The sequence below is a fragment of the Pinus tabuliformis genome, chromosome 5_2, assembly GCF_031772625.1.
Source record: "Pinus tabuliformis cultivar Carrire ecotype Pingquan chromosome 5_2, CPIR1, whole genome shotgun sequence".
Classification (NCBI taxonomy): domain Eukaryota; kingdom Viridiplantae; phylum Streptophyta; class Pinopsida; order Pinales; family Pinaceae; genus Pinus; species Pinus tabuliformis.
The window spans coordinates 160304418-160448596 of record NC_142306.1 but is presented as its reverse complement, the minus strand read 5'-3'; the positions used below and the strand labels follow the sequence as shown (position 1 = coordinate 160448596).

General features: G+C 38.7%; 1 protein-coding gene and 1 long non-coding RNA gene across 2 annotated transcripts; one reads left to right on the top strand and one right to left on the bottom strand.

The window, feature by feature from the left end:
* The first annotated feature begins 39253 nt into the window (after positions 1 to 39253).
* On the top strand, positions 39254 to 56530 carry LOC149158021 (UDP-glycosyltransferase 92A1-like). The gene is made up of 2 exons (XM_089433853.1): positions 39254 to 40523; positions 56385 to 56530. Exons 1-2 carry the CDS (start codon positions 39254 to 39256, stop codon positions 56528 to 56530), a joined length of 1416 nt encoding a protein of 471 aa, XP_089289979.1.
* Positions 56531 to 57330: 800 nt separating this feature from the next.
* LOC149158020 (uncharacterized) lies at positions 57331 to 121926 on the bottom strand. Its single transcript, XR_016261652.1, has 2 exons — positions 121887 to 121926; positions 57331 to 57711 (listed from the first exon to the last, which is right to left on the bottom strand). It is a non-coding gene; the product is annotated as an uncharacterized LOC149158020 (long non-coding RNA).
* Positions 121927 to 144179: the final 22253 nt, after the last annotated feature.

Below are 144179 nucleotides of genomic sequence, written 5' to 3'. Positions count from 1 at the left end.
ATCAAATGTTGGTTTCTAATATTTGTCCACCCATCTGATACAATGGATACCCCAGAATCCACCCACTCATGTGTAAAACGTGTCAAAGCTCTTTGAACCTTAGCTTTTTCTCTTTCTAATAACACTGTTCTAGCTTTCTCATAGTTGGGGGCCTTGTATCCTTTTGGGGCTTCATTGATGGCCTTTACCATGTCATGCCAATAGGGAGAGCGAAGCACATTGAATGGTACACCGCAAGCACAAAGAAAACGGACTATCTTTCCATCCACATCATCCCTCCCAGTAACATTAAGGAAATCCCCTATTGTTTTTCTACCTCCAGAGGTTGCAAAAGTACCATGAGGAGATGGGCAACTACCAAATTTAGAGGTTGCACTTGATTCAGAATGAGTTTTTTGTTTCTTGTTTTTTCCTTGTGCAGCCATCTCTAATTTGATGTATTTTTGTCTTTGTTCACTTGAAATGTTTGGGCAAATGGTTACCCCCACGGAACCCTTTTTTTCATCACTGTCTAGCACCCCACAAAGATGCCTCCTCAGACGGGTATATGAACCCGTATATGGTTTTCCTCCATGACAACCATGAGGGCACATCCATTTGTAAGATCCACCACCCTTTCCCCCTTCAAGTTTGGTCACAAAGGTCCACAAGGGATTTGATGTACCTTTCCCATCTTGTGCTTCAGTGTCCTCTTCAAGTTCATCCCCTTCCTCTTCAAACCCTTCCTCCTCATCATACATTGGGTCACTACTATTAGGACCAAGTTCATCCCCTTCCTCTTCCCCTCTATTCCTCACCCTTGCCATCATTAAAACCAAGAGTGGAATGATACATAGAAGCCAAAAGAACACCATCTTGGAATATGGTGGACAACCTGTAAATAAAGGAGCAAGTAGAAACAATGGGAAAGAGTAGGAGAGGGAGGAGAAAAATACAATTTTTTTTTCAAAAAAACAAGGGAGTTTGGGGTTTGAACTTACCTCTTTAGCTCTTGTAGATGAAGTCCTCCAAGCTCTTGCTCCAAGCTCCTCCTCCTTCTCCTAGCTCCTCCTTCTTCACTCCTCCAAGCTCTCCTCTCTTCTCCTCTCCTTTCCTCTCTTCTCTTCTCCTCTCCTCTCTTCTCTTCTCCAACTCTCATAAACTCAAAGTGAGAAAATGAGAAGAGAATGGGGGCTTTATTCTTTTCTAAAGTCACCCTAGACTCACCCTAAACTAACCTAACCCACCCCCTCATGCTAGTTTAGTCACAAGTTAAAACAAATTTAAAAAAAACAAAGTTAACAAAATCCGGCCGCGGGGTTGCGTTCGGAAGCGCCCGGGAAGCGCTCGGGTGGCGTGCGGTTCTGGGCCGGAATCGTGGCGCAACCAAGTGCCCGAACCGCCCTCCGATCCGCGGTTCCGGGCGGCCGCAACCAAAATTCCAGGAATCGAAATTTTAATTCGGATCCGCGCCACCTCCTCCTCCGATCCGCGCTTCCGACCTGGATTCCGGGACGCTTCGCTTCGATCCGCGGTTCCGGGTTTGGATCCGGCGGGGGGGGGGCGATTCCTGCAACCCTGGTTAGAACCCCCATGCATCTCACTTGACTTGCTACAAGGTCACACGCTTCCGACCAAAGTCATCATACTTACCTCTGCGCACTACCATGGTCAAGGCACTACATTACCACCCACTGCTGGGACTCCTACTCCAAACGATATGAGGTCTAGTTGGGGCTTCTTACCAGGGAGATCCCTTTGAATGTTAGCGGGTCCAACACCGTCAACACTACCATTTAGAAGAAAAACAAAGAAATTGACAAGTATGATGGACACAGAATGGGAGATTCTTGAAAAAAAGGCACTAGGAACAATACGATTGTGTCTGGCAGCATCGGTGGCATTCAAAATTTCAAAGGAAACAACAACAGAAAGTTTAATGACGACATTGGAAAAATTATACGAAAAACCCTCGGCCTCAAATAAGGTATTTCTTATGAAGCGTCTATTTAATATGAAGATGTCAAAAGGTGGAACTGTTGCTAATTATTTAAATGAATTTAACACGGTTACCAATCATTTAAGTTTTGTAGGGGTAAATTTTGATGATGAAGTTAGGGCTTTGTTGTTTCTATGCTCATTTCCAGAAAGTTGGAATGGCTTAGTTATGGCTATCAACAACTCTATCTCTGGATAGTACTTTAAAGTTTGATGATGTTTTTGATGTTATCCTTAGTGAGGAAATGCGATGAAAAAGCTCAGGTGAGACATCAAGTAATGCTTTGACTATAGAAACTAGGGGAAGAAAAATGGAAAGAAGGGGAAGGAGCCTAGGAAATCACAATAAGTCAAGAAAAGGTAGATCAAAATCCATATCAGGGATAGTGTGTTGGAAATATGAGAAGAAAGGATGTTGTTAGGATATTCCGACACATAGGAAATAGTTAAGTATAACTTGGTATAATGTAGAGTTAGGTAAAGTGTGTTTCTTTACTATGTACTTTTGTAACTTACAATCTGACGGTCACGATATGTAGTGATCCGACGATTCATTCTCTCCTCGGTATTACCGACACATGATCCGTGGCGTAACACACATTGGTCCATGATCTCTATTTAAAGAGCATGGAGGGTCATTTGTAGGGTAATCGTTCATGAGAGAAGCTTATGTAAATTTTCATTCTTTTATTAATAGATTTCCTGAAGTGGCCGCGTTGGCTCAGGCCGTGGACTGTTTCCCTCTTTGAGGGTTTTAACCACGTTAAAAATACTGGTGTATTGATCTATGATCTGTTTGTGAGAGGTGGCATTTGGTGTTCTATAATTTCCTACATGGTATCAGAGCTATTTGAGAGCCGCATCCGTTGGTGATCCAACTCTGAAGCCGGTAAAACTGCATCCGACTGTCATTTCCTATATTTACTGTTACTGACTGCTTTTGGGCCGAGAGGACTGCTCTATTGTGTTAGGAGCATCTGTTCCAGTAAGGAACCCCTTTCGTTTGATGCAAAAAGGTTTCTGGTGGCCCTAGCTACGTCATTTTTAAGATCTAGAGGTATACAATGTTTATTTGCAGTTTTTAGTTGTTTTCTCTCTGTTTATTTCGGTTCATTTAACTCTTTGTTTTTTTTTTATTACCAGATCTATACCATTCATTTCTGCGTATGCTCTTTGCCCCATGACTCTATGTGATTTGGGCAAATTAGAAACAGAAAGCAATGATTTTTTTCTCATGTGTATGCTCTTTTCCGCCGCGCCTTAGTGTGATCTCGGAAAATCAGAAACAATGAGGAAAATATTTAGTTTCCAGGTAAAGCTAACTTCAAGCCGTAAGGTTTGTTTTTTTGTATGTTCATTGTTAGGCCCCTATACTACTAGTGTAACCCCTTATTTTTATTAGTACAACCCCCTTATTATATTGTTGTACCCATGTAGTCCCCATATTGTTACTATTGTGCCCCACAGAAGCCCACTATTGTTATTATTATGCCCTTACATTATTATTATTATGCCGGCTCTAATTATATTATGACCCCTTAGACTCCTATATATAGAAAGGAGGTCTTTTCATTTGTATCATCCAAGAATTGTTCATTTATGTAATGTAAAATAGGTTGCCCCCTCGAAGAGGTTGAATTCTAAGGCGTTGATCTATCTTTTCTATCTTTTTGTGAGCTGGTTTCATAACATTTGGTATCAGAGCTTTGTATTTTAGGGTTTCTCTACTCCAAATAGGTCATCGTGGCATTTGCGCTATAACTTTTTTCTGCGACGTTTCAGATGCTAAAAAAAAAACCCATTTGGATTGAAATCGTTCTGAAGCTTGAGTCTGAATTTCAGAGCGTTTCGCGCTATATTTGTGGAGATATGATCTAAGGAAGTTGGTCTTTTTGCAGACTCCCGAATTTCATTCCAAACAGGTGACCTGGGGAAAATCGTCATAACTTTTTTTTTGAGCATCAAACTGAAATTTCGTAAGAAACTACAAAAAGAGGACGGACTGTAGTTTCCTGTATATATTTTTCAGATACTAAGGTCAAAACAGTGACACGTGGCACTTCATACAAGTTCACTCTTTTGGAAAGGTTTATAATCAGGTCATCTAGGGAGATTGTGCATAACTCTGCCTTGGAGAATCTAAATTCGATCAAACTGGTGGCATTGAAAAGAGGACACAGAGGGCTACTGCAGGTCACAATTTCAAAACTTAAAGATCCGAAAGTATAGAGTTACAGTGGTTTCAAGATCGAGCTCCTAAAATCAAGAAAAAGCAATATGAGGAAGTTTGATGGGAAGGATCCGGTAAATTGGATACTACAGATGGAGAAATATTTCGATCTACATGAGGTGCAACTATTACAAAAGGTACGTATTGCATCTCCATATTTAGAACCAGATCAATTTTTATGGTATAAAGGGCTTTGTTCTCATAAATCACTTGTTACGTGGTCAATTTTCACGGAGGAAAGGATAGCACATGATGAGGATACAAAGAGAAACTCCTTCTTTAGCCAATTGATCAATCTCAAACAAAAGGGTTCAATGGAAGAGAACATTGAAGACATTCAAAAATTGAATAGAAGGGTAAATTATATTCCAGAGAAGAAAATGATTAATGTCTTCATAGGGACTTTAAAGAATAACGTTCAACATGAGGTTCGTTTTTGGGAACCTAATTCATTGGAGGAGGTATTCGAGTTGGAAAAAAAAATTGAAAGCGAAATTATGGAAACAAGGAATCCCACCACTCATGACTATAATTATGAAAGTGTTTCTTCTCCTAGCCTTCCACAACCTACAAGGATTACACCACAACAATTGGAAGAAAAAAGAGAAAAGGGGCTTTGTTACAATTGTGATAGCAAATCCACTAAAGGTCATAAGTGTGCTGAGAAGAAATTATTTTACATAGAGTATGAAGAGGAGGAAGAAAAGGATCAAGAAACATCAAAAGAAGAGGATATATACCAGGAACAAACCCCAGAGAAAGAAGAAATGAATCCGACCATATCTTGTAAAGCATTGACAAGAATTACGACTCCTCAAACTCTCAAGATAGGACATATCAAGAAGAAGAAGGTTCAAGAAGTGAAAGATCATATTGAGAACGCAGAAATGAATCCAACCATATTTTGTAATGCATTAGCTAGAATTACCACTCCTCAAACTATTAATATAGAAGGACATATCTAGAATAAAAATGTTCAAGAAGTGAAAGATCACATCAAGCATCAAGAAATGAATCCAACCATATCTTGTAAAGCATTGGAAGAAATTATCACTCCTCAAACTCTTAAGATAGAAGGACATATCAAGAAGAAAAAGGTTCAAGCAGTGAAAGATCACATCGAGCATCAACAACAAGTTCTCCAAATTTTAAAGGATAATGCCACTTTGGTGCAGAATCGAATGCAACAACAGGTAGATCAACATCGCAGTGAATTTTTTTTTTATGTAGGTGATTGGGTATTTTTATGGATACATCTCAAGAAAGCTATTTATGAAAAGGAAATGTTGGCAATACTACATGCACTTAAGAAATGGAGACCTTACCCAATGGGAACACACTTCAATGTAAGAATGGATCATGATAGTCTTAAATACTTTTTAGAACAAATATTATCTTTAGAAGAACAGAAAAAATGAGTCACAAATATGTTGGGTTATGACTTTGACATCATCTACAGAAAAGGGAAGAAAATTTTTGTTGCAGATGCACTCTCAAGAAAGGATGAGGATGTGAAAGCATTGTTTTGTGATATTTCTATTATCCAACCAAATTGGATAAACGAAGTAAGGGATGAATGGAAGAAGAACGAAGAAGTGTGGCCACTCATTCAAAATTTGCAAAAGATCCCAATTCAAACAATATGGCCAGAACTTGAAGAGGAAGGAGAAATCATATTGGAACCCGGAGCATTCACAGAAACAAGAACCCGGCAGCTACGAAATCGATTAATTTCAGAGTATCTCATCAAGTGGAAGAACTTACCTGCTGAAGATTCCACATGGGAGGACAAAAATTTTATACAGAAGCATCAAGAACTACTCAATTGTTGAGGACAACACTTTTGAAAGAGAGGGGCAAGTTAGGCCCCTATACTACTAGTGTAACCCCTTATTTTTATTAGTACAACCCCTTATTATATTGTTGTACCCATGTAGTCCCCATATTGTTATTATTGTGCCCCATAGAAGCCCACTATTGTTATTATTTTTCCCTTACATTATTATTGTTATGTCGACTCTGATTATATTATGACCCCTTAGACTCCTATATATAGAAATGAGGTCTTGTCATTTGCATCATCCAAGAATTGTTTATTTATGTAATGTAAAGGAGGTTGCCCCTTCGAAGAGGCTGAATTCTAAGGCGTTGATCTATCTTTTCTATCTTTTTGTGAGCTGGTTCCATAACATTCATGATGGGTTTTGTGTTTTTTGTTTTGTAGGCAAAAAATAGCTTTCTCAAGTAAGCACGCACCCCAAAGCTTCAGTGACCAAAAAAAAAAAAAAACCCTTCCTCTTTTCCAAAAATGACTAACCTTTTAATCTAGCTCACTTGGTCCAAAGCTACTTTATGAGAATAGAGGTCTTGAGTTCAAGTTTTTCTTTTTGTTGAGCTAATTAGATTAAGGTTGGAAAGGGGGTGGATTTTTTTTTAATATAACATTATCATTCATTTCCGCACATTCCCGCACTTCGTCAGCATCTTCAACAACTTTTCTTCAGAAAGCCATAGCTTCTTCATCCGAAAGTCGTTTTCAGAGCCATTTTTTTTTAATCAGCTTAATTTTTCGAGATCTTTCCATTGGAACACTTAGTTTTAGCATCTATAGCTTTAGTTTCTATTAAAATGGAAAGTCCATGCCAAGTTATTCTTGACAACACCAACTACTTCCAATGGTGGTCCTACATTGTGGATTTACTTAGAAGTAAAGGTCTTTACAGAATAACCTCAGGCCAAGAAACCAAACCGAAAGATGAAGATAAGGCAACCACTAAAACAATGTGGACATAAAATTCTTAAGCTAATATTTGATAATGGCGGATAATATGTTAACAACAAATTCATCAACTTTTGCACTGGGAATGGAATTCAAATGCAACATATTGTTCCATATACTCCACAACAAAATGGTGTAGCTGAAAGGAAGAATCACACCATAAAGGAAATGGATAATTGTATGCTTCAATCTAAAGGACTTAGTCTTAATTTTTGGGCAGAAGCAATTAACTGTGAAAATTACATAATAAATCGCATTCCTACTAAAGTTTTAAAGAATATCACTCCAGAAGAAGCATGGAGCTCAATTAAACCAAATGTAATTCACTTTCGTGTTTTTGGAAGTGAAGCATGGGCCCATATTCCAGATGAGAAAAATAAAGCTTTAGAACCTAAGAGTGAAAAATGTATTTTTGTTGGATATTCTGAAGATGTCAAAGGATACAGACTTATTCCACTTAAGTCCAAAAATGTTATCATTAGAAGAGATGTAAAGTTTGCTGAAAATATATCGGCCTACGAGCCTAGTTAGGCGGATGTGCCACCTCTCTCTATCCCTTCTACTTTTGAAAATATTTCTTCTTCAGATGATGATAGCGAGGATCAAAATCCTCCCCCACCTTCTCAAGATCTTCCTTTAGCTCCTCAGCTTCCAAAATGGGTCCATGCTACTCAGGATGCAGCAGGTGCTCTTGCCGGTGATCCTACAAATCAGCGACATACATGTTCTCAGTTTGATAGAGCCTCTTCTTTACTAGCTCAAGCTTCAACTAATTATGATCCTGACACCTTTGCAAAAGCTTCAGGCCATCCAGATTGGGACGCAACTATGAATGAAGAATATCATTCATTATTGGCAAATGATACATGGGATCTTGTTCCCCTTCCAAAGGGATGAAAACTTGTTAGATGCAAATGGGTTTACAGAACCAAGTATGGACCAGATGGAAAAGTTGATAAACATAAAGCTCATCTTGTTGCTAAGGGTTTTTCACAAGTTGAAGGCATTGACTATACTGAAACCTTCTCCCCTGTTGCCAAAATGAACTCTATCTGCCTTGTTCTTTCCCTTGCTGCCTCTTTCAAATGGGAAGTCCATCAGATGGATGTTAAATCTGCTTTCTTGCATGGGGACTTGCATGAAGAAATATATATGGAACAACCTACTGGCTTTATACAAATAGACTCCAGCTTCGTATATCGGCTTAAGAAATCCCTTTATGGTCTCAAGCAAGCCCCTCGGGCTTGGTATGCCAAAATGGATAGCTTTCTTTTAGAAACTGGATTTTCTAGGTGTCATTCTGACAATACTGTCTACACCAAGAAAGTGGGCAAGTCTCTTATCATTCTTGTTCTTTATGTTGATGATCTTATCCTTACTGGTAGTGATCCCAACCTTATAAACCATGTGAAGTCCAGCCTTAAAAAGAAGTTTGAAATGATAGACTTAGGACACTTGCATTATTTTCTTGGTCTTCAAGTCTTGCAATCCAAGGAAGGTATTTCCCTTTCCCATTCCAAGTATGCATGTGATCTTCTACGCCATTTTCACATGGAAGATTGTAAGCCAACCCCTTCTCCCTTTCAGTCTGGAGCCAAACTTTCAGTCACTTGTACTTCCCTTGAAGTTGATGCTACCTTATACCGTCAACTTGTAGGAAAACTTTTGTATCTGACCCATACTCAACCTGACCTTTCCTTTGTTGTTGGCCTTATTTCTCAGTTTATGAAAAATCCACATGAAAGTCATTGGAAAGCAGTTAAAAGAATACTTCGTTATGTTCGAGGTGCAGTTCAGTTTGGGATTCATTACAGTGCAGAAGCATCTCCTCTATTGGTTGGTTTCACTGATTCTGATTGGGTTGGTGACCCTGATGATCAGAAGTCTACTATAGGTTATGTGTTCACTCTTGGTTCAGGACCTATTACATGGGCTTGCAAGAAACAAAGTGCCTTTTCTCTTGCTTCAGTAGAAGCAGAGTATTGTGGTGTCGTAGAAGCTAGTAAGGAAGCCCTGTGGCTTCGTCAGATCCTGTCAGAGTTTGGCTTTCAGCAGCAACATCCGACTACACTTTGTTGTGATAATCAAAGTGCCATTCAACTATGCAAAGATCTAGTCCAACATCAGCGTAACAAACACATTGAACTGCACATGCACTTCATCAGAGAGCTCATTCACGACCATGTTCTTGAAGTGCAATATTGTTCAACAGATGATCAAGTTGCTGACATATTTACAAAGGCTCTCATAGAGGCGAAATTTACTAAACTTCAATTTATGGTTGGAGTTCAGGAAGTTGTCACTAAGGGGGGATAGGTTCTAATGCCTCCTTCCTTCTCCTATTGTGTCATATTTGTACATCCTTCAATCCTATCCCAAGTTGTTCTTAAGGGTGGATGTTAGGATATTCTGACACATAGGAAATACTTAAGTATAACTTAGTCTAGGGTAGAGTTAGGTAAAGTATTTCTTTACTATGTACTTTTGTAACTTACAATCCGACGGTCATGATATGTAGTGATCTAACGGTTCATTCTCTTCTCAGTATTACCGACACTTGATCTGTGGATTAACACCCAATCGGTCCATGATCTCTATTTAAAGAGCATGGAGGGTCATTTGTAGGGTAACCATTCATGAGAGAAGCTTATGTAAATTTTCATTCTTTTATTAATAAATTGCCTGAAGTGGTCGCATTGGCCCAGGTCATGGACTGTTTCCCTCTTTGAGGGTTTTAACCACATCAACAATACTGGTGTATTGATCTATGATCTGTTGGTAAGCGATGTCCTTTGGTGTTCTGTCTGAGGAACTTACCCTATAAATTCCTATAGATGCCTCAAGAAATACTACAAATCTCAAAAAGGAAAATAAGGATATGGACAACAAGAGAACAATCATGAAGCGAATGTGACATTTGATGTGTTGCAAGATGCTTTGATCCTTTCATTAGAGAATATGATTGATGCATGGGTAGTAGATTCAAGGACCTCATTCCATGCCACCCCTGATAGGAAACATTTTCATGACTATGTTCAAGGAGATTTTGGACACGTTCATTTGGGTGATGATAAACTCTGTAAAATCGTTGGAATGGGTAAGGTTTTTATAAAGTGGAAGAATGGAAACCAATGGCTATTGAAGGAGGTAAGGCATGTTCTAAATTTGAATAAAAATCTAATTTCAACAAGGCAGTTAGGTGGTGAAGGTTGTGTAACTACATTCACAGACAAAACCTGGAAGGTCAGTAAAGGAGCCCTGGTAATATCAAAAGGAGAAAAGGTTGGTACGTCATATTTATGCAATGGTATTTATAATTTTGTTAATGCTTTAACCTCCACAGGAGGAGATACGACATTGTGACATCATAGGCTCGAGCACATGAGTGAGAAAGGGATGCAAATTCTTCACTCAAGAAATTTGTTGCCAGGTTTGAAGCCTGTTGATTTGGATTTCTATGAGAATTGTGTTTACAGAAAACAAAAGAGAGTGAGACTTATTAGAGTTGGGAAGGAAAAGAAGAGAGAAAAATTAGAGCTTGTGCATATATACGTATGGGGACCAACTCAAGTATCACCTCTTCGTGGCTCTCACTATTATGTTATTTTTATTGATGATGCAATCACAAAAACATGGATTTATTGTATTCGGAATAAATCTTATGTATTTGATATTTTCAAGATATGGAAAGATTTGTTTGAGAATGTGACAGGAAATAAGTTGAAGTGTATCATATCATACAATGGAGGTGAATACTGCAACAAAGGGTTTGACAACTATTGTTCAAAACATGGAATTGACAGAGAGAAGACAGTTCTAGGAACACCATAGAAAAATGGTGTGTCAGATGAACAAGACAATCATGGAGCATGCAAGGTGCATGAGATTGCATGTAGGATTGCATTTACAATTTTGAGTAGATGTTGTAGATACTATTGTTTATCTAATAAACAAAGGGCCTTCAAGATCCTTAGATGGTGGTATTCTAGAGGACACATGGACAGGTAAAAATGTAAACTACTCTTGAGGCAAATAAAACAAATCTTGAGGCAAAATAAAAGAAATGTACCTTTATAGAATATGATGTTAATGATTTTGGTTATTTCTTATATGATTATAAAAATCACAAAAGCATTAGGAGAATATATATCATATTCAATGAAAAGGTCTTGTATAAGGACTAGAAGCAAGAAAAGAAATAGGAAAAGGAAAACAAAGAATATCCAGTGTTTGATGAGATCACAGAAAAAGTAAAGGTGCCTAAAAATCATAATGATCGATAGCCACAACAACAACAACAACCACAACAAAAACAGACACCTTAAACACATGAAAGTGATGTTAGAAGATCTACTAGGATAAGTAGACCCCCTGAACGATACTCTCCTTCATTATATTATGTATTGTTCATTGATTCTGGTGAACTAGAAAGATATGAAGAAGTAATGCAAATAGAAACCAAGAAGAAGTGGGAGCAAGCCATGGAAGAAGAGATGGACTCCTTGATGCATTATCAGATTTGGGACTTAGTCAAGTTGTCCACAGGTAAAACAAAATTGCAAAATAAATGGGTTTATAGGTTGAAGCAAGAAGATGGAGGTAAAAAGAGGTATAAGGCTACACTTGTGGTGAAGGGGTTTGCACAAAAGAAATGTATAGACTTTGATGAAATTTTTTCTTCTGTTGTTAAAATTAATTCAATCATAACTATTTTAAGCCTAGTGGCCGTAGAATATTTGCATCTTGAGCAGATAGATGTAAAGACAACCTTTCTCCATGGGGATTTGGAGGAAGAAATATATATGAAACATCCAGAAGGGTATGAAATCAAAGGGAAGGAGACGTTAGTGTGTAAATTGGAGAGTAGATTGTATGGATTAAAACAAGATCCAAGGCAATGGTATCTAAAATTTGATAGGTTTATGTGTGAACAAGGTTATACTAGATGTTAATCTGACCATTGTGTTTATCTTAAAAAACAAAATGATGGAAACTATATTATATTGTTATTGCATGTAGATTACATGCTTGTTGCAGGGTATAACATGCCAGAAATAAATGTGCTCAAAGGAAAACTGGCGAATTAATTTGCAATGGCGAATTTGGGTGTTGCAAAACAAATCCTTGGTACGAGAATAACTAAAGACAAGAAAAATCACAAGTTAACAATGTCTCAGAGTGAGTACATATAAAAGGTGTTGGAAAGATTTAATATGCAGAATGCAAAACCAGCGAGTACACTTTTGGCTAGCCATTTCAAACTAAGTAAGGAGATGTGTCCCAAGACTCAAGAAGAGATGGATTATATGCGTAAAGTTACAAATGCATCAACAGTTGGAAGCTTAATGTATGCAATGGTCTACACAAGGCCTAATATTGCACATGTAGTAGGAGTTGTAAGCATGTATATGAACAATCCAGGAAAAGAGAATTGAATGGCAGTAAAGTGGATTCTCAGGTATTTGAGAGATACCACAAATCAAGCATTGTAATTTGGTGTTTCAAACATTGCTCTACAGGGATATGTTGACGCAGATATGGCAGGTGATAGAGATAATAGGAGGAGCACCACAAGGTATGTGTTTACTGTAAGTGGAACAACTGTAGATTGGGTTTCAAAATTAAAAAACATTGTTGCACTTTCAACAACGGAAGCAAAGTGTGTTGCTTCTACAGAGGCTAGTAAAGAAATTATTTGGTTACAAAGATTTTTGGATGAATTGAGCAAGAAACAGGAGATGGGCAGGTTATAAAGTGACAATTAGAGTGTCATTCATCTTGCAAATAACTCAACATTTCATTCCAAGACTAAACATATACATCTAAAGTACCATTTCATACGGTCAGTGTTGGAAGATGGACAGTTGAAGCTGGAAAAGGTACACACTAGCTAGAATCTTGTAGATATGTTAACAAAAATTGCAACCAGGGAGAAACTGAGATCCTACTCAGTTTCAATTTGTCTTCAAGTATGATGACGAAGATGAGAAATAACCAGGTCCAAAGTGGAAGCATTGTCTAGCAAGTGAAGTAGCGATGGAGTTTCTATAATCAGTCTCCAAGTGGATAATTAATGGAGCAATGAAATACATAAAATATTGTGGAAACAAAAATACAAAAACACATAAAACAAAAGAGACACAGATATACATGGTTCACCCATATTGGGCTACGTCCACGGAGAAACAACCAGTCCTTCCTTTTATATTATCCAACAAAATGAAGTGATACAACCTATAGCAGATTCGTTGTAATTTCCTCTTCCCTCTCACCCAGCCTCCTCTCTGTCTTTCTCGCTCAGAATAATAATAATACACAGCCACAATACAATTCCCTCATATAAACCGAGGGTTTCAGGTGGGAAGAAAGATAGAGATATGGGTATCAATCGAGAGAGGGCAGGCAGCAAGGTTCTCGATCAGTTCGAAGGGGGAAAGGGGTATCATAAAGTCCCTAACCTAACTCACTCATTGACTCACGGACTCATTGAGTGTAGGCAAGGACCATGGGGTGGCTGGGAGTATATATAGGCTTAAGCGAACACATGGTTTCGGGGCGGAAGCTCTGGTCGATCAAGCTTGAGGCCACCCTAGCCCATTGAGTGTTCTACCTATAGGCATGTGTGTACGTGGCGGGAAAGGGTAAAGAATAAAAAACAAAAGATAGGTGCGCAGCGAATCAAATCTTCTGGCCGATGAGAAATATCTAGCCGGCTGGGATATGACTTTGCAGGATTCCAATTATGAAAATGTATTAATTATGAATATGTAGGAAGAGCCCGAACAACCTGGAATGTTTGAAGTCTACGTCTAATATTGTCCACTATTTCTGCTTCTCGTAAATAGTGTACCCATTAAATAGTCGTCGAAAAAAAGCCTTTGTTGAAAGTGATATTTATATTATAAGCGAAAGCGACCAAAGGGAGAGGAAGACGCTTTTTCGACCAAAAAGATGGCAAGGAATATATGGCGGGTGAAAAGACTCCATATAGTGGCCTTCAAAAGGTCAGTTATGGTGCGTTCAACAGACAAGAGAAAAAACCCTAATTTAAAATAACTTCTATTGTTAGAATCTGCCTAATGAACGACCTAGATTGAATATGAAATTACAATATTTTACAAGGAAAAATTTCATGTATTTTTAGCTTAAGGAGCACTGCCCCCGAACCCTCGCCAGGGAGGGGCTCATAAAAGTCGTCATCACCCCCCTTGATGGTGATTAAATGGGCGGAGTCGTCGGCCCATTAGGAACACAAATCCAACGCAATTGAAACAAAAACCTTTGAACAATGAGGAAGATAATCAGGTTCCACACCCAACAAATGGCTTATCAATCCAACTCTTCTTATGAGAATGCTTCAAGATTGAGATTCCTTGTACCATGAATACCTCCCTAATTAAGAGGGAGTGTTGAAAATTGTAATTAGGTTCGGTCTTCATTATCATCATGACATTGTATATTCTTTATAAAGAAATAAAATGAAAGAAAGCGAAATTATATTTTATTTTGGAGTATGGGTTTCATACTCAAGTATGAGTCAAAAGCATGTTCTTCATGCTTTTAGGTCTTCTAGGACTTTCTAGGTCTTTCTAAGATCAAAACTAATATTGGTCATATATCATAGTCCCATTTGGACAGCTTGAGTGGGCCTAATGGTTAAGAGCATGTGTTTCCTCCCAAGAGATCATAGGTTCAAAACCAAAGGGGGTAGAGTATGTATACCTTCGTAGACTTAGCAGTCAAATCGCTGCATAGAGGTGGGTCCCTTGTCCCACAAACAAGGGGGTCTCATACACAAATTTGGTGTCTAGCTTGGTCGTGACCTTAAAAATGGATATAATAATAATAATAATAATGAAGAACAATATTTATTTTATTATGTAAAAGCCCAAGACCAAGTCGGCCCAAGAGTAAGATCAAGTCAGCCTAAAGGAGGGGTATTCAATCGTCAAGAAGGCTATAAATGTAATGGAACTCGACCTCATTTGGACACTCATCTCAAGAAAGTTCGATCTGCAATATCGAAGGAGAAAAGAGTAGCTCAAGGATGAAGAAAAAGAAATAGAAGTCGAAAGTTGTCAAGGATTATCTCTCTCTTTGTCTCGCTAGGGTTTGTGAAGCTTCTAGTTGTAGGAGGCCGAAATTTTTAAGCAGTTGCAGGAGGTCGAAGTTGCAAGGCCAAAATTATGTTGCAGGGGCTGAAATTGCAATAGTAGTATTGAAGTTTTGGAAGCAATTAAGAAGCATATCTTGTTGGGGGCTAGCTTGGGTCTGGAAGGGTTTTTTGGATTTGGTCTTTGGGTCTTGGAAGTCTCTTTGTAAAGTAGATTCTAAAGAAGAATAGAAGCATTTTCTGGGTTTTCCCCTTGGTGGGATTTTGCCCTGACTTGGAGTTTATATCTTGTGTACTCTGTCTCTTTGTGATCTTCATTTTTTTGGTAATGATTGATGAACAAAACTAAAGAAGTAATAATGAACCAACTAACATAACAAGTAATTATCAAGATAAAGAAAATAAGTTCTAATCTGCAAGTCTCCATATTTTCCAACACTAGCATCACATCCTTCCAAACTTGCTGGCTAGTTGCTTCTTTAAAGGTGGAAGGTTCATAATCAATGATATTTTTCATTAATTCTACATATCCATCAAACCTCTTTAGCATATTTCTTTCTTTAAAGGTGCCATGTGGTGCTACAGGTCCTTCTACTTCCTGAAAGGTAGATCTAAGCCAAGATGGACTCTTCCTAATCCCAAGGACAACAATCAAATCCATTGGTTTGCTAGGCCATTTTGGCTCTTCTTTATGATCTATGAAATGTTACGAAGAATTGGATGGACCAAAACCTTCTTCCTTTGGAGCTTCATGTTATTCATCCTCATCAAAATCTATTACAACTTATTTAGATTTCCAATAGGCAACATTCTTATCAAAGGTCACGCCCCTGCTAACTTTAACCTATCTTTGTCCTAGAACATAGACTCTATAAGCCTTTGATGACTCACTGATCCAATGAATATTCCTTTCTTTCATGAAGGATCTATCTTCTTCCTCTTATCTTTGGGTACATGAACATAAATTGAACAACCAAATATTCTCAAATGACCAACCTGAGGTTTATGTCCACTAAATGCTTCTTTAGGAGTCTTCTCTTCCAAAATTCAATGAGGACTGTTATTTTGAATATAAACATTTTTCATTGATGCTTCACTCCATAGAAACATAAGTAAGCCTTAATCATTCATCATTGCCTTAATGGATTCTTTAATGGTTCTATTCTTTCTTTCAACAACTCCATTTTGTTGTGGATTATAAGGGACTATCAACACCCTCTTAATCCCAACTTCTTTACAAAAGCAAACGAGCTCCTTGGAAGTATATCTACCTCCATTATCAGATCTAAGGATCTTGATTTTCTTTCCATTCAAGTTTTCCACTTCAACCTTAAATTCTTGAAAATTGTTAAAGGCTTCATTCTTTGTCTTCATGAAGTAAATTCGCCTTGTGAGAGAAGTCATCAATAAATGTTACATAGTATAAAGAGATTCCAAGAGATTTCACTGCCATTGGACCACATACATCAAAATGGACTAGATATCACATTTCCTTGGATCTACTTTCGATGCTTGTGAAGGGCTTCTTGACATTCTTCCCATGTGCACATCCTTTACAAACTTCTTCATGCTCTACCTGCAAATATAGAACACCTGAAACCATTTCTTTTAAAGAAAGAAAAGCTTTATAGTGAAGGTGTGCATATCTTCTACGCCAAGTTCACACGGATTGATGTAATTATGTACTAATGCTTGTGCAAGTTATTTCAAGAGTCTACACAACCTTCCTTCACGAACTCCAATTACTCTAGCAAAATCTACACTAGAGCCCTTATGCCATACAAGAACTTTTCCATCAACAAATTCTACTTTATCTCCCTTATCTTCCAAACATGAAATGGAAACCCAATTCCTTTTCAAACTTGGTACATATATTATGTTTCTAAGTTGAACGTTTTCACCTAGTTCCAGCTCAATGGAAGTCTTCCCAACGCCTTTCACTGCATAATTGTTGTTGTCACCAAGTTCTACCTTTTGAGATAGTCTTGTTTCCATTAGGCTAGCAAGGTTGTCATGATATAATGTCATGTGCCTTGAGGCACCACTATATACTAGCCACAAATCATTATTATCTGCAATATAACATGTAAGAGTAGAAAAGTAAAAGAAATATTTGTTACTTGAATCTTTAGTCTTAGGTTCCTTTGGTAGTTCATCAATGTCTTTTGTAGTAGCATGTTGTTTTCCCTTTCTCTTTTTATCATTTGATCTTTCTGGACAATCACTTCTATAATGACTAAATTTATGACAATGATAACATTGAACTTTTGACATATTATTCTTTCCTTGAAGAGCGGGTCTTCTTCTTTCATTTCTTCTTTGGAATCCATTTTTTTTTTTTCTCCAACCCTCTTGAAACGTGTTGCATATGCTTGAGAGTCACCTTTTTCCGGATCTCCGAATATTTCCTTTTGACACGAGCATAGATTCTTCTTGAGTACAAGCAGTGCATAGTTCTTCAAAGTTTGGAAATTCTTTTTTGGCACATATACCTTATGAAAATGACTCGCATGAATCCAGTAGACCATTAAGTGTTGTAGTCACTAGTTCTCATTCAGAAATAGCTTCATCAATTGCTTGAAACTAATCTCTTAGTTGAGAAGTCCTCATGAAATATTAGGCTATGGTGTCATTTATTGTCATTCTAACATCATGAAGCTCATTCTTCAAACTCATTGCTTGACCAATGTTGTTGATAGTATATAATCCAATTAGGGCATCATACATTTGCTTTGAAGATTCAAGACTTGCAACATAAGGAATCAAATGATCTTTAATATAGTCTACAATGATGCTCATAGTTGTGATGTCACCCTTCTCATATTTTCTTTTTCCTTCAATATTCGAAGGTTTAATGACATTACTCTTCACAATACACAAGAGATCATTCTTTGCAAGAATAAGGTCAATGCTAGTTTTCCAAGCCTTGAAATTTGAAGCTCCTTCCAATTTTTTCTCAGACTTCATAGAGGAATCAATGCTCATCGATATGAAAATAGACTGTAGATATAGGTCTTCTTCAAGAGTGATCTTTTATAAAAGACTTCTTCAAGAATTATCTCAATTGTGTTTTGTGTTACCAAAGCTATGATTCCATGTTGATTTTTCATGTGTAATAGATACAAGCACAAATTTCTAAAATATTGATAATTACTTCTAATGATGTAGATATTATTTTAATAATTCCAGATGATCATTAAACAATTACACTTCAGAAATTCAACCATAAAAGCATAAGGATAGTATAGTTTTCACAATGCAAAAGAGAACATACAATTTACCTTGGGAAAACCCACATGGGGGGAAAACCCAACAACCTTTTCGTTAGAGAAATTGTTGCATTCAACAAGTGATACATCTAATGTATCTAGTTAACTATGAGGTCAACCTAACCAACAAGTTATGGTCAAACCTAATCAAGAAACCCTCTTCTCAAGTCAAATCAAGTCAAACTTTCTACCCTGCAACTTCAGCCCTCTCTAATCTGCCTAGGTTGAATTTTGGCCACCTAGAATATGCCCAAAAACTTGCCCTACCCAGAATATGCTACCCAAAAACTACCTAGAAATTCACACGTGCAAAATCAAGAGAGAAAGAGAGAGAGATAGATGCTAGAGATGAATTTGTCCTTCTTGTCCTTCTTCATCCTTCTTCTCCTTCGCTTGAATGCCCATAAATTGTCTTTCTTGTGTGAGGTCAAATGGTTCCTTGAGGAGAAGGTCAAATGCTCTTTATATAATGATATGATTGTCGAAATGGCATTAGAAAATGTAACTATGTTCGGTCTTCAATAATGTACTTGAGTCATTATGAAATGTACCGTCAAAAGAATAAAGAAAAAAAAATTATTATTGTAAAAATGACTTATTAAAGCATGAGTTTCATGCTTGGGTCATCATTATATTAGTCAAAGTCCCCATTGTGGACTCCTAGGATTAATATTGAGTTTATAGAGTCATTGTAAATTCAAAGAGACCCTTCTTGGGCTTTTGAATCATGTAAAAAGGTTTTATATCAAGTCAAATATGAATTATGTTCCCTCCGCATCATGTCGGCCTAAGAGAGATCAAGTCAGTCTAAGGACCCTCATTCGACCCACAAGAAACCTATATATACAAGGAGGTCGAAGTCATTTGGAGCATTCACTCTCAAGAAAGTTCGATATCTCAAGAAGAGTTGGAGAAGTGCGAAGTCTATTGCTGGGAGGTCGAAAGAAGTGCGAGTTTGGGGAAGTCTATAGAGAGGAAGAAAATCGAGATTTTTGTGCCTCTATCTCTTTGTTTCGTGTTCTGGGTTGGGAGATTGAAATCTCCAAAGATTTCATTGTCGCCGGAAGCTGCTTCCTAGTCGAATTTGCTAGAAGGGATCGAAGATCTGGGAGACTAACATGGTGTGGAGGGAAAGTTTGGTCTTGGTCTAGGGTAAAGAGTCTCAAAGAATACTATTGAAAGGAAGAATTATCTTGACTGGGTTTTCCCCTCGAGGGGGGCTTTTACCTGACATGTGCCTATAGCTTATGTCTCTTGTTTTGTGATCTTTATACACACATAATATCATAATTGATTGATGAAATATAAGATAATAAAGAAGTAAAAGAAGCCAACACCCTCACAAGTAATTATCAGGAAAGGAGAATCAAACCCTAATATAATATCTTTGATTTTCCAGCATGGTATCAGAGCTAAGGTCAATAGAAGTTGAAGATCACTTTGTTGGCATGGATTCTCCCTCTATGGTGAACTACATAAAATTGGGTTACAACACTGATGGAAGTTGGATCAAGAAGGTCACCTTCTACATGTTCAACAAGGTCAAAAGTCAAGGATTTTTTGTTGCCCTTACAGGTTCTCTTACTGATGACAATTCATGGATCATTGATAGTGGAGCATCGAGACACATGACAGGTGAAAGCAAGCAACATCATACACTATCAGAGGAGCCATCCTCTCATGCAGTGGAATTGGGGGACAACAAAAACTATGTTGTTAGAGGCCTAGGATCAACATCGTTAAAGATGGATAACGGATCGAAGCTACATCTCAACAACATTCTCTATGTCACAAGTTTGAAAAAGAATTTACTTTCTATTTCTTGTTTAGAAGATAAAGGGGAAAGGATTTTTTTTATGGAAAAGTATTGGTTTGGGGAAACGACTGTAGCATTTATAAATCTATGGTTATTGGAGTCTGTGAAGGAAGTCTTTACCGAGTCATTACACCATCTCCTCAAGCTTTGGTTCATATGGAAATAAGTTCCATTGAGCTATAGCATCGAAGGTATGGTCATCTTCACTACAAGGTCTTCCCTACTCTTAGTCAACTGGTTCATGGTATTCCTAATATGAATTTAGATCATGAAGGTGTGTGCAAGGGATGCTCTTTGGGGAAACATAGTAGAAAGCCATTTCATAATAGTGAAACTAGGTCTAAAGAAATATTAGACCTCATCCATTTCGATCTGTGTGGGCCCATGTCTGACAAATCACTTGGAGGTCATCTTTACTATGTAACGTTCATTGATGATCATTCAAGAAATACATGGCTCTACCTACTCAAAAATAAAGATGAAGTATTTGATAAGTTCAAGGAGTTCAGGGCTGAAGTGGAAACCCTAACCGAAATAAAGATAAAGACTCTGAGGTCTAACAATGGTGGGGAATACACTTCTAAAGAATTGATTGCATATTGTAAGGGTGCAGGTATTAAGGGGGAGCTCATTGTTCCCTACTATCCTAAACAAAATGGATTGGTCGAAAGGAAGAATAGGTCAATTGAAGAAGGCATTCGAACTATGCTCCTTGATCAAGATCTACCGAATTTCTTATGGGGTGAAGCATCGATAACTTTCGTGTACATTCAAAATAGAAGTCCTCATAAGAGTGTTGATAATACTACACTCGAAGAAGTATTCACAGGGAAGAATCTGAGTGTGTATCATCTCTGAATCTTTGGTAGTACAACATATATCGATGTTCCGAAAGACAAGCAAAGAAGTTGGACTTGACAAGTATCAAGGGAATATTCGTTGGTTATAGTCTTTCCTCAAAAGCATATAGAATTTACATAAAGGAAGGAAGACACATTGAAGTAAGCAGGGATGTCATATTCGATGAGAATCAAGCTTACAAGAAATCAAAGGATATTCCTATTGATTCTAATGACGAAGAAGTTCTCGTATTTGAAGAAGAAGAAGTTCATCATGAGAACTCTACTACAAATGTTGAAGAAGAAGGACCAAGTGAGCCTATTCAATTTGGGGTTGTACCAACCACAAGGAAGAGGCCAAATTGGTTGAAGGCTACATTAGAAGATGTTGAAGGACATGAAGCTCTGAAAGGGTCCTCTAGGGAAAGTAAGAAACTGAAGAGATATTCTTGCTATGCTGCATATATGACAAATTTAATTCAAGCCGAACCCTTTGCATTCAAGGAAGTTGAGCATGAAGAGGTTTGGAAGAAAGCTATGCATGAAGAATATCTATCCATCATGAAGAATGGGGTTTGGGAAATCATTCCTAGACCTAGTGACAAATTGGTTGTCACGTCGAAGTGGCATATTGTTGATGAAGTATAGAGAAGTACAAAGCAAGGTTCGTTGCAAGGGGTTTCTCTCAAAAGGAAGGTATTGGCTATGAAGAAACCTTTGGACCTACAACAAGGTACATTACCATTAGATCGTTGGTTTCATTGGCTGCTACAATGGATTGGAATATCCATCAAATGAATGTTAAGACCACATTTCTAAATGGGACCATTGATGAGGAAGTGTACATCAAACAACCCGAGGGATTTGAAGTGAATCGCAGGGAGTCTCATGTTTGTAGACTCAAGAAGGCCCTATATGGTTTGAAGCAAGCGCCAAAGGCATGGTATGCAAGAATGGATGCATATCTACTTAGACTTGGGTTCATGAAGAATTCTGTTGATCCGAATCTATACATCAAGGTCATGAATAATGAGCCCGTCATTATTCTAATATATGTGGATGATCTATTCATCACAGGTGTAGAGCGAAGAATTCAAGAATGCAAGAAGATGTTGGTAGATGAATTTCAGATGAAGGATATAGGACTAATGCACTATTACCTAGGTCTAGAAGTATGGCAGAAACCTGGGGAGATATATTTGGGGCAAGGAAAATACATCATCAAGTTATTTCAAAAATTTGGGATGATGGATTCCAAGCCGGTGACTACTCCTACGATCACCAACCTCGAGAAGTTGAGGAGTTATGACTCTAGTCTCATGGATCCTACCTCATATCGACAACTGTGGGGTTCCCTGTTGTATCTGGTAAATATTAGGCTAGATATATGTTTTGCAGTGAACATTCTTAGTCAGTTTCAGTTGGAGCCTCATCACGATCACTGCCTAAAGTATGATAGTAAGGAATTCAATCTAATTTGCTTCACTGACTCTGATTGGGGTGGCAATGAGACCAATGGAAGTAGCACTACTGGAGGATGCTTTAGTCTGGGAGTTGTTATGATCTCATGAATGAATAGGAAGAAAGATCTCATTGCATTGAGTAGTGCCAAGGCAGAAGATGTATTTGCATCTGAAGTAGGAAAAGATGTTGTTTGGTTAAGGAAGCTTCTGAAAGATTTGTTCGAGAAGTCTTTGGGTCCTACTGCGATTAATTGTGACAATCAAAGTTGTATCAAGATGTCTGGAGATCCCGTGTTTCATTCAAGGATGAAACATATCAATAATAAGTTCCACTTTATTACGGACTTGGTGCAAGATGGGGTCGTGAAGGTAGAGTATGTCCCGCTAGATGAACATGTAGCATACATACTGACAAAGGATCTTCCTAATAAAAAGTTCGAAGATCTAAGGAACCTGTTGGGTTTGGTAGATATTGGTGATTGTATTGATGATAAGAAAGTGGAAAATATTTGTTGGGGCTTTGTGAGTGAAGAATTGCCTGGAAAGACATCAGGCTGACACTCTATGTTGATGTCTGGATCCCGAAGTTGAAAATGTGGTGTTGGTTATTGAGCTCTATTTTGGATACACACCTGTATGTTTAGGTTGATGGTTAGAAAGTAAGTTTGATGATACCTAGAGGGGTTGAAATCTTGAGTCCACCTTAGTTCCACTTGGATAGATTTCCCTGGTCAGGAATCTAGTCCATGGCATTATGGTGCCTAAATTGTTGAGTGACTGGTTGGATAGATTTCCTTGGTCAGAAATCTAGTCCATGGCATTGTGGTGCCTAAAAGTTCTTCATGTTTTCATATAGTTTGAGATCTTCCATTGTATGTGTACATTATGAATACCTCCCTATTTAAGAGGGAATGTTAGAAAATGTAACTATGTTCGGTCTTCAATAATGTACTTGTCAAAAGAATAAAGAAAATAATTTTTATTATTGTAACAATGACTTATTAAAGCATGGGTTTCATGCTTGGGTCATCATTATATTAGTCAAAGTCCCCATTGTGGACTCCTAGGATTAATATTGAGTTTATAGAGTCATTTTACATTCAAAGAGACCCTTCTTGGGCTTTTGAATCATGTAAAAAGGTTTTGTATCAAGTCAAATATGAATTATGTACCCTCCACATCATGTTGGCCTAAGAGAGATCAAGTCAGCCTAAGGACCCTCATTCGACCCACAAGAAGCCTATATATACAAGGAGGTCGAAGTCATTTGGAGTATTCACTCTCAAGCAAGTTCGATATCTCAAGAAGAGTTGCAAAAGTGCGAACTCTGTTGTCGGAAGGTCGAAAGCAGCGCAAGTTTGGGGAAGTCTACAGAGAGGAAGAAAATCGAGATTTTGATGCCTCTCTCTCTCTCTCTCTCTCTCTCTGTTTCGTGGTCTAGGTTGGGAGATTGAAGCCTCCTAAGATTTTGTTGTTGTCGGAAGTTGCTGCCTAGTCGAAGTTGCTAGAAGGGGTCGAAGATTGGGAGGCTAACATGGTGTGGAGGGAAAGTCTAGTCTTGGTCTAGGGTAAAGAGTCTCAAAGAATAATATTGAAAGGAAGAATTATCTTGACTGGGTTTTCCCCTCGAGGGGGGGTTTTCACTAACATGTTCCTATATCTTGTGTCTCTTGTTTTGTGATCTTTATACACACAGAATATGGTAATTGCTTGATGAAAGATAAGATAATAAAGAAGTAAAAGAAGCCAACACACACATAAGTAATTATCAAGAAAGGAGAATCAAACCCTAATATAATATCTTTGCCAACAAATGGGTGTGTCTCTTCACTAGGGCCGACTTGACATGAGGGAGGGCCGACTTGACTAGTTTGGAGCCAAAAATTCAAAATTCAACTTTTGAAATTTCTTTTAAATATGACATGAAGAACATGTCTCATAATAATTCTCTCAAGGGATAATCAATGAACTTGACATGAAGAACATGTATTACAATTACAATATACATTTCAAGGGTTAAGAATATAAATTATGAAGACTGACCATAGCTACAAAATTCAACAACACCATCATCATTGATTGTCTGTACCTTACTTCCTGGTGGTGTGACAATTATTTTATTTATGATGGCTTATTAATCATGGATATTCTCTCTTCATTGTTTGTAGCCACAATTGTCCCAACCTCATATGCTTTCCTTAGCTTAAATAGAAGATTGTATTAGGGATTTTCAAATTGATCAAATAAATGTTTTACAAAGTCCTTCCAAGAGAAGTTATAGAATCAAGGTTTCTTTGTGAGTTATTTATTCTTTATCAAACATGTATACTAAAATGACATGATTATGGTCATTTGCATAAGTTTGATGCAATCATGCAATACAACCCAATTATTGAAAGTTAAAAATTATAAATATAATCAAATATATCATAAGGAATGATAACATACAAAATTTGATCTGTAATTTCTGGATATGGTTTCATAGTTCTGCTTAAATCCCAACAATTTATATAGCCTAAAGAAATGGGTTAATAGAATTTTTTTCTTATAATCATTTTAAACTTCTTTTTTGAGATCATGATAATCTTTTGTTCATCGAGAAGTTTCCAACAATATAACTTTCATCAAAATCTAAGTTATGGACACAATGTTATGGCCCTCAAAAGGTTCATGTCCTAAGCCACATCAACAACTAAGACGTGGCACCATGTCCACATGTCACCATTATATTATGCCAGGTCATATAAAATGTGGTTGCCACATGGTGGTTCTACACCTGTATGTCACCACTCCATTGCGCCACCTCTGTAGGGCATGTGCGTGAGCTACATAACCACATCTGAATCCAGAAAAATTCCAAAAGGTCTATTTTTCCAAAAAGCCAATATTTTTGGATCAATGGATTATGGATTTGATTTTCGATAGATGATGAAAAACATCCTAGCAGAAATGACATTTAATAGATCCAGATCTAGAAAGATCCTAATAGTTCAACTCTTTAAAAAGTTGGATTTTTGGATTGACGGACTCGAGATCCAAATTTTATCAGAAGATAGGATCTCTCCATGGTAATGTTAACTAATAAATTTTGTTGTGGATTATGCTAGCTACGTCTAGATTCTGAAAATCTTAAAAGTCCATTTTTCCGTAAATATTAAATTTTTGTATCTAGGGTCCCATCCTTGCCATGTAGGCACCATGTAAGCATGTCATGTTGGAATGCCACATTAGCATCATCAAACCCTATCCAAACTACCACATCATCAGTGACACATCATTAGCCACACCATGTCATATTTTGATGGCTCCAAGTGTCCTACTCTGCCACACCATGTCATATTTGGATCTGGATTTTTCATTAAAACATTGTTTAAATAAATTCTAGTTTTTTAGGCTTCTATATTTGTCAATAGATGACCTTTAGATGTTTAGATTTTTTCAACAGATAGGAAGAATATTGGCAGCTAATGGAAAGGAATTATTCACCATATTCAAGATCTCTTGGATGTCCATATGTTGTCATATGCCAGAGGATACACAATAGCTCACATAAATGCCAAATTTAGCTCATTCAATTATTCACATTGGGTTTTTAATTAAGTCTCTTTAATTTATTTTTCTTGTTTGCCTAGTCTTCCGCCCCTTTATGGAACTTAGTTCCCATATTCGTCGCTTGATAGATCCTGGTGCTATGTCTAGGTCACATGACATAAAAAAAAAAAAAAATTGTTGGATCTAGGTTACATTGTAAATGGGTTCCACCATTTAGCATCTGGGTCCGTTTTTAAAGGCTTTTATAAGGTTTTTTTAGATGTCTAGACTTCCACCTCCTTTACTGAGTTTTCTCTCTAGTCCTTGATCACAACCCCCCTATTTATCTTGTGTGACTAAGGGTTGGTGCTTAACACTCCAATTCCCAAATTTTTCACAATTATTATAAATTCTAAGATTAATTGCAACTATTAAAAGAAGATTTATACAATTTTGACATGATTTAAAGGGATTACATACTAAAGTCAATCTTATTTATGCAATCAACCACTTCTTAATTGAATGGAATCAAAACTCGTTGGAATTACCATAAAAAGAATAACCAGTTCATACATGAATTATCATACTGAAAAGAGAAAAAACATGCAACATTATTCTAACAACTTAGATTTTTATTTCTTCAATTCCACAAATTATACAAAGAAGAAAATACAAAGTTAAAAAATGAGAATTATTTCTTTCAAAATGTAACAAATTGACAGCTTCAATAATTCTATTTGCAATTAACAAATTCTCTATTTATTTACCTATAGCACACTCAAAATTGATAACTAGATAATATAACAAATTAACAAAGGTAAATATAGAACTTATCTAAATACAACAAACATGAATAGAAGCAACCAACAAACTAAGTAATTTCCACCCAACCATAAGCAATTCCGTTGTATAACTCCACTCCCTAGCTAGGCTATGATACCACTATGGAAAAGTAGGAACAATTGCTCTAAGTCTAATTTATAGGAAATTTAACTAAGATAACTTCCACTGTGAAGTTTTCCAAAGACATGGCAACTATAGGAACACACATAGTCCAAATAGAAGCTCGGGGAACGGTTCGAACTTGTCGATGGATATATGAGGGATTGGTTGGACGGAGCTTAAAACAAAATTGTCCTAGATCTACAACAAAGGATATTTTATGTCTAGATCGGAGACACGATATTGGAGTCTCAGGTCTAGATAGCAAGGAAGAATTTCAAATTTTTCTAAAGACCCTAAGTGGGAAATCAATCCTTATCGGGGTTTGGACAGTGGATCTAGTACCAGATCTTAAAAAGGTGCAAGAAAACTTGGGTATTTCGGCCAACATACAAAATCTACACTATGAGGGTAAATTACTACAAGATGTCACCCAATTGAAAGAGTATGGCATCGAACGTAATTGTATAATCATTGTAAATTTGAGGCTGAGGGGTGGAGCCTTAGGAACGAGCTATCCACCTAGATCAACTTCTGTCGCAAAAGGTCCAAGCTCGTTTAAAGATGTAGTACAAGGGAAAGTTGCCGCACCAAACGGACAAACTCTAGATCTGACAATCCCAGATCATTACCTAGTTTAAAAGATGGAGAAAACATGAGATTTCTCGGCAAAATTGCCAAAAGTGAGTGCCAAAGTCATTGTCTGTCGTTTCAATGGTTTCTGGCCCAAGTCTAAAGATATACATCAATGGATCGACCTCAATTGGACTACCAATTGTGATCTTCATCTGTGTGTGAAGGGAAGTTTTGTAGTCCAATTCAACAATTAGAAAGATTTGAAATATGTCATAAATGAAGGACCTTGGTTTTGGGGAAGGGCAAGTATTTTTGTAACTCCATGGTTTCCAGCCTTTGATGCCACAATAATGGTGGTTATGAAGATGTTAGTATGGGTAAGGTTACATCATCTTCCTCTCCCTTTTTTGCACCACCAAGTTTTATAAGGCATTGGGAATTCATTAGGGATATTTCTAAAGATGGATCGAGAAAGAATGGACAAATGTATATTTACCTTTGCCCATATATGTGTGGAGATAGACCTAAGCAAATGTTTTCCAGATCGCATCCATCTTACCCATCAAGATTTTAAGTGGACACAATGCTTAGATTTTGAAATACTGCTTTTAGGTGTCAGATCTTCCATCAAATAGGGCACCTGCAAAACTCATGCTCTCAAGCAAAAAAGGACAAAGAAAAGACCGCAAAAGCCAAAGGGATGGCAATTTCAAAATCTGCCTTCTTTAGATGACGAAGATGAAGAAATGGACGAGAGCCAACAACAATCAGAAGCCTGAACTCATCAAGGCTCCCAAATGGAGGGAGGAGAGAGAGGCAAAAGGACCCAACCAAACATGTCAAGAAAGTCACTAATTTAGCAATGGTCTATAATCCTAGCAATCAACATGAGGAAAACAACAACACCCAAGGAGCACGTGGAATAAAGCAAACACATGTTTCTGAGCGTTTGGACTCAAATAAGGAAGTGCCAACAAGATCAGAAGGTGAAGAATTGGCAATTGTAATGGCCACTCCAAATTATGGGGTTTGACACAATGTTCAAAGGAAAAAAGGTAAAAAAGAGAAACCCAGTTTATCTGGGTAACTATTAGTTTTTGGTAGCTAGGATACGATGAGTGCTTGAAGCACCAACAAATGGTCCTCAGGGACAACAAAGTAATGAACTTTGTGCATGTACGAATGTAACTTTTTATTTTTAATAGAAAGTTGCATTTTTTTTTTTTGAAAAGAAAAAACTATAGGAACACACATTACTTTCCTCTCACTACACAAGAGGACTTCCTTCTCTGCTTCTCAGTCTCTCTAAAGTCTCTTCTTCTTGTGTCTTACAAAGAAAGCATAGAAGGTCTAACTGATATTCTTGTAGATTGTTAGGATAACTTATTGGGATAAGTGAAGACACTAACTAGAGTTTTAGTAGACTTATGAAGTATATCCACTGTATGTGAGGAATTAGTTTTAGTCTATTGAAGGTTCTATTTAGTAATTAGTACACTTTTGAATAAAGTCATAAATTATAATGAAATTCCAATTGAGACTACAGTTGAAAATAATATAAATGCTATCTATACTTAAACTACTTCAATGCAAAGCAATGGCTAATCTATCCAATCTAAGCCTAACACAATTTCACACAGAAAATCAAGTTATAAGGTTTCATCGCCTCAAAAGGGTCAATGGATCTTAAAACGATTGTCTATTACATGTGAAATTTAATGATTTGAAAATAATCTTAACACAATTTCATTAATTAAAATTGCTTTAACTAAATTAACTAAATAAAATAATTCTTGATCAAATTAAATTGTTGGTAGCATGCACCATGGTCACTAATGGTAGAATCATCCGCTATAGTGTTCCTATTAGCCTCTATGGATGAAATAATGTTATAGTAATACTTTGAATACCAATTCGGTCTTTTCTAAAAAAACATATTCAAAATTGATCAAAAATGAAGCTACAACTTGAACAAATAAAATGTGACCACAAAACCATAACTAATCAAATGAAATTTAATCTAAAACTACACCTTAACAAATGTAATATAATTAAATTTTAAAAAAATTAAAGAGTTAATATATAAAATAGAACTTAAAGGAAATAAAAAGAAGCATTTACCTATGATTATACATATGAGAAACATAGGTATGCATAGTGAAGACAAAGTTGTTATCTACACATGAAAAGCGGTGCACCTGCCATAGTTTAGGGGGCCTACAGAATTTGGCTTGCATACAACAAAAAATCACTGACTAGTGGAACTTAAGCTTATATGCATTGAGAATAAACACTAGTATATAGCTTACTTAAAAATTTTATATATAGAGGAATGACTTCCCAGTTTCTATTCCCTCTAGCTATTTATACAAGTCAAATGCAACCAAGCTTTCACCTATGAAATAATTACAAACTGATCTGGCTCCTAAACATAGCCAAATTGATCATTGAGAAGAGTGCTTGCATGCCCAATCACGTGTTCTAGAAGACACCCAAATTTGTCCCTTTTGATGCATAATTTTCCCTTATTAGCACCATGTTGATCGGGGATTTCTACAGATCCAATAGGTATTTCACCATGTCATTGTTATAGCATCTTTTTCCAGATATGTTCTGAGATGCAATTGTTGGCCATGACATTATATTCCTTTCCTTTTAGTGGACTCTCTTTCCCCAAAAATTTCTTCAAAAAACACTTGGTATCCATATGTTCTTCTTATTCTCTCATAAAGTGTATGTACATGAACTTCCCAAAGAAAAAGCATCTATTTATGCGGGTCCTCTAAAAGCAACCCGCGTACTCCTTTACAATGCACCAAAAAATTATAAATGTGCACATTATAACAATTTTTAGGGTCAGGTTTATGGGTTAGATCGAAACCATTTGTTATAGCATGTAACTCAATAACCCCAACCACTTATTGGGACTATGAATTGATGTCTTTGGCTAAGGATTATGCCATGCCTACTTGTGCAACACAACATTGGCAAATTTTCTCCCTGATCAGAGTTTGCTCCCCTAAGATTTTAAGATCTTCCCTCAACATGCAACCCTCACTTCCTAATCTTCCTTATATACCCATACTTTCATGTTGAGCCTCCCTTATCTCACACAATGTTTGGAGCGGAATATTGTCGCAGAGGACCTTCAATGGCCTAAGAAGGATGAATTTGGGGGACATGTCCATTAGGTGTTTATGGCAAGAATCAAGTTATCTTCATCCATTATATTACTACTCTCTAAATCAATCAAAAATTCATCTTTCATTTCTCAATTTCGATGTTTGTGTGATATGTCTTATATTCATGCATTTAAAATTGATTTTCACTAACATTGTGTATTCATGTCTACTTTGATATTATTTTTATCTAATTTCTTTTGTTATATTCTATACAGGTTCGAATGTGACATATAGACATTTGATAAGAGGATATATTCCAAGTGACGAATCTCCTAGTATGTCCTTTGATTGTTAGATGGTAGCTTATTGTAATTACTCGAGTATTTGGGTTATGCCTTTGTGTTTCTTACATTCGATCTATTCACACTCTTAACCCTAGCCTTGGGAAATATTTTTTTGCAATAGAATTGGTGACCCCACCTGGGAGAAGCTTCCTTTAGTTTCTTTCTTACGGTTAATTTGTAGTAGTAGGGTCCATTTATATTTTATCTTCTTTGTTTTCCAATTTGTTTTAGTCCCTTTCAACTTCTTATGTAGTCAGGTCTTCTTGATCTTGGTATTTCCTCTTTTTAATTTCTTTGTGTATTTGATATGATATACGTGAGTTGTTTTGTAACAATTCTATATATACATGAGTGACTTTAGAAATAATCACATTTACATGTGACTTGCTTCGATAATTATTGTGTATACCTACTAGAAGTGAAATTCCCTTCACCGTCTAGTTGGTCCAAAAAAATTCTTGGAAGTGATAGAGTCTTTAGTAGTGTCAGTTTAACTAGTTTGTTGGTCTCAAAAGATATTTTCCTAGGGTTTGGATCTTAGGATCCCATAAGATGTGTAGAATTAGTTTCTGGATCCATCGCATTGATATTGGTTAATGTATTGATGTTTCGAACCATCTTATGTGGTTCATCATCATGATTAATTAAAGATGTGAAAGTTTGATAAAGGTTTTGATTATTTGTAAGAGTTTGTTTCTTAGTTTGATCATGGTGTTGGATTTTGTTACAACCATCTAAATCTTTGATTTTTTGTTACAATCTTTTCTTTTATTGTATATCATTGTGTTTTCCTTTTGGAATGAGGTTATTGGTCTTACTTGTTATTGCAAAGTCTTTTTCATTTTCATCCTTTATATGCGTTGAAAAAGATAATTGTTCTTTACTTTACAAGTTTGGTATTTTCTCAGTAATTCATTAAATTGAATTGAAAAAGGAAAGAAAGTCAAAGCTAGTAAGCATTGTGTTCATCTTGCACTCAAAATTGCATTAGAGGTCATCTTTGCGCTAGTTACATTATACTTCTATTAAGTGCATTTTATTTGCATTGGTTCATGTTTGTTTGCACTTATTTCATTTGAGTATTAGTGGTTCTCTTGCAATAGTTTTACTTCCATTTTATTTGTAATTATAGTGTACTTCTTGCGTCTTGTTTCTTATCAGTTGCATGAAAAGGTATTTGCACTTTGTAGTGGTTAGATCGTTCAGTGAAAGTGTGTCCATTTCAAAAGTGTAAGTGGTTAGTGTTGTGTTTGCAAGTTGAAAAGAAAAAACAAGAATTTTTATTTTCAATTTGCAGAGTTGTGCACTTTAAAACCAAAGAAATCAAGCTTTCATTTGAAGAAAGAGAATTGCATTCATAGTTACATTTGCTTATTTTTATTTCCTTGAGTCTAGTTATAAAGATCACAAGTTGGATTTCTGCAACCTATACCTTAAATAACCACTAAAAACAATGTTGATATTAAAACCAACTAAGATTTTGTTTTATATCTAGGAACATAAACAAGTTGTGGAAAGTAGGGCCTTAGAATAGGTGTGGAGAGCTAACTCTCCAAGGCCACTATAACTCAAACATACAAGTTGATTAAAGAGTGCCAAAGTCCATTGTTGTATAGGTTATCGGGGAAGCTCCTCTAACACGAGTTAAGCACTAGTCCATGTGGAAATAAGTGAAGAGAGATACTCGCTCTCCAACTTGTCTTTGCATTTGTGGACTGCACATGTCTGGGGGTCTTGATTTGGGCATCAATCTATTGTGGATATTCCATCTTCGAGGCTGTGAGCGTAGATACCCTACCTACATGTGTGGTTCCAACCAACGTTTGTCCCCCTCCATTGCTTATGATTATGAATTGGCAACTCAGTTTCCTTTCCTACGTACCACTTAAGTGATTACAAGGGGGAATATCTTTGGTGCCTAACGTAAACATTGCACCATTTATATAGTGCTCCTAGAGGGTGCCCCTTGAAGTGAGGTTACTTGCATCGGTTAAGGATATATTAGGAGGTCAGGATAACTGCTTCTATTACCTTCGTTGGTAGGATTTGGGCCCTCATATCCCAAGCTTACCTTCAAAACAACCTTCTATCTACTCTTCCATATTTTGGTGTACAACACTGGTTTGCCAGAACTGGTTCAACCAGATGCTACATAAGTGAACCTTCCCCCAAAGGGATCACTATTAGAGTAATGGCTTGAAGCTCAAGGATTTCTTTGGGATTTGAGTGGTCGTGTTCCTATTAGAAGTCTATTTCCAACAGGTTCATAAGATAAATTGAAATAGTTTCAAGTAGAATATATCTTAGATACCTCTGGTCTCAATACCAATCCCTTGATAGGAGTTGATAGGTCGATGATATCCTTTGTGGGGACTCCTATTGAGTGTGCTCCTCCTCATTCTCTTTCTTTTAGTATGTCCAGTGTGAGCAACATTAACACTACTATTGGAACGGGGGGTGCTCAAATCCTACTATTTATTGTCGGTAGAGGGGTTATATCCCTTCTATATCCACTACCCCGATGAGTACTTCAGTCTTCACAATTGTTAGAACTACCCCACCCCTAACTCTAGTAGGGGCACCCAACCTTCTACTTCTTTTGTTGGTGCTCTTCGCAGTTGTTGGAACTATCCCCGCCCCTAAGCCTAGTGGGGGCACCCAATCTTCTACTTCTTTGGTTCGTGCTTTCACCTTTGGGATGTTGTTAGTCAAATCACCATGATCTCCTCTATTTTTATTTTCAATGTTTTTCTTTCATCAATGTCTAAGGTTGTGAATTCCACAACTCCATTATAGAGTTTTCCATTTAATTATTCCTCCTTTGATTTTACATCTAGTTGGAAAGATAGTATTTGAAAATACTCCTATCCCACCAAAGTGGGAGGGGATTTCCCATTTCCTAGCATTTCTATGGGAACAAATCCTTTTTAGGGTTCGCATGGAAAATGGGTGGAATATTCTCACCCTCTAGTGGATTGTTTAGTAACATCCCTTCTTCGGTATTTAGTTGGTAGTGGAATGATGACTTCCCTTCCTCTTGGATGTCGACAAGCTCCATGCCTTTTTTAGCTCTTGGAATCCTTCACAAGGGAGTTTTCCCCTATATGGAATGTTGAGATGGGGAAACGCATTTAAATCTTTTGGGAATCCTATCAATGGAGGCTTCCCTTCCTTTTTCCCAGGTAATCAAAGTTTTAAGGTGCAACCGGGCCTCTCTATGAACAATCCTTGTTAACTTGATGCTAGTAAAAATTCAAGTTATTCTTTTTCGAGTTTCAGTCCACTAAGAGGTCTTCCTCTTGGCAATTGGAACCTTGCTTCACAACTGCACTTACCTTGTCTAGAAACCCTAAATTTTCCAAATCTTTCGAAGTTAACTAATGATCTAGTGTGATACTAACAAAATTGGCTCTTCGTCCCAACCAAAATTCCTTCTAATATTCTGAAACTTGAAGGTAAGTCTGGCAAAGACCCTGTCGATCATATTACCACCTTACATCTATGGCGTTCCTTGAATTTTTTTATCGATGATTAAATTATATTGAGGCTCTTTTAACACACCTTGATTAGGAATACAACTGAGTGGTACATTGAGATGAAGGGGGGTTCATTTTCAACCTTTAACAATTTGAATATAGTCTTCCTGAACCATTGCCAATTCCCTATTAGATATGATGTTGAGGCTAAAATCTGCTAATTTCAAACACAACAAAATTTCTTATATTTTTCAACACATTCAACAGTGCTGGAGAAGGAAGCAAACCATCACGGAAGAGATACATAATGATTTTTAATTGAAATGGTTACTCAAGTCAATGCAACCTCCTATATCAAAGGATGTATCTCTTTTAGTTTATGTTGAATGAAACACCTTCCTAGGCAACATATTGATATTGGAAACGTACCAAAACGCTGAAACTTCCCCGAAATGGCATTAGCTATACCGTAAAACATTTTGTGATTCTAAAATGTTGTATGATACAACCGATGACATTTCAAGGGTGTTTCGATTGAAAACTTTAGTGTTTCGAGGTTGTTTTGTTTGAAAATTGTGGCATTTTGGTGAGTTAAGTGGTTGTTTTGGGCTCGCTCAAGCGGCCAAGAAGGGCATGGGTCCCTTCTATGGCCCCAAAAATACTTAATTAAACATTTTTTTCATAAAGTTGATTTCACTCCTAAGATAATTTCATTAAAAAGAATTACAACTAGAGCTCTCTCTTGTTGTACTTGATATTAATGGCGATTCAATTTGCTTTTGATATTACTGGTGATTCAAGGGGAACTCGAAGTATTGGTTGAATTGCCTCTTTTATTGAACAAGAATCTTGTTATATTTTTTTTAATGAGGATGAGGATTGTTAAGAATACTAATATGTTGTCAACATTTGACTTTAAATGATGTTTTATTTCAGTTTTAGCACACATAACTTCACGTATAAAGGACAATTTTAGAACCTTTGATGTACAACCTCATCTATAAAGGCTAATTTTGGATTTTTGCATCATGTAATCATCTATTAGAGTTAATATAGACTCATATTTCCTTTTAAAATGCCATTTATGTGTCTCATTCTTTCTTTTCTTGCAAGATAACGTGTTATTAACTTATTTGTAACACACATAGCCACAAGGGTTAGCTAAGTTGTTTGAGTCCCCGTTGTTAAAGCACATCGGTTATTGAGAGGTCACGAGTTTGATTCTCTCGACACTCTTGGGGTTAGGCCCTATGGTTGAGTTGGCAGGAAGTGATCCTTTTAGGTAGATTTGCCTAGTACAAATATTTTGTGGATGCAACAGTCACCAATCCCCGTGGTCTGTGAACCACATAAAATATATATATATATACACACACACACAAGACATTTCAACTGACGTTTCCATTTTTTGGGGGTTTCAGAAACTTCTAGATGTTTCGATGTTTCATGCAACTTAGCTTTAGACAGTATACATTGAGTAACAAGCTATCTTCAGGGCTCAAAAACTCGGTTTGATTTATTCACTATTGGGAGTACTTTATGATATATTGCCCAATGCATTAAGACCTAACATTGATACGGTGAAGCTGAAGCCAAAACCTCGCATTGATTATGTGGTCAATTATGTTGATTCTACTCGTACAAGTTTACTCATAAATCAATTCCAATAGATGTTTGTATATTCACCATTTGTTGGAAAAACTTAGGCAACGGTGCCTTCCCCAATGCAAATATCCATGGTGAATATGGTCTAGTCTTTCATTCCCAAAGGAAACCAACAAATCCAAAGGGTGAAAAAAGAATAAGGGTATAAGAAAAGTGCAAAGGGGAAGGAAAATGTAACTGAGGCTATTGATAATACTGGCGATGGAAAGAAGGATAAGAAGAATAAAGTTAAGTTTCCTTGCAAACTTTGTAAAGCAGACCATCTTACCCATATTTTCCCTAAAATTCAAGATGTTAAATGCTTGTTAGCATAACAAGCTTCTTCTAATCAGCGAGTTGTGTTTAACAATCCTTTCCCTCGGGGTTGACAACACACACACACATGTATCTATGTATGTTTAGTGCTAAGGTGGATTTAGCAACTCGAGCCCATGACTATGGAAACCCCGAGTCTTTTAAGGAAAATAAGCTTCCAGTTCATGGGATCATTTTCATATTGAGAAACTTATTATTGAGTCTATACCTCAGATGTTGAAAGGCTCCTTAAAACATTCGATGCATGACTTGAATGCTCAAGTTGCTCAAAGTTACTCCATTGTTGGAGACTTGGCGTAGGCACCTTGTGTTATGTCAACTTTATAAGTGCTCGAAATGTGTCCAATTCAACAAAGCACTTACTCAATGCTATCAGAGATGTTGACCCAAAGAACACTCAAATATTACATTTGACACGAATAATATCAAACCTCGCCTTTATCATCATGTTTCTTTTCAAATTCAAGTACCTTGTTAGGCAAAATCCATTTTTTGAATGATTGTTCATGAGGGTGCTTCACCATGAATCATGGCTATGTCATGTTGGAAAGAAATTGGGTCTACCAAGTTGGTCCCATTACCAACAATACTAGTTGCTTTCAACAATTATTCTCACCAGCCACTAAGTTATAGCAGACCAAACATTACAAGTGGATGGGGGCATTATAGTAGTTTCATTTAATGATCACTACATGAAGGGAAACACAAACAAGTTGGTTGAAATGCTTTCAGGCCATCCACATCGAAAATCACAACTTTAGGAACTCTAATGCACATGGCACCTTTTATCCATGATGCATACAAAAAGGCATATATAGAGGATGAGGACTTTAGGGAGGTGTATTAACAACTACAGGACCAGTGTCATGCAAACAATTTTGACAATACAATTGACTATCATCTTTATGACAAGTTACTCTACATGATGGATAGACTATGCATTCCTAAAGGTGAGTGATTGCAACTTATTAGAAAGGTTCGCACCTCCAAGGTTGTAGGGCATTTTGGTGTTAGAAAGACAATTGCAAATTTGCAGAGGTATGTGTATTGACCCATGATGCAAGAAGATGTAATTAGGTTCATTAGAGGATGTGTACTTTGGTGTACATGGGGAGCTTAAGAAGCCTCTAGGCGATGGCTTCTTAAAATGTGCAAGCATAAAAGTGTGAAAACCGATTAATATAATATTTTTATCTTGGAAAAATAAGTTAAGAGTCTACACAATAGCAAATCACTATTGCCATCAGCTAGGATATTTGTCATCACTTACCACACAAGTGTCACCACTTTACATAACATTTACCAAGCAATTATGGTCAAAATCCCATCTCCCATCCTATCTCTCCCTCTTTGCATATCCTCTCATCCCATGAACTTCACCCCCGAACTATTCAATCAAATTAACAATTTTAGTACTTGAACCTAGTGCCTTCTGAATCTCCCTTCCAAGTCAACCCATGTCTCCCGCATCCTCTACCACACACGATTGGCAAAGACCTCAAAGCCATATAGTGAATAATTGTTTCTAACCATGTGCATCTTTCATTCAATCATGGAATACTACCTAGATATTTAAAGTCGAGCTTTGAATAAATATGTATTTTATTAAAGTAACCATTGGGTTTGTTTTGGCTCAAGGATACTCAAAGATTTCAGAGAAACACTAATTTCTAGCATCTAAGTCAAGATCCCCAAATATGTGGCTAATTCTTGTTGAAAATTGTTTGTCACACCAAGTTATATTGTCCTTAGATGCAATGAAATTGTTCTACCAATATGGCCCCTTGATCCACAAAAAAAGAGGTATCATATGACAATTCCACATCTAACTAGAGTGGAACTTTTAATTAGATTAACATTATTATTATGACCTTATTCAATACTCCTAAAAAACATGTTTATCTTTTTATTATATGTATTTTACAAAATAAATAGTATATATATATATTCTCATGAAAAAAGTTTTTTTTAACTACACTTTTTTGTTTTTAAGATAATTTAATTTGTGAAAATGTTATGAATATAATTCATAACAAGTTAATAAATAGAATAAATATTAATATTAAATAATTAAATATTAATTAGGTTAAATAGTGATTAAGTTAAGTGAAAAGGCATGTCTAAAAGACATGCCCATTCACCAAAGGTCACCTGTTGAGGTATAAAAGCAGGGTCCTCATTGTAATCTTATATCATCTCATACATTTTTATATATATTAATAAAATATTATATTAAATACCTGTGTTTATTTTTATATTAAAGCTTTCAAGCTACCAATCTTCGTGTTTCAGTTCTACAAGTTATCAGTGTTTTGTGATTCAGCATAGTTTTTATGCTTCAATGGTATCAGAGCCATGGCACACGATATAATCATGCAGGCCTTTGAATGTAGTTCGTCGCACAATGTGCCATTACGTTCACATCTTGATTACGTTGAACAGTTTAGTATTCAAGAAGCATTATAGCGTTTAGAAAAATCATTTGTAGAAGTTAAAGAATTTCCGAAAGAAATCAATAATAAAAAATATGAAAGAAATGACGAGGATACTAACTCTGTTTATGAAGATCAATATGAAGCTGCGAAGGTCGATGAATCTCAGCAAGTCCAAACTAAGAAACCTCGATTTGACGATTTGGCAATAAAGGTTAAGCAGTTCACTGAAGAAAACCAAGACGATGAAGTGGGCAGCGCGATGACGAAAGAATTCAACTCTTCTGTGGTGAGTGTTTCAGAGAACAGAAGGCAGTCGAAGTAGGAGGCAGCTCCGCTCAATGTTTGGGCTTCGGCTAAATCCATGGTAAAGAACACTCGCGTGCCAGAGAGAATGGCAGCGCCGCAGAGGATTATATGTAAGAGCAGGCCTCATGTGGTGATGTTTCCTCTGATGGCGCACGGTCACATCATCCCCTTCTTTGATCTCGCCAAGCTTCTTGCAAAGCGAGGGCAATTCATCATAGCAATCATCAATACTCCTAAAAATGTTATGCGTTTGGAGCCCATGGTGGCCGCCGCCTGCAGAGGCGATGGAAGCATGGACATCCGCCTGGAGGAACTGCAGTTTCCGAAGGGCATCGAAGGCCTGCCCCCAGATGTGGAGAACACTGACTCTCTTCCCTACAATCTCTTTTTTTCTCTCGTGCGCGGTTGCGAAATGCTTCAACACCCCTTTGAGCAGCTGCTGCGACGCCTCTCCGATGAGCCGGGCGCACGCCCGACGTGCGTTGTCACCGATATTTTCTTCGGTTGGAGTCTCGACGTCGCCAACAGAGTCGGGATTCCGAGGGTGACGTTCAGCACCACCGGTGCATTTTCTACGTCTGTGTATTATTCTCTGTGGTTACATCTTCCCCACAAGCAGACAGAATCTGATGTATTTTCTCTCGCTCCGGATTTTCCCACTGTCAGCCTCAAGATGACTAATGAGACCGACCTGTGGTATCAGTTTTTGAAGCGGCAGATACCCAAGAATCTCCAGAGTTGGGGTACCTTGCTCAACACTTTCGACGACCTGGAACCCCAGTTTCTTGAACATATGAAAACGAAAGGTTGCGGTCGAGTTTGGTCAGTAGACCCTCTGCTTCCAGAGGGTGTCCTTGGGGTTTTAAACTTCAAGGGCTATTTAGCTCTCAAGTTCTGGGGTCGAGATGCCATCACTGTCCTCAGTCCGGTGCGAGACGGCGAACCGGAGGCCCAATTCATGCGAGAGCACCATAAATTCTTTCATGCCGCCACCAGAAATGTAAAGAACGACAATATTAATGCAGATGCTAATTCCTCTTCAATTCTGGACCTAGGAGACAAGGATAAATTGTTCTCAAGATTCACGACAAAGGAGTTAATTGATTCATTGTTTCGTCTTAATTTGATCTGTTGCCAACCCATGGTCATGGCCTCAAGCAAGTACGAGCTTTATAAATTGCATATCTTTCACGTGGCTCATGCTCATTTCTGTGCAGGCGAGAATGTTGAATCAGTTTCCCGGGAGTTGCACAGAATCAGGGATCTCGGCTTGAAAGCCATTCTCAATTACACAGTGGATGGCATGGCACTAGACAATGTTGCCTGTGACTCTAATCTTAACCACTCGTCATGCTACCCAATTCTCCACTCTGTCATTGTATTAGTGTCGGTCAACCCAGTGCCACCATTTTGGTACAGTCATGTCCGGCCAATAACTTTTAATATAAAGTTAATTATAAAAACATCAAACTATATAAATTTTAATTATATAATTATATTTTACATTATATAATTATATAATTGTAATATATATAGTTTACAACTATATAATTAAACTAAAAATAAAAATAATAATAATAAGTGTTTAAAAAAAAAAATTATAAAAAATATATATATGTATTAGAGTAATAAAAATAAAAAAATATAGAGTTACAAAAAATAATTAGACTAAAAAAAAATCACTGATTAGCTATAAGAGGAAAGGAAAGTCACTTTACATACATCGAGATGACATACACTAAGCGAAGAAAACCCCTAGCGTTAAAGCTTTGAGGAGAAAGCTTCCAAAGGAAGAGGCTATGTTATGAATATAATTCATAACAAGTTAATAAATTGAATAAATATAAATATTAATTAGGTTAAATAGTGATTAAGTTAAGTGAAAAGGTAATAGGTTAAATAGTGATTAAGTTAAGTGAAAAGGCATGTCTAAAAGACATGCCCATTCACGAAAGGTCACCCGCTGAGGTATAAAAGCAGGGTCCCCATTATAATCTTATATCATCTCATACATTTTTATATATATTACTAAAATATTATATTAAATACCTGTATGTATTTTTATATTAAATCTTTCAAGCTACCAGTCTACCTGTTTCAATTCTACAAACTATCAGTGTTTTGTGATTCAGCATAGTTTTTATGTTTCAGAAAAGTTTTTCCATGATACAAAATAAGTAATTTCACTTCTAGAATGATTTATATAATTTGAAGCCCATTCATCAATTATGTTTATGAGATCATAGTTTAATTTATCATGTCCTCATATATATCATGTTTTCATATATTACAATATGAATTTTCTTTATCAATTATTCAAATTAGTTTTCCTCGACCCAAGCACTCTGAAGTGTTCAACTATTTCTTATTAAAATTACATGTCAACTTTTTTAATATAATATCAATACAAAGTGTTTTTAATTGCCTTTTTATTTTGAATTATTTTTAAATTTTTATAATTTGACCTCATGCAATACAACTAATCACACATGACAACTATGGAAATTTCAGATTTTGTCAATTCACATTGGAGTGGGAAATCCACTTTAATAAAGCAAAGAAAAGAAAAATAAATTTACTGTGTGTTTTGTTAAAAAAGCACCATTCAATTACTAATCCCCAGCTATTTTAGCAAAATCTCTAATCTCGTGGCTATCTACATATAAAATCTCTAATCTCGTGGCTATCTACATATATTTGGTGGCTTTTAGCATTTAATATTTGTCCCACTGTACTTCTTCCATTTGTCAGCTTCCGCTAAAATAAATGTTCTATCAAATTCTGTATCGTTAATATCAGAAATCAAGCGTGGGTAATGTCCAGTAAAAACTCACAAACATAATCTTTGCTTACATCATAGGCAACAGGAACATCATGCATCGTAAGTGCCAGGGATGGTCCAGTACAAAATTATCCTAGGAGATTTATCAAATAAGAGCACATTCTGTGATAGGAAAAGTTCAATTTGCTTCTTCGAGATTTTAGTAGTTTATATGCTAAGTTGGAAAAGTTACAATTCTTTCGGCCTTGCAAGCACGTTATCAAACTCCATAGGAGAAAAGTATACAGAAACATAGATTAATGTAATCATATATCATCTAGTAAGAAAAATTTGATAAACCCATGACGCAATGTTAAAATTGGCAACTAGGGCCAAATTCCAATTTGAGCAATTCCTTTGAAGAAGATGGCATTGAATTCCTCTTTTCGAGAGGACCAAAATCGACCTAAAGATCACTAAATTTGGATAAGGAAAAGTATATTTTTGAAAGCAAGCCCACACGTGTAATTTGTTAAGGTCGGCTTGGGGTAAATTAAACAAAGTGAAACCCTCTCCATCTCCTATAAATAGAAGTGACCTCCATCCTCATTAGACACATCCACAACACATATTTTCTCTCTGAAGTTGGCCACAACCCTAGGAGACCAAGCAAGGAGAACGAAGAAGCATGTTTTTAGTTATTTTGTTTCTTGTGCAAGTCTGGGCCATTTCCAGAGAAGGCCGCATCCTTAAGGAGGATTTCTCGGCTAATTCAGAAATGTATTTATGAATGTTTTATGTGGCAGACCTTCTCTACAACAGGCCGCACTTGTGGAGGGTACTTTTAGCTAGGCCGCAGGCCTTATTCCTCTTGTTTGATGGGCAAGAACTTAAAGTAGGGAGCCGCAGGTTTGAGGAGCTTAAACAGAGAAAGACATGGGGCAGTGTATAGGCCTAGTAGGAGGCTAGACAGTAGCAGATTGAACCAGCTTGCCTAGGAAGGAGGGTCGTAACTATTGAGACCAAATATAGGCTCTATGACTACAAGCCCTAATTGTAGACATTTGACCGCAGAGCTCCTTATCTCATCAACCTAGTTTGACTGCTCATTCTTGGACTGTTTTGGGCTTCATTATTGATGGGATCAGAGGAGCACAGACAACACAAGACTTCAGAAATGCAACATATCACAAACAAGAATGGAAAATGGAAAAGACAGAAAGCACAAGATTTTCATTACTGGAGGACCTACCTTGGCTTGCATTGCTCAGGCAGAGGAGAGATTACAAATTTATAGATAAGGGAAGCTCTAGAATTCTCCAACTTTGTCATGTGAAATACATGACTACACGGCGTAGTAGGTTGGTGTCAGTGGCGTGGGCGGCGATGGCACTGAAATTTTTCAATTCGGCTTCACGTTTAACATTCTCCCACTTGAAGCCGAATGAAGAATCCTGAATCAAGTCACACCGAGTCCTACCATGCCTCAACATAACTCGTTTATTTCTTGGTAGAATCTTTGTGAGCATATCAACAGGGTTCTTATCTGTATGGATCTTTTCCAAGGATAAATGTCCTTCCACTAACACATGCCAGATCCAATAGTACCTTAAGTCAATGTGCTTGGTTTTTGAGTGAAATATTGAGTTTTTCGCCAAGTGAATGGCACTTTGACTATCACAATATAGCACATACTTGTCCTACTTTATTCCTATCTCTCCTAGAAATGTTGCATCCACAACATCTCTTTACAAGCTTTGTTGCAACTATGTACTCTACTTCTATTGTAGAGACTGCTATTGTTCTTTGTAGCCTTGACACCCAAGATACAACTGCCCCTGCAAATGTGTACAAATAACCTGTAGTGGACTTTCTGGTGCCCATATCTCCAGCCATATCTGCGTCTGTAAATCCTTCAAGCACAGGATCATTATGACCAAAACATAAACAATAATGGCTAGTACCGTTGAGATACCTCAAAATCCATTTTACTACTTGCCAATGTTGTTTGTCTAGATTGGCAAGGAACCTGCTCACTACTCCCACTAAATATGCAATGCCTGGTCATGTACATATCATGGCATATATCAAGCTGCCAACTGCTGAAGCATAAGGAACCTTGCTCATCTCTCCTTCTTATCATCACTAGGACATAATTCAGTACTCAGCTTGAAGTGGGCTGCAAGGGGTGTACCAAATGGCTTGGCATCCTTCATACTAAACCTATCAAGCACCTTCTTGATATATTTTTCTTGTGACAACCACAACCTTTTGTTTTTCCTGTCACGCATGATCCTCATGCCCAATATTTGTTGTGTTGGACCCAAATCCTTCATTGCAAATTTGTTGCCCAAATATTTCTTCAACCTATTGATCATATTCTTATCATGCCCAACAATCAACATGTCATCCACATATAACAATAATATGATATACTTTCCTTGATCATACCTCTTGATATATACACAATGGTCAGCTTCCAACCTGTGAAAACCATGTTCCAACATGAATGAATCAAATTTCTTGTACCATTATCGAGGTGCCTGTTTCAACCCATAGAGACTCTTCTTCAATCTACAAACAAGGTCTTCTTTGCCTTTTTCTATGAAGCCTCATGGCTGCTCCACATAAATTTCTTCCTCCAATTCACCATGAAGTAAAGCAGTTTTTACATCTAATTGTTCACATTCTAAGTCTAAAGCAACAACAAGACCAATAATGACTCTAATGGATGACATTTTGACAACAGGTGAGAAAATATCAGTGAAGTCAATACCTTCTTTTTGGGAAAATCCTTTCACCACCAACCTTGCTTTATACCTCTCATTTTCGTCACCTTCATGCTTAATCTTGTAAACCCATTTGTTTTGTAGAGCCTTTCTACCTTTTGGAAGATTTACCAACTCCCAAGTTTTATTTTCCAACAAAGAGTTCATTTCTTCCTCCATTGCTTTCTTCCATTCTTTACTGTGCTCAACTTTACAAGCTTCTTGAAAACAATCAAGCTCACCTTCATCAGTCAATAGTATATAGTTTGAAGGAGGATACCTTTGTGAAGGCTTATGAGGCCTAGAAGATCTGTGAACCAACTGTGGTGGTGGATTATTAGGTTGAATCTCCTGCAAGATTCCTTCTTCTTGATGTTCATCACTTTCCACTTGTTGTCCTTCCTGCTCTTGAATTTGTTGTCCATTTTCTTGCATTGGTGGGATGTCTTCCTGTTGCTCTTCAAACTTGTCAATAACTTTCTTGACCTCCAGCTCACCTACAGTCCTCTTAAACATTTCTGACTCATTAAATATAACATCCATGCTTCTAATAATTTTATGTTTGACTGGATCCCATAGACGATAACCAAATTCTTCATCCACATATCCCAGAAAAATGCATTTCATAGATTTATCATCTAGCTTAGTTCTATTTTCTTTGGGAATATGTACAAATGCTTCACATCCAAAGATTTTCAAATGAGAATAATTCAACTTCTTACCAATCCAAACTTCTTCAGGGATGTCGCCATCCAAGGTTGTACTTGGAGATTGATTTATAAGGTAGCAAGCTATCCTTACAACTTCTGCCCAAAAATGCTTCTCCAAACTAGAATTGGACAACATACTTCTCACCTTTTCCATAATGGTGTGATTCATCCTTTCTGTGACACCATTCTGTTGAGGAGTACCAGGCACAATCTTCTCATGCTTTATGCCAAACCTATTACAATATTCATTGAATGCATTTGAGCATTATTCTCCACCATTATCTGTTCTTAGACACTTGAGCAATTTGTTAGTCTCTCTTTCAACAGCAACATGGAATTTTTTAAATATTCCCAACACCTCACTTTACTTTTCATAGGGTAGGCCCAAACCTTCTTAGATGCATCATCTATAAATGTTACAAAATATGATGCTCCTCCTAATGACTTGATGTTAACAGACCCAAACACATATGAGTCTATCAATTCTAACAATTTTTTCTTTCTATCATGGCCACCTCTGAAGAATGAAACCCTTCTTTGTCCACCATATATGCAATGCCCACAAAGATCAAGATTATAAGATTTCAAACCTAGCAGTAAATTTTTACCAACAAGGAATTTTAAGCGCTTCTCGCTCGTGTGACCTAAGCGCTTATGCCACAGATCTGTTGAATTTCCTTCTTTTGTGACAGTTGCCAAATCTGATTTTCCTATCATTGCCTTCAATGTATATAATGTTCCTGTCTTGGGTCCTCTAGCCACAACCAATGCTCCTTTGCTAATTTTCCAGCCTCCTTTCCCAAAGCTTGTGGAATAGCCTTCATCATCCAGTCGTCCCATAAAGATCAAACTCATTCGCATTTCTGGTACATGCATGACCTGTTTCAACAATATATCTTGTCCATCCTTCATCTTGATCTGGACATCTCCCACTCCAACAATATCGCAAAAATGATTATTTCCCACATGCACTCTACCATAATCACCAGGATTATATGCAACAAAACTATCTTTGCATGGGGTTACATGGTGAGATGCCCCAGATTCAAGGATCCAATCAAATCTACTGCTATATGTATATAAACATGCATCTTCTACTGAAACAGTAAATAACACATCACCATCTATGACTACAATAGTAGTCTCACCTTCATTTGTGCTAGATGACTTGTGATTTGTACTAGTCGGTTTCTGATCCTTTTGTCTTTTCTTCTAGACTCGACATTCTTTCTTCATGATTCTTTGCCATAAATGAAAGTAGATGATCCTGCCCCTCCTTAATTTTGATCGGCCTCTTGATCTTGATCGCCCTTGTCAGCCTCGATCGATTCTCCTACCACGATCAACTAGAGCTAGAGCTTCTCCTCTCTAGTTTTCTGCAATTGACTTGCATCGCAACTCCTCATTCATTAAACTACTGCTGACATCATCAAACTTCAGGGTCCCTGCAGTTGTTGAAGTGCTCATAGCTACAATTAAATGAAAGTAGATGATCCTGCCCCTCCTTGATTTTGATCGGCCTCTCAATCTTGATCGCCCTTGTCGGCCTCGATCAATTCTCCTACCACGATCAGCTAGAGCTAGAGCTTCTCCTCCCTAGTTTTCTGCAATTGACTTGCATCGCAACTCCTCATTCATTAAACTGTTGTTGACATCATCAAACTTCAGGGTCCCTGCAGTTGCTGAAGTACTCATAGCTACAATTAAATTTTCCCAATTGTTTGGCATAGAACACATTAACAAAATAGCTCTAATTTCATCATCTAGAATGATTTTAACAGAGGCAAGCTGACTAGTAATAATATTGAATTCATTCAAATGCTCAACAACTGAATCACCCTCCTTCATCTTGAGATTATAAAGTTTCTTCATCAAGAACACTTTGTTTGATGTTGTGTTCTTCTCATATAGATCATGGAACTTCTTCCATAATCCTTCTGTTGTCTTTTCTCCAGACACATTGAAATACACATTCTTTGCTAAATATTGGTGGATTGTCGCAATCGCCTTTCTATCTAACTTATGCCATTCCTTATCTGTAATCAATGGGGATTTATTTGTTACACCCTCAATCAACAAATATTGATCCTTTAAAATCAGTGTATTCTCCATCTGTAATTTCCATAGGGCAAAATTAACCCCGCTCAACTTCTCCATATCAATAACTATTATCTCCATTCTCAATAAAATTCACGCCCACAAAAACAAAACTCCACTTAAAATAAAGCTTTAATTATTGCACTGGCCAAAAATTAATTTCCTTTTAAAAAGAATATTATAATCAACTCCTCCCTTTTTATTTTTTCAATAATTAAAAAAGGTTGTGCACGCTTAAGTAAAGGAAGACAAATTAACATTTATAAAATACATATAATTATATATGTGTCACCACATATAAAATTATACATAACATATCCACTCCTTTTTAATTATATAACTATAATTTTCCCATGTCCTTTGATTTCATGTGCCATGAAAAAAAATTACTAACGTGCAAGGAACATAATATAATTATAAATTGCCTTCGTGTGCTAGGAACGTAAACACCATCTTTCATCTTTCACGCCAAAGCTCTATATTCTTTGCCACTGCAAATCCCTCAGCCGAGACTAGACACTGCAAGAACATCTGCCAGGAGTCGAATTACGCCAATACTCTATAGTCTTTGCCGCTGCAAATCCCTCAGCCGAGACTCGACACTGCAAGAACATCGGCCAGGAGTCGAATTGATGACGAATTCGCAAAGAGACCACGACGCACAGGTCTCCTCTCACCATCGAGCAGCTTTCCCTCGACTCTGATACCAGTTGATGGGATCAGAAGAACGCACAGGAGCACAAACAACACGAGACTTCAGAAATTCGAAGACACACAGCAGATCACAAACAAGAATGGAAAACCGAAAACACAGAAAACACAAGCTTTTCATTACTGGAGGACCTTGCCTTGGCTTGCATTGCTTAGGCAGAGCAGAGATTACAAATTTATAGATGAGGGGAGCTCTAGAATTCTCCAATTCTGTCATGTGGAATGCATGGCTGCACAGTGGAGTTAGTGGACGACGTAGTAGGTTGGCGTCGGTGGCGGGTGAGGACGGCGTCGAAAATTTTCAATTCGGCTTCCCGTTTAACAATTATATTCAGCAAAGGAGACCACATTATTTGATCCAGGACCGAACTCCTTTAGGGGATTATTTTGTAGCCGCTTTGACTTTTGCTGACCACTAGTTAGGGCAGAATTTGTCTGCTACTGTTTGAAGGCAAAATTGCATACTTGTACTCTCTCTTTTTTATTCTGTTGAACACTTTATATTAATAATAAGAATTGTTCAAGGGTTTTCCCCATCTTGGGGTTTTCCCTGGCTTGAGCCAATTTCTGTGTTCTCTTGTCTTGTCTTGTCTTGGCTTGGCTTGTCCTCTGCATATGTTATTTATGTTCTTTCTTCAATTAATATCAATATGATAATGGTTTATATGAATACTAATGAAAAGAAATGAAAATGAAAATTGGGCTAATGTGAAACATTGAAGTAATTGACCTAAGCAAAGAACGTGTTAACTAAAATTAACATGGTATCTGAGCTCAGGTAAGGACAAGCCCAAGCAAGTGAGAAAGAGAAAGCAATCACTAAGAGAAGTTTGTTGACAAGTCTCCATGATCTCGCAATCGCAATCACTTAGAGAAGTTTGTTGACAAGTCTCCATGATCTCTCCCCTCTGCAAGTCTGAAGGTAAGACTACATGAAGCAGACTATGAGTATTCCTCGAGAAAGAACTCACATACTTTAGCTTGCCGAATTAATTAGGAACAGAAGAAAGGATGGATTTCTATATTTGTTTTTGACTCTGGCAGTTGCTAAGTTATTGTGTGATCTTCAGCTGTAATGATCTTACAAGGCCGAGATTTCTATTTATCTTTCTAGGCAACCTTGTGCAAGACCAGGTTATAACCAGGACTGTTTTAGGGCTCTTACATTTGGAGAATATGCAAGTTAGAAGGTAGGATTCAGCAATGGAAGGAACAAGGTAAGGTCCGGAAGGATAAAAGGTTTGTTGGACATATTAAAGCAGCCACCATAGAAGATTCAAACATATGGTTCCTCCGAGTTTCAGAGAGGGCAGAAAATAAGGTCACTTAAGTAAGGCCACAGGCATGGAAAGGCTAGCAAGAACACTGTGAAGGCATTTCAGCCCTATTCAAGGGAACCTTAAGGCTAATTTAACAGCCCTCTCCTGATCACACTTATTAGCAAGCAATCTGATATCATTATATAACCCTATTCTCTGCATCAAAAGTTGTAGACCCAGTTTAGCTAAGCAAGGAGGCATCCATCGCACAGTTGTGATGGATTAAAGGACCTTTCTAGCAACAAAAGGAAGACCATTAGATTTGCATCTTTCTCTGAATTTTTGAGCATCTTCACAACTCTGGTATGTACACTATAATCATTATTGAACAGTGAATATATCAAAGTTTTGTGAAGGGACTGTTCTAGTGTTGCAAGGCATTCAAGGCCCTCCTATTTGGCCATCATATCAACCCTAGAAGGAAGGAAAATATTTTGTTATGGTCCAAAATCCTATGGCATTGTTTTATACATATGATAGCCCGTAAAGGACAGTCTTCAAAAGAATTGAAATTCTGAGTCTACTCCTGTGTAAATATTTAGTCCAAATTGATTTTGTTGGGAGGATATTTTGAGCACGAATCTGTACACAATCCTCTATGATTCCTAAGTGTGAGGCCCGAGCTACATGTCAAAATTATGACTAGAAAAGAAGAAGCCTAGCTCTCCTGTTTTGAGCTCATTTCATCTCAAATAAGCTTAACTCGAGCCTCTGTCATAAAGGAAGAGGAGTCAAGACTGCTATTACATTTTTCTATGCATGAAGGAGAGACCCAGATCGATGGATTATTAGACTTATCATCTCATAAGTGTTTTTAAGAAGGATCACCACCTTGCTCTCAGTCTTGGACCGCAGCATAAAAGGATTAAAACATCTATACGTCTCACAGTGACAACAATGTACGTTGACCTGTGGAGACAATATGAGTACCTGGGATATGAGATCCATGATGTGTTCCTTCAACAGTGTCGTGATCAACACATATATAGATACACAGTTTGAGCTTCTTATATCAGTTAAGCCGACCTATGGAATTTTATTTATTTACAGTGGCAATATTGTTATTGAATAAAAAATCTATACTAAAACCCTACGGTATAGACATCAGTAAATATTTGGTTACATTGGAAAGGAAGAAATCTACAGGCATCAAGCAGTATCAATCCTCATTCTATTTTGAGAAGAATCAGTCATTCACCTTGAAGCCCTATAGTAGCATCATTAAAAGAAGCAGTTCTAAAGGTGTATAAATCTGAAGATTGTTTCATGATCAGACCTCCTTTATGACAGAAATCACTTCGCTTGCTCTCATAACCTTGAGAAGTTAGTTTGGACCCTCCATTGGCCTGCGAAATAAGTCAAGTTGTATTGAACTGTGTCACCGATCCTAGGCTACATCAAGTGTTCACAGTCTTTCATCTCCATCATTCAATGGCAAGCATCAAAACCCGGAGGGCAGAAGTCAGTTCTTCTTCAACAGTTTAAAGTGCATTAACTATTTGCCACATTATTTAGCAATAATATTGAATCTTGGAAGAAATTCAGTACATCAGATAACATATTTGTGGCTGAGAAGTAATTTGGCATAATTAGGTCCATGACATCCATTGCTTGGATTCTCTTTGGTCTACCTAGAGTATGGCAGAAGATGTTAAGATCAATGCTAATAAGGGCTAGAACTCTGGATCCATGGCATAATCAGACTTGGAAATCATTCCAAGGCTAAATTCAGAGTAAGACCCTTGGTATCTTTATACAATCAGTCATATTTGTAATATCAGTAATAAGATTCTATTGATATACTGCTGTTGAGGTATGTTAGTTGAACAGGTAGAGCATGTGAGAGAGTTTACCTGTGTATTGCTGAGGTTTGGCATGATAATGTTTCATCTTAAAGATGAGGAGCAGATTGATAAAAGGTTGGATGTCCAACTGGAGCAAGAATTCAGAGGGAGCTATATGGATGACTTTGGCACATGGACCAAAGGAATAGTGACAGGAAAAGTAGCAGGTTGCAGATAGCTTGATGATTATGATTTGGGCAAAGTCACTTTCCCGATATTTAGAGGGAGCCATGATCGAAGATGCAGATGATGTCCCTCTCGTTTATAGACTTTTAAAGTCAAGATGGAAAACCTAGCCTTGATACACTATTTCTTGCACTTAAAGGTATAATGAGAAGGATATATATATCTTGTGGGATCCCTGGTGTTCTTGATAAACACCTATCATATGCCTCGCTATAAAGACTCCGAGTCAGTCTATGGATGAGCCTCATATATTGATAGCTGCTTGTTGAGATATCTCTGTGATTCTATTATCTATGGTTGGAAATACACTGCCGAATCTAAGATTCCATGGATGCTGGTTCAATTGGCAGTGTGATGGGTGAAAAGAGCACATCTAGTGCTATATTTCTTGATTTTGTTGCTCTAGGAGCACCATTGAGGCTGAATGTATAAAGCAGCATGCATGGCTTATTATTATGAAGCCAGTTGGTTGAGGAAGCTCTTCAGTGAGCCATTTGAGCACACGCAGGTAACCTTCGTTGTATATTGAGATTCATTTTTCAGAGAATCCATGTTCCACGACAACTCCAAATATTAAGTACCTCTCTATTTGGATACGGTGCTGAGGACTCTTATCATTCTTGGTTGGATGTATGGATTATTGTCAACCTCTTGGTAAGGTCAAGATTATCTTCCTTCACAGAGAGGCTGGGAGTCGTGGATAGACCCTACTATGCGGGTCTCGGTTGAACATTGAGCTCTGGGACCCTGGGTACTTTTTGGAGCTATATGCGACCATAGGATGTGGTTCACTCTTTTCCCCATCGGTTTGCTTTATACAGGATGTGGTTCATCCTTTCCTTGTATGTGTTTACCCCAGTGAGAGATGCATATAGGCATCTGTTGGTTGTCACATGTGGACATGTTGGTGGGACGTGGTTTATCCTTTCCCCACATGTAGGATGCTCATTCCCTACATTCGGTGGTTGACATGTCAGTGGGACGTGGTTCATTCTTTCCCCACATGTAGGATCCTTCCTACGATTGTTGGTTGGCATGCATGTAGGACGTGGTTCATCCTTTCCCTACTATCAATGGTTTGCATGCGTGTAGGGTGACTGGTTCACCTTCCCCTACGATTGATGAGATGCATAGGATGAGTGGTTCACCTTCTTCTATGGCATATGGGCAGGATGAGTGGTTCACCTTCTCCTGTGAATGCCCCAGCATACATCCTACCCATGTAGTTTAGGACTCATGGGAAGTACCTCTCATCTAGCCAATGAGTTGGGAAAAGTGGATAGGGACCATAACACTACTGATCGACGCATCGTGTATTGTCGTACTCCCTATGTCTAGGATGCATGATGTTTAATGACTTGATATCTTGGGATCAAGTATTGAGTGGGGTTCTTCCCCTGGTTTTGTGGAACTGAATTTTGTCAGTAGAGAGTGGTAAGGTCTTGTGACTCACTCTCAATCAATTCTTCTTCATTATCTATATCAGTGTTCAATAGAATTGAGACGAAATGTAGAGATGGTTCATGATGACAGGATGGCATAATGATCGATTGTCAAATATTGGCAAGTGGAATTCTCCCTAGTTGAGGAGTGTTAAAATTGGCAACTAGGGCCAAATTCCAATTTGGGAAGCTCCTTTGAAGAAGATAATTGTGGCATTGAATTCCTCTTTTCGAGATAACAAAAATTGACCTAAAGATCACTAAATTTGGATATGGAAAAGTATATTTTTGAAAGCACACCCACACATGTAAATTGTAAAGGTTGGCTTAGGGTAAATTAAACAAAGTGAATCCCTCTCCATCTCTTATAAATAGAAGTGACCTCCATCCTCATTAGACACGCCCACAACACATATTTTCTCTCCAAAGTTAGCCACAGCCCTAGGAGACTAGAACGAGCAAAGTTCATTCTTCAAGTTAAATACTCCAGAGGACTTGGAATATGTAGATCTCCATTTAGGATACAAGAATATATATTAAAATGTATGAATAAGATGATGATGATACAAATGACAATGAGGTTCCTACTTATATACTAGGCAGTGCCTCATCATGGAAGGTCATGTCCCATTTAGACATGCCTCTGTTGACCTAGGTTGTCATTGATGTCAATATGGCAATATTCTAGATACTAGAAGCCAAGGGGAAGCCAAGCAAATCCATGGAGAAACAGGAGCAAGGCCATCAAGATAGCCAAGCCATAAGCAAGAGGAGTTACCAAAGGAGGTAGATCAAAGCATATCACAGGATATCAGAGCAAGAGAGGCGTTCATATATGCAAGGAGGTCTTTGAAAGACACTACCAAGCCAGAGGAACCACATTCGAGCAAGAGGAGCCACAGGAGGAGCCATATATATATGTAATATATATATGCCAAAACCGAGTTCTCAAAGTATAGGAGCAAACAGAGCAAACAGAGGACGCAGACAGCCATCAAAGCAACAGAGGAACAAGCAGAGCCATCGGAGCAACAGAGGATGCAAACAACCATCAGAGGAAGCAGACAAAGCCATTAGAGGAGCAATGGGTGCATTTATATTATCGGGAGCTATCGGGCCACAAAAGAGTTACATGCATGCAAAAACAGGCGAAGGAACATATATTATATATATGTGTGCTTGTACACTATCAGAGGCACAGAACAATATATATATATATATATATATATATATGCATGCATTTAAACACTATCAGGAGCACATAACATTCGGGGGCCATATATGCTAAAGGAATACACTATCGGGAGCACATATCATATATATGCCACAACCTCATGTATCAGTGGCTAAATCATATATATGCATGTTTTTACACTATCGGGAAGCAGAAAAGGCAAAAAGACTGAGTATAGGCAAATACACTATCGAAGGTTGAAAGCGGACTTGAAGCTTTATACACGGGAGCAGTGAGTCATATCGGGTCCGACACCTAATATCGCATTGCTATAATGGAATGGACTGCGCTAACATCGAGCCCTGAACCCTTGCGACTTGCGATTGCCAATGTATATCGCATCGGCACTTCGAGAGCGGAGTTACTATGTGTCAAGCGGTCCATTGTGATCGCTGATAGCGATTAGCGATGTCACATCGGACCTCCGCCAAGGGCAACTCCCGATTGCGATATATATATGCACGCGGACCTGCCGCAACATTGCAATATGAGTTAATCCATCATTGCATCCATCACATATCGCATATTATGAAGCCTTGCCACACTAAAGCGCCATGTGCGATATGGACCAGACCCGATACAGGAATAGGTGCGGGTGTAATATTTCCTGAAGTCCGCCCTTTACTCTCTTTGACTGTTTTTCTCATATTCTCTCTGTAAATAAATATTTGGCTTGCGCAGGATGTTTTAGGCCGAAAGGCTTACGATAGTTGTTCCGATGGTTTAGGAGGTTGAACGTCAGTTAAATGGGGTGATTCATGGCGATAGTGATTGCGATTGGGACACAACATCTCCGTTAAACTATGCCGACTCTGTGTATGCCTGCCATCATTAAAAAAGGAGAGTGTTGTTACAATCTTTTGAATATGTGTTCTCTATGCATGATTCGATCCTCACCGTTGAATCAACGTGTCTCAGGAGTGCTGGTGAGCACGAAGAGACAAAGGAAACCACAGAGACTAAGGAGGAAGCTACAGGGCTAGCGAAGAGAGGAAACCGGGAAAAATAGAGGCATGGGGAACAAATAAAAGGAGGAAAACAGAGAACAGGTTGTTGTCGAATCTTGTTAAACGTTGTTGAATGCTGTGGAAAAATAAGCTGGAGGAGATAGAGGCAGCGAGAGGATCCAGCAGAACAAAAAGAGGGCCAAAGGCCCAACAGGACAGCAGACAGTCAAAGGGGAGAAGTAGCCAGCAGAGAACATAAGCTTGAACAGGAAGTTGTTCTTTATACAGAGGTTAGTGCAGCTAACAGTAGACTGACTAAAGTTGTGTGAAGACATTATCAGAGAGCATGAAAGCTATTGGAGACTATGTGTGGGCAGTGTGCAGAGTTGTAAAGACTTCTTCATAAGAATACTTGCTGTCATTGATGTTGCAGCAGAGAGACTACAGTGAAGCTATAAACAAACATAACTTAGTAGAGAAGAGTTCTGGGAGCAGAACATTACTATCAGATGTGCTTTGACAAGATTGGGTCAGAACCCTTGGGGCTGGTGCCTCAGAAGTAAGAAGGATTGGAGTCCTTGAGGTTGATGCCTCAGAAGTAGGAAGGATAGGTGTCCTTGGGACTAGTGTCTCAGGAAATGAAAGGATTGAAGTCCTTGGGAGTTGGTGCTCCTAAGTCCAAGATTGGAACCTTGGCGAAATAGAGTTGGAGCTCTGGAGGTTGGAGCCTCACCAAAGTCTAAGTTGGTGCTTGGCAATTGATTACAACCATCTATATATTGTATCTATTTTACTGCACAGTTTATATTAATAAAAGCATTTATTCTTGTTGTTCATCTAGTGTTCTGAATATATATGTTTTAACTAGTAAAACAATATAGTCGGAAAAAGGAACACTGATTCCCCCCCCCCCCCCACTATTTCCAACAGCCTCTTCAGTACTAATTACTAATTAACTAAGCATTATTCCAGTTATCCTCATTTTTATATTTATATTATTTCTATATATTTTATTCGTAACAAAGACCAAGCAAGGAGGACAAAGAAGCATGTTTTGGGTTATTTTGTTTATTATGCAAGTCTGGGCCATTGCAGGAGAAGGCCGCATCCTTAAGGAGAATTTCTGGGCTAATTCAGAAGTGTATTTGTGAATGTTTTATGTGGCAGACCTTCCCTACAGCAGGCTGCACTTGTGGAGGGTACTTTTAGCTAGGCCACAGGCCTTATTCCTCTTGTTTGATGGGCAAGAACTTACAGCAGGGAGCCACAGGTCTGAGGAGCTTAAACAGAGAAAGACATGGGGCAGTTTATAGGCCTAGAAGGAGGCTAGACAGCAGCAGATTGAAGCAGCTTGCCTAGAAAGGAGGACCGCAGCTATTGAGACCAAATCTGGGAAAATCTGGGCTCTATGACTACAAGCCCTAATTGCAGACATTTGACCGCAGAGTTCCTCATCTCATTGACCTGGTTTGATTGCTCATTCTTGGACTGTTTTGGGTTCATTATATTCAGCAAAGGAGGCCGCATTATTTGATCCAGGACTGAGCTCCTTTAGGAGAATATTTTGTAGCCGCTTTGACTACTGCTGACCACTGGTTAGGGCAGAATTTGTCTGCCACTGTTTGAAGGCAAAATTGCATACTTGACTGGGCAGTCTCTTTGGCATTTGGAGTGGTACAAGTCATCATTTTTAGCAAGTTTTGACTTTGATTGTACTCTCGCTCTCTCTTTCTCTGCTGAACACTTGATATTAACAAAAAGAAGAATTGTTCAAGGGTTTTCCCCATCTTGGGGTTTTTCCCTGGCTTGAGTCAATTCTGTGTTCTCTTGTCTTGGCTTGTCCTCTGCATATGTTATTTATGTTCTTGCTTCAGTGACTATCAATGTGATAATGGTTTATGTGATTGCTAATGAAAAGAAATGGAAATGAAAATTGGGCTAATGTGGAACAATGAAGTAATTGACCTAAGCAAAGAACATGTTAACTAAAATTAACACGCAAAGATTCAGATATCCTGAGTTAAAATTTTATCAACAACTAGAAAAATTTCAAAAATAGAGGCCACAGATGAACCTCGATACAAGCAGTTACATTAATTATCGAAAGCCAATAGAAATTAAACAAACTTCCAAATATATAAAGGTTTGTTACAAATTCCAACATCAACATAACAGTTGGCCATTCATTCAAATCATCCTATAATGTCCAATTTTATTTCAGATAAACTTAGGGCAATTTCAACCAGAGATACATCTCTCATCTACAAATCGCGCCTAATGTACCTCAAAGCTCATTTAGGTGAGACGTAAACCAATAGAGATAGCGTGCCACAAAAAATATCCATGTAGGATATATTCCATCCAGTGTAGCTAGTAATTACAGGAAAAATATCAAATAAAAAGAGGGCTCACTCGCAGGATAAAGTAAACAAAAGAGGAGAAGAAACCTTTCCAAAGCATCTTCACACGTCCAGCATTCAGCTGAGGGGTGCATCTGTAAAAGCATATATTCAGAACATACTTGAATCCAGTAATCAACTCTCACTGAAAACAGTGAAAATAACAGAAATAAAGTAAAGAAAAGAGCAGTCTTGCAATTATCAAGAGAGAACTAGCACCAAATGTTTGCTTAAAATCACATCATAGCAGAATTGCACATCTGTTTCAATTGAGATGGAAGTTTTGGTAAAAATTGATTTTACCATGGAAATTACTTCAACGTAAAAAAGGAGCAGCCAATGATCAAGTCAACAGCGAAATGAATGTTTAGGTTGTACTAATACAGTAAGAAAAACAGTGACAATAAAATGAGATGATTCCCAAGCTTATTTATGACAAAGAGAGATCTTTGAGCAAGATGCATTCACGTTCTTCGGTAACATTCTTTCCATAGTCAACTTAAAGTTCAAGAATTACTCGAGGGTAAGAGGAAACTTACCAGGGGTATGTTTTTGTTCAGAACTTTAATCCAAGAAGCAGAAAAATATCTGCATGTATTAGCCACTCAGCCAATTCCACCAAAAAGTAAACAGTTAAACAGGTAACCCTTAAAAGCACTGCGGTGAGCTTAGCAGTCACGGTGTCTCTGTACTTGGATGCTCTCCAAGTACTGAGTTGAAGATTAAGATTGTGTCATATCGTTAAACATTTTCTCCCTTTAATTCTGTTGCAAGCTAGTTAAACATGGCGATTTTCAACTTAATCCAGTCCAAAGTTTTTACATGGAGTAAACTTGGTGGGTTTCATCTTGATGGCTTCTAGAGTCACGAGTGTAAACGTTTAGTTCAGTCTAACTTGAAATCAAATCAACTGGTGCTTTAGAGTATTAGCTGCTACTTGTATGCGACTATACTGTGAACTCGTGAAGCACATCTTGAGATGTATTTCAAGGCTCTAGCATCTCCTCACTAGCAATGTTTTCGTGTCGAATTGAAAATACCTCTCAAACAATAAGTCCATTTCACCAGTCATACTCTGTTATATAAGGAATGATTTAACTAATTTTCTTTGTTATTACATGTTAGCTTTCACAAAAAGTGTTTACAGCACATTTGTACAAAAAGTGTTTACAGCATATTTGTGAGTGTTCATGAGATGTGGGGTGCATGGTATATGGCTGACCCTTGGTGTTTCATGATGAATTTATTACATGTTAGTTTAGGAGTTATTCAAAGTGTTTACAGCATGTTTGGGAGTGCTTCATGAGATGTGGGGTGCATGGTATATGGTTGACTATTGGTGTTCTGTGATGGACATGCACATTGAAGGTGGCTTACTCTTAGTTGCTAGACCTTGTATGGAAGTTTGCATGACATTCTTCCTTGGAGCATTGGATAGCCAGCACATGAAGGAAGGTTGCTTGTTTGGAGGATGCATTGCATTATAGGAGCATTGGGCATTCCAAAGTAGGGTGTTAATCCCTAGACAACACAAGTTTGCTTGCTTGGAGGTTTATGCTTGACATGAGGAGTCAGGATGCATAGGTTGAGGGAGTGGACATGTAGGTGTGGTGGTCCCCATGGAGGCACATGACCATGCATTGGAACTTTGGAGTCTTTTAGGAGGAGCACTAGACTTTGGGGAGCAGTGCTCATGCCTTGGAGCCTTACTTATTGATCATCGTCACCTTGGAGCTTGACATGTGTCATTTCGAGTAAAATGCTTCACATGTGTGGACCTAATTGTGTTTTGTAGTGGACTAAGTCCACTTAACATTGTATACCTCCTTGCCTCTCATAGGTATTTGGGGCTTTAAAAAATTCTTTCATTCATTTTGCAGGTGGATTTTCAAGCCTCAAAGGAGATCGAAATTGTTTTGTGGAAGATCTAGCCCTAAGGCTAGGGTTTGAAGGGTTTCACTCCTACAAGTGAGACGTCCAGCCAGGAAAGGAAGACGTTGGCCCTAAGGAAGCAAATTTTGAAGTTTTTGTGGTAATTTTTTGTGATTGCAGGGTTCTGAAAAAAATTTAAGACCTCTAAGGCCTCGCCGTCCCTCTTCTAGCCCATTCGTGGCCTATCCTCCTCTAGGTGAGCCACTAGCCTCTTTTAGGTCTGCCATGAGCCCTAGACACTGCCCTTTTCTCCTTGGCCTCAGCCCTAAAAGGGCTTTCCTTGGCTAGCCACAGCTTTAGAGGGTCTTCATACCCTTTCGGCCTCCCTCCTTTGCCTCATCCCCTTGGCCACAGGCCTTAAAGGCCGTCCTCTCCCTATCCGTGCCCTTTTTTGGCATTTCTTGCCTCACCTTTGGCCCTTGTAGCCCTAGAATTAACCTCTTTAGGCCTAACATTGCCCTATCCTAGCCTCTAGCCTTCTTCTAGCCCTCATCTTAGCCATTCTTCAGTCATTGATTTAGATTTCATTAGTATTTTGTCTCTAACATCTTGTTTTGCAGCGATTTTGGAGCTAACATTGTGGTTGCAGGAAGGCATTTTCATTGGGAGCCTAGTCACTCATCTACAAGGCCATTAGTCATAGTGGTTTGACCTCTAACCCTCTTTGCCTCATCACTGTTTTATCTTGAATTCTGAAGCATTTTATAACAGCAGTGTATTCAGTGCCTAAAAACATCCTAAAAAGTCCTAATCTCACTAATCATTCACTTAACGCATTAAGAATTAATCTTGAGGTGAAATTAATTGCATATAAGTGAAGTTTTGTGGACTGTTGGATAATTTCAAGGTCTGATATATTTGCTACAGCCATCCAAAATCACTTACAGCAGTGGTAAAATAACATAACAGTGGCAAAAAGATTAACTTGCAAGCATATTTCATCATTGGTAAATCATTGACATTGGTTGGGCTTGCATTTCTTGGCATATTTTGTCATTTCTTGAAAGCTGTTGGTTAATATTGAAATCTGATATATACTGCATAAGGTCTGATATAAGCATAACTGTGGTGTGAAAAGTAGTGGATAGTCACCTCTTTTCCTTTGGCATTTGTTCCTTACATCATTGTGCATCTTAGATAAGTGTTTTTTAGTGTGGTTGGGTGGTTTTCGCTGCTGTCATCATCATCTTCTTGGCTGCCATCTCTTGCATCTCTTGGATGGATGAAGCAGCACTACAGAAAGCAGGTCATTCCATAGAAGATCTTATGAGCAGGAGCTCATACAATTTTCTTTCTTGGGGAGTCTGATGCAAGTGCATTAGGCCGAGCACATAAGAATGATAAGTTATTAAAGTCGGACCAAGAGCCAAGCAATATGATGGATTGATCATCTCAAGGCTAGAACATTTAAAGTTTATTTGTGAAAAGTTTTTTATATTTAGTTAAGATTAGTTAGGAATATCTAGTTAAAAGAAATGATTTTATAGCTAGTAGGTAGTTAGGGCTAAGGGAAATTGGTTCACATCCATGAACTCATTTCTTGGACAGTTGCTTTTAGTTTTTGAGGAGAGAGGAGGAACATTTTTGGGTGCTGGAAGTTTTGGTGTGAGATTGAAGTTAATTGAAAAGCATTTCTTAGACCAATGGCTTTTTGTATCAGTGAATCGAATTTGTAAGTGTGTGTGAGACAATTATTTGCATGTGTTTGTTAGGTTTGTGAACCATAATATTAATATCTGGAGATTGAAATTGATTTGGTCTTTAAATTGCTGTGTTGAATGAGGAATTCTTGCACTGTATTTTCTCTGTTATTTACATTTAAATGAGAACCTGGAGAATCATATTTCAGTTAATCTTCTAATCCAGTACTTTTGCATCCAAGATTGTGTATTGGAAAGAGTCATTTTACATTACAGATTCGAGAATACAGAGCACTTTGTATCAAGCCAACAGAAGAAAGAAAATTCATAAAGGAAAATCGTCATCAAATTTGCGGGTCAATTTCTGATCAAAGGAAGACGAAATTCGAAATTCTGGCATCTGGGTTTTGTGCAGAGCAGGGTCTATTTGGTAACTCGTGAGCGATTTTCCAAAAAGATCCTTGGTTGGGGAGTTACGAAGGGATCTTTAAACTGTGTTTTTATAGACTACGTGGCTGGAAAAAAATGATTTGTTGTTCCTCCTGTAACAACACTGTAGTTCGCTGAGATAGCAATGATTTGTTATTCCTCCTGTAACAGCACTGTAGTTTGCTGAGATAGCAATGATTTGTTGTTCCTCCTGTAACAGCACTGTAGTTTGCTGAGATAGCAATGATTGTTGTTCCTCCTATAACAGCGTTGTAATTTGCTGAGATAGTAACGATTTGTTGTTGCCTTGTACCAGCATTGTGGTTTGCTGAGATAGCAGCCATCAATTTTTGGTATCAGAGCCTTAACGTTGTTGGTCTCTATAGTATAGAGAGATGAATAGGTGAGTAGGAAGGGCACGAGGTCGCGGAGGCAGACCCGTGGGTAATGCAAAACTCTGGGAAGAGATAAGGAGACTGCAAATTCGGTTAGAAGCCATGGAAGTAGGGAGACAACGGGATCCTGAAGGTGGAGATGTTAGTGAGGTCGAAGAGGAACTTGAAGAAGAAGGAGCAACACCTGTTGAAGAAGCTGCTAAGATTAAGTTGTTGAGAGCAGTATTGGGCTCAAGTTCAAGGCCAAACCCTAAAATCTCTATTTATGATGGCAGTTTGAAAGATGAGAATCTACTAGATTGGATCAGTGAGATGAACAAGTATTTTGAGTACGAGGAATTTGACGAGGATAAGAGATTCAAGTTTGTTGTGACAAGGTTGAAAGGCCATGCTGCACTATGGTGGGACAATGTACAAGTTGAAAGAAGGAAGAAGGACAAACCATTGATCAAGAGCTGGGATAGAATGGTGGCAAAGATGAAGAGTAAGTTCTTGCCAAAGGATTACCAGCTAACTCTTTACAAACAGATGCAAAATCTTAAACAAAAGATAATGACAGTGAGAAAATACACTGAAGAGTTTTACAAGGTGAATTTGAAAGCAGGCTATGTAGAAGATACCCCGGAAAAGACAGCAAGGTATATCAATGTTTGAGGCTAGATATTCAAGATGAAATTAGCATACTTTCTCCAAGGACAATAGAGGAAGCATACCAGTGCGCTTTGAAGGCAGAAGAAAAGATAGCTAGGAAGCAAAGCTCTAGCAGAGGATGTGGTTTTTCCAAAGGGAAAGGATAGACAAATGGAAGAGGAAAGTTTCTTGCGCAAAAGAATGGTGAAGGCAACTCAAATCAGCAAGGGCAGTCAGAGAAAGAAGGTGGCAACAGAGGAGGAAGACCTTACCAAAGAGGTAGAGGTAGAGGAGAGGCAAAGAAACTATCTACCAGTGTTACAAATGTAACAAATTGGGTCACTGATCTTTTGAATGTCCTAAGAATGACAATACGGGACCACAAGGTGCATACATGCATACATAGCTCAAACCAAGGCAGTAGAGGCACAAGTACCTAAGGTAAAGAATGTGCCAGAGACTGGAGAGGTGTTGATGATGCACAAAGTCCTGTTAAAACCAGCAAAGGAGACTACTGAACCAGTCCAAAGTAAATCTTTATTCAAGACAATGTGTAAGGCAAAAGGAAAATGCTACAAATTGGTGATTGACAACGAAAGTACAGACAATCTAGTTTCCCAAGAAATGGTGGTAAAATTGGGATTGAAAAAGATTAAGCACCCCACACCTTATAAGGTATTGTGGTTGCAAAAAGGACACCAATTGTTGGTGCATGAACAAAGTGAAGTTGCGTTTCAGATTGGCAGGTATAAAGACAATGTGCTCTGTGACGTAATGCCAATGGATGCTTGTCACATTCTTTTGGGTCGCCCATGGCAGTTTGATAGGAAGGTGACACATGATGGAGAGAGCAATTGTTATAAGTTCGAAAAGGATGGCGTCAAGTACACTCTTGTACCATTGAAAGAGGAAGGTACAGCTGAAACAAGCAGCCCAAAAGCACTGCTACTTAGTGAAAAGGAATTTCTACAACAGATGGAAGAAGAAGAGGTAAGCTATGCAGTGATTTGCAAGCCAAAGGTAGTACTTCTGCACACTGAAATTGTAGATTTACCTATTGAAGTTCAGGAGTTGTTGCATGAGTTTCATGATATTGTAGTTGATGAATTGCCAAGTGAGTTGCCACCCAAAAGAAGCATCAGTCATCACATAGACTTGATACCGGGAGCAAGTCTTCCGAACAAGGCTGCATATCAGATGACACCCAAAGAGAATGAGGAAGTGAGGAAGCAAGTCCAAGAATTGTTGGACAAAAGACTAATAAGAGAAAGTTTGAGTCTGTGTGTCGTACCTACAATATTAAGTCCAAAGAAGGGTGGAGAATGGAGAATGTGCACTGACTCTAGAGCAATCAACAAGATCACCATTCGTTACAGGTTTCCATTGCCACATATGGATGATATGATGGATTGCTTGGGTGGAGCAACTTACTTCTCAAAGATTGACCTGAAAAGTGGTTATCATCAAATTCGGATTAGAGAATGAGACGAGTGGAAGACAACTTTCAAGGCCAATGAACGTTTACGAGTGGATGGTCATGCCATTTGGGATGTCAAATGCACCCAGTACCTTTATGCCGCTGATGAATGAAGTCTTAAAGGAGTTCATTGGCAAGTTTGTCATTGTTTTCTTGGATGGCATTTTAATTTTTAGTCAAACTAAAGAAGAGCACTTAAGACATTTGAAGTATGTTTTAGAGAGATTGCAGCAAGAAAAGTTATTGATTAACATGAAGAAGTGTTATTTTATGAAGAGTGAGCTTGTATACTTGGATTTTGTCATTTCTAAGGATGGCTTGAAAATGGATCCAGAAAAGATAGAGGCAATTGTAAATTGGCCCTCACCTAAGAACATTTTTTAGGTGAGAAGTTTTCATGGCTTAGCCAACTTCTACAGAAAATTTATCAGGAATTTTAGTGGCATTTGTGCACCTATCATTGACACCATCAAGAAGAATAGGCAGCCATTTTATTGGATAGCAACAACACAAAAAAAAAAAAATCAACTATTGAAGAAGAAGATCACTGAGAAGCCGGTGTTGAAGTTGCCAGACTTCAATCAGCCCTTTCAAGTGAGATGTGATGCTAGTGGGACAGCCATTGGAGCTGTACTGAGCCAAGAAGATAAGCTCGTTGCATATTTCAGCGAGAAGTTAAATGAGTCAAAACATAAATACTCTTCCTACGAAAAAGAATTTTATGTGATGGTTCAAGCTTTGAAGCATTGGAGGCATTACTTGATTCTTAACGAGTTTGTTCTCTACACAAATAATTATGCTTTACAATACATTATGCAGCAACACAAGTTAAATCATAAACATGCAAAGTGGGTGGAGTTCCTTCAAAATTTCACTTTTGTTTTGAAGCACATTAGTGGGAAGGCAAATAAGGTTGTCGATGCCTTGAGTAGGAGATGCTTAATCATGCAGGAAAGTCAAATACAAATTTTAGGCTTTGATTATTTGAAGGACTTATATGACATTGATGTTGATTTTAAAGAAGCTTTTGCAGCGTGTAAAAATCCAGTCAATAGGGACAGCAGTCCATGGAAAGAGTTTATGTTACAGGATGGGCTATTGTTCAAGAACAATCAACTATGTATTCCCAATTGCTCAATGAGGGAAAAATTGGTCCAAGAAAAGCATAATGGCGGATTGGCTGAACACTTTGGAATTGAGAAAACACTTGGGCAACTGAGTCACTTCTATTTTTCGCCTAAGATGAAGGTAGATGTACAAAGGTACGTGAGTAAGTGCAGAGCATGTCAACATGCGAAAGGGAGAAGTTAGAATGTTGGACTATACATGCCATTACCCATTCCTAACAGACCTTGGGACTCGGTGAGTATGGACTTTGTTCTGGGTTTACCGAGGGCGAGAACTCAACGAGGTAATGATTTAATCCTTGTAGTTGTGGATAGATTTACTAAGATGGCTCATTTCATTCCGTGTTTCAAAACTAGTGATGCCACCCATGTGGCTAATTTGTTTTTTGATGAGATTGTTCGATTGCATGGTTTGCCAAAAAGTATAATCTCTGACAGGGACACAAGATTCACTAGACATTTCTGGAGGACTTTGTGGAAGAAACTTGGCACTAAGCTAAATTTTAGCTCAGCCTATCATCCACAGTCTAATGGGCAAACAGAGGTTGTAAACAGGAGTTTGGGTAATTTGTTGAGGAGTTTAGTAGGTGACCGACCAAAGCAGTGGGATCATGTGCTAGCCCAGGCTGAGTTTGCATATAATGACTCACCAAATAGGAGCACAGGAAAGAGTCCATTTTAGATCTTGTACGACATGCATCCGAGGGGAATTTGTGAGCTAAGAGACTTGGGAAAGCTTGAGCATAGAAGTGCTAATGGAGAGGATTTTGCAACAGCCATGAGTGAGTTGCACGAGCAAGTAAAACAAAGATTACAAGATACAAGCAACAGCTACAAGCAACGAGCAAATGTACACAGGAAAGAGGTAAACTTTGAAGTGGGAGATGTGGTCCTAGCTCACCTAAGAAAGGAGAGGTTTCCAAGGGGAGAATATAACAAATTGAAAATGAAGAAGATAGGACCTTGTAAGATCCTCCGCAAGTTTTCAGCGAATGCTTATGAGCTGGAGTTACCTCCAGGAATTGGCATTTCACCCATTTTTAATGTAGCAGATTTGTATCCCTACACAGTTGGTGATGCAGATCAAGCTTCTAGGAATCTTGACCAGGATGAAGGAAAGGAACAATAGTGGCTGAAGCAAATGCCTATGGCAAAGAGTTTAGAGGCTGAACAGATTTTGGATACATGTGTTGCCAAGAAGACTAGAAGGAAAGAATACTTGGAATATCTTGTGAAGTGGAAAGACCGTTCGATGGAGGATTCTACTTGGATGGATGAAGCAGCACTACAGAAAGTAGGTCATTCTATAGAAGATCTTATGAGCAGGAGCTCATAAAATTTTCTTTCTTGGGGAGTCTGATGCAGGTGCATTAGGCCGAGCACATAAAAATGATAAGTTATTAAAGTCAGACCAAGAGCCTAGCAATGTGATGGATTGATCACATGTCAAGGCTAGAACATTTAAAGTTTATTTGTGAAAAGTTTTTTATATTTAGTTAAGATTAGTTAGGAATATCTAGTTAAAAGAAATGATTTATAGCTAGTAGGTAGTTAGGGCTAAGGGAAATTGGTTCACATCCATGAACTCATTTCTTGGACAGTTGCTTTTAGTTTTTGAGGAGAGAGGAGGAACATTTTTTGGTGCTGGAAGTTTTGGTGTGAGATTGAAGTTAATTGAAAAGCATTTCTTAGACCAATAGCTTTTTGTATCAGCAAATCGAATTTGTAAGTGTGTGTGAGACAGTTATTTGCATGTGTTTTTGTGAGGATTGTGAACCATAATATGAATATATGGAGATTGAAATTGATTTGGTTTTTAAATTGCTACATTGAATGAGGAATTCCTGCACTGTATTTTCTCTGTTATTTACATTTAAATGAGAACCTGAAGAATCATATTTCAGTTAATCTTCTAATCCAATACTTTTGCATCCAAGATTGTGTATTGGAAAGAGTCATTTTACATTACATATTCGAGAATACAGAGCACTCTGTATCAAGCCAACAAAAGAAAGAAAATTCGTAAAGGAAAACCGTCATCAAATTTGCGGGTCAATTTCTGATCAAAGGAAGACGAAATTCAAAATTCTGGCATCTGGGTTTTGTGCAAAGCAGGGTCTATTTGGTAACTAATGAGCGATTTTCTAAAAAGATCCTTGGTTGGGGTGTTACGGAGGGATCTTTAAGCTGTGTTTTTACAGACTGTGTGGCTGGAAAAAAACGATTTGTTGTTCCTCCTGTAACAACATTGTAGTTCGCTGAGATAGCAATGATTTGTTGTTCCTCCTGTAACAGCACTGTAGTTTGCTGAGAGAGCAATGATTTGTTGTTCTTCCTGTAACAGCACTATAGTTTGCTAAGATAGCAATGATTTGATGTTCGTCCTATAAGAGCATTGTAGTTTGTTGAGATAGCAATGATTGTTGTTCCTCCTGTAACAACACTGTAATTTGTTGAGATAGTAACGATTTGTTGTCCTCTTGTACCAGCGTTGTGGCTTGTTGAGATAGCAGCCATCAACATGCAGCCACATACTCAACTTCAATGCTACTCAAAGCAACGGGATCTTGCTTTCTACTCATCCATGAGATCATAGCAGATCTAAACTAAAACATCCACCTATAGTGCTTCTTCCATCAGCCACCCCAATCAGAATCTGTAAAACCTGTCAACTTGACTTCCTTGTTGTCGTACTTTAGGCAGTGATGTATAGTGCCACGTAGATATCTTAATATATGTTTGGCAACTATCCAATGATCATGATGAGGCTCCAACTGAAATTGACTAAGAATGTTCACAGCAAAACATATATCCGGTCTAGTATTTACCAGATACATCAAAGAACCCACCAACTTACGATAGGTGGCAGGCTCCAACTTAAATTGACTAAGAATGTTCACAGCAAAACATATATTTGGTCTAGTATTTACCATATACATCAAAGAACCCACCAACTTACGATAGGTGGTAGGATCTATGAGACTTGAGTCAGAGCTTCTCAACTTCTTGAGATTGGTGATCATGGGAGTAGTCATGGGCTTGGAATCCATCATACCGAATTTCTGCAACAACTTGATTATATACTTTCCTTGCCCCAGATATATCTCTCCAATTTTTTGCCATACTTCCAACCCTAGGTAATAATGCATTAGTCCTAGATCCTTCATCTCAAAGTCGGTTGCCAACATCTTCTTGCATTCTTGTATCCTTCACTCTACACCTATAATAAATAGATCATCCACATATAGTAGAATAATGACTGGCTCATTATCCACAACTTTGATATAGAGATTTGGATCAGCAGTACTTTTGACGAACCGATTCTTAGAAGGTATGCATCCATTCTTGTATATCATGCCCTAGGAGCTTCCTTCAAACCATATAGGGCCTTCTTGAATCTACAAACATGAGTGTCTTTGCTATTTACTTCAAATCCTTTAGGTTGTTCAATGTATACTTCTTCATCGATGGTTCCATTTAGAAATGTTGTTTTACATCCATTTGATGGATATTCCATCCCATTGTTGTAGCCAATGAACCAAAGATCTTATATTAGTATATCGTGCAATAGGTACAAAGGTTTCTTCATAGTCTATGCCTTCCTTTTGAGAGAAACCCCTTGCAACAAATCTAACTTTGTACTTGTCTACACTTCCATCAACAGTGTGCTTGATCTTGTAAATCCATTTAGAAGTGACAACCGATTTGTCACTTGGTCTAGGAACAATTTCCCAAACCCCATTCTTCATGATGGATTGATATTCTTCCTGCATTGCCTTCTTCCATACTTCTTGATGAGCAACTTCTTCAAATGTAGTTGGTTCAACTTCTATTAGTTTTGTCATGTATGCAGCATATCCAGAATATCTTTTTGGTCTTTTGCTTTCTCTAAAAGTTCCTTTCGTAGCTCCATGTCCTTCGGCATCTTCAAGAGTAGCTTTTAACCAATTTGGCCTCTTCCTTGTGTCGGGTATGATCACAGGTTGAATAGGCTCACTTGGTCCTTCTTCTTCTTCTTCTTGATTTGTAGTAGGATTGTTGTGGTGCTCTTCTTCTTCGAATAGTGGTATGTCTTCGTCATCAGAATCAATAGGAATATCTTTGGATCTTTTGTAGGCATGATTTTCATCAAATATAACATCCCTACTTACTTCAATATGTCTTCCTTCCTTGATGTAGATTTTATATGCCTTTGAAGAAAGACTATAGCCAAAGAAGATTCCTTTAATGCTTGTAGAATCTAGCGTATTTCGTTTGTCCTTTGGAACGTGGATATAGGCGGGACATCCAAAGATTCGAAGATGGTCCACACATGGCTTCCTTCCTGTGAAGGCTTCTTTGGGTGTCATATTATCCAGGATTCTGTGAGGACTTCTATTTTGTATATATATTGTGGTCATTGTTGCTTCTCCCCATAGAAATTTTGGAATATCTTAATCAAAAATCATTGTTCGTATACATTCTTAAAGTGTTCTATTTTTCCTCTCTGCAACTCCATTCTGCTCAGGATTGTAAGGAACAATAAGCTCCCTCTTAATTCTTGCTTCTTTGCAATATGCAATTATTTCTTTTGAAGTGTATTCCCCACCATTATTGGATCTCAACTTCTTTATTCTTCTTTCAGTTAAGGTCTCTACTTCAAATCTAAATTCCTTGAACTTTTCAAATACTTCATCCTTTAATTTGAGTAGATAGAGCCATGTCTTTCTAGAGTGATTATCAATGAAGGTTACATAATAAAGATGACCTCCAAGTGATTTGTCAGACATAGGCCCACACACATTTGAATGAATGAGGTCCAATATTTCTTTAGATCTTGTTTCACTGCTTGTAAAGGGTTTCCTTGTATTCTTTCCTAAGGCACATCCCTTGCAAATTCCTTCAAGATCTTCTTTGATAGTAGGGATGCCATTTACCAAATGATTGAGAGAGGGAATAACCTTATAATAAAATATCCATATCTTCTATGCCATAGCTCAACGGGATTGATTTCCATGTGAACTAGGGCTTGAGGAGATGGTGTTATGACTCTATATAGACTTCCTTCACGTACTCCAATAACCCTAGCTTTATCGATGCTTGAATCTTTTCCCCAAACCAGAACTTTTCCATCTACAAAAGCAAGAAATTGAAAGAAAATTCTTTTTCAAACCTGGAACATAGAGTATATTGTTGAGATGTAGCTTTGCTCCACTTTCCAGCTTCAAAGAAGTTGATCCCAAGCCTTTAAGAGCATAACTTTGCTGTCTCCCAATTCCACTGCATGAGAGATGCTCCTTTGATAGAGTGTGAAATTGTTTGCTTTCTCTTGCCATGTGCCTTGATGCTCCACTATCAATAATCCAAGCATTGTCATCATTGAGTGAACCTGTGAGTGTAGCGAAGAACCCTTTGCTTTTGACCTTATTGAATAAGTTGTAGATGATTCTTTTGATCCAACTTCCTGCAATATTGAATCCCATTTTCAAGTATCTTATCATAGAGGGAGTAACTTCTCTTTTCAAGCCAACAAAGTGATCTCCAATATTTCTTGACGTTAGCTCTGAAACCATGTTGAGAAATCAACGCTAGTAGTATTAGGGTTTGATTTCTCTTTCTTGATAATTACTTGTGAATTATATTGGCTTCTTTTACTTCTTTATTATATTATCTATCATCAAGCAATTACCAAATTATGTGTATCATAGTTTTAAAAATCGGAACTAGTGACCGAACCGATCCACCTAATAAACTGGGTTTCAAACTGGGACTAGTCAGATCTCAATGAACCAATTTTTAAAAAAATACATTAAATAATTAATTTTTAATGAAAAGAAACTATTACTAAGATTTAAAACCATGATTCCAAGCCAATAGAGACAAAATATGCAAAGTTTGCTCATCTATATACCATGTAAAGGTGAATATATTTAAATGGCACTGAGTGCAATACATATCATCGACAAAATACATAAGCAATGAGGCTCTAAATGGTCTATAAAGTCCAAAAACAATGCTACAAGCTATGAGGCCATTGGCCTATTACAAGACTACAAGTCTACACATGATCAATCATCAAATTCATCACCACTACTAGACACGGGATTATCATCAAGAGCTACATAGACATCATCTGGTTCAGAGTCTGAGGATGCCTCGGCCTCATCTGCAACCTCAATAGTAACATTGCCACCAATAACAATAGAAGTGGACCTAATGGAAGCACGAGTTGGTTGAGTTGCACGACTAGTGCCTTCCATTGGTTGTTTGTCTTTTCTTGATGCGGCTACTAATCCTGGTTCTGATGGTGCTACCAAAGCTACTTCATCCCCCTAATGCCATGTCAATATCAAAATCAACATCAAACACAGGATCTTCAGTCTCCTCCACCCATTCTGATGTTGGATCAATATCATCCAACACAATGGGATCTAGATCAGGTGTTTTGTTCATCATTTGGTTCCACCTTAGTCGAAAGTTGTATTGCACGAAGATAAGATCATTTAACCGTTTTTGTTCCAAAAGGTTTCTCTTCTTCGTGGGTATGCGCTCAAAAACAGACCAATTGTGCTCACAACTTGAAGCACTGCAAGTTTGGCGGAGGACTCTAATTGCAAACTTTTTCAATTGAGGACATTGGCCGCCAAATGACTCCCACCAATGTGCTACAAAGAAAAAGACATTAATTAATAACTTAGTTCATTTCATTAGTTATTTACAAATTACAAGTATTTATAGATAATTTGAATTGTAAATTTGTAAACTATTTAACTTGAAAAGAAAAACAAATTGGAATTGCTTACCTAGCTGATCCACATCTCTTGCCATCTTTGCCAAGTTTTTGCCAAGGTACCAACTGCCATACTAAACAAACAAAAAAAAAAAAAAAAGTCGTTTATGTATTTCCAACTGGTCTGCATGGACAGGGACCATGCGCTCCAAGCAATCAATCAATCCATTTCTGACCTCCCCAACCTGCACATCTCCTAGCCGAGCTTTATAATGATACTTTGGGTTCAAAAATACCCAACTGCATGTATAGGATGATGGAGTTGATTGTTCCATCTGTTATCAATGATCTCCCATATACAGCCTTATTTAGCTAACCTATCCTTGTAAATTGCCCGTATTTGCTTCTTTGCCTAATCCATAGCCTCATAAATGTAGCCCATGGCCAATTTTTTCCCCATCCACCATCCTTAGCACCTCAACAAGGGGCTCGGTAATTTTCACAAGCTTTGCAGACCTTTTCCAAAAATAATTGTCAAAAACTTTTTTTTGGTGTCTTTGCCATCTTGTCTACGAGCCCACCGAGATTCAGTCCAATCATCAGAAGAAAACATTTTCTGCAAGTTTTTTTGTTGAGAATTGAGACATTGCAACGTGAGGAAGTGAGTTGCAAATCTCGTAATTGCAGGCCTAACAAGCTCTTTGCCCCCAGTGTTTTTCCTCATTAGGCTCAATACCCATGAGTGGTTGTGGATGTATTTTATAATGCACTTGGCATGCTCTACAATGTTTTTTACGCACTCCACTTTGCCTATGTCCTCAAGCATGAGGTTTATGCAATGTGTAGCACATGGAGTCCAAAATATGGTCTTATATTTGGACTCAAGCATCTTTCCAGCAAGAACATAGTTTGACGCATTATCTGTGATGACTTGCACAACATTCTACCCCCCAACTTCCTAAATAACCTCATCCAAAAGCTCAAATAGAAGGGTTGCATCCTTCACCTTATCAGATGCATCAACTGATCTCAAAAACATAGTTCCTCGAGGGTAAGAAACAAGGAAATTAATGATAGTGCAGTTCTTTCCATCGGTCCATCCATCTGACATGATGGAACAACGCGTTTTGATCCATGACTCTCTATACTCAACCAAATACTCATCAATGGAAGAAATCTCTTTCTGCAAAAGAGCTCCCCTCAAGTCATGCATAGTAGGGCCTTTGAAGCCCTTTCCTGCATCTATAACAGAGTCCCACATAACTTGGTAACAAGGTGAGCGAGCAACATTAAATGGGATATCTGCATCATACCACCATCTAACAATGTATTGATAAGAAGTTTCTTTGCATTGTTTTTTCCAATGTTCATCCAAAGTGGGTTGACGATTTGGCTAGGAGGAAGTGGGATACGCAGAGGCAATGGGGGCAAAGGATGAGAAATAACTATGGATGTTTGTTCTCTTTGTTCCTTTAGATTGTTGGCCAAGAGTATGAGGAACATAGTGAAAGGGGTCATTGTTGGAAGGGATAGAAGAGGAGTCTTGAATCTCATAATCATCATACCCACTCTCCTTCATGGCTTGTAATAATTCCCTTTTCCTTGAAATTTCTTCTTGGATGGCCTTCTACCAAGCCTTATTCTCCTCAAACTTTTCAAACTTGGCAAAGTATTCTGCCCTAATAAGACCTAACACTTCATTTGGTGCTTCACATGCCTTTACTTGGCCTCTTATCCCAGCCAAATGTTGTTTCAATTTGACAATAACCCCACCTCCAATAGACTTACTGCAAAATTTGCATATCATTTTTCCATCAATGACATCACAATGTGCCCATGCAATGTCCTTGGCTTTTGGAGCCATGTTAGCTTGAAATAATTAAAATTTGCAAAGAAATTTGCCATTTTAAAAAAATTTGTAGCTAAGAAAAATGGAAAACCTAAGATAAATATATGAAAAAAATGCATATGTAGCCTACAAAATTTGATAGCATAGAACTAAAGATTTGAAAGGATAGAACACATAAAAAATGCAATACATGGACAGCAGTGAAATTAGGAATTTTTCAAGTGAAAATCCTTACCTGAAAATGCAAACTAACTTCCTTAGCCTCCTCTTGAAGATGCCAACTCTACTAACAGCTCCAAACTATCTCCAAAATAGCTCCAGCTCCAACTCCAACTCCAAGCCTCCAAGATGACTACTCCGGCAAAATTCAACACTCTTCAAGCTCCCAATCAAACTCACAAAAACTCCAAATTAGATGTGTGAGGCAAATGAGGGGGCTGAGCTCCTTTTAAAGGCTTGGAGAGGGTGTTTTTGGAGGGAAACATCCTTTACTTTCCCTCCAAAACACCCAGGAAGCTTCCTAAATGATGTCGTGTGGGTCTGCCATGGCTTTGGCAATGAACCAGCTGGTTTAGGATGGAACCATTCGGTTTGACCTTAATCGGCTGGTTTGGGCTGACTTTTTGCGCTTTTTTGGCAAAATAGGCCCATAAACAGAGTTTTTGTCCGGTTTGACCCGATCGCCCAATGAAACGGACAGTTTGACCAGTTTCGGGTTCAAGCCAACCGGTTTTTAAAACTGTGTGTATGAAGATCACAAGAACAAGAGACACAAGATGTAGGTACTCGGCCAGGGCAAAACCCCTATATAGGGGAAAACCCAGTCAAACTTCTTCCTTCAGTGGTTTTCACAAGATAATCCAAGACTCTTCGACCTAGAGACAGACTTCCTCCAATCACCAAGTCAGCCCTTCCTTCCAGCAACTTCGATCTAGATCTTCGACCTATCCAACAACAGAAGTTCAACCTATGCAGCAACAGAACTTCAGCCCCAGCAACTCCAGAACTTCAACCTACCCAGCAGCAAATCTTCAACCCCAATAACAACCCAATAACTTCGTACGAAAGAGAGAGAGAGATAGCCCAAAACCTTCGACTTGTTTTTCTTCTGTAATTCTTTCTTCTTCTCCTTGAACTTCGCATTTTTCTGCACTTTCTTTTGTATATCGAACTTGTTGAATTGATGAGCAAATGGATCGAACTGCACTTGTATATAGAGCCTCTTTTTGTTGCTCGAATTGCCCTCATGTAGGCCGACTTCATCAGGCAAGGGCCGACTTGGTGTGGAGGTGACAAATTACATATTTGACTCAATAATAATTATTTTTACATGATTCAAAAACCCAAGAAGGGTCTCATTAAATGGACAATGACTCTAATGACTCGATATAAAACCTAGAAGTCCTCAATGGGGACTTTGACCTATAAAAAGGTGACCCAAGCATGAAACCCATGTTTTAATAAGTCATTGTAACAATAATAAAATTTTCTTTTTCGTTATGTGATAAATACATTTCATAATGACTCAAATATAAATATCAAGACTGAACCTAGTTACATTCTTCAACACTTTCCCCTCATTCCGTTGGCCACAGGCCTTAAAGGACTTCCTCTCCCTAACCGTGCCATTTTTTATCCTTTCTTGCCTCATTGTTGGCCCTTGTAGCCCTAGCGTTAGCCTCTTGAGGCCTAACGTTGCCCTATACTAGCCTCTATCCTTCTTTTGACCCTCATCTTAGCCATTCTTCAGTCGTTGATTTAGATTGCATTAGTATTTTGTCTCTAACATCTTGTGTTGCAGCGATTTTGGAGCTAACATTATGATTATAGGAAAGCATTTTCATTGGGAGCCTAGTCACTCATCTACAAGCCCATTAGGCCTAGTGGTTTGACCTCTAACCCTCTTTGCCTCATCACTTTTTTATCTTGAATTCTAAAGCATTTTATAACAGCAGTGTATTCACTGTTCAGTGCCTAAACATACTAAATAGTCTTAATCTCACTAATCATTCACTTAAGGCATTAAGAATTAATCTTGAGGTGAAATTAATTGCATATAAGTGAAGTTTTGTGGACTGTTGGATAATTTCAAGGTCTGATATATTTGCTACAGCCATCCAAAATCACTTACATCAGTGGTAAAATAACATAACAATGGCATAATAATTAACTTGCAAGCATATTTCATCATTGGTAAATCATTGGCATTGGTTGGGCTTGCATTTCTTGGCATATTTTGTCATTTCTTGAAGGTTGTTGGTTAACATTGAAATCTGATATATACTGATAAGGTCTGATATAAGCATAACGGTGGTGTGAGAAATAGTGGATAGACACCTCTTTTCATTTGGTATTTGTTCCTTGCATCCTTCTGCATCTTGGATAAGTATTTTTTAGTGTGGTTGGGATTTTTCGTTGTTCCCATCATCATCTTCTTGGCTGCCATCTCTTGCATCTCACTGCATTCTTGCACAAGCATTTCATAATTTGCTTCTTAATCTAATTGGCAAATTTAAATGAGAAAATAAGTGCTTTAAAAAGCTAAATTGAATTGGTGGTTGTTGGATAAGATTGGCTTATTGATCTAAAGAACAACATTGTGGATTAATGCTCTCTTTCTCTCATTGATAGCTAGCATTGTTCTTTGGGAAAAACTTTTTGCTCTAAAGAAGTGGATAATTGGTTACATTGTTTCTTGCGGATCTCTTTTGGTGATAAGCATACTAAAATTGTGTATTGCAAGAAAGCTTCACATCAAAGTTTATAATCTTGCAAATCTAATCACTCTTTGATCTGAAAAGCCACTCTTGAGTGACCTCAGTTAATTAATTATTGAATGAAGGTATTACAAACTCCTATGCTGGAGTGTGTCTATGTTATTTTAGGCAACGGATCGATCAGATTGCAAAATACACAGACACTGGAAAATGGAAAACAATAAGAGAAACACAGTAAGCAAAGACAAGAACACAACAAATTAATAAGGAGTTCACCCTATCCTCCAGGGCTACGTCTCCGGTCCAGCTTTCAATGGTGGCCTTCTTTTATTGTGTCTTTAAAGCAGAGAATTACAATGAGGAGCTCAAACTGAGTCTCCTGAAACAGAATTGCTTGGCAGGGTGGTTCTTGGATTCCCCAAGCCACTAGAGTGCATAAACTCTTTTCCTTACCAACTCTGGACCTCTCTGGTCTTCAATGGGAGGAGCCCAATGTGGTGCTCAGTTCCCCAACAGATCCTCTCAGGGATGGCTCGATGCTGCCTTATGCTGCAGGTCAGCTCGGCTCTCTGTCTTTTTGCTCTTTGTTGCATTGTCTCTTTGTTCTCTGTCTTCGTCTTCTTCTTTCTCCGATCTCCGTTCTCCTTGTCTTTTGTTTTGTCTGTTCATGGCTTTAAAGCCAATCGGTCTCATGACTGCTCGTTTCCTCTTCCGCCCCCATCGAATCACCTGCTACTACTCGCTTGGAGTTCCCTATCTCGGCGTCATCAATGGCTCACAGGGAGTGGCCACTTGTCCTCCTACGAACTATGCCAGCTTTTCCTCGTCGGTTCGGTTCTTTGGTTACGTCGGGAAATGACTCGTCTGCCACCTCAGTGGTCAAATCAAACCTCAAATCCTTATACATCGCAGCTTAATCCCCTGTTAAATCCGGTTCCCCCATCGGGCGCGATCTCAGCCGTTAGATCTGGAGCCCCCAGATCCGACGCCATTTGCTCATTTCGTGCGGTTGACTTGCTCCACCGTTAGCGCACGATGAACAATGGTTTTCTCTCTCCTCCGCCTGCCACGCGTCGGGCACTGAGTGGAATCGCTCACTTTTCTTCAATTCCGCTTACCGCCCAAGGGTGCCCCCGATAAATACCGCCGGTTTTGGAGCGTGGGTCCCGCCTTTAGCCTTTAGTGCTTTCCCCACAGTTTTCCCGGCTTCCATGCGACCGAGCACTTCGGGGCTTTCCTTCTTGAGGGGTTTGAACAGCTTAGCGCGATTAGCGCTAATCACGCATCAGAAACTGCCTCCTTTTCCCAATCCGGGCTTCCCAGGTGCTAGTTTCGCCTCCTGCGCGGTCTCCATGGGCCTCGATCAGCACGCTTTGACCGAGGTCCTCGTCGTTCCTCGCTGGCTGCCAACTGCCACTGTTCAGAGGTCTTCCTGATCGCTCTGTGCTCTTGAATTCGAAGTTTTGTCCTAATTTGATACAATCATGGCTCTCTGATTATTTTCATGGATCCAATTCAGATCACGGCCTTCCCACTGAAAAAGCTTTTGGACCACCAAAAGTTGGTTTTCAAGCATCGACTAAGTGAGGGTACAATTGTCTCACTTGTCCAATCTCTATCCACTTTGCACTACTCGGCTTTGAACCTTTGAGCCCAATTCTGAGGTACTCAACATCTCCTCTACGCGTTGTCCTCACCTTCCTGTCTAGAACTGTGTCCTCCTGCAATTCATTAAGATATTCAGGTAGCAGGTCATCAATAGAAGGAAACTGACTCTGCTCTTCAGGATCCTCAATTAGAGAAGGTTCAAACAACCTCAAGCAATCTGCATTTACGACTGAGTAGATGTGCATGTAAGCTGGTAGATCAAGGCGAAAAGCATTTTCACCAATCTTTGCAAGTATCTTGAAAGGTCCATACCTGCTAGGCTTTAGCTTCTTACCTTCACCTTGCATCCTGTCCTTGCTAATGTACAGCCAGACTTGGTCACCAACTTGAAAACTATGCTCCATCCGATGCTTGTCATGCCTTGCCTTGTATTTGGCTTGGCTCTTTTCCAGTTGTTCCTGTACTGCCTGGTGGATCTCCTGGATTTGTTCAATGAACCTAGTTGCCCTGTCCACATCACTATGTCCCTCAACTGTGGTATCTTTACCAAAGACAAAATCCAAAGGAGACCTTGGTGTGAAACCAAAACAGGTCTCAAAAGGAGATCTCTGTGTAGAAAAATGTTTTGCTATGTTGTAAGCATGTTGCACATAACACAAATGTTCATCCCAAAGCTTAGGATGTTTGCTGCAATATCCTCTAAGTAACTGGATCACTGTCCTGTTAACTACTTTTGTCTGGCCATCAGTTTGTGGATGAAAAGTTGTGCTTTTCTTCAATTTGGTGCCCATCAATTTCCACAGACTTGACCAAAACTTCCCCACAAATCGGGTGTCTCGATCAGATACAATGGAAGTGGGTAATCCAAAATGAACCCATACATGTTCAAAGAACAGTTTTGCAATTTGTTCAGCTGTAATCTACTTATTACAAGGTATCAAAATACACATTTTACTGAACCTATCCACAACCCTCTCCTAGATTTAAGCAGTCCTCCAACAAAATCCATGGAAACACTTTCCCAAGGGTGAGAAGGAACTGGTAATGGAGTGTACAAGCCTAATTTTCTATTGCTAGGTTTGCTTTTAGCACACATAGTACACCCTCTTACATATCTAGAAACTGTCTCATTCATTTTTGGCCAATAACAAAATCTTTGCAGCTGTGCAACCGTTTTACTTACCCCAAAGTGACCTGATATCAGAGAAGTGTGTGCTTCTCTAATTATCTTTACTCTCTCAGTTTGTGGAATGCATAACTTCCCACAATGGTATAAGAGTCGGTCCTTCACATGATAGTCCAATTCTTCTACTCTTTTGCCTTGACTTAAAGTTGCATATACATCTTTAAAGTCTATATCTTGAGCATATTGTTCAATGTAGCTTTCATGTAACACAGAATTATGCTTAAGTATAGTAGATGCACTTATAATGGGTCTAGATAACATGTCTGCAACTTTATTATGTATGTCCTTTTTATATCTGATGACTAAATGAAACTGTTGTAGAAAACCCATCCATCTGTAGTGTCTTGATCGCTGCAACTTAATTTGGGAGTGTAGATATTGAAGTGGTTGATGATCAATATGTATTACTCTCTTTGTCCATTAAGTAATGTTTCCACTTTTTCACACTCTGCACTAATGCATACAATTCTTTATCATATGTAGGATAGTTAACTACTGCAGAATTAAATGTCTCAGAATGATAACATATGGGTTTATCGTGCTGTGTCAACACTGCTCCCATGGCATAGTCACTGGCATCTGTTTGGATCTCAAATGGTCTTTGAAGATCAGGCAGTGCTAGCACAGGTGTTGTATTAATCTTTTCTTTCAAGGTGTCGAAGGCTTTCTGATGTTTGCCTCCCCACTGAAACACCTTGTTCAATCCTGTTAAAGCATGTACGGGAGCTGCTATTGAGGAAAAGTTAGAAATGAACTTCCTTCAATATTGTGTTGCCCCTAAGAAGCTTCTCACTTCTGTAACAGACTTGGGTTTAGGCCAGTTCACAATGACTGCCACCTTAGAGGGATCTATCTTCAATTCACCACCCCCTACTATATGACCCAAATAATTCAGAGATGTTTTGCCAAATTCACATTTTGAGAGTTTAACATGAAGTTTTTCTCTTTTCAAAACATCTAATGTCTGCTTAACATGTTTTAAGTGTTCTTCCCCCATTTTACTAAAAATCATAATGTCATCTAGATACACAATAACAAAATCATTAAGAAAAGGTCTAAGTACATCATTCATTAATCTCATGAAAGTAGCAGGAGTATTAGTTGAGCGAAAAGGCATAACCAACCACTCATACAATCCCTGCTTTGTTTTGAAAGCAGTCTTCCATGCATCTTGTATTGCAACTTTGACCTAATGGTATCCACTGTGCAAGTCTAGCTTGGAAAAATAAACAGCGTCTTTCAGTTGATCCAAAAGATCATCTATGCGAGGAAGGGGATAACGATTTTTTATTGTCATCTTATTTAGTGCTCGGTAATCAATGCACATTCTCCACGAGCCATCTTTCTTTCTCACCAAAACGACTGGTGACCCACACGGTGATGTGCTAGGCCTGATAAACCCTTTCTCGAGCAACTCCTGCACCTGCTTCTTGATTTCAGCATTCTCTAAAGCAAACAACTTGTACATTCCAATGTTAGGCAATGGAGCATCTTGCTGCAAAATAATATCATGTACTATTTCTTTTTGGGTGGCAGACCTTTAGGTTCTTGAAACAAGATATCATACTATGAAACAACCTTTCCTAAATCAGCTTGTTGTTCAGCATTACAATCCTCAAATACATTGGTTTTATCAGGTTTCTTTTCCTTTACAACCATCAGTAAGAATTATTTACATGAATTTATCATTTGTTTCATTTGCCCTGAGTTTATGAGAGTATAATTATTTTTGAGCTCATGAGCTCTTACAAAGTATTCGATTCCATCTTTAACAAGTAGATACTTGTTCTCAGCTCTATAGAAAATAGCTTTTTTGTCATACAAGTAAGGACTTCTTAGAACAATTCCACATATATCCAAAGGAATTATGTCTAACTCAACCTCATCTACAAATGCTGACCCAAAAGAAAACTTGAATTTGCACTGTCTAGTCACTTGTAGTTGTGCTTTATCATTCAACCATCCTAATGGGTATGGTTTCTTGTGAGGTGTAGTTATTAATCCCAACTTCTTTACAATTGCTTCAGAAATTAAATTTACTTGTGAACCACTATCAAACAAAGTATCAATCTTTTGATGTTTGGAAATAACTCAAATATGGAAAAGCTCATGTTTTTTTCTCTCATTTTTTTCATCAATAATAGATTGAGCAGAATTACTAGTAGATGCTTCAGAATTCTTACCTTTTATACCTGTCGCTGCAATAGTTGTTTCATCTCCTGAGTCTGACCCCAAATCCTTCTGAATAGCTGCAGCAGTCTTCTTCTTCTTGCCCTCGAACTTCTTAGGTCTCAGCTCTGGATGCAGAATCCAACAATGCTCATCATCATGCCCATCCTTTTTACAGTGAGTGCATGAAGCTTTGCTCTTCTATGCAGTGTTAGCCTTCCTTGCTTTCCATTTCTGCTTTCTTTTCTCCTTATTCTTGCTTGCAGTGGGTTGGGATGGTCCCCCAACTTCTGGATTTCCATTCTTTCCTCTAGCTTCTAGATGAGTAGCTTGTACAGATACCTCATCTATACTAGTGGGATTAAACATGAGGATGGTGTGCCTCATGTAGCTGTGTAAACCACCAATGTACTTCAAAAGAGTTTCAGGTGAGTCTAATGAGATTCCTAGAATCAATGCTCTCTTTCTAAATTCTTGAGTATACCCTTGCACACTTTGCCCTTTCAACTGTCGAAGAGTTTGCCAACTCATCATGGCTTGTTGCATGTAGGCCAATGGATAGAACTGCTTTTTGATTGCAGAAACAAATTCACTCCAGACAAAGATAGTCTTACCATGTCTCTTCAGGTCAGCTTGGGTCCTGCCTTCCCACCAAACCAAGGCAGTGCCTCCAAGGTGTAGGCTTGCCAGCGGAATCTTGCTCTTGTCTGAATCAATACTCTGCACTCTGCAATAAACATCAATTTGTCTAATCCAATTGTCCAACTTTTCTGCATTCAACTCTCCATCATATATAGGCAAATCAAATTTAACATCTAGCTTAATCAAAGATGCCTTCTTGTTATGTACAGGGCTATTAGGAGGTGTGAGAAAGCTTTCTTCTTTCCCTTTGCCCTTTGAGTGGTCATGGAAATGTGACTCATCTTCTCCTTTGTCTTGTTTAGAGCCTGATGAATCTTCATCCTTGTGTTTTCTAAAGTCCCTATACATTTCTTCTACCATGGACTTTATGGCTAGGAAACTTTCTATGAATTGAGGGTCTGGCCCCACAGAACCTTCTTCTGACATTGTCTTACGAGGATAGACTCTCCCAATTTCAGGATTAGTTTCGACCAACTCTCCTTCTCCTAATTTGAGCTTTGATCTAGTTAGCATTCAACAGCTAAACCAACACAAGCTTGTCTAACCTTAACAGCCTAGAGCTCTGATACCACTTGATCTGAAAAGCCACTCTTGAGTGACCTCAGTTAATTAATTATTGAATGAAGGTATTACAAACTCCTGTGCTGGAGTGTGTCTATGTTATTTTAGGCAACGGATCGATCAGATTGCAAAATACACAGACACTGGAAAATGGAAAACAGGGAGAGGAACACAGTAAGCAAAGACAAGAACACAACAAATTAATAAGGAGTTCACCCTATCCTTCAGGGCTACGTCTCCGGTCCAGCTTTCAGTGGTGTCATTCTTTTATTGTGTCTTTAAAGAAGAGAATTACAATGAGGAGTTCAAACTGAGTCTCCTGAAACAGAATTGCTTGGCAGGGTGGTTCTTGGATTCACCAAGCCACTAGAGTGCACAGACTCTTTTCCTTACCAGCTCTGGACCTCTCTAATCTTCAATGGGAGGAGCCCAATGTGGTGCTCAGTTCCCCAACAGATCCTCTCAGGGATGGCTCGATGCTGCCTTATGCTACAAGTCAGCTCGACTCTCTGTCTTTCTGCTCTTTGCTGCACTGTCTCTTTGTTCTCTGTCTTCGTCTTCTTCTTTCTCCGGTCTTCGTTCTCCTTGTGTTTTGTTCTGTCTGTTCATGGCTTTAAAGCCAGTCGCTCTCATGACTGCTCGTTTCCTCTTCCGCCCCCGTCAAATCACCTGCTGCTGCTCGCTTGGAGTTCCCTGTCTCGACGTCATCATCAATGGCTCACAAGGAGTGGCCACTTGTCCTCCTACGAACTACACCAGCTTTTCCTCGTCGGTTCGGTTCTTTGGTTACATCGGGAAATGACTCATCCACCACCTTAGCGGTCAAATCGGACCTCAAATCCTTATACATCGCGGCTTAATCCCCTGTTAAATCTGGTTCCCCCATCAGGCGCGATCTCAGTCGTTAGATCTGGAGCCCCCAGATCCGACGCCATTCGCTCATTTCGCGCGGTTGACTTGCTCGATCGTTAGCGCGCGATGAGTGGCGGTTTTCTCTCTCCTCCGCCTACCACGCGTCGAGCACTGAGTGGAATCGCTCACTTTTCTTCAATTCCGCTTACCACCCAAGGGTGCCCCCAATAAATACCGTCGGTTTTGGAGCGCGGGTCCTGCCTTTAGCCTTTAGCGCTTTCCCCACGGTTTTCCTAGCTTCCATGCGACCGAGCGCTTCGGGGCTTTCCTTCTCAAGGGGTTTTGCCCAGCTTAGCGCGATTAGCGCTAATTGCGCATCAGAAACTGCCTCCTTTTCCCGATCCAGGCTTCCCAGGTGCTAGTTTCGCCTCCTGCACGGTCTCCATGGGCCTCGGTCAACGCGCTTTAACCGAGGTCCTCGTCGTTCCTCGCTGGCTGCCAACTGCCACTGTTGAGAGGTCTTCCTGATCGCTCTGGGCTCTTGAATTCGAAGTTTTGTCCTGATTTGATACAGTCATGGCTCTCTGATTATTTTCATGGATCCAATTCGGATCACTCTTAAAGCACTTAAATTGGTAATCATAATCGTGATAAGGGTAATCTAAGTAATTTTGAGAATTTGCTAATTGTGTTTTGAGATCATCATCTAATTGGCATTGTTGAAAGAAGCATTGGATTTATGGTTATTTTATGAGCAATTGTCTATTGAAATCTTAGCAACATTTTTGGCGCCATCTATTTTGTCCATTGAGCACTTTCTTGTGGTGAAGATTTTCATTGTACATTGTTAAGTACTTCATTGTTCCAAATTGAATATCATTGTAATTTGTCTCTAAGTACTCTAGATCCCTTAACATCTTCAACCTAAAGATAATCGTTCATACTTTGCACTTGCATTCTAGGATTAGCCTTGCACTAATTAAGTTACCTCCAAGCATAAATTTGGTTGATAGAAAGATAGAACCACCTTTCTCATCCAGTTTGTGAAGCCTAGACCTCATTTTTGGTTAACACGGTGACCTTGCAGTTGTCAAAGCCACAGTGTCTACAGCACTGGAGGCATCAGGTGGTTAGAACTCTAGAGGAGGTATCATTAATATAGTCTTTGATATCTTCCCCTAGGTTTCTCTCTCACAACCTACACTAGAGACTAGCTTCAAAATAGTTGAAAGAAAAGATTCAACTAGTTAGGCATCTAATTTAAAATAAACCAAGATCTTGCATTTCACTTAGTCTTTTAGGTGTTGCATTTCATATATGATAGCGAAGCATCCTAAAGTAGCGACTGTTCATTTGGTGGCTTGGTAGATAGTCCATGTAAAGCAAGTATTTTGACTCCATTTAAGGCACTAGTCTTTCAAAGTAATCTAATCAAATCATTAAACTTGCTAAATTGACCAAGTTGTTAGGCCATTCAGTTGTGTCTCCCGGACTTGTTGGTTGTCGACGGGTCTTTCATCTTCACATCTCATAGGGACTACCCCGATAGCCTATTGTTGGGAGAGAGCTAGAACAGAGAGGGCGGAGATCAGAGTGACAACTCCACTTTGATCATTGTCGCATCTTGCCTATACAATTTGAGCGACAACACAGTGAACCAGTTGAGTCAGTTCATGGTGGATCCTTCCAAGGTCCACTGGGGAGCTGCAAAACATGTTTTGAGATACCTCAAAGGCATAGTAGACTTTGGATTGTGGTACAAAAAAACTGATGGAGTGAGGCTTTAGGGCTTCACAAATCAGATTGGGCAAGGATTCCTAGAGATAGGAAGAGCACATCAGGGGTAGTTTTCAGTATTAGGTCAGCAGCAGTTTCTTGGTACAGTAGGAAGCAGAGATCAGTTGCACTCAATTCAACAAAGACCAAGTACATGGTTGTTAGTCAAGCAGCGTGCGAGGATATTTGGATGAGGAAGATCTTGGTAGGAATCTTCAGTGAGGGAATGCGGCCTACATCGATTCACTGCGACGACCAAAGTTGTACAAAACTCTCTAAGAATCCAGTGTTTCATGATATGTACAAGCATATAGACATCAAGTACCATCATCTTAGAGATTGTGTGCAGAGGAGGATTGTTATGCTACAGTACAATCCTACAGAGCCACAGGGAGCAGACATCTTGACCAAGGCCCTATCAATGGGCAAGTTCAAGTTCCATAGAGGCAGGATTGGGGTTGCTAAGAATCCCTTCCTTACTAAGAGGGAGTGTTGAAAATGCAACAAGGAATGGCTTCTTTGACTTGTGCCTTAGTCAAAGATCCCAATTTGAACTCAGTGTCATAATTGCTTGAGTTAGCTTTCAGTTAACACGTGTGATGTGGCCTATCACTGAGTTATAACCAGTTAATTCAAGTTAGATGGCATGCAATGAGTTGTGGACTAGTTGATGGCTAAAATTAGCTATCTAGTGGAGTTAACTCTAGTGTCTGTCAGTTAACTGATCTCTAGTTCTAGAATAGAGATAGACATGAGTTTAGTTGAGTAGTTTGACTTTGTGTTAACTCAACTTACTCTTAGTTAACAACAACAACTACTAAATTTAACCCCAGTAGGTCATGCAATTCGAATTGTCTAGTGAGATTTAATGAAGGCAAAAGTGTAATCAATATTGTATACAAGTTTATGTGTACAGGCTTGCGAGTTAAGCAAGGCAATTTCTGTTGAAATTTGCACTAGGAGGCTCCCAGAAAGCCTTATTTGCCTAGTGTTGGGCAAGTCTTGTTGAGAGTTGATCAGTATTGCAGGGAGCTTCAAGCTTGAAGCAATTTCCATGTAATAGATCAAATTGCTCAATTAATTCAATACAAGCAAGCAGAGGGGTTTTTCCCAATTGGGTTCCCCAGATATATTTTGTGTTCTACGTGTGATTTTCTATTTATTGTTTTCCTTCCACAGATTTTTTGGTAGAAAAATCTTGTGTCTTTTCTGATCAGTTTGCTCTCATTAGCAGTTGCAAGGTTTCAAATATTTTCTACAGAATCAAAAGATGACAACACTTATCTAAAGGATAATTATGACTCACCATGGTATCCCTAAGCAGAAGAAAAGAACTTTGAGTACAATGATATATTATTAGATTACACCAATGTTCACCATGTTAATGGCTAGCATAGAAAAACTAACACTGCATTCAAACAAGAACTAATACACCAAGAAACCATTGTATGCAATTGAAGAAAACAACTAAAGCCAAGAGGTGTTATTATCATGTGTACCATTTCCATGTGCAGTTTTCAATGTAAACATGTGTAAAATCTCTAGTGGCAAGTTAATATACAATCATGGAATCTGTTGAGCAAGTCCACTGTGTGAAATGTGTTAGTTTTGGTAGCATCGGAAGTGCTCTAGCCTTGAAAAATGGTGGAGAGGCTAAGGCACATGAATTCTAAAGAACCTAGAAACCGTTTGGTGAAATTCCACCCGGATTGTATTTTATTAAAATAATTAATATGTTTAATGGGATTCCTAAGTCTAAACTTAGGAAAATTAAAATATTAATGGGTATTAATCAAAATATGGGTGAGAATGATCTAGAAGGCGGATCAAGTCATGTTTTAATCTTAGCCGTTGATTAGAGACTTAATCTCGGCCGTTGAAGTCTCAACAGGAAAAGTATAAGAAGGAGGCTTGGGGTTCATTTAGAAAGACACAGAGAGATTGAGGAAATCAATTTTCTGAGGTGAGAAGTTCTCAGGAGGAAAATCGATTGGGAAGATCTTGCAGCAAAGGGACAATGAGAATCCGGAAGAAGGAATTTTCGGAGAACACAAGGCAGAGAAAGGATAGAAAGACATCCAGAGGAGGGTTGACATTGGCCTATGCAGTGCTGACGCAGAGGCAACACAGTTAGTGAGGGAAAGTCGAGTTTTTGTAGAGGTAATTCGAAGTTCAAGTGTCAGAAGCTAAGGTGTGAGACTAGAGGCAAGAATGTCGAATTCTCAACTAGCAGAAGATCCATAGCAGAGAGGCAGCGTAATACCCAGGAGGGGTGACGCAGAAGCTATCCAGGGTGACGCAGTTTGACGCAGAGCCTCCCAAAGCTGAGGATCAGTCACTAATTCTCCAGTGACAAGGTGCGATTATTTCACCAGCCTTTGTCCAATGTTTTCTCTGTAAAGGATTGCTAGTTGAGCATCCTAGATTTGTATTCAAAATTTTCTCCTGCATAATAATAAACCCTCAGAGCTGCTGCACCGATTTTCCCGCGTTGGGTTTTTCCAGGGACTATTTTGTCCAAAAATAATTGTGTTCTATGTATCTTGTTCTTTGCTCAGTTTCCTTGTTTCATGTAAATCAAATTTAAAGTACTATAAGTTGCAAAAGTAATTTGTTTCAGTATTCAGAAGAATAACTTAATGAATGTAATTAAGATCAAGTACGTGAAGCCCCAAGGGTTAGCTCAATTGGTCAAAACCAGTGCCTCGCCATCGGGAGGTCACAGGGTCCATTCTCCCCGAAGCCCTTGGGATTAGGCCTAGCTAGTGGGCTGTGGGGCTAGATTCCCTTCGGGGTCGATCAACCCAGATTTTTCCATGGACGTAGCGCCACCCGTTGTCCAGGGTATCCGTGAACCACACCCAAAAATAAATAATAAATAAAAAGATCAAGTAGGTGAAGTAGATTCAGATTTGCTGCAGTAGGGGTTTCTTGAGGAGTAGGAATTTTCACATGTATCAAAGCATTGATTTTGAAAGAGGGAAGAGCAGATCCAGCGCTGAGCAAAGAGGCCGAAAGCTGCACTTGGCAGCAATTCGAATCCCCTTTAAGGGATTGTACAGTCCTTGTCGAGAAGCAGAGATTCCGAGGAAATCTCTCTTTGAGAGAGTCGACAGAGAGGTACGATTTCCAGTTCGTGAGTTTGTAGAGGCAGAGGGAGTGATGCAGAGCCTCAGCACAGTGCTTGAAGGGCTCAGTTTCTGTCGGGACAGAAATCCACCGAAAAAGAACAAAGACACGTAGAATGGGAAATTTCTCCTCAAAGAACTTTTCGCCAGAAAGTTTGAATTTTTCACTTGCCGGGCAGCAGCGTTGAGCAGTGACTAGAGGATTCAATTTGACAGTTTGGGTGAGATGGCATCGCATGGGCTCAAAGATCAGGACAGGTTGGAAGGAGCTTCCAACTATGTCATATGGAAGACCAAAATCTTAGTTGTTCTGGAGGAGTACGATCTTGAAGCCTATGTCAAAAGTGTTGTAGTTGTTCCCGCTGACAGTGATCAACGGAAGAACTACAAGGCCGAGCAGGGGAAGGCGAAGAGGCTCATTCTCGATGAAGTTCGAGATCATGTGGTCTCACACCTCCAGGGCAAGGATACAGCCTGAGAGATGTGGGAAGCCTTGTCTTCTCTGTATGAAGGCCCTTCCGAACAGCGGAAGATGTGCCTAGAGCAGAAGTTGCAGCGGACATTGATGCAAAAGGGAGGAGTCAACTCCTATCTTCAACATCTTTAGGACACGAGAGACCAGCTTGCTGTAGTGGAGTCCACTCCTCAGTTAACTGCGATGGTGAGGATAGCCTTGAATGGAGTCTCAAATGAATGGCAAGTCTTCGTCCAAAGTATATTGGGCAGGGAAAGACTACCTTCATGGGAGGAGATGTGGGCAACCCTTCAACAGGAGGAATTAAGGAGGGACCTAGTAAAGGTCAACCTCAATGGCAGCAGTGAGAGTGGCACGAAGACCAAGGAGGAGGAGGAGAACGCAGCTCTAGCATCAAAGGGACAACAGAAGCAGAAGCGAAAGGACATTTCGAAGGTGAAATGTTTTAGATGTGGCAAGATGGGCCACTTTGCATCCTAGTGTCCTTTGAAGCAAAAGGATAAGGATGAGAAACATGATCCTAAGGCTGCTCCAACAAAGATTGACGAAGATGAGTTTGCCATGAGTGCCCACGCATCTCCAGGAGGGAGATGGGGCGATATTGAGTTGTAGTCGGGAGGACTACATGTGGGTAGGGTCATTGAGGAGTCCACCCCCTGGACCAATTCCTTGCTACAGGAGCCCAAGATTTAGCAATAGCTAGATGGACTTAGTGTCAGATGATGTAGTGGATTGTTTGGAGAGACAGATGCAGTAGCCGGAGACCAGAGACTAATCAACGCAGAGCAAGGTTGGCAGCAGTGCAGATGGCACAATGTAGAAGTCAGCAGGAGCGCAGAAGATTCAGAGGGTCAGAGACTAGTAGCAGTGAGATTCCAACATTCATGGTATTATGCTAAACACAGTTAAGTTCAGTAAATTTTGGATGTTTTTTAGTTGTTTCTCTCAGCAACTGAGTTGCAGTACGAATGCAGTGTTAGCAATGGCAGTGCTAACAGCATAGCAGATGCAACATTTGAGAGGGAGTTGTAGTACAGATGCAGCAGTGGCAGTGGCAGTGTCATGGGCAGCAGTACAGTAGCAGCAGCAGCACAGTGTTGGTGGCAACAACAATGCGGAAAGGAGATGCTTCAAAGACAGAGCAGCATGCAGTTGGACATTGTTGCTAGAGCACTTTCCTCGCTAAGAGGGAGTGTTAGTTTTTGGTAGCATCAGAAGTGCTCTAGCCTTGAAAATTGGTGGAGAGGCTAAGGCACGTGAGTTCTAAAGAACCCAGAAACCGTTTGGTGAAATTCCACCCGTATTGTATTTTATTAAAATAATTAATATTTTTAATGGGCTTCCTAAGTCTAAACTTAGGGAAATTGAAATATTAATGGGTATTAATCAAAATATGGGTGAGCATGATCTAGAAAGCGGATCAAGTCATGTTTTAATCTTAGCCGTTGATTAGAGATTTAATCTCGATCATTGAAGTCTCAACAGAAAAAGTATAAGGAGGCTTGGGGTCCATTTAGAAAGACACGGAGAGATTAAGGAAATCGATTTTCTGAGGTGATAAGTTCTCAGGAGAAAAATCGATTAGAGGGATCTTGCAGCAGAGGGGCAGTGAGAATCCGAAAGAAAGAATTTCTTAAAAATACAAGGCAGAGAAAGGACAGAAAGACGTCCAGAGGAGGGTTGACGTTGGCCTATGCAGTGCTTACGCAGAGGCAGCGCAGTCAATGAGGGGAAGTCGAGTTTCTGCAGAGGGAATTCGAAGTTCAAATGTCGGAAGCCAGGGTGTGAGACTGGAGGCAAGAAAGTCGAATTCTTAGCTAGCAGAGGATCCATAGCAGAAAGGCAGCGTAATACCCAGGAGGGTTGACGCAAAAGCTGCCCAAGGTGACGCACTTTGACGCAGAGGCCATCAGAAGGTGACGCAAAGCCTCCCAGAGCTAAGGATCAATCACTGATTCTCCAGTGACAGGGTGAGGTTATTTCACCAATGTTTTGTCCAGTTTTTTCTCTGTAAAGGATTGTTAGTTGAGCATCCTAGATTTGTATTCAGAATTTTCTCCTGCATGATAATAAACCCTTAGAGCTGTTGCACTGGTTTTCCTGCATTGGGTTTTCCCGGGGACTATTTTGTCCAAAAATAACTGTGTCCTATGTATCTTGTTCTTTGCTCAGTTTCCTTGTTTCATGTAAATCAAATTTAAAGTAGTGTAGGCTGCATAAGTAATTTGCTTCGGTATTCAGAAGAATAACTTGATGAATGTAATTAAGATCAAGTAGGTGAAGTAGATTCAAATTTGTTGCAGTAGGGGTTCCTTAAGGAGTAGGAATTTTCACAAAATGAAATCTTCATGTAGGAGAAGTCTAAGAAGAAGGTTATCAATTAGTACTATGTTAATGTTTGTAGCTCAAACAGGTGCTTTCGCATAGGTCTAAGTGTCAAACATGTGGAAGTTGTGCAAAGTCTTTACCTTAGTAATTTACTTTAATTAAAGGAATTATTAAAGTGAAGTGCCTTTTATTAAAGTGAGTTTAATATCTAATGAAATGTAAAGTTTTTACATTAGTGAATTAAATGAATCTAGATTGTTGATCGGGGCTTAATCTCATTAAGAGATTAGGGTTATGGAGACTTAGTCATCAATGGTGATCTTTTATTAAGTCAAAATTTTAAATGCAACGCTAGGTGAAGAAGAAGGTCATAGAGTGATTTAGACACAAAGAACACTAACTCAAGAGAAACATGAGTGATAAAGGAACTTCACTTAAGTGTCCAGGTTAGGGAGGAAAGGGAAATTGTGTAGTAGTGAGGATAAGCCTAGCACCAGAGGAAGTGGAGGTCGTCCAGTGGGGCGGTTGTACTGAGTTTTTAGGCACCAATTGCAAAAGAAAAGGGCTAAGCTAGGGTCATATAAACCAATGTTGTGAACATCACGATCGGGATTAAATCGATGAGGTGAAAAAATCGGAAAAATCTGGTAAAAAAAAAAAAGATAAAAATCGGAAAAAGAAATTGTTAAATATAAAGAAAATCATTTTTTTCAATTTTTTTAATATTTAAAGCATCTATAACATAAAATAAATGCATTGACACATAAATATGATACAATAACTAATATATAAGATGTGTAATATCATTTATAATGCTACATCACACATAACAGTGAATCATGTCCTAAATAATAAGGTCCTAAGTCCCAACTCAACCTCAAAATATCAACAAAAAATATAATAATGTATCTCATATCATGAGTCATAATGTCATATACAATGAAATGAACCAAATAACTAATACTATTGATTTCCTCTGCCCCTCTTGCGAAAAAATGCAATAGCTTTCCCTCTAGATGTAGATGGTGGTGGACTTGGCAGTGGACTCTGTTGTGCTCTAGAAGCTGAAGAACTAGGAGCTATAGGAGATAGACCACGTCCTCTATTGGTGACAGGGGTAGCCTGGGTAGGTGTGTCACCTCCTCCTCCTCCTCCTCTACCCCCTCCACTAACTCCTCCTCTAACCAATCAGCGATCGACTTCATGAGAGGCCTCTCGGCCTCAACCCTCCATGCAACAATGGTGTCAATCCCATCCAATGAGTTGGCCTCCACATCAAGTGTCCTCTCAAGTTGCCTCACCCACAATCGAAGATTGTAGTTGATATAGACCATGTCATTAAGTCACTAGGACTCCAACCTGTACAAGGGTCATAAATTAATAAATTATAAATAATAATAAAATAATTAAAAAAAAATTATTTAATGAATTCAAAAAATTAATTGGAAATTTGGAATATTTTAATTTTTAAGTTTTAACCTATTGTGCTTCTTGGTGTGTATTTTTTCAAATACACTCCAGCTGCGCTCGCATCCTGAGGAGCTACATGTTTGGCTGAGCACTCGAATGGCAAGCCTTCGAAGATTGGGTACTCTGCCACCATGCATCTACAACAAATAAGATAAACATAAGAAAAAAATGAAATTTGAAAGTTGAAGCAAAGTATGAACTTTGAAGTTATGAACTTGAAGAGACAATGAAATTTGAAACAAACTAAAACATACCTAGCAATTTAGTCTTCCTATCAACCACAGCGATGTCAAAGCTAAATGTGCCACCTACCATACTGTATATCTCCATTTCTTTGGAGATTTATGCACGTTCTGCTAGAAATGGCACCATCCTCTTAACACAAGTAAAGAATCCATCCATGACCTCAGCATCAAACAAGAAACCACAGGAGTAAGCAAATGTGGGGTTCAGGTAGATCCCTGCAGCATGAATGGGACGATGGAGTGTATTGTTCCATCACTCATCAATCATTTCCCAGAGGAAGAGTTGTTTCTCAAAACCCCTCATCCCCCTTATCATTAGGTAGGTCTGAATGGATTCTTTGGCCCTATCCATGGCCTCATACAAGTAGCCCATTGCGGGCTTGTCTCCATCAACTAATCGAAGAACCTTTACCAAAGGTTCAATAATACGGCACACCTCCTGCACTCCCGCCCAGAACCTCTCCTGGTATGAAACTAATCTGTGTATGGCCTCTCCCTCTGGTTTGCGGCTAAATTCCAAAGCACTCCACTCATCTGAAAGAAACATTCTCTTCACATCCCACATAGAATTCAAGAGGGGTTGAAGAAATATGAAACTGGTGCAAACCGTGAAATCGCAGGGCGCACCAACTCCTTGTTGTTGGTGAATGTTCTCATCAAATGAAGCATAGATGCATGATTATATATAAATTTTGTAATACTTTTTTATGATTCAACAATATCCTTGACAAAAAGAATTTTTCCTATGTCCTCCAACATCAAATCAATGCAGTGTGCAGCACAAGGTGTCCAAAATAAGGTAGGATGTCTCTCCATAAGCATCTTGCCAACAGCAACATAATTTGCAACATTGTCCGTTATGACTTGGACAACATGTTCTGGACCCATCTCCAAATGAACACCTCCAGCAAATCACATAATGATCGTGCATCTTTGATATGTGCAAATGCATCAACAGATTTCATAAACATTATCCCCTCGGGACAATTAACCAAGAAGTTTATAAGCTTCTACCCTTTTGATCAGTCCAACCATCCGACATCATAGTGCATCCTGTGTGTGCCCATGATGCCCTAAACTCCTCCAATCTCTTGGTGCAGTCAACCTTTTCATTTTGAAGAATGTGCCCTCTAAAGTCATCATAAGAAAGGACTTTGTACCCTAGGCCAACAACTGCAATAGCATCAGCCGCAGGCTGGAAAAATGGATTGTTCCTTGCCATGCTGGAAAGAATATCACTCCAAAAAGTAAACTTGCCCAACAACTTGTTGGCTTCTTCTTTCTCCTTTTTTTAATAATTGAAGAGATAGATGGTTGTGAACCAGGTGTGGTTCTAGGAACAAAATATGATGAGGCAGCTACAGGGTTGGTTGTAGATATTGATGCTGAAGTAGAACCAGTACCACTCTCATGTTCACCTCCCAATCCTGACACTCTACTCCCAGTCCCTGCTAGTTGACTCTTCAGAGTTGCCTTGGACAATTTGGTTTGCTCTATTTCTTCCAATGATCTGAGGGCTCTTCGGATGATTTCTGGATTTGTATTTGTGCAAGGCCCTATCTCATGTCCAGGGATTTGTGCAAGGTGATACTTCAATCTGTATACCCCCCCGTCATATGATGCCCACATAACTTGCAAACCATCCATCGGGTTCACCAAATTCCCACAAAGAGTCCAATTTCCTTGGCATGTTTGTAACTTTGTTGAACTCTTGAGTTTTTATGTAAGGCCCCGCCTCATGTCCAGGGATTTGTGCAAGGTGATACTTCAATCTGTATACCCCCTCTGTCATATGATGCCCACATAACTTGCAAGTCAAGTTTGATCTGTCAAACCCTCCATCAGGTTCACCAAATTCCCACAGAGAGTCCAATTTCCTTGGCATGTTTGTAACTTTGTTGAAGTTTGAAGTTGAACCTAGGCACAAGAAGAATTGCAAGTTAAAAAAATAAAAATAAAATTTACATACAACACATTGAATTTTTTACAACAACAAAAAAACCTCAACTCAATGCAACAATAATGGAAAAAATACACATTCAAACCCAAGCAAAAATGATGGAAAAAACTAGGGCACAAAAAGAAATTAAACTTATAAATCTAACAATCAAGTTTTTGCATTTTTTACCAAAATGAACCCTCTCCACTATATACAACAAAAATAAAAATAAAAACACAATCAAATCCACTCAAAAATCATTGAAAATCAATGCGTTATAGAAACCCAAGCAAAAACAAGAAAAAAACAAAAAAAGGCCAAATTTGATGCCCATAGCTGGAAACCACGCTTTGCTGAAGAAACTTGGTCCAAACTCAGATTTTTCTTGTTTGAGATGCTAAATTCCTTCACTTTTCTCCTCTCTTGCCCTCATAGATGACTTTTTCTCCTCCTCAGGTCTCAATCTTGCACTCTATCTGAAAAAAATGACAAAAAAAACCCAAAAACGAACTTAAAAACTCACTATTTTCCATTGCCACGATTATTACCAATCGGATCACGATTTTTGCGATTTTTTGAAAATAAAAAAATCGCAATTTTTTGAAAAAAATTGCAATTTAATCGCGATGTTCGCAACAGTGATATAAACCAACAATAACTCAGCCATATGAGCAACAAGCAACAGTAGCAAGGGCTCAACCATATGACCAACAAGTAAAGGTCGTATACACACATATAAGCCATACATAGGCTACAAGAAGCAGTAGTTGTGGGTACAAGTCGTACGCAGACCGTACAACACAATGTCTTGTTCCAACTTAGTCTACATATCTGGCACTAAGTTTTCTACCTTTGGCAACATTAGAAACTCTTTCTTTTGTCAAGAATGGAAGGAGACAAAAGCTTCAAGTCTCTGCATTGACAACAAAATTGATGCTCATATAGGGAGGCAACTCCAATCAAAAAGCATTCCCCCCCCCCCACCTATACTACAGAATCTCAAATGGACCATACCTAATGGAATTTAGCTTCTTCTTTAGGTCTTGTATCTATATCTTACTGAAATCTAACCATGCCATATCTCCCACCTAAAATTAATGAGTCATGCAATACCTTGTTTTGATCATGATTCTCCCTATACCTTTGTTAAGCACTCTAAAACTACTCTTTTAATTTCCTATATGTATCTACTGATTCTTTTCAATGAACTTGATGGCTCTTTCTTTTCATCACCACACTCCACAAAATTATCCCCAGTGGTTTGAACAAATGAAATGTCAAAGTGTATCCAAGTGAAAGATCCAAACACATTTCAAATGGTGAATTATTACTAGAACTATGAATTACCCAATTATAAGAGTGTTAAATATAGGGAAAACTCTCATCCCAAGTCTTAGGATGCCCTTTGTTAAACCTCCTCATCAAATGAACCACAAACCACTTTACCACTTTTGCCTACACATCAATATATGGATGAAGTTTTCAATTTGGTATCCATCATATGCCATAAGACTTTCCAAAATCAACTCAAAAGTTTGTAATCACTATCAGACAGAACATATGCCAAGTCCATCTTTCTTTGCAACCAACACAATCAGAGATCCACAAGGGACACATTACACTTGATAAACCCTTGATCCAACAATCCTTGAATCTAAATCTTTAATTGGTTGCTCTCCATCAGAGATGTTCAATACAAACCAAGATTTGGCAATGACGACAATCGTAGTAGTTAAATCTCAACACTTTGGCTTTGTGAAAATGACCTCATACTTGCATAAAAATTGACTCAAGTATTTTTCTGATCAACTATTATGTCACCTCCCTTCTTTGACTTTGTCTTTATCGTCTTATCCTCCCTAGGTCTTACAATCAAATTACAAATTTCTTATTGCTACTAATCAACCTATTAGCTTGATTCACAAAAATCAATGGCATGATCTTCTTACCCTTGTAGCTATTGATAAGGTAGGGTTTTCCTTCTTACCCCTACAACTATTGATGAGGTAGGGTTGTCATTCTTTCAACAACCTCCAATTGTTGTCTCTTCTCGTGAAAATATCATTGCCTCGTAAATAAGGACTACTAATGACAACTTCACAAACATCTAATGGCACATCACACTCCAACTCATCAACAAATCAACTTGGTATACATAACTTGAACTTAAATTAGTGAGTGAGTTGCAACTTTGCATCCTTTTGTAACCACGCTAAGTGTAAGGTTAAATATGTTCAACAGTCTCCAATCCTCGCCATATTACCAACATTTCAAGATTAACTTCCTCTGACTATCCTAATAAAAAATAGTCATTACCATCATCTTCTTGATTTGCATCTTCATATGGAACGAATTCTCCCTTGCTACATCTAGGGACCTTTGCTCAAGAACAAATAAACTTTTGTACTCTAGTTGGGGCTTTAGCCTCAACAATCTTACCTTTTTCAACATCAATGATCTTGGATAGAGTCATCAACAAAATTCTATCATCAACATTCAATGCTCCTATCTACTTACCATCAAGATTTTGAACTTTTAAGAATCTCTTTGTAGCTCAACTCGATATGTAATGTATAATAGTGTCCTTGTCAGAACATTGTTCTTACAATGTTCACAATGTTAATCCTTCTATGTGGCATTGTAAAATCTCTTCTTTCCCTTTTGCTTCAATATTTGCCTTCAATGTACACACACTTGTTACATGCCTCAACAAGGGTCTTGACCTAAAAAAGAACCACATTTTTCCTAATGTAGCTAAACAAACTGTCGATGTAATTCATCATCACCCTACTCTCAGAATGGTCAATACCTAGTTGTATTCACTTCCATCTTAACCAACTATTTATTCTTGAACTCCTTATCCCTGTCTCTGTCTAAGACGATGCGACTTGAATTCTTGCTCTTCTTCATACTCCATAGGATAGAATTGGTTCTTAACACGTGCCTTAAAGTCCTCCCAATATGCAACTTGTTTCTTCTTAGTAAGAAATCTTTCTTAATAGACTTTCACACCATAGTAGTGCATATGCCTCCATTTTCACTTAGGAGAATAGATCCTTTTTGTGTTTGTAAAACCATAGCAACTAAAGTAGACTTCCTATTATCTCAATCCATTACTCAGTTTATCAGGGTCCAATCCACTGTCATAAGACTTTATCTCCACTTTAGCTTTGACTCTAAAGAGGATTTCGAAAGTATGAGGGTCATTTTCCCAATGAAAGGTTATTTTATTTGTCCATCTTGGGACTCTTGATTTCTCCTTGTCTTCGCCAAAAGTTGTATTCTCTATATTTATGCTTGTCAGTCAATGCTCAAACCAAGTCTTGTAGTAGGTCTATAATACCTTCTACTCACATCTCCAAATACTCGAAACTAAGTTCACCTTAGTTGATCTCATGGTTCTCTACCATCTTGGTCCAACTCTAGCAGGACTACAAGTAAATTCAGATAACAATGGTTCTTCACCTTGCAAATATCCATGTCTATTTTTCCACAAACGCCTCAAGAAAACAAGAACTATGCTTAGATATCAAATTGCTCTGTTTTCCAATGAGCCTGTCAAAACCGCTCAATGCATCTATAACACAAATTCCATTAAACTAAATTGATTGCCTTATGAATATTATGGCCCACATTTCTTTGTTTAATAAGCAATTAACAGAACAAAGATAAGACAATCAATCCAACAATATTCATCACATAGTACAACAATATTTTTTAGGAGAAGCCTCTTGGGGAAGAAATCCAATCCAATCTAAGAGTTTGTCAATTAGACAATATTTACAATTGCAAACCTACACAACCTTTAGGATTCCCCATTCACAGCATTGCATTTGTAATGCCTGGTATTCTTGGTTAACAAATATGAGGCCTTTTCCTTTCCTCAAGGAAGTTCCTTCTTTTCTCTACAAAAAATCTCTATTTCAGTTGTGATCCATGATCCATCAACTGACTTTCTTGGCTAGTTGTCTAATCTTCAACACCCTATTGTCCAACTCCTCTCCCGATCAACCAACCCCTTATTCATCCTCCAATCTTCCTTCTTATGGACCATCTCCAACGATGAGTTGCAACCATTCAACATCTCTTGCATCCCTTTAGTTACAAAACAGTTTGACTCTCCTTTCATAATCAACACAAACTATCTTGTTGACAAGACTTTGGGCATCAAATGCCACATAAACATCCCTTCTCACTAACCTCTCTTCCACTGATATAATGTTGTTGATAATGCCCCCCACCAATACATCAATCAACATTGTTCATCTGATCTAACTATTCTTCATCCTAGTCATCAACATATGTGCACTAGTTGACCCCCGTGTAGTCGACTTCCTCCATCATCGATTCTTTCTTAATTAGTTTTGTTAGATCTCCTAATACCAGCCCTAATTTATTTTCTCACAGCAATTATTTATCCCCATCAAATTATTTAATTAACAAAATACATCCTAAATTACTAAAATATAAAATCACTAGTAATTTTAACATCTAGAAATATATGCAAAGGAAATAAATCAGAGAGATCAATCACACATTGCAATAGAAATAATTCGTCCACAACAATTCTTTGTCATTTGTTAATCTCAAAAATCAAGGTTTCAACCCACAGAGAATTTACAAAGAAAAATATAGGGACTAGAATTTGCAACTCGGCCCCACTAGAATAATTCAGCCCAAGGAAAATCGGCCAACTGTAAATCGACCTCTAAAGAAATTCAGCTTGAAGAAAATTGGCCCACGAAAATCAGTTTTTGTGCCTAGCTCTCACTCGACCTTTGTGCACTCACAACTTGGCCCTGGCAAATCAGTTTGCCCAGCAATTGGGCCTCCTCACTTCAATGATTCGGCCTCTCAAATTTCCAGCAAATTGGCATCCTGGAAACAGCACGAAATTATCCATATATTCTTCTTCCTTCTCCTTAGTCGAACTAGACCTCAGACTCCAAAGAAATCACCCTCTCCTTCTTGAGAAAATCGCTTTCCAAAAAGTGTTGTAGTTGCCTCTCTCTCTTGTGTTTTTATGTCTTCACCTCTTCGCAAGATTTTTTATATAATCTTCATTAAGCCCAAAACCCTAATCCTAATCTCCCTTATAGAAGATCTCGGAGATCAATGGTTGAGATTATTTCTAAGTCACTTAAATAATTAAATTATTTATCCTTAGAAAATGACTTAATAGTCCACAATAATTAATTAACTTTAGTTATTGTACTTTACATAAGTTAGACATAAGAAAGAAGACATAAATCACTTACTCCACCTAGCAAGCACATAAGGAGGCAATAAATCATCTTCAACATGCTAAGACACCAAGCCTATGCATAAGACGTTCCAAAGCGACAACAAGTTTCCCTCTATCAATTAGTCGACTCCGTCCAATCAACCTCCTCAGTCCATTCTAACTACAATCTATCTTTAGTCTTCTTCTAGTCAATCCAATTTTAGATCAAATTCAATAAGAATAAGGAGGAAGGCAACTACACCAAGGAAGAGATAAATTGGATTCAAAGTCAGGAATGAATAGATTGGGTAAAGGGAAATCCAGAAACTATCAAAGCTCCTCCTAAAATATGTCAAAGCTTCTCCTGAAATAAATAGTGATTACGAGACAAAGTGTTATTCTTTGTTTAGGTGGCAAAAAGAAACCCGAGGAGAGTCGAGGCAAGGTGTTCATCAAAAACCCAAGAGGAGATTTGTTGAAAATGGTAGCATGGAAGGTCTTCATGACTCGTGCCTTAAGCAAGAAAGACCATGATCAGTCCTTCTTTTAGCATGGACAGGTTCGTGAAGCAAAGAAGTTCATGTGCAGAGGTTAGAGGGTCAGTTAACTCAATCTCCAACTGCCAATTCAAATTTCGAAGAGGACGAGTGGGAGCTTCAGTTTCTAATTGAGGCAAGGACGAGTTAGAGATTTAGTTCGACTTAGTTAACAAGTCAAACTCAACTCGTGTTCCAAGTTTATTGTTAATTTTAGGTATGTTCTATGCTAGAGAAATTTATTTCAATTTTCACAGTTAGCTCAATATTTTTTCCAGATTAGCAATCACATCAGCATTAAAGTAGACTGCAAATAGAACATAAATATAAATCGCAGAAGACAAGCCAAGACAAGAGGACACAAGATATGGCGCTAGCCAGGGACAAACCCTAAGGTGGGGAAACCCTTGATAAATTCTTCTTCTATGTTCTTCAATAGATCAGCAAAGAGAGATAGTACATATACATCAGAAGTCAACACTTTGACTTGACAAGATAAGAGCGAAGATCTTCACCATGAAGATGACATAATGAGGTTGCAGATCTGATGACAAATAGAACATAAATATAAATCGCAGAAGACAAGCCAAGACAAGAGGACACAAGATATGGCGCTAGCCAGGGACAAACCCTAAGGTGGGGAAACCCTTGATAAATTCTTCTTCTATGTTCTTCAATAGATCAGCAAAGAGAGATAGTACATATACATCAAAAGTCAACACTTTGACTTGACAAGATAAGAGCGAAGATCTTCCCCATGAAGATGACATAATGAGGTTGCAGATCTGATGACAAGGACTGCACATCTAAACTTAGGTGACGACATATTTCTTCAAGGTGATCCCATCACCATACTGCCTCCAACCATGCTGCATCCAATCATGTTGCATCTTCCAGAATGCTGTCCTTTTCCTGCAATACTAGCTGTCACTGCTATATGAGCTGGTGCATCAAGCTTCAGTGCATCCTTGATACAGTCATGATCCAAGTTGAGGTTTCAGTACTGCCATATTTGCAAGACTGATTTGTGCAACCCTTGACACAATCTATGCTGCTGGCTATGGCCTGTGGCCTAGCCCAACAACAGGTACGGTCTACACACAATACCCAGCTATCTTTATCCTTGAACAGCAATGTCTTCCAATCTTCTCCTGAGAGATCTTCTTAGACAGACTTGTTTTACCTTCTCTCTGAGGCTGCACTATTTCTTCATTGTAGTTCTGCCCTTCAAGAACCATGTCAACATGCCCATAACAGATCTTAAGTGAGTCACACTATCACCTACAAACGGTGACTGCGTCCTCATGCCGAGAATCATCACTTCAATTGAGTGCCCAGATCACACACTGCCAGATCTACTCCGCCAGATCACATGCTGCTTGCTCTACACTGCCAGATCACACACTGCTTGATCTACGTTGCCTGATTTACGCTGCCAGATCCCACGCTGCGGCTGTGACGTCATCTGCAGCTGCGGCATCACTGCAGCTGCGGCATCATCTGCGGCTGCAGCTGCGGCATCATCTGCGGCTACGGCTGCGGCACATATGAATTGTGGCTAGGGCATCATACACTTAGCCCAACGTACTCTTTAGTGTCTCTCCTTCACCAAAAACCCAAGACGTGGAGAGGAGGAGATCACATGAGGAGTGTGTGTATAAATGACTTCAAGTCCTCTCCTATTTATACTAAAACGTAGATGATGAATAGACATGACTATTGGGCTCCTGAGCCTACATAAGATGTTGGCCGACTTGACAATTTGTCTTGTAACACAAATAAATTCATAACTCCATGAATACTTGTCGGAATCGGATGATCTTTAGATCAATCCTACACCTCTCGACGAGAGGGATCCAAGAAAAATATCAGCAACCATAAATAAGATGACCCACATGGAGTTTGGCCCTAGTTTCCAATTTTAACACTCCCTCTCAACTAGGGAGAACTCCATCCGCTGATCCATATGTCCAACTGTACTATCTTTGCCATCAGTGCCCTGCACTGATCTGCTCTGATTGGATCTGCTCTGCTCAGCTTTGCCTAGCTCTACTATACTCGAACTATGAAGAAGAAGAAATGATCGAGAATGTATCATACCATCCTCCACTGACCCGAAGTCAGTCATAGAGTGTGTACCACTTTCACTGGTCCTAGACCAGTCCTCTACTGACCCGAAGTCAGTCACAGAGTGTGTACCACTTTCACTGGTCCCAGACCAGTCCTCTACTGACCCGAAGCCAGTTTCAGACGGTGTACCACTCTCAATGGTCCCAGACCAGTATCATTGATCCCAGATCAATGAAGGTCATCCTAGCAATAGGGAGTACGGTAGATACAACGATGCGTCCATCGGTACTACTATGGTCCCTATCCTCATTTTCCTGCTCATTGATCAAATGAGAGGTACTTCCCATGAGTCCCAGACTGCATGGGTAGGATGCCTCGACAAGAGAACTAATCATCCTATCCACAGGAGAGTGAATCATCCTGTCCAGTGGATGCCACGGAAAACTAATCATCCTGGCCTACAGGAGAATGAATCATCCTGTTCCACAATCGCCATGGAGAACACATCATCCAAACCCACAGGAGAACTAATCATCCTGTTCCATAGTCGCCACGGAGAACGAATCATCCTAGCCCATAGGAGAACTAATCATCCTGTTCAGCACACGCCACCAGGGGAGGGTGAGTCACCCTGTGGTCGTATGTTGCTCTAGTAAGAACCCCAAGCCCCCAGAGCTCCCAGAGCTCAATGTATGCAACATGCAGGACCCTTTTACAAGGGTCTCTCGACGACTCCAAGTCGTTCGGGAAAATCACAGATTTGATCTTTCCCCTGGGGCTTTGACAAAGTGTAGCGACCTGTACATCATCTCACAGCGATGGAGCTTCCTCGCTCATAGACTTACCATATCCCAAATAAGGTAGTATCTGATGTCTATCTGTTGGAGCAATCATCGAATACGGGATTCCTCAATAATCGAATCCCACCTCTGGCTGTCACAGAGAATCACAGTGGTATTCATCATGTGTACAATCAGCTCACTGAAGAGCTTCCTCAACCAAACAGCTTCATACAAGATCATACTCATAGCTATGTATTCAATCTCGACTTCTGCTTCCTGAGTGTCCATGATATCGAAGCAGAATCCAAAGAGAACCAGCACTGAGAAGTGCTCTAGTGTTCCTCCACACTGCCTGCCCAGTCAGCATTTGAATAATTATGCAGTTTCATATTTCCGGCCGTGTATCTCAATCCATGAGAGATTGTGCCCCGAAGATATCTCAGAAGATTCTTGGCACCAATCCAATGAGGCTCAACCAAATATGAACTCACCATGCTAACTGCAAAACATATGTCTAGACGGAAGTTCACAAAGAACATCAACGCAAATGAGTTTATGAAACTCATAGGCATTTCCCAAATCTGGTCCGACATCACTACCATATAACTTTTGAAATTTAAGATCCTCGAAGTAGTCACAGACTTGCAGTTTATCATTCCACATCTAGAATCCAACTCCCTTTTACTTCTACAAATGAGAGGGTCTGCACCTGTCAGAAATAGGTCGTCCTCATAAGGTGCTGGTATGAGAGGTCTATCATCCACAACCTTCAAACAATGGTTTGGATCGGCTTCACTGTGAGTGAATCTCAGCTTCATCAGACAGCTATCAATCCTCTCATATTAGGTCCGAGGTGTTTTACTTCAAGCCATAGTGGGCTTTCTTCCACCTGCATACATGAGATTCCCGATCATGAATCTCAAACTCCTTGGGTTGTTCCAAACCTGTGGACCTGCTACATAAGGGGAATGGTCCCCTTTTAAGATTTTCCTTCGGTACATCTCAGACATGTACTTTCATGCTCCTTTTGAATTCAGGCATTCCTGTCACCATCTGGCTTACAGACCTTCGGTGCTATGTGTCAATGGACATGGTCCCCAGTGGACTTCCTGCAACCTAAACTCAAAAACATCTTTGAAAATTCTATTTCCAAACACGTACCTTTCCATCGATGAGTGCCACCTTGAAACCTTTAACTTCCATTTGCTGAAATGGACACCAGATTCTTCTTGCGATTAGGTACATAAAAGAGATTCTGTAAATGAATTGAGTTACCCTCATTCAATTGAAGGATAACATTCCCTACACCCTTTCCGGGATAGGTGGCATTGGCTCCAAGTATAATCCCACAATTGTTTCCATCTCTACCAAATTAGACAGTGCACTCATCTATCCGATGAAGTGCCTTGAAGCACTACAATCAATAAGCCAGATTCCCAAAAAATCTAAAGGAGAGGGCCAATACAGGATAACAACATTTGATTCTACATACTAGGGGTTCCTTGCTTTCTTTGAAGAGTCAACCATTTCCATGATGACCTGCATTACCTGTCATTCCTTTGATCATTGAAGATGTCCCTGGAATGATTGTTATCTTCATCAAGAGATGTGTTTGCCATTCGGACACTCCTTCGCATAATGGCCGAACTTATCGCAACCAAGGCATCTGCATTTCTTTCCACCCTTAGATCCGAACTCCTCGATGAAGTGATCTTAAGGTAGGCCATCAGAAACTTCTGCTGCGCCATTCTGATAATATTCTCTTCTTCGACTTCACCCTTGGTGAATTAGAAGAGTGATGAGGAACCCATTGACCCTATTGTCCTGTCCCAACTGTCTTCGGTGATTGCTCTTTCACTCTAGCTTGGGCATTGTCTTCACCTCAGCTCTGATTCCATGTTAATTTTAGGTATGTTCTATGCTAGAGCAATTTATTTCAATTTTCATAGTTAGCTCAATATCTTTTCCAGATTAGCAATCACATCAGCATTAAAGTAAACTGCAGATAGAACATAAATATAAATCGCAAAAGACAAGCCAAGACAAGAGGACACAAGATATGGCGCTAGCCAGGGACAAACCCTAATGTGGGGAAACCCTTGATAAATTCTTCTTCTATGTTCTTCAATAGATCAGCAGAGAGAGAGATAGTACATATACATCAGAAGTCAACACTTTGACTTGACAAGATAAGAGCAGAGATCTTCACCATGAAGATGACATAATGAGGTTGCAGATCTGATGACAAGGACTGCACATCTAAACTTAGGTGACGACATATTTCTTCAAGGTGATCCCATCACCATACTGTCTCCAAACATGCTGCATCCAATCATGTTGCATCTTCTAGAATGCTGTCCTTTTCCTGCAGTACTAGCTGTCACTGCTATATGAGCTGGTGCATCAAGCTTCAGTGCATCCTTGATACAGTCATGATCTAAGTTGAGGTTTCAGTACTGCCATATTTGCAAGACTGATTTGTGCAACCCTTGACACAATCTATGCTGTTGGCTATGGCCGGTAGCCTAGCCCAGCAGCAAGTAAGGTCTACACACAGTACCTAGCTATCTTTATCCTTGAACAGAAATGTCTTCCAATCTTCTCCTAAGAGGTCTTCTTAGACAGGCTTGTTTTACCTTCTCTCTGAGGCTGCACTATTTCTTCATTGTAGTTCTGCCCTTCAAGAACCATGTCAACATGCCCAGAACAGATCTTAAGTGAGTCACGCTGTCACCTACAAATGGTGACTGCGTCCTCATGCCGAGAATCATCACTTCAATTGAGTGCCCAGATCACATGCTGCTTGCTCTACGCTGCCAGATCCACTCTGTCAGATCACACACTGCTTGATCTACGTTCCCTGATTTACACTACCAGATCCCACGCTACGGCTGCGGCATCATCTGCGACTGCGACATCACTGCGGCTGTGGCTGCACATCATCTGCGGCTGCGGCTAGGGCATCATACACTTAGTCCGACGTACTCTTTAGTGTCTCTCCTTCACCAAAAACCCAAGACGTGGAGAGGAGGAAATCACATGAGGAGTGTATGTATAAATGACTTCAAGTCCTCTCCTATTTATACTAAAACGTAGATGACGAATAGACATGACTATTGGGCTCCTGAGCCTACATAAGATGCTGGCCGACTTGACAATTTGTCTTGTCACACAAATAAATTCATAACTCCATGAATACTTGTCAGAATCGGATGATCTTTAGATCAATCCTACACCTCTCGATGAGAGGGATCCAAGAAAAATATCAGCAGCCATAAATAAGATGACCCACATGGAGTTTGGCCCTAGTTGCCAATTTTAACATTTATACTTGCCAGATATAGCATGGACGAATTCTTTAAAAGGAGGTCAAAAGGCACAAGTTTGTATTGTTTGCACAAGTTTGTGTGAGAAGAGCTTGTTGTAGAGAGAGCATACTTTGGAGGAGCCATACGCTGAGATAGAGAGGCATTCTTGTTGCAAGTCTGCACTAGGATTTAGGAGGAAATTCCTAAATAATAGGGGCCACTATTGCGCTAGAAAATAGGGGCAGTGACTGCAGAAGGAAGTAGGAGCTGGGTTAGGTTGCTTACACGGTGTTTCAAGCTAAGTATAAGTAGTGAGAACAAGTGTGTTTTCTAGTGAAACAATGTTGCCTTGTAAAGAGATCTAATTGCTCAATTTTTGTCGATAAATTCTACAACAACAAGAGGGTTTTCCCAGTTGGGTTTCCCAAGAAAAATCATTGTATTATTGTGTGATTGTGTTCTTTATATCTGTGTTTTATTAAGATGCTTATCTAGAGTAAAGAAATTTTTGTGTCTTGGTAAAAAGAAATTCATTTCAGATTATTCATCATAGCAGTTGCAGAATTTCATCGAAAATCTACATGGTATCAGAGCAGAGAACAGCGTAAAAACCAACACCAAAAAAATCAAATTTGTGAAGAACAAAGATCAGTTTGTGAAGAGCAGTTCTTTGGATGAGGATGGCGTACCAAGGACTGAGAGCAGATCATTGTTTAGAAGGAGACTCTAACTTCTCTTCATGGAAGGAAAGGATCACAATAGTGTTGTAAGATAATGGGGTGGGTGAGTTTATCAAGAACGCTATACAACTACCACAAGATCCCCAACAGTTGGCCCAACATACTAAGAATGACATCAAGGCAAAGAGGATTAATCTAGAGGGGGTCAAAGATCATATTATTCCTCATCTCTATGAGAATGAGACAACATATGAGATGTTCAAAGCAATGTTGCATGACTCGTACTCGTATAAGACTCGTCTAGCTATTGACTCGACGACTTGTATAAGACTGAAGAATGACCCGTATAAGACTCGACAAAATACAAAAAAAAAAACTTAAAAAAAATATGATCTCCAAAAAAAAATATGAACTTTGAGTAGGTCCACCGGTCTTATGCGAGTCTTCACGGGTTCAATACGAGTATACGAGTTCTATGCAGGTTTGGACGAGTACGGGTAGAGATTGAGGGTCCTATGCGAGTGACCCATCTCGCTATAAAACCCGTCAAGTCCCACAGGTACTCGCGGGTCTTATAAGAGTCGTGCTACACTGGGACTCTCAGCATTTCCTTCACAACACATTGCAGGTACTCCAAACTCGACAAATCACACAGCTTACTCGCCTATCTTTGCCCACAACCGACTCGATCTCTTCCTGTCGCTATCCTATGGCTGACAAACTCATAGAAAAGAAGAATGAGGGACTGCACATCCAATTAAGCCAAAAAAACCTAAAACTATGAATCCAAAAACTAAAAATCGCATTGAATAAAAAGTTGAAATTAGGAATTCTACACAAGATATGTTTCCAAAGTGAAGGATCCATTTCCATCAATCAGGGATCGCCACACTGTCAGTTCTTGGACACATCTAGTCAGATCTGGATTAGATCCATGGATCCATGGATCCTGAACCCCAAAGGGCCGGATACGGTAATGTAAATTCACTCACATGTTGTAAGCATTGAATGCAAATGTAGACAGAATGTCCATCCAGCGAGTTAAACTAAATGGTGCACGCATTCTTTATAAACTCATGCATAATGAACAATCCGCATAGAAACCTCACAAAAACAGAAAATTTTGTTGGTTTAGAAATGGATAATGTTAAGAGGTGGAAAAACTCTCGAATTTTGATCCCATCATTATGTACCACAATGCTTCCAACAAGAAGATGCCCAAGACTAATTGGAGAAATTGACAATTGTAAAGCCCAAGTGGAGGAGGTTAAATTCAGCCTTCAACAACTCAAATCCTCCAAGAGACTGAGAGAAAGAAAAGGGAAAAGGACAAAAGCCTCTTTGCGCCAAGAGGCGCTCTCCAGCCCAATATGGTAGAGATGTTGTAAAGTAATGTAATGTAATGTCCTGTAAATAAAAGTAAAAGTAAAAATTAAATTAAATAAAAATATTAAGGTAATGTAATGTAAACATTTTAACTCGGTCAAAATAAAATAAAAATAACCCTATGAAAATAAAATAATAATAAAAATATAAATGACCCATGGTATTCATGTTGAATATAGCCTATTTAAAGGGGGAAATTAAACCAGCCTAGATCCATCTTAACTTTGGATCTACCAAGTGTCAGGAGGGATCAAATCATTTGATAAGCAAACCTCTTTTAGAGTGAAAAGAGTTTTGATCCCTCTCGGCGCTTGGTAGATCCGGAGTTAAGATGGATCTAGGCTGGTAAATAGAAGCTTAAGGGTCAAAGGATCTCAGTAGGGAGGTCCAGCACCTTCAAGGTCATCTATAAAAGATTCGAGGATGACTTCAGATTCAGTTTGGATCCCACATACTTGTAGCAACTCACGACTACCAATGAACTACTCAAACAGCTATAGCATCTCATTCAATGAAGCGAACCACACACATAGTGGCACGTAGCAGTAGGCAACCAAGCTCTCCAATGACACATCAGAGGATGCTAGATTATTTGACACAACTCCAACTTAGTATTCAGATTTGGCCCCTCATGGCTCTGAAAAATATTAGTTTTGATTTTTTATTTCCATCAATATAAAGAATTACAATGACATGAAGGTAGCAAGCACTATCCCAGATAGACGCACAAGTCAAAGATGAGAGATCTATAGATGCACTGCTTTTGCACATAAAATACTACAGGTATAGTTGGGGCTTTGTTATATCAATTGTATAATATAATTTTACTTTTTTTTATGAAGAAATGACAGCCATTGCAGAGTAATTTTTGACTTAGGTATTCATGAGAGACTGAGATCCTGGGCTGTGTGGATTATATATAAGTGATGTTAGTATCTGCATATTATTTTATATGGTTGAGAATTGAACTAGGAGTTTATTGTCACATGAAGTTGAAATTCATATGGATTTCCTTCCAAGCACAGAAGTGCATGTAAGCTATCTATCAATCTATAATCCACGATGGCAAAAACTATCTAAATACATGCTTCCTTAGCAACTCTAGTTCGATACCATCCATAGTTATGGAGAATTTACTTATAGCATTTTCCTGTATACTTGATGGGATTGATGGAAAAGGAAGATTAGTTTATAAAAATTCAATCTGTTCTGAACACACAGCACCCAATAATCAAACAAGACTTCCCAATATAGATAAATGCTATAATGCTCAGTTATTAAACAGGGCCTCTATAAGGAAGAGTATACAACGCAGGTAAAGATGATCTCCAGGTATGAGAATTTGAGTTTAAGGAGTGAAATTTGATTAACTTAAAGTAATCAAAGAGTATCTTTAGCATATCATCTTACGACTAATGTATTTGTCCACAGCATTTGAAAAATTTTACCAAGACCATTACTGGGGTTAAATAACACATTATAGGAGGGTCCTTGAAATTTCATTGACAATTGAACTAGGAGTTTATTGTCACATGAAGTCGAAATTCACATGGATTTCCTTCCAAGCACAGAAGTGCGTGTCAGCTATCTATCAATTTATAAATCTAAATACATGCTTCCTTAGTAACTCTAGTTCGATACCATCCATAGTTATGGAGAATTTACTTATAGCATTCTTCTGTATACTTAATGGGATTGATCGAACAAGAAGATTAGTTTATAAAAATTCGATCTGTTCTGAAGGCACAGCACCCAATAATGAAACAAGACTTTCCAATAGAGATAAATGCTGCAGTGCTCAGTTATTAAACAGGGCCTCCATAAGCAAGAGTCTACAATGCAGGTAAACATGATCTTCAGGTACGAGAATTTGAGTTTAAGGAGTGAAATTTGATTAACTTAAAATCATCAAAGAGTAGCTTTAGCATGTCATCTTACTACTAATGTCCTTGTCCACAGAATTTGAATTTGAAAACAATTTATGAAGACCATTACTGGTGTTAAATAACACATCATAGGAGGTCCTTAAAATTTCATAAGCATGTTCTTTGTAAGAGGTAGTTAAATTGTTATTAGGGACTTGATGGTCTGCCATAATTATATGTTTGCTTAGGGTAGTTCTTTGCCTCCGGTCTCTTGTTGGAATAGCTGCAATACTCATGCACTTCGCACATTAGTACTGTGTCATTCAGTATTACGTTTGTGCTGTGCTAATATAAATCTTGACATGTTTTTCTAAGCATGGTCTTTGTAAGAGGTGGTTAAATTGTTATCAGGGACTTGATGATCTGCGATGAATGTATGTTTGCTTAGGGTAGTTCTTTGCCTCTGGCCTCTTGTTGGAATAGTTGCAATATTCATGCACTTTGCACATTAATACTGTGTCATTCAGTATTACATTTGCGCTGTGTTAAGATACATCTCGACATGTTTTCCTTGAGCTTTTTAGTTCTTTGTATGCCATTATTCCAATATGCCAATGGAAATGATCATGAAAATCTTTTAGTTAGTGCTAAGGCCTCTTCAAAGGGTCGATGTTTCAGTTGAGTGAAAAACAAATTGTTGTTAGAGTGTGTGAATTAGGGTTATTTCTGGTGGTTGGGAGGAAAGACTCTTCCTCACCCAAGTTCAATTCCATAAAGTGATATGACAGATGTTAAAGTGTACTTATATTCCTCCTATAAATATAAGCCAAAATAAAAAATAATATATATATATGAAAAAATAAAAAATAATATATATATATATATATATATATATATATATAATTTTTTGGATGGAAAATATCTAAAATATATATGTTTCAATTCTGAAGGGAAGGACTGTGCTGAACAGAGCTCTGAGTCATTGTAAAAAAATACTTATTTTGATGTCTTTAGTCATTATAAAAAAATATTTATTTTGAGTTTAACATGTTATATGTGAAAATTAAATCCTGAAAGGGAGCATAATAAGTTATAACATTTCTCCCGAAAATAGATAATGAGAGCCACTTGATGAAGGTTTAAAGCACGAAAGATATTTCATGATGGCGGTTTAACTTTGAAGGTCTGAACCAGTGTTACAGCCCCGGTATCTCACTGATACGAAACCTGGAGGAGGGCAGTGCCCTGCTCGCTGAGCTGCGCAGGCGTGGGCAAGCCTTGGCCCAACAAATGAGGAGAGCGGGGTCCAATGAGACCCCTTCATACAAACAAGTAATGCTGGAGAAAGGAAAAGCCCCACTAGAAGGGGTGAAGATTTTGGGCTCGGAGAATGTAGCCCAGGATGGACCAGGAAGAAGGAAGAAGATGGGTGGGCAGACCAAGGAGGCCCAAATACACAAACCCATAAATGACATCAGAAGTCTCGAAGGAAAAAACAAAGGACACCCTGATCCCAGCAAGGAACCACAAGAAGCAGAAGGCGAAAACAAAGATAAGGAAGATGAAGGTGGTCAGCCCCAGCTCAATACAGATCTGGAAGAATCGAGAACCATGGGGAAGAGATCAATGAACCTAGGGCACTGCAAACCCAAAACAACAGAAAGTTTGTGGGTCATCATTACAGATCCAGAAATGCAAGCTTACAGGGACCATATGTCAATACACGCGGTTATTTGTAAGTTCATGGGTTTCTGGCCAACAAAAAAAGCTCTCTGCCTATGGATCAAACAACAGTGGAAACCAAAAGGAGATATCATACTCCACCTAGGAGCCAAAGGCTTCTTCACGGTAGTCTTTGCTAACCTAGAGGACAGGGATCGAATTTTTGATGGCGGTCCATACTTTTATGCCTCAGCAGGCCTATACATGAGACCATGGAAACCCAATTTTGCACCGGAACAGGAAACTTTCAAGCATGTACCTGTGTGGATACGGCTTTTTTCACTCCCCATTGACTACTGGAGACCTGCGGCGTTAGAGCAAATAGGCAACAAGCTAGGAACCTTCATCAAAGCTTCGGAGGCCACACTGCAAAAAAGGTATACATCTTGTGCACGAATCTGTGTTGAAATGGATGTATCAGGTGCCCTACATGAGGGTCTGTGGTTAGAATTCAGAGATGAAGACTTCTTCCAAGCTATAGACTACGAACAAATCCCATTTCGATGTCGGAAATGCCATGAACATGGCCATTTGTCCGGGAATGTCCTTTGAACAAGCAAAATGAGAAAGGCATAGAAAATTTCAGCCAGCCTCAGGAAGGTTTCACTCGTCTAAATGGCAAACACCGAGCCAATAGGAAGCACAACCCCAAATCAAGTATCTCTACCAAAAGCAATCTCAATGCTTTTGAAGTTCTTGGATCTGAACAGGAAGCTGCAGTAGACCAACAGGATCTTATCCCTCCGATGGAAGTCCAGGATGCTCCAATTGCACAAAACCTTGATTCGCATCCCCTTCCTTCAAATGTGGCCTCTCAAAATTAGGAAGCATCAAAGGACTCTGAAGGAGATGCGGAAATGATAGCTAATGAAACAGGAACAGAGGACTTGGACCTCAGTGACACTCTAGAAAAGGAAGGCATGGATCTAGTTAACATGGTAGAGCAGTGGAAACAAAAAGGAATGGATTTCATTCCAGAGGAGGAAGTTGCAAGAGTGAATTCGTTGTTCTTAGCAAGACAAGATATTGAATTGTTAATGCAGAAACAAGGTGTAAGCGCCACAAAGGGACTGGGAGTCAAGGCCCTAGGTCTACACCAACCGCATATCAATGCCAAGCATAAGAAGAAGAGAGGCCGAAGATCAAACAATGAAGCACTTCAAGAGCTGGGTCAAATGCTCCTCAATTCAGGTAAGATCACAGTCCTCTTAAAAATTTTGTTTATCTATGAAAATTCTCTCATGGAATGCTCGAGGGCTAAATAGCCAAAGAAAACAAAGACTTTTAAGAAAGAAAGTTAGAAATGAAAACCCTGATATGATTTTCCTGCAAGAAACTAAATGTTCAAATCAAAAGATGCAAGGACTAAGCAGAAGTCTAAGGAAAAGTATGGAATACATGGAAGTGGAAGGAAATGGAAAGGAGGGAGGCCTAGCCACTTTCTAGAATCCCCATATCCTCCATCTCATTACAGCAGAAGCGTCCAGATCCTTTATATCTCTGGAAATGCAAATCATAGGAGACCCAAATTCTTACCTGTGTACTAATGTTTATAGCCCCCAAAAGCTGGAGGATAAGCTGGAACTGCTAGATCACCTCTCTAAATTGCAGAATAGATATCCCACAGCCAAAGCCATTTATGGAGGAGATTTTAACATGATAACCTCGCTAGCCGAAAAGAGAGGGGGAATAAGAATGTTGAATAGGGATGCAGAGGCATTCAGCAACTTTATCAAAAATGCCAAGCTGGTGGATGTTCTCCCTAAAAACGGACTCCATACCTGGAACAATAAGAGAGGAGGAGACAGGTAGATAGCCTCAAGACTTGACCGCTTTCTCATAACAGAAGACACAATCCTTGAAGGAGTCAATGTAGAAACTGATATCATCCCTAGTGGAGGTTCGGATCACTGGCCCATCACCCTTGAAGTTGCTTTCCTTGGAACACCAAAGAACAAACCCTTTAGGTTTGAAAAATTTTGGTTAAGCCACCCGGATTTCAATTCCAGGATCAGTCAATGGTGGCAGGAAGATCTAAACATCAGGGGAACCAGAATGTTCAGATTCCAAGCTAAACTGAAGCACCTTAAAGCCCGCTTGAAGTCCTGGAATCAAGAGGTCTTTGGTGATATCTTCAGAGACAAAAAGGATTTGGAGGAGAAATTGACACAAATCCATACAGAATGGATCCACGGGGACATTACACAGGAAGCGATCAATAATGAACAAATCCTCATGAAGAGGTGGAATGAAAGGTGTCAGCAGGAAGAAACCCTATGGAAACAAAAATCTCGCATTCAATGGCTCAAAGAGGGGGAAAATACCAAGTTCTTCCATCGCTCGACCATAGACTATAGGAGCGCCAACAAGATCACACGACTGAAGGATGAACATGGTACCTCCCTCAAATCTCATCAGGACATCTCTTCCCTCCTCACAGACCACTTCAGCCACATAGCAACGGAACTTAATTCTGATAGGGAGGAAGCCATTAAAGAAATCATGGAATCCATCCCAAGAATGATAACAGAGGATCAAAACAAGTCTTTAGATCGCCCTGTTACTATGGAGGAGGTGGAAGAGGCAGTAAAAGAAATGCCCAATGGGAAAGCACCAGGACCGGATGGTTTTACCATTGATTTTTACAAAGCCTGTTGGGAAATTATTCACATGGAAGTTTGGGAGGTGGTGGAAGATTCCCGTAGATCCGCCACTATCCTCAAATCCCTAAATTCCACTTTCATTGCCCTTATTCCCAAAGAGGAGGCAGCTAGCACCCCTTCAAAATTTCGACCTATTGCTCTTTGTAACGTTCTCTACAAGATCATCTCGAAAGTGATAGCCAACAAATTAAAGCCAATCCTTCCCAGAATTATCTCAGAGGAGCAATCTGGCTATGTGGAGGGCAGACAGATTATGGATAATATCCTTCTAGCTCAGGAAATGGTCCACACTCTTCAATCGAGGAAGAAAGCAGGAATGATTATTCAGTTGGACCTCTCAAAGGCCTATGACAAGGTTAACTGGAAATATCTCCAAGCCATTTTAGAAGCCTTTGGTTTTGCTCCGCGCTGGATCGACTGGATTCTGGCCCTTATCAAGTCTCCCATGTTCTCAATCCTGGTCAATGGAGCTCCATCCTCTCCTTTCAAACCTTCAAGGGGTATTCGTCAAGGGGATCCAATCTCCCCTTTTCTTTTTGTTATTCTCATGGAAGGCCTAAGCCGCACCATCAAATCTGCCAAGGAAAGAAACCTCATTCAAGGCCTCCAGCCTGTGTCTCATTGCCCAGCCACAACTCACCAACAATTTGTAGACGATACCATGCTCCATGGTACCCCTACCATTAGGGAAGCTCAAGGATTTAAAACTATTCTCGACCTTTTCAGCAAAGCCTCTGGAATGGACCTAAATTTGGACAAATCATCCATTTTCTTTTTCAACACCCATTCAGCTATTCAGAGAAACCTCACTAAAATCCTTGGGTTCAGGATAAGAAGCCTTCCCTCCAGATACCTTGGTATCCCTCTAACTGATAAGCCTTGGCTAAAGCTCCACTGGGAGAAGTTGCTCTCTCACATTGAAGATCGAAGCAAACTATGGACTAACAGGGTCCTCAACTTTGCGGGTCGGCTAGTCCTTACCAAGGCTGTCCTTCAGGCCATCCCTCACTACATGCTCTCCATCCTTCCCGCCCCCAAAGGAGTTCTCCAAAAAATCAGAGACTTACAAAGAGCATTCATGTGGTCTAGAAACTCAGATAAACAAAAATGGGCTCTTGTGGCGTGGGAGAAACTATGCAAGCCCAAGGTCCTGGGGGGTCTAGGCCTTCAAAACCCGGAAAGTGTCAACAAAGCCTGCGGGGCCAAACTCTGGTGGAGGTGGATTAAGGAACCCAGACTTCCTTGGGCAAAGATCTGGAAAGCCAAGTATGCTGACAATTGGAACCCTCAGAACATTATTCGAATGGATAATCCCCCAGCTGGTTCACCCATTTGGAATTTGGCTAGAGCCAATCGACACCTCATTCAGCAGCACTGCTTCTGGGAAATTCGTAATGGTGATACAACTCTATTTTGGGACGATGCCTGGTAGCAACTTCCCAAACTTGGGAATCCCGGCTTTCTCCCTTTGCAGAACAGGTATGAGGAACAGGGAAAGATTAAGGTCAACCAGTACTGGAAAGACCATGAAGCAGACCAGCATTGGAGACAGTGGGACAACAGTAGCATTCCTCAGGCTAGTGATCTGGATAACCTTCTCCTATCACTGCATTCAAGCCTGGAAAAAAGGAAAATCCGATTTTCGCAGGAAGCAGATCAACTAAGATGGGGCAACCTCGAAGGCGGAATCTTCAATCTAAAGGAGGCCAGATACTATCTAGAGAACAGGAACCAGGAGGAGAAGGTAAATTGGCACAACAACGTCTGGGATGCAGACCTTTGGCTGAAAATAAAAACCTTCCTGTGGCTGGTAATGAACCGCAAGATCCTAACCTGGGAAAACTTGCGAAAAAGAGGCTTTACAGGACCGTTTAGATGCCCTCTATGCGAAAATGCAGAGGAAACAATAAATCATCTATTAAACAGCTGTGAATGGACCAACACATTGTGGATCTGGATGGAGCACATCTTTCAACAATCAGACAGAATCAAGGATTCAATTCAAGACAGTATAGCAAATTGGAGAACAAACTACTCCAGTTGCAACTTAGTAAACACTTTATGGAAACTGAGCCCAGGTTTTATAATCTGGTCAACTTGGAAAGAAAGGAATAGAAGGATATTTCAAAAGGAGTCACGGCAGTTAAACGACATTAAAACAACCATAATACAGAACATGCGTGAGACCACCCTTAACCGATGTAAAGCTGATCAGAAGCTCAAACCTTCAGCTAAGGACGTGCAAATTCTTCAAATTTTTGGTATAGTGGCAGCAAATTACCCCATCTCTCAGGTGCAACATCTACAACCCGTTGCGTCCCTTCCCTCCTGGCAACCTCCTCCACCAGGTTTTCTTAAATTAAATTTTGACGGGGCCTCCCGGGGCAACCCTGGCCCAGTCGGCCTTGGAGGGGCTATTCGAAACTGTAGAGGTGAAATTCTTCACATTTTCAGTCGATCAATGGGCGAAACAACCAACAATGAGGCTGAATTCGCGGCTCTGGAACAGGGATTACAAATACTAATTAGAGGCTCTGGAATAGGGATTACAAATACTAATTAGACTAAGAACAGGGGCGACGGTAGTGGAAGGTGATTCTCTCCTCGCCATAAACGCAGCAAGAAGATTACAGACAGGCACCCGGATTGAAAAGGTCACGAAACATTGGAGGTTGGCACAGGTAACAGAACTAATAGCTCAGCACCTCTCAGCTCTCGACGGGATTATCCTGAAAGCGATCCAGAGGACTGCGAATGCGTTGGCGGACCAACTTGCAAATCACGCGGTGGACCATCGCAATAATAGTCAGGACACCTTTTGGCAGAACGTGGAGCATGGGAGCCTTAGGAACTCATGCCATCAGATTTCTATGAGGGATAGTAAGAGCCGGTCAGCAGGACGGGACGGTTCGAATGCAATGGATCATCATTAATCCATGAGGCTAGACATTTGGGTAAATGCCTAGTCCAGCCTCTGTGAAACGCTTCATGATTTGCGCTGAATCCAAGGAGGAAAACGAAGCTGGACCAAGCGAAGCAATCAATACAGGAGCTGCAAATTCCAGCCAGTGATCCTCCAAATTGAAACTTCTGTTTATGCAGGTTTTGATGATGCATTCTGCTTATGTGTTTATCACCTTCGGCATTATGGAATTTTGGTCCTTGTTACTGATGGCAGCCCTGTATTAGCTAGCCATTCCTCTGTTTTTAGTGTTGGTCCAATCATAGCTCTTTGGTTACTGCCTAGTTCAAGGAACATAGGGTAGGCTCTAAGATGTTTGTAAGAATTTCCTTGTGACACTGACTGGTCTGCATTTCTCTCCTTCTGGAAATGGCAAACCTTTTTGTAACTCTATGTAATTTTGTTATCTAATATACATCTATTGATTTACACCCAAAAAAAAATTATAACATTTCTCCCAGAAAGAACCAATTATTGGAAGCAGAAGTCACTAACAATGAAATCAAAAACGCCCTCTTTGCTATGGAGCCTGACAAGGCCCTAGGCCCAGATGGCTTTACTGCTAGATTCTTGCAGAACTGTTGGCCGATTGTTGGAAAAGATTTATGCAGAATGGTCCGGAAATCTCAAGCTTGTCAGAAAATAGGGGGAAGCACCAACTCGGCTTTCCTGGCCCTTATCCCTAAGGAAAGAGGCGCCAACTCCTTCTCCAGATTTCGTCCTATCTCTCTTTGCAATATAGGCTACAAACTGATAACAAAAGTGATCGCAAACAGACTGAAAACTATCCTCCCTGACATTATTCCTGAGAATCAGGGGGGCTTTATTCAGGGAAGGCAGATAGTGGACAACATTATCCTGGTCCAAGAGGCGATTCACTCAAGCTTGGCCCGGAAAGAGAAAGGAATGGTCGTCAAATTAGACCTTGAAAGCGCCTTTGACAGGATGAGACATAGATTTCTGTTGGATGTCCTGCACAAATTCGGGTTTGGACTCAAATGGATTGCCCCCTTGGGGAGAGCCACTGGCTTCTTCAAAGCCTCTAGAGGGCTGAGGCAAGGGTGCCCTCTCTCCCCCCTGCTCTTTGTCCTCCAAGCTTCAGTACTCAGCTTCCTCTTAAATAAAAAGCAGGCAGAACAAGAAATAATGGGATTAAACATTGCAAGAGGCGTCAAAAGCATAAATCATGCGCTTTTCGCGGACGACTCTCTCTTGCTGGGTGCTGCCTCCTTGGCCTTGGCTAAAAGATTTAAAGATGTGGTGGATGCAGCCACCTCTTCCTTGACATCATTCAAGTACCTGGGGCTCCCTGTCTTCCAAAAAAGGGCTCTCAGCAGAGACTCGCTGCCTCTGTTGGAAAAATTCAAATCTAAAATTCAATCCTGGGGATATAACTGGCTCAATCTAGCAGGTAAGACAGTGCTAATAAAAGCGGTTTTGAACAGCCTTCCCATTTATCAGGCAGCAGTTATGATGGCTCCTATTGGCATCACGAGGAAAATGGAGGATTATATAAGAAGCTTTTTCTGGAAAGGCGGCAAAGCTAATGAGAAGAGAATCCCCTTATTAAGCTGGGACATAATCTCATTACCCAGAATGGAAGGCGGGTTGAATTTTAAAAATCTCAGCAAACAAAATATAGCAATGGGTGCTAAATTGCTATGGAGGATCATCGCCCCAAAGCCGGGTTGGGCGCAGCTTGCACTGTGGAAAAAATATTACCGTGGGCAGAGAGCACGCTGCCTGGACAAACCTAAGATAATCACAGGATCGATGATTCACAAACTGTGTGAAAAAGCCTCCGACTTGATTAAGCTACATGCGCACTGGATTCCTGGAAACGGAAAGCGCATCCAAATCTGGGACGATCGCATTATGGGCAGCGAACCACTTGCTGATGACCGCTCTCTGGTCTTGTTGAAAGAGTGGATGGACAGAGCAGGAATTAAAACGCTCTGGGATTTATCTCGTTGGGTCGAACCCCATCCCGAATGTCTGCTTTCCTGCTATTCAACGGGGCTTTGCCTTTTAGAGGGGATTTATCTCACTGGGTAGTATTTTTTCCACAGTGCAAGCTGCGCCCAACCCGGCTTTGGGGCGATGATCCTCCATAGCAATTTAGCACCCATTGCTATATTTTGTTTGCTAAGATTTTTAAAATTTAACCCGCCTCCCATTCTGGGTAATGAGATTATGTCCCAGCTTAATAAGGGGATTCTCTTCTCATTAGCTTTGTCGCCTTTCCAGAAAAAGCTTCTTATATAATCCTCCATTTTCCTCGTGATGCCAATAGGAGCCATCATAACTGCTGCCTGATAAATGGGAAGGCTGTTCAAAACCGCTTTTATTAGCACTGTCTTACCTGCTAGATTGAGCCAGTTATATCCCCAGGATTGAATTTTAGATTTGAATTTTTCCAACAGAGGCAGCCAGTACCCCTGGAAGTTATACTGTCTCGCAGGGCTATAAACAGCTCTCTCGACATCCCAATGTCCCACCTGATCCGAAGCCCTGGCAGGGGATCTGGTCACTGACAACATTCCCCAAAATCGACTCCTTTTGTTGGCTTCTATGCCACCATAGACAGAGGATAGGCTCCGGAAAGAGGCTTATAGGGCCCTCTCGTTGCTCGCTGTGTGGGGAACATGAAGAAAATGCCTCCCATATGATGTTGTTCTGTAATTTTGCTGCAGACCTTTGGAAGGAGGCTTTAAGTTCATGGAGCATGGACTTCGTTCCCCCTAATCACTGCTCAGAACTGTTCTCAAATTGGAAGCGTATGTACCCTGGTGGCACTGCTCAGAACCCCCATATCAAAGAAGCTTGGCTCGCCCTTCCCAAATTAATCTGCTGGCACATATGGCTGGAAAGAAATCAAAGGATTTTTAGGGACAAGAAGAGCGATCCCAAGATAACCTGGGTAAAAATTAAAAGCCATCTAAAAGACTGCTTGGGAAACCAGCTAGACAGGACAGATCTCAGTGAACAAGAAATTGTATGGGGCGCCTCTCTTGATCTCCATTTCACTGATAGAGTTAAGACCCCCCTCCTCCGCTAAAACATTGGCAAATCCGTCTTGAGGATACAGAATTTACTGAGTTTTGCATCAAGAAGGCGAGGAAAGCTCTCTTTTTTTACGGTGCAGCAAAAGGCAATCCAGGTACTTCTGGAGCAGGGGGTGTTATTAAAAGCGCAGAGGGCAGAATTGAAACTAGATACCCTTGGGGAGTGGGCTTTAACACCAGCATTCAAGCTTGAAGCACTAGCTCTCCTCCAGGGGCTCAAGGTGCTCAAGTTCTTGGGAATCAAAGATGCAGTTGTATTTGGGGACTCTCAAACTATTATAAAGGCCATTGTGGACAACTCCTCTCCATTAGATTTAAGACTATCTAGATTGCTGACTCCCTCTCGGAGTTTTTCTAAGAGACGGAGATGAAGGCTGGGATCCCATCCCCTAATTGTCTGATAAAAATGTTTTACTGTCTATTATTGAAGCAGTTTGTTTGCATCTAAAAATTAGGAAAGATAGAGAAATCTGCAAGCAATATAGTATGCAAAATTTGCAGGCTCATTAGTGGGAAAGTCATATGGTTCCTGGTCGAGGCGAAACCTGAGCCCTCCCTTCCTCTTTGTAATCTGAATTGAGGCATTTCAGCCAAGAATTAATATATCTTTATAACCACTTCTGTTAAAAAAAAAAAAAAAAATCTCCCAACTACCCCCACATATATATAGTTATATACACGAAAACAATGGAAAAGAGAGCAATAAAGTGAATTCGAACTGACCTGTGGATACACGCAGTTTCGAATGACAAGAAATCAGGAGATGGGTCGGGGTTTGTCGTGGCCGTCATCATTATTCTCATTACTCTTGGAAGTGGAGATGGAAGGCGGAGGGTTGGATCCTCTGATGAACCAACCGACTGCGAAGAAGGAAATGCCAACAAAAATGGCAGCGCTCCATGCATGAGAAGACCACCTGATATACTGCCTGATGGGGACCTTCCACCGCTCTCTCAGACTTGCAAGTTCAGGATTATGTGGGTCGGGGGGATTGGGATACTGAGCTTGTTTCCAATTCCCATTCTTGTTGTTAGCATTGTTTTGGGTTGTTACGGGGTCCGAACCGGGTACTTTGGGTGCTTCACCTGCCATTCTTACAGCCACGAATGCTTTACACTGCCACCATGCCCTTCCACCGCCTGAACTTCGTAGATTACACAAATCGTCCTCCCCCCAGCAGCTACGTATCAGTCGAAGTGCCTGAAAGCGTGATGGAGAACTTTCCAAACGCTGCTTATTATTATGCCGGCTTCGGCAGTTTGGAAGTAAAATTATTTTGCTCTGATTCGTTCTTTTGTTGGTTTAGGGTCGTGTAAACATTTTTTCAATTACGTTAGCATTTGCCTAGGGTCAAGTCCTTTGATTTGTGATTTTATTGTAACTTTTCTTTTTTTTGATTTTATTGTAACTTTAAATGAAGTATTATGAACAAAAAATAAATATATATATATATATATATATATAAAATAATAAAAATAAAATTTTATTTTTAATTTTTTATTAGTCGAGCAAGTTTTGATGTGACATAATTTTTGTGGTGGAGGATGATTTAATTTTGATATTTGTCAGTGTCTAACAAATCATTTGAAAATGGGGTGGCAGGAAGCGGAGGGATTCTCATCAATCCGAAAAAATCATAGAAGATAGATACGCTTGGGGGTTGGAAAAGAAGACAAACAATCAAGTTGAGGCTTATGGCTTGTTTCTTGGTCTCACCTTGGCTCAGAAAAAAGGAATCAGGGATATGAATATTCTAGGGGAATCTCTTCTAATCATAAAGCATATGAACCACAACTTGGCCGCTCAGAACAATAAGCTGAATCAAATCCTCAGGAGAGCCAAAGGAATGCTTCCTCCATTTGGAAAATTAAAGTTTTTCGACATCCTAAGAGGGCAAAATAAAGAAGCTGACAGGTAAGCCAACTTGGCATGCCAAATGAAAGAAGAAAGCAGTGAAGTGAATGGTGTAGCTGGTCATTTTCCTATTCCCTAATTGCTTATATGATAATACAACTCTTGAGAGATATTTTTGATTCCTACTTTAAAATGGAAATAATTAGTTGGAAATGACAGAGTTCAAGTGGTTTTTATCTCCTGTCATGCCATGAATTGCTCCCATTTGGCTACCCCTTGGCCTCTCCCTCTACCTCCTCTCGTATTTCTTCCCCCTCCCTCCCCTCTACCTCGGATTAGGCTCCGAAACAGTTGCATTTAAGGTGATAACAAGTGAATTCACTTAGAACGACACTGGCATTTAATCCATTCAGCCTGGCACAGACTGTTCGCGCGGGGGACGATGAATTTGGACAAGCCGCAAGTCGTTTCAGCACTTAGGATCATAATGGAGGATCATTGGGATGCAAGAGGTAAGTGACAGTCCATCATTTCCGTATATGGCTAAGGCTAGAGAATTTTTATTTAAGGAGGAATAACGAATCGAACTTCTATCATAAGAGAAGGTATGTCTCTGTCCTGGCAGTAATAAGCTCTAGGAGCTTGTGGCAGGGTCTAGGGATTATGGGGATCCAAGAGTTTGTCACGACTATGGATCCAGAAGGTAGAAACACTCGAGAGTGTAAGCTTGTGTTAGCTGAGGGGGGCTACAGAACATTTGATTAGAGCGAGGCGTTTAAGAAGCTTTGTGTTTTTCCTCTTGTTGTGGTCATTGTTGGGCTCGAGGTTTTTACTAGTTGTGGTCTTTGTAAGGAAATTGAGAGGCTTTGGGTTTATCCTATTTGCACTTTTCATTACGGGAATTTGAGAGGCTCTATCTTTGTTGGGCTCTATGTTCATCAATGTGTTCTTCAATGGGAAATTGAGGCTATGTCTTCGGGCAATTTTGTTAGAGTAATCTTGGTTGTAATCATGGAGGCTTTGAGTCTCTCACGAGGTGGTCTAGGTTTTGGGTTCTTGGGCCCGTCGCCACCCTCGTTCTGGAAGAATGACGGGGCGTTCGGTGAAGGATCGGGGGAGGTGCACTCAGCAGACAGAATTCCCTGCTTCAGATTGTGATAGTTGTGTTAAGGAACATGTTGAATTCAAGGAGGGGTTGGCGGTGATTCAAAAGGTGTCTCCATCAGCAACAGAATGAGGCATACAAAATGCACAAGAGGCAGATAGAAAAGAATCTGAAGATTCATCAATTAGAGGATGAAGTAGATGCTCTGAGAATGCAAATTGAAGAACTCAACTCAAGCTGGAAGAAAAGAATGCTCGGTCTTAGGATGACACAACTATAATTGATCTCAATTTTTCAACGACAATGAAGGATTAGCCATTCCCCTATGTTTTTGTTTTTTGATGTTGAAACATAAATGTATTTTGTTGTTGAATCAGTATTATAGAGTATATAGTCGTATTCAGGTAGATAGGTGGAATTTTGTAATTTTGGCAAAGAATTGGGGTTTGAATGAACAGTCTGAAAATATGGTTGCCATGAATGACATTGTAAACAGTCTGTAATTCTCCTGGTTTTTAGCCAGGTACGGGCACAGATTAATATAATATATCTACTCTTTACTATTAAAAAAAAAAACAAATCATTTTAAAATGAAAAAAAAAAAACTAATTTTGTAAATGGTCATTTCGTCGTTGAGTGCTCTGGAACTAACACTGATACTAACATTGTTATGCTTGACACTATTAGTGCTTTGCTTAGGTCCTTTACGTAAGCGAGGAGAGGTGGGGGAGCGGGAAGGGGCTAGGGGGAGAGGGGGAGTGGGTTGCAGTTGTGGTTAGTGGTCCTTGGGTTATATTATTTCATTTTAGATGTTTTACCTCTTATTTCATTTTGAACTACACATTTAGTTGTACAGAACAACAGGTGTATGGAGCCAAGGATGTGCGTGGAATAAAGGATATGCGGAAGAGGGGATATGTGCAGGAGAATGGATGTGCAGAGGGAATGTGTGTGCAAAGCAAGAACACAAATTTTCTTTTGCACGCATAAAATTATTTTAAGCAGAAACTTCAAATCATGCATGCTCATAGTTGCTCAACAAATGAATCTTTGATCTATGTTCTCCTTACAATCTCTTGTTCACCCTGTGATATGATATCACTCTCATTGTATAAAAGCAATGGCTATGAAAAATACAAATAAAAAATGCACAAATAATTGAGAAATCAAAAGTTGTTGCAACAGTTAACATGATAAGCAATTCACATAATAACACTTGGAAATTTGAATGGTTGGAGATTTGAATTGCTAAAATAAATAAACAAAAATATTAGTAAAAGATACTCCAAAAAAACATTAATATATCTTACACATGCTAGCTATTCTTCTCTGTACTAATTTTGGATTCCCAATAAGCGGCATTACAATATAGTTGCAACAAGGTAATTATATTATTGAGAAGCATAAAAAAGAAAATATTGATACAATTGAGTACATAAAATTACAAACTATTATCTTAGGGTTGGAAACACTCACACAACCAAATACCCTGGTTCCACATACACAATTATACAATATATTCACATTTTTCTCTAGATCCATCTTCTTTGCAATCTCCCCTCTTTTGAATGACGTGTGTTTTTTCAAAAGCTTAAAAATTGTAAATCATCATTATCGGATTGTTATGTTCAATGTATATAACTATATACCACTGATGTAAGTTACTTTGCAGGTTCCTCATGTAGTGTTTTGTATTTATGTTGTAAGCCTCAATAGGTTGTGCTTTCTACTTACCAATGCTAGTAACATGGCCCTAATTCCTTAACCTTAGGGTTGCTCCTATCCGTAGGAATTAAAATATGTTAGGAAAAATATGGTACCATAGATGCAAGCATAATATCACCGGTTAAAAATCCATGGTGGCAACAATGCTAAGCCTTAATGAGAAGTTTATTTATACAATCATTTTTTACTATTGTTCCAACTGTCCAACTTTCCTGACCATTGTAAAATTAGCAAAATATATGTTTTAACTTATGGAAATTCAATATCGAAATGTAAATTAATTACGCCGATGGCATTTTCCTCTATGGGTTTTCATGTGCAAACAATTTTCACTGCAGTGAATCAGTGAGCTTACATTTCGTCCTCCTTCATCCTATTAAAATATGACACGTGGATGGTGATTTCTTGTTTATGGTTCTCCTCCTGCTATTTGTGGTGGGCGCGCAGGATACAACCTTACAGTGGTTTGAGTGTAATAAGGATAAAGTCAAACCTGACGATCCTTTCAACGGCATTATGGTAAGCCTATTTCAAAAATTGATACAAATCATAATCGTGTACGACACACCTTACGTCTTGTACACCTAAGTGCCAGGCTCACCTACTACCTACGGATTCACAAACTGAAATTCGGGGAAAGTCAATCAGGAGTAGTGCAATAACTTCCTTTCTATCTTGGTTAGTGTCTATGTCACCCTTGTTTCGATAGCAGTGAATTGCTTCGTCGCATGATCGAGTTGCATTGCTTCGGTGTTCCTTTTCACCTTTAGGTGAAATTGCTAATTATTAATCTTGTGTCATTTCTTCATAGGGAACCTTCGATCATGTAATAGTGCTAACTTTATAAGTTCACAACATCCACCAAAGATTCAAAATTCACAGATGGTCCAAAACTCATGGAATGAAATCTAGTTTTAACACAAAAACATTGAGGTGAGTTACTTGATCAGGTTCGTGCATGCTTCCCATCGATTGGACATTTCTTTATCAAAGGAAAACTTTGTTTATCTAAATTTCATAGTTCTTCTTGGCCCATTCCTTCGATATTGTGACAATAGACACGAGTATATCCATGTTATCCAAGTAATTTGACAAAAACTCAAAAGAACCCAATGGCCAATCGGGTGGTGCCACATAATCCAAGCAGTGGGTCCATATTGCACATCGAGTAACTTGACAGAGTTAAATCCCTTCTTACTTTATGGCTTGACGTGTCTTATTTACCGTTGATTTTCTTTGGGGTGCTTTGGACTCTGCCACGTGCTTTGGACTTATATTACATGAAAGGCTTGGCACGTGGCCAATTAACTAAATCGGCAATGGACAATGTATATTGGGTGCAAAATAGGGGGGCAATTAATTATGCGGAGTGACCCGATTGTTGGGTTGGATATGATATCATTATTTTGACATGGTGTTGCATTATTTGATGTCATGTTTCAAAAGAGGTGTGCCAGAAACGGCTTATGGATGATCCGATATCTGTTTTTGAAAACTAGGGTGGAACACCATATCATATTTCTGTAGACAAAGGAATTTTGTTGCAAACTAAGAAGACTTGGGATGGAACCTTCCCTTAGTGTGGGTCCCCACCGGTATAACAGTTGTGATCACCCGTCAAAATCAATGGCTCAGAACGATTACACCCGCTGCCCCCCACCACCCCCCAATGACATTGTGCAAGAGAAAGGTTATGCAAGGGAATGCATGTATAGAGATAGGAACACAAACTTTATTTCGCACAGATGAACAACTGTTATGCCACATTCTAGCTATGGAGAGTAGCTATTACCCAAGGTAGAAGTAGAGCCAATCACGTGTTCCCCTGATCATGGATGCCTCTTATTCAATAATAAACCCATGTTGGTTCGAGTGAAATGCAGTGGATCATTGCCCATGATTTCAGCACTAAAAATTATTGATAAAATTATTCATCCATTTATCACTACAAATAGTATCATTAAACAAAAATAAAAAGTGTTGAATATTGACATGAAGTTCGATAGGAATCAACCCTTATTAATTAGATTGAGATCTTTTTTCTATTTGCAAGCAATAAAGTCAGCTCTTAAACGAACATTTGCAATAGCAATTAAAGTTATTTGATTAGTTATCTATTTCTAAGATCAAATATGCACGATAAATCTATATGTTGCGCTACTTGGATTTCTCTCAATAGTTATCGAAATAACTGCAATGGCAAAAGTATAACTAATTCATAATTATTATAATTTTATAATCATTGCAAATTTCAATATTAACATAAAATTCAAATACTAAAAATAGTAAACACTGACTAGATTACATGCACTCAAAACAATTACAATAAATAACAAATAACTATCTTTCAAGATCCAAAGGCCATAATTGATGAAATCTGAACAAATTTTGTTGTTGAACAATGTCATGCCAATATTTCACATTCATACTAAACTGATCATGATGCAGTTTATGCTTTATTAGATTCCATTTGATTTTGTGTAAATAGTCAGTGTACAAGATAAAAGTATTTAGATGTGGCTTTTAAGACAGTGTTCTTGAGGCAATAGCCGTCATTCCCTTGCTTCTAAAACTTTTTCTCATATGTATGTTTCTTCCCTTATTTCTCTTTAAACATTAACTTATTATATACACAACCTAAGCAAATAGAAATCTGAGATTGACTCTTTTACTTTACACATACTTATGTATTCCTTGAAAGAAATTTTAGAGTTGTTGTCACCCCATTCTCTAATTTATTACCTTTTATGACTACTAGCTTTGAGTATTGAATAAACTACAATCATAGTCACTTACCTCTTTTCCTATTCCATTACAGAGGTCTCTCAACTTCTTCATCATCCTCATTCACAACAAGCTGATGACTGAGCAAATAAGACAAAGAGTACCTTAAATGTTATTGCCATAAAGAGTACATCTATAAGCTATGAGTTTCTTAGGGATGTCAATTGAACTTTTTGTTTCATACTTTTCTATTTATCAAACTTAGGCCTTTGGTGTCATAAAGAATATGGATTTATTCAATGATATATGTTGTCTAATGCTTCTTCCTACAATGCTAAAACAATAATACTTACAATTCGTCTTCCATTTCACTTCTAGATTATGAACGAGAGTCCATATTTCCTTGGTTTGTGTTATCTCATTCATTTTGACCTAGACAACATTAGACAAGAGGAACTTGTTGCAATTTCTTCTGACCACTGATAGTTGCTCTAAATACAACAATAACAATAAAACAATTTACATTAGTAGTTTTTATCTTTGTATCTTTTGTACCTTTGAGCTTATAGCCTATCTTTCATTGTCTTTGGCATAAACAATGTAATAATGTGAGAACTTTGTCGCATGAACAAAGAAATGCGAGAACTTTGCGACATGAACAAAGAAGAACCATTAGCGAAATTCAATAGGTTTTCATTCGCTTAAGCCCTAAATACATGATCATTTCACCATTACTTTCGTACAAATGCTTATGATTTTGATAATACTTTCCATTAAGATCTGAAAATATGTCTGACACCAGACTCTTCATTGAATAGATGTGGCATTCAATTACATCTAAACATGAAATGACCTCCAATCTACGCCACTTTAGCGCTTTATGATGAGTTGTTGTAGCTCCTAACATGGACAAACATTGTAGATAAGATCCTTATGTGTAACCCCTGTGACAATAACACATGTTAACCGAAAAAGGACACATAGTGCTAATCAGGAGATTGTTTGAATTCTTAATGACATTTACTCTGAAGCAATGTGTAGTGATTATTGGTTGTGAAAAAATCAAGAAGGTGCAAAGGGCTCTACAGTGTTAAGGAAACGGGAGGTGTCACCACGTACAAAAATTTGTGTTCGAAAAAGAACAAAACTAACTCCTGCACCTTCGGAAACATCACTGCCTCCGCACACTTTCTCCATATATGTCCACCCTGAACATTTGTCCTTTCTCACACACTTTGCTACTCAATGCTATCAATATTTTCTATGTCACCTGTTGTCATTACAAAGATTTCATGGTCTAATATTTAGTTGGTTACCCTTAAGTACTCATGTTAACGCTTAAAATACATGGATTAATGCTCTAACACTAATGTTGTGCCACAAAGGGAAGTTGCTCTCCTTATATAGGGCAAAACATTATTTTTTCTAATAATCCCCGATTTTAGCACTCTATGATGAGTTGTTCTAGTTGTTGATGTGCAAAAATGATATGGATAACATGCTTATGTGTGCCCTTGTAACAATGATATGTGTTAACCGGAAAAGGACCCACATTACTGCGTTTGTCAAATGACATAAAGATCCTCATCTCATTGATTCTATTAGGTCATGTTTTTTGCCAACTCTAAACAATACACTATGAATTTGCGCTAAGAAATGAATCATTAAGCCTCATGTGGCTACTATGATGTACTGCCACGTATCACCTATTTTGGCCAAATCAACATCCATAAATCACATATTTCAACTGCCACATTTCCTTGTTTTGGGCAATATGTCATCACTTTTCATACTATACTTTCCACAATGGCCACTGCCAACTTAGATTCATTTAAAATTGCAAAATGTCAATTTCCACATTATTTGATATACATATTTTTGTGCTTTGTGGCATGTTTTGGCGAAATATCACATAAATTCAATTAACCTCCTGCAATGAAGATTACGTCTTTTCAGCGTTTATTTGGCAAATCGACCCGTAATTAGGATATCGTTCAAATGCTTACTAGCATACTGTGAGGCATTGTGTAATGATTACTAGTTGTAAACAAATAAAAAACGTGCAAAGGAATTCATAGGTAGTATTTGTCACAACAAATTGTAGTAACCTAAAGTATTGATATGTACAAAAAGTCACTTCAATTTACAATGAATGACAAGTTTAACAAGCATTTAAACAAGGATTTTACACCACAAAACACTACTCTGCCATAATTTAATTCCAATTTTAAATAAATCATAATTTAATTTCTATTGTTTCACACTACGCAAAAATTGACATTTTAAAATTAATCTCATAACTTTACAGCTAATTTTAATTTTGCATTTTAAAACTAATTTCGTAACTTGACTCCACATGGTAGAAAGCTTTTAAATTTCCAGTGTTTGGAATTAAGGAGTGTGAAAGAGAGATATGTGCGGGAGAACCATTATATACCCACTTCCGCACCTATGCACACATTCTCCCCATCACACACTTCTATCCCACCAAACTGCAAAACGTCAATTTTCACATTATTTGACACAAATATTTTCCGGTTCCATGAAAATGTTTTCACGAAATGTCACATAAACTCCATCAACCATCCACGACATAGATTAATGCATGTTAAAAAAAAAAGGCTTAATCTTACAATTAGCAAAAACTCCCTTACCAGTAAATGTAAGTCTTTTCAACATTTTATTAGGTGAATCAATATGTAATCGAGACATCGTTCAAGTGCTCAATAAAATTTAATCTGAAGCATTCTGTAATGATCACTGGTTGTAACGGTACAAAAATTCGTTAAAACTACAAACTCAATTTAATAAAAAACTGCAAAACTTTAATTTTCACATTATTAAACACACATATTTTCCTGTTCTGGGACAACATTTTGGGCAAATGTCACATAAACTCGATCAACGCATATTGAAAAATTAATTAAGACTTAATCTTATGACTAAAAAATCTCTCTTGCTGGTAAATGTAAGGGCAAATTAACACGTAATTAGGACATCGTTGGAGTGCTTAATAACATTTACTCTGAAATATTGTGTAATAATTATTGTTGTATAAACAAATAAAAAATGCCACAACCAATATCCCTCGCAACAAGTAGAAACACAACATCTCACACATACAAAAAGTCGTTTTTGGATATTGCTTTAGTCATTCTTACCGATAACTACCAAAAGAGGAAAGGACTATGTTGTTGTCAAACTATTACTCTTGTTTTTCAAATTTCTTTGGTTGATTTTTGTTGGTGTAATGTGTTGTAAATATTGTATTAAATTTAAAATAAAATAAAGTAAAATAATACATACATACATACATACATACATACACACACACACATATATATATATATATATATATTATTATTTTTTTTCTTTCGATTTCTAAAAATTTTATTGAATAAAGAAATATTTTTTAATTTTTCAATTAGATACATTATGCTTTATTTTAACTTTGACGCATGGTATAGTAGGAAACCCTAGCTGTCGCCATCTTGAATGAGATCATCATGTATCAAATGTTCATCAAGGGTTTGGATGGCAGAACAAAATGTCTGTAGTTGTCTGCACCCTACCTCGCAGTGTCAAATCTGGAGGATGGGCTCTTTGATCTGATTAAAATCCCTCTGCAACTTCGCAAGCTCGTCTTGGGCACCCGCCAGATTGTAGATGATGCCCTTTTGGCCGCTTCGTGTGATGGCTTATACTGCAATTTAATTCCTCCTTCAGTTGAGAGGGGGAAAGGAGGTTTCGACTCTCTTCTAAGGGGTGTCGTCACCAAGGCCAACTAGTTATGGCGACATGAGTGGATGCAAACTTTTCCATGTGAATTTTGAGAAGAAACTGGAGGAGTAGAAGGCAGAGGCATAGGAGAGGCATCTTGAGAATATTATGGAGGATTACTTGAAGAAGCAAGCAAAGATTATGACCAGTTACCCCTCAAAGGCCAGGCTAGAGGTCACAAGGGTTCTTGAGCCAGAGGATTCTAATTGGCTTCTAGAGGAGGGTAGGAAGAAAGTTTTCTTACTTAAGATCTCAAAAACCAGGGGAAATATTTTTTGATGCAAAGTTCTTCCTGCCTCCAAGATGAGGTTATTTCCCTAGATTTGGCGAATTTTACGTTCTTTATGAGACCAATCTCAAGAGGTTCCCTTTGTCTGCAGGTCAAAGCCACAAATCTCGTTGCCTCACTCATAGCCATGATACAGGATTGGATGGAATCCCATATGGTATCATTCAACTCCTACATAGAGGTAGGTAGCTTCAAGATTTGAAATCCCTTTGCGAGTATGGCATAGCCAAGGATGCCTTGATTTATATAGTGTCAAAATTAAGAGGTGGAGGTAGAGGCTGGAGTGCATCCTCCTCCTCCCAACCCAAATCCTTTAAGGATGTCCTAAACCCAAGACATTCAACCTTGAACCCTAAAGATATCTCACGGCCAACATTTGTTGTGGATCAGGCAACATAAACCCCATCTCTTGAAGTGGATAACCTTGTATCTAGATTCATGATTGTAGATTATAATGATAGGCAATTATTTGTAGGTTAATGGTGTTTGGCCATTAACATTTTCTCTTTAGGAATGGGTGCACTAAAACTAGTCTCAGAAAACAATGTTGCATTTTCGTTCAAAAGGATTCTTTGTTGTGTTCTTCAAAAGAGGACTAACAAAATGTTTTTTATCAAGGACCCTATTTTTGGGGTCATCTAGTCTCTCTTTTCAACCATGGTTTCCTAATTTTAATCCTCTTGCCATGACGACTCTGGCAAACCTAGTTTGGGTAAGGCTTCCTAACTTGCACATTCACTTTACATAACCATATATCTTAGTCGATGTGGGTAACTTACTAGGTCACTTCATCGTGTTAGACACTAAAAAGATTGTGAAAGGAATTGTCACATTTGTTCGCATATGTGTCGAATTGGACCTCAGTAAAGGGCTGCCTTATAAAATCCTTCTCAAATGGTGGAGTAGGGTTTACTCGCAATTGATAGATTATGCAAACATTACTTTCCCTTACAAAACTTAGCAACAACCCAGTCATCTTCAAAATGTCTGTCCTTTTTCACAAGGGCCTTATACCCTCTAGATGCTAATAAAAAGAGTCTTGGATGGAAAGATCCAAAGGAAACAAAAGGATCCAAGACTACTTCGACTCACAAGTAGGACAACATATAACGATAGAAGACACCCACCTCCAAATAAACTCCTTCAAAATCAACCACATGTAGAGCCATCTCAACCCTCGGTAGAGGAAGCTCATCCTTAGACCGAAAAGGAAAAAGACTCAGCCATAAATTTGGCTTTGTCAATGAGTGGGCACAAATGTATTTACGAATCAGATCACTAGGTTAGTGACAAGGAAATAACAAGCAAGATAGAACCTCCAACAATGGAATCATCTCAAGGAAATGTCGTCATTGTCTCATCTGCATGTGTTCTTGAGAACTCCTCGGAATGGATAACATGTGCAAGAGAAATGGAAAAAATGAAAAATCCATGGATAATCTTGGGATCTAGGACCAGGAAGGTAGTAAATGTATTGTTGTGTAATGTGCTTATCAGTTATGGAAGGAATGATGTAATTTGATATTTTGAGGTAATACAAATCAATTTACAAACAAAAAAAGAAAAATAAGATATTTTTAAATTTTTATTACTGTTTGGTTTTGATGAGGAAAAAATAATTTCATGTAAAGAGATTTTAAAAAGAATAAAAATAAATAAATAAATTAATTAAATAAATAAAATTTAGTGTTATTTGGTCTTAGAAGTTCAGGGAAAGAAGGTGATAACTATATAAATTAGCCCAACCATATAAATTAAATGGCTAGTAAACGCGGATAAGCATAATTCGAGATAAAAAAACAAAATACTTATTTCATGATATATATTGCTAAAATAAAAATTAAAAAATCACAAAAACTAACTAAACTATAACTTTATTTGGAACAAAATTCTTAACCATGAAAGTTTACCCCTACTTTACCATGGAGATTCTTATTTTGTAAATAAATTTTGATACAATACCATGGGCCAATACCAATGTTTATCAATACCACATGACCAAAACAAGGATAACTCACCTTCCTTCTTTTTTTTTTCCAGGGGAGAAGGGCATCCCCGCTGAAGAAGCATCATGTTACATCTATATACATTATTTGTACAATTGAAACCGTACAACAGATATGCTGCAGAGCAGCGAAGCGGGAATAGTACAATATGCTGCGGAGCAGCCCAACATGCAACGAGAGTCGAACCTGGGTGGGGAGGTGATAAGCCGACTGTCCCAACCACTCGGGGTAAACGATCAAGTGCAAATGACATTTTTTTTAGTTATGTTGATTGAAATGTCTATTTTGGAATATGACATCTAGAAATTTAATTTAATTATCACTAATTATTAAATGGATGGTAGGGATTTACTATCCATATAATATTCTAAAATATTCTTCGTAGTATACACAAATCAAAGGATGAGATTTATTTTCAAAGTATTTATGTCTTTTTTGCCCTATAAATTAAATTCAATAACTAAAAAATGTCATATGAACAAGTGTCATATGAAATGAGTTATGGTTTTTTGAGCATGTGGTATTGATAAGCCATGGTATTGGCCCATGATATTGTAACAAAGCCTATTTACATATTAAGAATCTTCATTATAAAGTGGGATTGAATCACCACGGTTAAGAATCTTGTTACATGTTTTTTTTCTAAATTTATATATGTTTGACTTATATATTAATTATTTTAATCATTAATAATAATTATTATTATTTTAAATAAAGTTGCAATTTAATCTCCTTGAGAAAGTCAAAAAGTTGGAAGCTTGGCTTGCTCACTTTGAGCATCATGCCAATTGCTTGTATCACCCTCATCCTCCTCGAGGAACGGGCTAGATAATCCCGCTTCAAGTACCTCTGAAAACTTATTATGGTAACCAATGTCTTTATAGTTCTTTGTGTTCTTTGGTATGCTAAGCCTCTAAGGCTATGGACCTCTCAACTGGGAATTTTTCTTTTTGTATGTTGCATGGTTATAGCACTAGTCAAAAAACCTGGTCGGGGTGAGACCACATGCATTATGACATCTTTGTATGTGCTTTTTGATTAATATAGAAACTCTTCGACTTACAAAATAAAAATAAAAATAAAGTTGCAATTTAGTTCATTCTTATGATTTTTTTTAATTTTATCAAATTGAGATGTATAATGAAGTAAGTGTGACTATTGAATTTTACTAGCCATTTAATTTCTATCGTTGAGCTAACTAACTAATTTAATTAAAATGACAAAAAAGGCATAATTACTTTGGAAATAAATCTTAACATTTGATTTGTGTATACTACTAAGAATATTCTAAAATATTATGTGGAGGTTAAATCTCTACCATCCACCTTATAATTATTGATATTAAAATTGTGAAAACCATATTCCAAAATTGACATACCCATCCTCGTATTTAATTAATATTAACTTGTAATTAAGCTCAAGATTATATATAAAAATTAAGGAAGGTTAATGTAAAATAAACAAATAATGGATAACATAGGTCTCATCAAAGAAGTTGTCTACTCAAATAAAAAAAATAAAGAAAAAAGAATGGCAATAAAGTTAGATATGGCCAATGCCTTTAACCAACCGTGTGAGGCGGTCCTTTTTATTTGAGGTATGAGCAAAGTTGGGTTCAATCCCATATTTATTAGATGGATTTCTTCATGTATCAATGCTCCTTAGGTCACGAATTTAGTCAATGGACATCTCACTCTTTTTTATTTGAGGTCATGTGAAAATTTGGGTTCAACCCCTCCTTTATTAGATGGATTTGTTCATCTATCAATGCTCCCTAGACCACGCCTTTAGTCAACGTACATCTCACTTCTTTCTTGTAAGGAAACAAAGGACTAAGAAAAGGTTTCCCCATGTGACCTATTTTATATATTATCATGGTTAAATTTATTAGTTGGAAGCCTGAGACAGAAAGAATAATTAGGAATGTCCTTGGGATCAAAATAGTGAGGGAAGCAAGGAGATTGAACCATTCCAAGTTCATTGATGATATCATCCTTTTGGGTGGAGCTTCAACTATAATTACTTCCAAATATAAAAAGGAGGTTGATATTTTCATAGTTGTGATAAATCATCATAAGAGTCAAATTTTAGGATGGAATGTAAAGCCTCATGAGCTATAAGCCATTTATAGAAATATGTTATTTCCTTACACATGAAAATGATCCACCTTCGTGTAAGATCTCTGCTAGGGTTTCGCTTTGAAGATTCTGAAGCATCCTTACAAGTGTCTCTTCTCAAAACCCCATGGCATTGCCTTTGCTGAACTTCTATTACGAATAAAATATATATAAATAATATAAATATAAGTAATGAGGATCATTGTAATAATGATTAGTTAATTAATAACTAGGTTGAAGAAGAATCTCTAAATGGGACATGACTCTCCATGAAGAGGCACTTGCCTAATATATAAGTAGGCCCCTCACTCTCATTGTATCATCATTCTTATTCATACATTTTAATATATATTATTGTATCTCAATGGAGATCTTTATATTCCAAGTCTTCTGGAGTAATTAATCTGAAGAAGGAACTTTGTTAGCTTCATTTGGTATCAGAGTCGTTCGATCATTTGGCAAGCTCAACCGTTGCACAAGAGTCTCGTTCTCTGATCCAGGTCTTTGACCATTGAAATTCGTCAACTTCGTTGTCGTCGAAGCGTTTCACTACAAACTTTTGGAGTTTCTCCATTGCTAAGTTCCTCAGAGGCCTTGGCCATTTTTTAAAGAAGAAGAAAAATACATATTAAAAAAAAAGAAAAAAGAAAAAGTCAAATAGTTATATATAAAAAAATAGAAATCCAAACTTGAGAGAGATATATAAGAACATAATTTTCAAAAAAATAAAAAAATAACATATATATAAAATAAGAACTCTCAAATCCAACAGGTTGGATTTCTCCCATGATAGCTCTCCATTGTTGTCGTTCCGATCGCTGCCCAATCGCACGACCGACGGCTCTAGAGGCCTGTCCATCGGCACAACATTCTTTCGCACACCACTTCTCTATCGACTACTACTTGAGCTACCTTCCACTGACTTTTGCAGCAACTAACCACTACCATAAAAATATTTTGACCACCGATCCAGTCATTGTACGATCACTGCCAGTGGCCTTCAATCTACCCATTCATTTTTCTCTTGGGTAACCCAGTCACAAGACGTCAACGGTTCCATTACAATAATCGCCGTCATTGTTTGTCGATCAGCGATAATAGGTCATCAACCAAAGTGCCCACTGATACGCAAGCCGCACAACCGTCAACAAGAGTCATTGCCACAGTCGTGGTTGCCACCTTGCGACTCCGCCAGACCACCAAACCATCCTCGATTTTTTGTTCGCTCCATTCTTACATTCAAGACACTACTGCGTCACCATTGCTCCTTGTTCCAAACCCTCCTTCGCTAATTATGTTCGTTGTCCCGACTCAACCAAACTCCCACCACTCTCATCCATTTCGTGTCTGTCGTTCTTCTCCACTATTCCTCCTATGTCGATTTTTCCAACACACTTCGCCACCGCTCTGTATTGCTCAGTTCAATCACCACACCACCATCGCCGACCACACCGTTACTCGTTGAAATTAAAAAGAATTTTATTTTTTATCCAACTATTATGAAGGTGGCCCAACGATCAAACCAACTGTGACTTGTGTAGGGATGTGACCATAAGGAAACAACACATCAAATTAAAATCAAGGGGAATATTTATTTCCTTTAGAGACTTTAATTAAAGTTGACAAGGAGTATTATATAGTAATAATTACAAAATATTAAACCCTTCATTTTCTGCCAAACAAATGCCAACCATATTTCCAAGTGGTGTACCTTGACTGTTCGTGTGAATTAAGAGCAAAAGAAAAATAAAATAAAAATTTAAACATATAAATTATAAATTTAAACTATATAAACTACATATATCTATTTATGGGAAAAAGGGGTACAAATAAGAAGGGTCATTTTGGTCTAGTTACTATAGCTAATTGTTTTTTTCCTTTAAAGAAATATATCTTAAAAAATCTATTAAAAAAATGGGTAATTAGAAAAAGTACATTACAAGTAAGGAGGAATATTATTGAATTTTAAGAAGTTCACCTCGACAAAAGAAAAATGAAGACAATTGCCAACGAGAAAGAAATTGAGTCGAAGTCGGAAATGAAAGAGGGAATATTTCCTAAAACTTTTAGTATATGTGTCGATGCGCTATTCAAACTCAAAGGATCACTTGTGGGAAATGATGTTATCATCTCTATTGATCCTACTCAAAATAATAATTATGTTAGTACTAAATGTGCTAACCAATTAGTGATTCCTGAATCAAATATAATTGAAGCAAATTTTGTCGACACAAGCGACAAACAATAGGATATAAGTAATCTACGACTAAGTATTGGAGACTATACTTCTGTCTCGCAGTTCACACATAAAACCTTATTTTGCGACAAGAGTGATATAGTTATGGGTTTACCCTCGATCGAATCACTGGGATCCTTTATTCTAAATAAAAAATAAAAAAAATTGACATTTTCCCACAAAAAGAAAAAAATAACACTACAAGAGGTTACTTTGAAGCCAGATTCAGTAACACCAAAAGACATACAAGAAATCTCAAATTAATTCTTCAAGAAAGTAAAAAAACGATACAAAATATGCAAAAGGAAGTTGACAAAATCACTGCTGAAAAGGAGGAAGTTTCTCAACTTAGAGACCATAGTGAAAAATTAGTAACACAAATTAAGAAGCTTAAGAAGGACAGGAAGTTGTTGGGAAACAAGGGGCAACAACTTGCTAAAAAGGAAGCGTCGAAATCTTCAAATGTAGAAATTCAAGTTGAAGAAGACGAACAACGATCCAGTGAATATGACAACTCAAGAAGAAGACAAGTCAGTTAAAGAAAAGACACACTTAGATGTTGCAGTTCAGATGATAAACATCTCAAGTGAAGGTTGTGTAACCAACTCAATAACATCGTCACTTGAAGTAAATCAAAAAAATTCCACACACCTAATAAAAGAAAGTCAAACCAAAAAATTTCCCTATCGACATCTGAATCATGAGAGTAGACAACTCAACCAAGCTACATATCAGGATCATTCAGAACAGAAACAACAAACTGATGTTTCCAAATAATATTGATGTAACGTCAATCCAATCTTATGATGACAATTCGTTATGAAATTCCAGTGATCAGAATATTCCATAGAAGATTAATCTAGGATGGTCTGATCCCTTCTGAGTGTGACAGTTGTGTTTGTCACTTAGAAGATCATATCGACTTGTATCAACAAATATGACAGTGCCGATACGAGAAGACATTCGAAAACTAAAAAAGAGATGAATGCTTTTGCATCAACAAGCTTTGAGGGAAAATATTTTTTGAGGAAACCAATGTTACGAATAAAATATATATAAATAATATAAATATAAGTAATGAGGATAATTGTGATAATGATTAGTTAATCAGTAATTAGGTTGAAGAGGAATGTCTAAATGGGACATGACTCTCCATGAAGAGGCACCTGCCTAATATATAAGCAGGCCCCTCACTCTTATTGTATCATCATTCTTATTCATACATTTTAATATATATTCTTATATCTCAATGGAGATATTTATATTCCAAGTCTTCTAGAGTAATTATTCCAAAGAAGGAACTTTGTTTGCTTCAACTTTTGATAGGGGTAGGGGCATGAGCACGCAAGTTGGGAGGGGAGAGATCCCCTCTTATTGCAGCATTGCGATAGGAGAAATAAGCAGCCAAGGAGGGGTCGCAACCTCAAATGGAACCGAAGAAAGAAGGAAAGGTAGTCCTGTCTTAGGAGCACAATGGCAGGCAAGAATCCACGGACGATGTTTGCCAAGAGTAGTGAAGAAACCTCGATTTGTGATTCCTAACAACAAACTGGAGAACTATCGAAATTTTATGAAAGATCATGCATTGATTTGCAAGTTTATAGGAATTTGGCCCACTGAACGAGATCTGGTGAAATGGATTCAATTGAAATGGCAGGCAAAATGGCATATATATATATATGAAGTTGGGGGCTCAAGGATTCTTTATAGTGATTTTTACCAGTCTTGAGGATAAGGAGAGGGTTTTTGGAAATAGTCCCTACTTCTATTACAATGTTGGTATCTTCATGCGTCATTGGGAGGAGTTTTATAACCCAGATCACGAGAAATTTATGGTTGCCTCGTATGGGTCAGACTATTTTCCCTTCCTATGGATTTCTGGGATCCAGAAATACTGGAAGGAATAGGAAACTCTATTGGGAGTTTTGTTAAGGTTGTCAATTCAACAAAATGGGGAAGGTATACTTCATATGCCCAAATCTGTGTGTATATGAATTTAACAGAGCCCCTACCAGAATTCATTTAGCCGAAGTATCAAGATGAGGTATGGAAACAACCATTGGATTATGAACATATTCCATTCCGTTGTCGAACATGCCATGAATACGACCATTTGTACAAGGAATTCCCTCGTAATAAAACCAAACCTGTAGTGTTGCAGACTGTTAAAGACACAAAAAAACTCCAGGAAAATTCAGATGGATTCTAGGAAGTCCAAAAAAAGAAGCGTAATGTGCAAAACCCACTAGTTTTAGCCCAACAACAATTTTGGAAGGCCCCTAACAACTCAAACCATTTTGAGATCTTGACGGAGGAAGGCGAAACTCCCAGCAAGGCTCGAGATTCCGTGAGCACACATAAGCCTATAGCTCCTCCGAAGGGTGACCATAATGCTAAGAGGAAAGTTGAGGAAGAACCACATGAAAAGGAAGAACAAGGGAAAAATAAGCATAAAGTGAATATGGAGATAGATGGAATGAAGGAGAATCTCAACATAGAAGAATAGATCATGAAATGACTGTTGAATGAATGGTGCCATCTAGATAAATGATTCATCCCTGAAGACAAAAAAGAATTATACAAGGAAACATTTCAATAATATCAAGCCAAACGAGGATCAATATCTCTGGATCAGCCATAACACTTGGGCTCCTAGTCGAACCAAGGCCTAGATCCAAGCACAACAGGAAAAGGAGGTAAGAAGAGGGGCCGAAAGAACTTGCAAGAATCTATCTAGATCATGGGTGATTTGTTGGTAAACTCAAGCAAGGTGGTATCGCTATCAACGGTTTTCCACCAAATTAACAAGCCTTTCCAATGATTATTACATATTGGAATGTGAGAGGCCTCCACAGTAGAGGCAAGCAATGGTACTTAAAAGACTGAATCAAAAGAGACAAACCGAGTATTATGATTCTCCAAGAAACCAAAACCTCGGAGATTAAACTTAAAGACACGTTCAGGAATTTCAAACCCCAGTACAAAGTGATAGCCCAAGATTCCAAAGGGAGTGCAGATGGGATCACTCTTTTATGGAATCTTGCAGAAATTATATTTGAAGGTTGGGTTAGCCTGCCTCGAATTCTCTTAGGTAAATTCCGACAAATTGGTACTCATGATTGGGCTCTACTAACCAGGGTATATGGGCCTAACATTCCAGGAGAAAAAGGGGTTTTCCTCTAGAATTTAGGAAAACTCAAAAGACTATACTCAGAGGAGCTTTGGATTTTAGGTAGTGATTTCAATCAGATCATGTCGCTGCAAGAAAATAAGGGAGGCATGTGTCACATGGATGCCTATATGGAAGCATTATGGGACACAAATGAGGAACTACATTTAATGGATTTGCCGAAAAATAACAGGGTGTATACTTATAACAACAAGCGAGGACGCCCTCACCAGGTAGTGTCGCGCCTTGATTGATTCCTTGTATCTAAACATGTGATTAGTAGGGATATCTTTATTGAAGCTTCCATTCTCCCCTGCATGGGATCAGACCATTGGTCGATCAGGTTGGAGATTGATCTAAAAATGTGTAGAAATTTTTGTTTTCCCACCCCGGTTTTCAGTTTCACCTTATTTCTCCCATGTAGTTAAATGCCCTTTCCCATAACCATACATTCAACAAGCTGGAAAAAATAAATTTGCTGAAAACACAAATTCTGGAAATTTTTACAGAATGCTGGAAATTGCAGAAATAAAAATCAACAGTAATAAACATCCATTAAATCACATTTAAACACTGAGATTTTTGGTCAATGTGACCCTGGAAAAACCCCCTACAACTCTTGGGGAAAACCAGTTTGAGAGCTCTTCTTTATTTCTGGAAAATGCCTTTTACAGTGAGAAAATTTTCAGCAAAACAAATTTTTCCAGCAAGCAAACTTATCTGTTTTTCAGCCTAACAGACAATCTGGAAACTTGTTGTACGAACTGTACGGACCGTAAAGATGTACAGATTGTGCGGACTGTCGTACGGACAGACCTCGGTTTCCGTGCAGAAAATCGCCTCCTCGAAATTCGTGCCCAAAAATCAGTTTTTCTCTGTTTGCTCAACAAAAATCTGCCTTTTTTCTGCTTGTTCTTTCAGCTGTACGGATTTGCTGAAGTGCTGCCTTGGTATGTGTGCCAAGCTGCTGCCTCCTTCTCCTTCCTGTCCAGAAATCTCCCTTGCTCTCTTGCTCTCCTTCTCCCAATCTGCTCATGAAAGAATGAATGATCTTTTCCTCCTTTTCCTCCCTTAATCCAACCCTAAGTGACTTTTGGGTGATCCCTAAATCCAATGGCTGAAATAGATTTAGATCAATGGCTGAGATTAAATGCTCATTTAAATCTCACTTTCTATTTTTTAATTCACCCCACTTTAATAAAGACCCACTTAGTCATTTATTTCCAAAGTCACTTTTCCTTTCTAATTTTTCATTGACTTTATAAAAGTCACTTTAAAATTAGACTTAGTAACTTTATCACTTAAAGTCACTTTTAAATTAGATTTAACTTTATAAAAATTATAAAGTTACTTTAGGAGAAAAATTAAATTCTTTTGGACACTTTTCCCTAGGCCAAAGATCAAAGCCTTAAGGAACCACCTGTCCTCCGGTACCAAATTTCAACACTCCCTCTTACCGAGGAAGGTGTTCCTCACCACACCCATCTTGTCTCTGAAGTAGACATGCTTGCCTCGTGGTAAGGCTTTGGTAAGAATATCTACAACCTGCTCATCAGTGGAAATATACTCAAGCTTCACAACTCCCTTCTGAACATAGTCTCTGATGAAATGATATCTGATCCCGATATGCTTTGACCTGTCATGAAATACTGGATTCTCTGTGAATTTAATGCAACTCTGATTATCACAGTAAATCACTGAAGGTCTCAACGGCTGACCAAATAAGCCAAACAACATCTTGCGAAGCCAGATGGCCTCACAACTAGCTAGACTGGCTGCCATATACTCTGCTTCCGCCGAACTCAGTGCTACTGACTGTTGTTTCCGGCTGAACCATGACACTACTGCTGAACCCAACCCAAAATAGCACCCTGAAGTGCTCTTCCTATCAGAAACACAACCTGCCCAATTAGAATCAGTGTATCCTGCTAATCTCACTCCATCCCCCTGCCTGTAGTCCAGACCATAATCCACTGTCCCCTGCAAGTACCGCAAAATGTGTTTTTGCAGC

Excerpts from the sequence above, each read along its gene's own strand:
- LOC149158021 (XM_089433853.1), top strand. The coding sequence starts at position 39,254 with ATGGTAAAGAACACTCGCGTGCCAGAGAGAATGGCAGCGCCGCAGAGG. Across the intron at positions 40,524-56,384 it reads GGCACTAGACAATGTTGCCT|ACCTTCCCTACAGCAGGCTG; the intron begins GTGACTCTAATC and ends TTTATGTGGCAG.